Source organism: Ictidomys tridecemlineatus, chromosome 16 (assembly GCF_052094955.1).
Source record: "Ictidomys tridecemlineatus isolate mIctTri1 chromosome 16, mIctTri1.hap1, whole genome shotgun sequence".
In the NCBI taxonomy this organism is placed as follows: domain Eukaryota; kingdom Metazoa; phylum Chordata; class Mammalia; order Rodentia; family Sciuridae; genus Ictidomys; species Ictidomys tridecemlineatus.
Genome location: NC_135492.1, coordinates 26,973,272 through 27,117,450, shown reverse-complemented (window position 1 = coordinate 27,117,450; position 144,179 = coordinate 26,973,272). Strand labels below are relative to the sequence as shown.

Genomic DNA, 144,179 nt, shown 5'->3' with positions numbered 1-144,179 from the left:
TGGAAAAGACTTTGCTACATCTAGTTGCCTTCAGATTCATGGAAGAACACATACTAGAAAGAAACCCTTTGGATGTCAACAATGTGGAAAATCATTTGCTTCATCCCGTCATCTTCGCATACATGGAAGAATGCATACCGGAGAAAAGCCCTATGAATGTGTACAATGTGGAAAAGCCTTTACTGCTGCCTCTTACCTTCAGATACATAAACGAACACATACTGGAGAAAGGCCCTATGAATGTAAGCGGTGTGGGAAAGCCTTCACTCAGTCCTCTCACCTTCGCTCACATGAACAAACTCATACTGGAGAGAAGCCCTACGTATGTAAGCAGTGTGGCAAAGCCTTTGCTAGATCTGGTGACCTTCACAAACATGAAAGCACTCATAGTGGAGAGAAGCCCTATGTATGTAAGCAGTGTGGCAAAGCCTTTTCTAGGTCCAGTGAACTTCAAATACATGGAAGAGTGCATACTGGAGAAAAGCCCTATGAATGTAAGCAGTGTGGCAAAGCCTTTGCTAGATCTGGTGCCCTTCACATACATGAAAGAACTCATAGTGGAGAGAAGCCCTATGTATGTACGCAGTGTGGCAAAGCCTTTGCTACATCCCGTCAGCTTCATAAACATGGAAGAACACATACTGGAGAGAAGCCTTATGAATGCAAATAATGAGGAAAAACCTTTGCTACATCCTATAAGATTAAGAGCCATGAAAGAACACACACTGGAGAGAAGCCCTATGAATGTAAGTAGTGTGGCAAAGCCTTCACTCAGTCCTATTACCTTCACTCACATCAACAAACTCATACTGGAGAGAAGCCCTAAGAATGTAAGCAGTGTGGCAAAGCCTTTGCTAGATCCAGTGACCTTCACAGACACAGAAAAATGTATACTGGGGAAAAGCCCAATGAATGTCACCAATGTGGAGAAGCCTTTGCCACATCTTGTCTGCTTCACATATGTGAAAGAACACATACTGCATAGAAACCATATGCATGAAAACAATTGGTAAACTCTTCTGTTATTACTGTTGCACTCATATACATGTAGGAAGTTTAATGGAGAAAAATCCTTTAAATGTGAAATATGGTAAATCAATATTTCATGTCATCCACAAAGACAAGAGAGGCTCACACTGCTGAAAATGTGTGTGTGTGTGTGTGTGTGTGTATGTGTGTATGTGTGTATGTGTGAGATAGAGAGAGATCAATCAATCAATCGATCCACTGGGGATTTAGTCTGGTGGTGCTCTACCACTGAGCTACATTCCAGTTCCTTTTTACTTTTTATTTTGAGACAGGGACTTGCTGAGTTTCTTAGGGTCTTGCTAAGGTGCTGAGGCTAGCCTCCAACATTGATTCTTCAGAATCAGCCTCTGGAGTCTCAAGAATTAAAGGCATACACCACCACATCCAACTCAATAACTCTTTAAATGCGTGCTTGGCAGGCATTCTAGCACTGAACGCTCCGTAGCTCAGGTGGTGAGTTTGCTGCAGCTGTGAGTATGGACCCCACAGATAACCATATCAACAGATGTAGCTCTGCAGGTGTTTCCCCCACAATTGCAGCTGATCTCTTCCTTTTTAAAGGTATTTTATACCAGTGAATTTTTTTAAAAGAACTACATCCAGTTTAGGTTTTCTCCCCATGAATAGTACTTAGGTGGAATATGCCAGAAAACCCAGGCTTGATTTCTCTGTTTTAGAGTACCTCAGTAGCCCTGGAAAAAATTGTGTGATGGTTTTCTTAACAGACACTACATGACCAAAGGCTTGGTAAGGAGCATCCCATTCTGATGTCCTAATATAGCAGCTCTCCCTTCTCCACCAAATAATCTTAAATAAACTTCTCAAGAGACCTTCACCATAATTTTCTTTCAACAGAATGTCAGGAAAAGATTTTGCAAAGATCTCAATGTGGGTTGTAACACAGACTTCTGCTTTTGTGGCAAAGCTTGGAAGACCTCTGACCAATCTTACAATTGGTACACAAAGCACTTTCTGTGAACTAATCAAAACAACAACAACAACAACAAAACCTTTATGTATACCGCTACAAAAAATATAAACCTCCATCCCTGTCCCACTGGATGTAAATAAAGATCAATAAAATTTCAAGCAGTGAACCAAAAAATATTAAGTGATACCCCTCAGAACCTAATTAATGTGCTCCTGGAACATTCCTTGGGTGTGTAGCCTCATGTGCCGTACATCACTAATAAAGCTACAGCCTCCAATCAGGTGATATTGTGCAGTACTTGCTGTGAAGTGGGCTGTTTCTGCTCAGGCTAAAGGATTCCGTTACTTGTCCCAAGGATTCAAAGCCTCCTGAGCAAAACCTCACCCACAACCTATTCAGGTGTCATGGATCATGTGTGATTATTGGTAAGAGTTCCTTACATACTTGTGTCCAAATGTTGAGGTTTGCCAACATGCCAAAGATGGGTTGATTGTCACTGCTATCTCTGTTCCAGCCTTTTGCTGTGTCTCAGTGCTCTTTTGTAAAGGAAGGCCAAAAGAGTGTGCTGTGGCCATTCTGTTTTTGATAAATACAGCCTAAGCCATCCTGTAAAACTTTTTCTTTTAAAGATAGTTTTGAACGCTTCCAAGGATTTCCAAAAACTTTCTTTGCAGCTAATGAGTCAGTGTGGCAATTTCCTAGTTTTACATTTTTGATTTAGTAGAAATATTGCATAGAGGTGTGTGAGCACTTGATGCAGTCTGGACTTCTTTGTAATAAATCCATTTGCCAAAGGCAGTAGTTGCAGGCTTGTTCCTGGGCAGTATGAGGGACTGGAGTGAATGCAACTGTCCTGGGGTGTGGCCATTGTTTGTAGGAGTTCAGTCTTGGTGAGTACATCAGTGTAGGAATCAGACTCTTAGGAGGGCTACAGAAGCTCCTGACAGGACCTGCCTGTCCCTTTTGGACACTAGTGTTGTCATGTGAGCTGGCAGGTGGATGGCTACCTTCTGATGGATTTGGGTTTGTAGCTGAGCAAATAGTGAGAATGTACAAAGATTAAATGAGAATTAAAATATTTTTTGTCATACCAAAGACATAATTTTGGGGGCAAACATAATAACAAGTAACCTCTTGGACCATGAATCACATATTTTCCTTCATGTATGCATTTTCTTACAAAGTTTTGTAGTGTGATGCTTATGTGGAACAAACTGCGATAAACATGGAGAGGTTTATTTAATGGTACAGTGTACTAGAAGTTTTAAAGATTTGCAGCAGGCTTAGATTCCACTATTGTTGAAATTTTATGAAACACTCTGAAATTCTCAAAATTCTTGAGAATCCCCAGGTGCTGTGGCATACACCTGAAATACCAGTGGCTCAAGATTCTGAGGCAGGAGGATTGTGATTTTTTTTAACTTTTTTTAAAGAGAGAAAGAATTTTTTAATATTCATTTTTTAGTTTTCAGTGGACACAACATCTTTATTTTATTTTTATGTGGTGCTGAGGATTGAACCCAGCACCCCACGCATGCCAGGTGAGCATGCTAACATTTGAGCCACATCCCCAGCCCATCTTTTCATTTTTCTTAAAAAGTTACATACATATCAATTTTTTTTTTCTTAAGAATCAAATCCAGTGCCTCCCACATGCTAGGCACATTGTCAACCTCTGTGCCACAACCTTAGCCCAGGGGTTGTGATTTGAAAAGTGGCCTCCCTGAATAACAAGGAGTAAAGAACTCAGTGAGACCCTGTCTCTAAGAAATAACTTAAATAATAAATAAAAAAGAAGGCTGGGAGGTGGCTGAGTGGTTGAGTGCCACTGAGTTTGATTCACAGTACTCCAAAGAAAAATGCATTAGGAACCAAGTTTTAATAAACTGTATGATGAATGGATGGGCTTGTCCATTATATTGTTTTCTTTTTTGGATTCTTAGGCATGGTTTACTACTTCAGGAACTCTGTAAAATTTACCAATTCAATATAAAGCAAGTGTATGGTTTAAAAAATAATAATATAGCGAGGTTCATGAGGGTCAGCTTCCTGCTCTGGGAACCTCAGTAATTGGTAGTCATCACAAGTGGCCATAATGTCCTTATTATACAGAGTTTGTGAAAGCTTCTATTGTGCAGGAGTCTCTGAAGGTGCTAAAAGTGTCTGTCTTTTCAGAGCCTTTTGTGGAGGAATTCCACATGGAGGTTTCTGATTTATAGATGATGTCATTGGGGAGCTCAAGTGAAACTGATAAGTGAAGAACACATTGCCACATGGTCTAGGGCAGCCTAAAAGGTGTCAGATTTTCTTGTCTTCAAGGAGTGTGTCAAGCAACCTTGGAGGAGGATGTCAGCAATTTACGATGTGCTTCTGCAAAAACGTCTCTGCTCAGGTCATTTGTGAAAAGCTGATGAATAGTCTGTAAATTTATTTGGTCCTGTTAGTGATAAGGACAATTTGCATTAGAATGCTATTGAAATAGAGAAAACAGAAAATGTTAGCCATTTCTGAGGCCAAAATATATACCAGTTGTTGATTAGATAGGATTAGTAATTTTCATTATATTTGGTATTGGGTATGGATACTTACAGACGGGACCAGATCATCAAAGTAGCAGTAATCTACCCAAGGCAAATGTTGAGATAGAGAATGTCTGTGTTTCTGTGGTTGGTATTTTATTTTTTTCTCTGTGATTATCAGTGACTATGTTTAAACATTTCAGGATGCCCAGATAGAACTCTAATTTTCCCATATTTAATGAATTAGAAAATGTTGCACTATTAAATATTCTGAGAAGCACATCAGATTTTATAGGAATTTTTAGTTTCCATATACCTTGTTTTAACATATCAAAAAAATATATGAAGTGATTTAATTAGAGATTGATGGTGTTTATTTATTTATTTTTGTTACTGGGGATGCTGCGACAAGTGAGGCCAAACTAGCAGGTTCTGGCAAGGTTTGATGGGACAGTGGAAGAAATAAAGAGTCACACACGCAGAAGATACAACATCTGGGATCGGGTGGAGCACTGCTTTATGATGGAGCAGCAGGTCTAAAGAATTATACCAGGGGAACTGGAGATGTGGCTCAAGTGGGAGCATGCTCACCTAGCATGTGTGGGGCACTGGGTTTGATCCTCAGCACTACATATAAATAAAATACAAGATGTTGTGTCCACCAAAAACTAAAAATATAAATGAACAAATGTTAAAAATTATCTCTCTTAAAAAAAAAGAAAAAAAGAATTACACCAGCAATCTTTATTGTATATCTTTCATTGATCATATTAAAGATTATGCAAGCATTATTCTTTGTATTTATGAAAGTTACACAGTTAGCAACAGTATGCAGCTATTTCCTCCGTTACATTCTATAGTTGGAATGTGCAATGTTGAGAGCTCTGTGCAGCTCTCAAGAAAGTCCATCATTTAAACTTACTTTAAAGCATCCTTTAAAGCAGCGGAACTGGTGAAACATTGTGGTGGACTTAGCAAGGAACTTTGTGCCTGAGAATAAGGTCAAAGCTGAAAAGTCTCCCACAACAGAGTCTCCCCCATGGAGAACATTGCCATAGCAACCAGGCATCCTATACTTTTGCATAGAAACTTTTCCAGTCACCAAGCATGTCACTACCATTACGTCATTAGAGACCTCCATCTCAGACACTTGTCTCCCAATCACTGTCCTGGTCTCCACAGGGGATTGAACCCAAGGCTGCTTTACCAGTGAGCTACACACTCAACAAGGCTCCCCCTCTTTTTTTCTTTCTTGAGATAGTGGTGGACTCTGTTGCCCAGACTGACCTCACACTCATCAAAAACTAGAGCAATGTTGCCTCTGAACCTTTACCCCAATGCCAGTCACATTTGCTGGGAACTCAGCTGAAGTGGTTCAATTAAAGTAATGACTTTGGAATTCTATAGGATGTGACTACTGTTTCCAACCCATTCTAACAGGTACTGTTTCCAACCCATTCTATCAGGCCTGGTAGAAATTTGCATGTCCATTTTTATGTTTCCAGACCATAAGAAAAATTATTTTTTTTTCAAATTTTCACAGATGTACCAATATCACACAGACCCTGAGTACTTGGTTTATAGGGCAGGGATTATAGGAAATTCGTTGGAATTGTGTGGATCCATCCTGCCTTCTGATATGTCTTCCCTGTTTTCTCTCTCACTCATTATAGTACAAGGGGTTCTTAACCACTAAGCCACATCCCCAGACTCTCTTTCATCCCCATGACAGTAAAATGCATATATACATATGTACACACATTTTGGTATGTCATACTTGCATGGGATATCATTTCTCATTTTTATGAGTGTACATGTTGCAGAATCATATTAGTCATGTAGTCAAATATACACATAGAGTGATGATGTCTGTTTCAATCTACTTCTATCTATCCTATTCCCACATCCCTTTCCCCTCCCTCCCATCACTTCCCTCAAGTTAATGTAAGGTAAAGCTATTCTGGCAGAGTGCCCCCTCCCTCCTGAATTAGAATCAGCATAATAGAGAAAACATCTTTGGTTTTGTGAGACTGGCTTATTTCATTTAACATGATATTCTCCAACTCCAACCATGTACTAGAAAGTGCCACAATTTTAGCCTACTTTCAAACTGACTAATATTCCATTGATTATATATACCACATTTTCTTTATCCATTCATCTTTCGAGAACCACCTAGGTTAGTGCATACTCTAGCTATTGCAAGTTGAGCTGCTATAAACATTCATGTGGCTGCTGAGGAGTCATACACGTGAAAATATTTTTTAAAAAAACAAGTTGCTGAGCAGGAGAGAATATTTTACATTACTTATTTAATTATTTCATAGTATTTAGAGTATAAAAGGAACTCTAGTGACTTCATAATAAAATGATCAACAAAGTAAAAAATAAATTTTGAATTGTGAACCCCTCAGATATTTCTGCTACTCTTTATGGTGTTTTCTGAGAATGATCTTCAAAATGCTAATTGTTACTTTTTGCTCCCAGTTATCTGGAAGTTTCTAGAGAAAGGACACCCCTTTCCTGCACTAGGCCTAAGTTTCAGTGGTTTTGCTAACTTCTGTTGCTGGAAGAATTGCTTCTCTCTCAACTCAATTATAGGTATCAAAGAGGAAAATTAAACAAACTACCAATAGACTCAAGAATATTTGAGCACTTTCTGAGCCCTGACCTACCCTTGTTCACCCCAGTAATAATTCCAGGCCTTCCAGTTGTTTTCAGAAGTAGTTTTTCCATGTACTGAACATCTAAAATTAGTGACTTCTATTCCAGGGGGTATATCCTAAACGTACAATTTTTATAAGCAACAAAGACAGAGCATGGGCAAATATTCATTAATTACAAATAGTTGGATTTGCATTGTTTGTAACTACTTCCAAAAACTAAAATTTGCAGCAGTAGGGTTAAAAATGTGTTAGTAATCACAGATTCCTGTTTCACCACAGAAAATACAGTACACTCTTCTTCTAGCTACTTGACAGCCTGGAATATAACACACTTTCCTCAGAAATTTAATGCATCAGTCAAATGAAAATTTTCCTTCACCCTATGCAGTCTTGTAAAAATGCCTATGATAAAAATCTGAAAGATAGGGGCTGGGGTTCTGGCTCAGTTATGGAGTGCTTCCCTAGCACATGGGAGGCACTGTGTTCAAGCATCTGAACAACATAAAAACAAATAAATAAAATGAAAGTGATTTGTCTATGTATGACTAGTAAAGAAATAAGTAAAGTATTTAGAAGTAAAAAATAAAAATCTGAAAGTCAGTACTCCAGAGCATGTGAGCATGGATATAAAGATTCACTTGTAAAAATGCTGGTGAGAATATAAATTGAATAAAGCTATTTTTGAAAATGGCATTAAGGTTCTTAAATAAGTTAAAATAAAAATGTCATATGATTCAGTAGTAGTAATCCTGGGTATGTATCTAAAAAAAATTGGAGTCATTTAGAGATCATAGAAAAGACTACATTTATATTTTCATTGTAGTAATTTTCATAGAACCTGGTAAAAGAACTGAAGTACTTTTAAGGTAAATGGTAGGTTGGGCATAATGCCACATACCTATATTCCCAGCAGCTTGGGAGGGTGAGACAGGAGAACCATGAATTTAGAGCCAGTCTCAGCAACGTATCAGCCAGGCACTAAGCAAATCAATGAGATCTTGTCTGTAAATAAAATATAAAAAAAGAGCTGGTGATGTAGCTCAGTGGTCGACTAGCTCTGATTTCAACACACAGCATCATAAATAAATAAATAGGCTCAACACATTGACCCTATGCTTTATTTTCCAAGAAGCAATTTTCTTGCACCCTTTCTGGATTAACTGGACAGGATGTATTACATTCTTTAACAAACTATTACCTGCAGGAGAAATGCAGTTTCAAAATAATGTTTGTAAGAGGGTCGCAAGTTACACTAAAGGGGAGACTTTCATGATCTTGTTAAAGACCAGATTCTGGAACTCAGGAAAATAAAGATAATTCCTACTAACCATAAAATCTGCAAGAGTTTATGATTAAGAATTCAATTATAAATCATGAACATGAGGCTAATTAACCTAAAGTTTTCATTGCACTGGACATTTGAGAGTTTGATATTATCCTGCTGTCAGTCCAATGTCAAAAAGGGTACCTGGGCAGGATTCTTTAGAATCTTTTTTTAGATCTCTAATAAAAATGGAGAAAAAGAGAGCCATGCTCTTCTCTTTACAGAGAGGACACATTCTCTCTCTTTAAAGTGTCACCTTTTTCTTCCTTCACATCACTTCTAATAATCTCATTATGTCTGCTTTTTGCTCATGTAAAATGCTCACAAAGAGAAAGCAAAATCTATAAACTGTCATCTAGTTCTTGGAAGAAAAATTAGAAATACTGCATACTTTTTAAATATAGCATATAAATAGTTGATAAGGCAAAGATGAAATGCTGGCATTAAATTTTGAACAGAGCTGAGTACAGTGGTGCACTCCTGTAATCCCAGGGTCCTGGAAGGCTGAAGCAGAAGGATCATGAGTTCCATGCCAGCTTCAGCAAGGGAGAAGTGCTGAGCACTTCTTTAAACAAAATACAAAATACTGCTGGGGATTTGGCTCAGGGGTCGAGTGAGCCAATAAGTTCTAGAATGACTTGTTATCCAGTGACAATTAATTGACCCACTATAGGCTGGAACTCAAGATTCAATCACAAGTTCCACAGAAGTCATATGGAAAATAGCTGGTGTCTTATAGATAATGTGGTTAAGTTGTTCCTACACCTTCTGTCTGATAGGGTCACAGCATGGGAGATGCTGTGGCAGAGCTACACCATTTGGAAACTGAGACCATGTGGAGGGTTAAAAGTATTGTTTATGATACTCATAATATGGAAAATGGGGGTATACATCAATCAATAATAAAAGTACATGTTGACTGAAATGGCAGAAAAATTCCCAAAATGAGACTAAAAATACAATTAAGACATGCCTGGAGATGTGTTTTGATATCTCTCAGGATTCAAACAATAGTGTTATTCCTCAAAAATTTATGAAGAAAATCTTACAAATCTCAAGGTTCTTGAGAAAACTTAACAATTGGCACTAAGCCCCACATTCTTAGTCTATAATCTGTGCAACATACATTTCCCTTCAGTAACAGGCCCTTCTTTGCCTTACACAGGAATTCATGATTAAAATGGGAAACACATTGTTAATATTAATGGTAAATGGGTTGTGCTGAAAAGCCTGCTCTTTTGTTAAAGATTACAAAAACATAAGAATAGTTGTATTTTGAAAAAGTATCAAAGAAACTCTTAATGCAGTTAAATAGGTCATATGAAAAAGAAAATTACCTTTAAAATTAAAAATAGAATAATATAAAATTAATATACATAAATTTTGGAAGCACTTCATAAAAGTGCTTTTAAGTAATAGGCTTTAACTACTTTAAGTGTTTTATTGGGACTTTAGAAGTAAGAAATCTTACCAATAATCATAGGTATGCTTTAAAGTTAAAGGTTAATGATATAATTATATGTGTGCTTTAAAGTTAAAAGTTAATAATAGGTCAAGATACATGTAGTCAAGTTGTGCAGTCTAGCACTTATTGATTGAGGTGAAAATGTAAAAGCTTAATTGTGAATGGCAAAGGTTACAGGAAAATATTTTAAATAATGCACTCAATATCTTAGGTAATTAATATATATCTGAAAATATTGTAACTCTTAAAAATTATGTAAATCAAAGAAATTTTGAGCTTTGAAGGTATCCATTAACTACATGAAAAAACTCTTGTAAAAAATGTTTAAAAATAAACGCCCCTCTAGTTGCAGCGGGTACTTCTGAAGCCTGCTCATTACTTGCAACTATAGTCCTGTCTCCTCTTCTTTTACCTAAGCCACTCATCCTTCAGGATCCCTGGATCTCTGGTAGCTAGGGCTTGACCTAAACAATGGAGATTTATTTTTTTCTTTTAAATTTAATATTGAGTTTGTTGATGGGCTGTATTATAATATAAATAAAATTTGTGTTTTCTGCTCATATTATCATAGTACCCCATACCAATGGGGGGTAGCATCATAATCTTACCACTATGCTCAAGGCAAAATTGCAAATAAGTCTGTTTTTAATTGTTTATATTCCAGAGTCTAGAGTTCTGGCAATCTCCATCTCTTTTTCATTTTTATCGTTAGTACTAGAAACTTTTAATTTTATTTCTACTTTTCAAGTACAGAATAAGGTGTGTAGAAATGGTGGGTATATTTTGGACTGGTCTCCTAAAATTGACAAAAGGCACTTATGCAAGGGTAATGCCATGAATCCTGGAAAATTTGTTAGTAGCATCCTTACCTTTAGGGAAGGTGACATTGAGAAAGATGTTTGGCGCTTAATTGTTGCCTCAGAATTCTTACATTTTACTGACAAAGCTTTACCAGACTTTGTAGGCAAGAACTGTAACAGGAAGGTTCTAGCTATGGCTTATGGGCCTGTGTTCAATCTCCTAATGTTTTAATTACAGGAAATGTACAAGTTAAAAGGGAAGATGATAGATATCTTGTAATATATAGTAAATGTAATTTAACTAATTGTATCACCAGAAATAATAGAGAAAAAAAAACGATGATGCTCCATCAGCCCTCCTTTCTCTTATTACCAGGAAATATTTCGGAGCCATTGTAGGCTGATGCTGCTTTTCAAGTCTTACAACAAATACACGCCCAGCTAGTGAGACCTAAGTGTGCTCTTGGACTCATAATAGTGAGAGTTGTTCCCTTGGTTTCTTTTATTGCTTCCATGGTGACAGCTTTGGTGGCCATATCTCAAATATTCAACATGCAAATTTTCTTAATTATTTGGGTCAGAATACTTCCAAGGCTATTCACAATCAAATAAATGTTGATAAAAGGAATGAGACCAAGCTAAATGCCTTAGAGACTGCTGTCATGAATATAGATAATGAACTTTCCACTTTGAAATTCAAGGAAAGACCTAAATGCCATCCTAGCTATAAGTATGTGTGTGTTACTGCTGCCAAAAACAATGCTTCTTAATGGTAGTGGAAGAAGCTTCAAAACCATTTGTTGGATATTTGGCAGAAGAATGCTTGGATCTTTTGGAGCTGCATCATCAGATTCAAGATACAAAAATGTAAGATTCATTTTTCAGATTCTACTTCTTTAGCTGATCAAATACTTAAACTGCTTTAACCCTGGAAACATTCTTAAACACTCTGCATGGTATATCCTCGTATTGTTCTCATTGCTACTTATTCTCTCTTGTGTTGTAATTGTAGGATGTTGTGCCCCTAAAAGAAGAATTCAGGAACTCAAAATAGTGACCCATCACCTGCTTTTTCAAAGAAAGAAGGACGGATATGTGGGAAGCCCTTCTGAATGACCCATGCCTTCCAGTCCTGAAGCAGGAGGCTCTGACCAGTCACTACAGTCACTTTGTGGTGACTTCAGCATTGTCCCAGCTCAGATAGAGAGGCAGGTCTTCAGATGTAGGCGTTACCCACAAGGGTTGACTTACCCTCATGTGTCCCTTGTAACCCTGCCCCCTCTGGCCTGTTTTGAATAGAACTTTCTAAGAACAAGAGTCCTCCAATAAGAGCTCTCTTCTGAATGTGGTCACTTTCTCACCAGCCTCTCGTGATTTTCTCTTGCCCTCCCTTTTGGGGAGCCTGAGGCCAAGAGCAGAGAAGAAGTCCTGAAGCTTGTGTAAAGGTAAAGTGTGTCTATGTTTTATTTGGTGTCCCTGGAAATTCACAGGAATGCTCTTAGTTTAAGCTGACTTTGCAGGTTGGGGGTGGCAATTTGTAACTGTGTGGGCAGCAATTTCCTGACCTGCATGGGCAGCAATTTGTAACTGGTGTTCAGAGGGATTACATACACACACAGACACAGACACAGACACACACACACACACACACACACACACACACACACACACACACACTGCTTATAGTTTTTCAAGAGTGAAAGCTAAAGCAAAAATGCCCCTGAGAAGAGTAGATATCCACAAGAAGAAAAAATGTATTTGGATACGTACCTCACATCATGTACAAAAATAAAATTAAAAAAAGGATCAAAGTTATTTGTGTAATAGCTAGAAGCATAAAAGTCATAAAAACAGTTCAGGAAATTTTCATTATTTTGGATGTGGTTATGGCTATATAATATTTGTGTTTATTTTAATCACGCCACTCAGATAGAATAATCCCCATTTAAAAGTGGTATGATTTCATGTCAACATAAATCTTAATGTAACTGAAATTCACTAATAAAAAAAATAAAACTGAAAAATGAACAAATGCACTGGAGATGTAGCTCAGTGGTAAAGCACCCCAGAGTTCAATTTTCTGTACCAACAAATAATTATTAAAGGAACAAAGACATTTCTGAATGTAATAGGCTTAATCTTGACTCTGTTGATACTTCTGTGGTTTCAGTGAAAATGAGAACCATTTTCATGATAATTCATAACTTGCTAAAATATGCCCACAAAATTATAAGATTTCTTTTTTTTGTGACTCAACAATGCATTCATGACTACATGAAGAAGCGATAAGTATACAGATGTTATTTTTGGTCAGAAGTTAATTAGTTAATAATATTTCTTTTAAAGCCGTTCAGCTAATATGATTCCACACAATGCTATGGATCATTTGGCTCCAGAGTAATAATATTTACTCTTGAGAAATTTCAATTTTATTTAAGTCTATAGATTAAGAAAAATGGATGTCCAGGTTTGACTTATACAAGGTAAATGTGGTTGGAGTTTTTCAGATAGAAGTCCCCACTGGGGACAGTGAAATTTCAAATAGTATATATGGAAGTCTACATGAAGTCTATAGTTTAAAAAAACATATTGGATAAATTATAAATAGATTTTTCTTTACTCTTCACAAAATTTATTATGCCACATCATAAACCTCATATCTAAAATCCTGTAGATACTTTCTAAATATGTGGCATTATAAGCAGTGTCTTTTGGCACATGCCTATAATCCTAGCAGTTTGGGAGGCTGAGGCAGGAGGATCACATGTTCAAAGCCAGACTTAGCAATTGGTCTCTAAGCAAAATTTTTAAAAGGGCTGGGAATGTTGCTCAGTAGTTAAGCTCCCCTGTGTTCAATCCCTGGTACCAAAAAGAAAAAAAGAAAATTTGTCTTTTCTAAGAATCCATTGTTCAATGCAGGGTTATGAGATTTTTACATGTTTTCTGCCAAGAATCTTGTAGTCCCAATTCTCATATTTACATTTTTCTTCCATTTAAAATTAATTGTGTAAAGTGTGAGATCTTTTCAATTGAGATGTGCCTCAATAAACATGGGCATCCAGGTATCAGATGAAGGTTTCATTCTTGTTCATTACATACTCCCAAGTGGCATACCTGAATCACAAAGTAATTCTATTTTAGTATTATTTAGTTGAGATACAAAAGACTTAACCAAAGCCTCATGTGCTTGGCAAACATTTGACAATTAGACTACATCACAGTGCTTTATTTATTTATTATTATTATTATTTATTTATTTATTTTAAGGGAGCATTACATTGTTTCCTTTTCTCGTAGCAAATTCAGGATCCTTTTCCTGTTGCCTCCCAAGTTGCCTACTTTACAGGCATTTATCACCATTCCTGGCCTCCAGCATATTTCTTTTTTATTAGAGACAGGATTTTGCACTCTTTGAACTTGAACTTGCACAAGCTGGCCTTAAACTTGTAATCTTTCTTCTTTAGCTTCTTAAATATATGGGATTAGTCATGTGCCATGATCCAAGCTATTGTTAGTTTTTTGAGTAATATGCACAGTTTTTCATATCAGCTACCCAATTTACTTGCACACACCCGTGCCTAAGTGTTGATTTTTTTCTACATTCACATTGTGTTTGTCACTTTTCTAATTTATCCATTCTTACTGGAATGTGATGATACCTCGTGTATTTTTTTTTCTTGTGGTGCTGGGGACTGAACCCAGGGCCTTGCACATGCAAGGCAAGCACTCTACCTACTGAGTTATTTCCCCAGTCTTCCTCATTGTATTTTTTATTTTCATTTTCCTAAAGGCTACTTATATTGAATATTTTTCTTCATGTTTCCTGAAACTTTTTGTTTCTTTTGAAAAACTGTCTACTTCGTTTGCCCACTTGAATGGCATTATTTAGTTTTTGATTGTTTGTTTGGTGTTATGATTTTTTTTGTTCTTTACATATTCTAAATATGAAGATTGTATCAAACACATACTGGGCAAAGATTTTCTCCCATTTTATAAAGATTCCCTCCTCCCTTTTTTTCTTTGCTGTTCGTCAACTTTTTAGTTTAATGGAATTTTAAATTTTTACCTTTTTGTGATTTCAAAATTCTGTCCAAAACATTTGTTGTCCTTACAAGAGTCTTAAATTGCTTTCCCTTGTTTATTTTGTAGTTTCACAGTCAGGTCTTTTACCACTTTTGAATTGATTTTGAACAGGGTGAGGAATAGGGATCCAGTTTCTTTGAGTACTGAAAATTTATAATGAGCTTTAAAATTGGGATGTATGAGTCTCCCAATTTTGTTCTTTATATTTTTATTGAAAACAAACAAACAAAGAAACTGTATTTGGTATTTGAGGTTGACTGAACTTCTATATTAACTTTAGGCTTATTATTACATCTTTTTCAAAAACGGCATGTGGGAATTTTGGTAAGGTTTACATTGATATGTAAATCTATTTGTATTTTACCATTTCAGCAACATTAATCTTATCAATAAATAGTCAATGCCTATTTATTCTTTTAAACATTTTCTATAGTATTTTCTGCTTACAAGACATATTTGTTTGTTATTTTTTTGCTATGTATTTTATATTTGATACTACCATAAATGGAATTTTTAAAGTAATTTTGCTTTTAATATTTATTGTTCAGCTACAAAAATTGTATTAATTGGTGCTATATCCTGCACAAATTCTGAACCTTTATATTTAAATCATTCTTTTGTAGAGACCTTAGGATTTAATTCACACAAAGCTATCTATCTGTTTTTAGAGTTAGATATAGTTTGATAGTTTCACTTCACATTTCTAATATGGAATTTTTTTGTTGTTGGGTACCAGGGATTGAAATCCAGGGCCCTTGACTCCCAAGCCACATCCCCAGCCCTATTTTGTATTTTGTTTTGAGACAGGGTCTCACTGAGTTGCTCAGCACCTTGCTTTTGCTGAGGCTGGCTTTAAACTCATGATCTTCCTGCCTCAGTCTTTCAAGTCACTGGGATACAGGTGTACACCAACCATGCTCAGCTCTGATATGGATGTTACTATTGTGTTTTTTTACTGATTCAATCTCTTATTAAGTCTTTTGAGATTTTCTATGTCTAAGTCAGTTTTGATGGATGTTATGTAAAAATTTGTTCACATTCAGTTTTTCATAATATGTTCTTCAATTTTTCTAAATTTTGTGGAGTCTGTTTTTGTGGTCTCACTTTTTTTGATATTTATTAACTTGAGTACTCTCTCTCTCTCTTTGCTTGGTTAATTGAACAATCAATTTTGTAAATCTTTTGAACAATCAAGTTTGTTTTCTTAATTCTTTTGTCTATTTGTTTTATGCTTGCTCTATTCTTTATTAAAATTTATCCTCTGTGAAATTTGATTATAGCTTGCTTCTCTTTGTCTAGTACTGTGTAAATTTAGGTTTTTGTTTGGGCAGTTTTTCTTTTATAATGTAGGACTTTGTGGTTATGAATTTTCTTCTGAGGGCTACTTTAGCTGCATCTCATCAGTTTTGGCATGGTTGCTTTCATTTTCATGTTTGATTTTCATTTTTATCCATTTAAATTTGTTTATATTTTTTTCTTTTTCTTCTTCCTAAAGAGTTCACTGTTTAACTGCGACATGTTTGTAAATTTTTAAATTTTCTGTTTTATTAACTTTAGTTCATTGTAGTTACAAAAGATACTTGTCCTAATTTCAGTGCTTTTAAATTTATTGACATTTTTATGGATTTAAAATGGGAAGTCCTGCACAATGTTTCCTACACACTGGAGTAAAATGTGTACTCTACTCTTTTGGGCAGAATATTCTATGTAGTCCTGGAGATTTAGATTTAAACTTGGGAAGTATTGCAGCTCCCCAAGGTGCATTAAATTGCCCAAGGCACATGACCTCTAAAAGTTACTAGGTGATATTCATTGGATGTTTCCTAGTTTAAAACTAGCCACTGCAGATTTGTGTCCTTTGTTTCAGATTGCACAGGGAGATCCTTCTCTACCTTCTCATCAACTTTGGCAAAAGAAATGATTGCCATAACAAAAGTTGAATCTGCAAGGATTACTACACAGCTTACTAGAATTAATCCACAAGAGCCTATATATTGATTAACATTTCCCACTGTTCATACTCCTACAGGAGCAATATGGCAATAATTGGGAATTATTGAGTGGCTTTGCCTACCTTATTCTCCTCAAAGTCATCAACTCCATACCATGGCTTTATTGCTCAGTTAGTTACTAAAGGAAGAACACGAGTTTTTCAGAGAGTTGGGTCATAGCCTAATATTAATGTTGGCCCTTTTTCTACTCAAGAGCATGATTGGCTTTGGCAATCTTCTAATACTTGGCAGATAGCTTTTGCAAATTTCCCTGGCCAAATGGAAAGCCATTACCTTCATGAGAAAATTATTCAGTTTACTCTTGTGACTACGTTTATTTTACCCAAAATTGTATGTGCTTAACCAATAGTTGGAGAACTAACAGTATTTGCTGATGGATTGAGTTCAGGAAAAGCAGGTTTCTATAGCCATGTTTATACAGAGATAATACAGACAGCATATACTTCTGCAGAATGAGCAGAAATTTAAGCTCTCATTTGGGCTTTAATTCGTTTTGCAAATTAGTCAATCCATATTTATTCTGACAGTTTATATTGCAGTTGGAGTCACAAAAAATATTGAAACATCAACTACTGGGAACATACCATTGCAAGAGTGTTTCAGACCTTATAAAAGACAATTCAAATGTGTCACCATCATGTTTCATTAGCCATATAAGGGCACATTCTAATATCCCAGGTCCTTTAGAATCAGGTAATAATAAGATTGATAAACTTATTGCCATTTGTGAATAAATGTCTTTATATGATTGTGCAAAAGCCTCACATTCTTTAAATCATCAGAATGCTTCTAGTTTACATAAAAAATTAAAATTCCTGGGGAAAAACTTGTCAAATTCTACATCAAATCTCACAATATTTTATAAATATTTTATCTTCACCAAGTAGGGTTAATCCCATGGTTTATGACCAAATCAGTTATAGCAAATGGATGTAACTCACATCCCTGAATTTGGCAAACAGTGTTAAGTTCATGTTATTGTTGATACTTACTCTAGATTTATATTTGCCACTGCCTGTGTAAGAGAAAATACTCAGCATGTTATTTCTCACTGTCTAGCTACTTTTGCAGCATTAGGATGTCCTTTTACAGATTGAAATTGATAATACACTAGCTTATACTAATTTTTCTTTTCAGCAGTTTTGCCATCAATTTTGTATTGATCATAAAAATGGTATTCCCCATAAGCCTCAGGGTCAAGCCATTGTAGAATGAGCTCATTTATCTATTAAGCTACAATTACAAGGCCTCACAAAATAACCTTAATCATGCTTTCTTCTAATTTTTTAAATTGTGACTCTGAAAGTCACACTGCAGTCAAAGGACTCATTTCTTCTACTGCAGCTGGTCCCTTGAGCCAAGGTTTGTAGAAAGATTTACAAACATAATAACAGAAAGGATCAGATCCAGTGATAATGGGGGGTAGAGGTCATGCTTGTGTTTTCCCAGAGGTGCCTCTCATCCTATTGTGGTACCTGATTGTTCTATCGAACATGAAGAACCTAGAACCGAGGTTCAGATACTTAAGATTGATCCAGAGATGTCAGCCCTGATCCCCAGCAGGAAGTGAGAGCTACAAAGGAGGAAGAGGATGAAGAAGGCCCTGAGAGACCGAATGTTGAAACTACTATCATGCAGGCAAGTGTAGAATCTAGTGCTATAGCCTCAACAGATACTTTGACACAAGGAGGAACGAACTCTGCAGTAACAATGTTTGTGGCCATGTTAGCTCTGTTGAGCTGTCCAGTAAATGGGGTCCAGGGAGAAACCAATTGGACATATTTCCAGACTCACCTTTGGTACACCCTGTGGTGTGGACTGAAGAATCCATCCCAGAATTTATGAATGATACTCATGTACTGTGTGGTTTTACAGATAACTCGGATTACACCCAACACTGTGACTGGATTTAGTTATACTGGTTATAGTGGACAACTACGTATATATTTGTCCCATGATAAGCATGCTGGCTATCTAGGGGTATCTTCTGAAAAAATACAGCATATCTGGGATCTAGGCAAGCCAATCATACTGGACCCTGGGACTGTAAGCAATATGTGCAAACAGTTATTAAAATGGGACTTTCTCATAAAAAGCTAATCATTGTCACAGAACGTCTGCCAATACCTTACTGTCCTAATCATTCTGCAATAGAATTTGGCACCTTTCCTAAATGGATAGACTGTGCAGATGTCTTGCCAGTGCAACAAAAAGGTTCTAGAAATAGTGGATATATTTTAGGCTGGTCTCCAAGAATTGACAAAATCAAGCACATAAGGATGCATGATCCCTGGAGGTTTTGTTGGTCATATCCTAACCTTCAGTGAAGGCGGTATCCAAAAAGATGTTTTGTGCTTAATTGCAGCCTCAGATTTCCTATATTACACTGACAGCCCTATGCCTGAGTTTGTAGGCAGGGGGTGTAAAGAGGGTTCCTGGTATGGCTTGCCAGCTATGTTCAATCTCCTTATATTTTAATTACTGAAAATGTGAGAGTTAAAAGAAAAGATGATAAATATCTTGTAGCCTGTAAAAAGTGCAATTTACCTAATTGCATGACTAGATATAACAGAGGGGAAAGGAACATTAATCCTTCACCAGTCTTCTTTCGTCTTACTACCGGTCAACATTTTAGAGCTATGGCATGATGCTGGTGTTGAGGTTTTACAACAGACGCATGCTCAGTTGACCAGACTTAAGCGAGCTCTTGGACTCATAATTCTTGGTTATATTTTTTATAATTTCATTTAATTTAATTTATCATTTCTATGGTTACAGCCTCAGTGGCTAGATCTCAGAACATTCAACATGCAAATTTTCTTAATAATTTGGCTCAAAATACTTCCAAAATACTACCTATATGTCTTTGGTTCAAAAAGCCCTGAATAATCATAAATATTGATGAAAATATAGAAACTAACTTGAATGCCTTAGAAACTACTGTCATAAATATTGGTAATGAGCTTTCTTCTCTCAACTTTAAGGAAAGGCTTAAATTCCATCTGACTATGAAGATCTGTGTTACTGCAGCCAAATATAAGCCTTCCTAATGGGATTGGGAAAAGTTTAAATCATCTAATAGGTATTTGGCATAACAAATAATAATACCCTGGATCTTATGGAGTTACAACACAACATCCAAGATATTCAAAAAAGCAGAATTGAGCTTATGGATCCTACCTCTTAAACTGGAAATACTTCAAGAATGGAATAGCTTTATCCCTGGAAACATGCTGAAACACTCTGCATGCTACATTATTGGAATGAGGTGTTTGCTCCTAGTTTTTTTTTTTTTGTATTGTGATGGTAGGTTGTCACACTATAATAACAAAAATCCAGGAACTTGAAATAACAGCTCATCATTTTCTTTTGCAAAGTAAAAAGGGGGAATATGCAGGGTGCCACCCATGAATTACTTGAGGGTCTTCTCTGGGTATGGAGCCATGAAGAATTAGGTCTTACCATGGGAACTATCCACATTCCCCCAGAGTGCACTAGATTGCCCAAAGCACATGACCTTCTTGTAGCTCCAGAGTTGGGCATAACACTTTGGGAACTGCAAATCTCACCTTCTACCTTACTTGGCAAAGAACATTCTATGGAAAACCTTTGATATTCCCTGATATAAATAAAGCAAATAGGGGCTCCATTTTGCTCTTTTGAGTGTGGAAGCTTCATCGCTAAGATCAGCTAGCCCACCCCATCCCCGCTTTTAAAATTACTTTCTGTATCCTGTGGGTTATTCCCTTTGCTTTACCTTTCTTAGCTTTTATTTTGCAGCCAGACCATTCCACCAAGAGGAACTCTATTTATACCACCTGCAGTTTTGAAATCATGATCCTCTTGCCTCAGCTTCCCGAGTCACTGAACTACTGTGATGGGCTTTTGATTGCTATTTTTATATTTTTTTATATTTATTTTTATTCTCATCCTGTCTTTGTCTTGGAATCTAAAGTGAATCTGATGTAGACAGCAAAATAATTTTATTTGCTTCCAGGTATTATGCCCAAGGGTGTAACACTGGGCTACATTCCCAGCCAATTTATAATATTATTATATTTTATTTTCAGACACTGTTACACTAAGTTGCTGAAGCCAGCATCTAACTTGTGATGCCCTAGCCTCAGTCTCACAAGTAGGTTAGTGACAGCATTGCACCACTGTGCCCAGATGATGATGACTTAGACAGGCTCTCCATAAGTCATCAAATTTGCCCTCAAGCTTGCAGTCCTCTTACCTCAACCTTCTGAGTTTCTAGAGCCACATATGTGTGCTGCATGCTCAACTTGATCAATATGTTTTCTAAAATTGGAACAAATTGGATCTATATGCAGGAATAGTAATGAAAAAAGTAATAGTAATGAACCAAATGCTTCTTCTGTGTTGCCACTTGTTTTCTACCTATATGTTTTTGGTTCATCAATTTTTCCATTATTGCCTATTAATGATTCATTTTTCTTCTGTACCATTTTTATTTTATTTTATTTTATTTTGGCACATGGTTTAGTTTTTTCTTAGTGATTGTGCTGGGAACTCTAACATCTTAAATTTATGACAATCAGTTTTTATGCATGACAAATTAGTTTCAATAGTATAGGAAATTTTTGCTGATCTTACAGATTTGTCCCTCAGAATTGGTTTCTCTCTTTGTCATAGACTATAACTTCATGCATCGTGTGTCTTCTATGGCTTGGATATCATTTGTCCACAAACAAGCTTAGGTTTTGGATACTTGGTCCTCCTTATGGTAGCACTGATGCAGGGGAACCTTACAAATGTGCTGTCTACTGGGTGTTAATTCAGTCACTGGGGACACCACCCTCAGGAGGAATGGATGCTAGTCTCTTGAAATGACTTTTTGAGAAAACGAGTTGTTATGAAAACTCAAGACTGCCCCTCTCTGCTCTGTGGCTTGTATTGGTCCATATGATTTTCCCTCTTCCACTTGTCCCCACTCTGATGCCAGTCATCATGCTGGAATAGAGCAAAGTGGGTACTCCCCAGAAGCCAAGTGGATGGCATGCCTTTATCTTGGACTCTAAAATTCTGACCTAAATGACTTTTTATTCACAAACTATGCATCCTTAAGTATTTCCTGATAGCAATAAAAAATGGAGTCTTGTAATCATTCAACATCAATGTTTGTTTGGTTCTAAGTGTTATTTTTTATGTTATAAGTGTTATTTTTGTGTTCTAAGTGTTACTTTTGCACTCATTTATTCTTAATTGTTTTTAATTTTATTTTTAAAAATACATTGCAGTGCAATTCTTATTACACATATAGAGTACAATTTTTTACACTTACATTTTAAAAACACATAGAAAAGAGTTAGAAACTAAATACTCCGTGACACTGGCTATATTTAGCTACCATATTGAGCTACTGAGCTATATCTACCACTATTTCTCATTATTTTATGTTGGCTCAAGGTTCTGTCTTTTTTCATTTCCTTTATCTTTGATGGCTCTATTGGCATTTCTGGAAGAGTTGTTTACTCACTGCAAACCTTTCCTTGTACAAATCTCCCCTTATCTTTTGAAGCACAGCTTTGCAAGATATAAAATTATTGATTGCTTATAAAAACAAGTTCCATCATGTCCTCCCACTGCCTTCCAGCTTCTTAGATTCTCTAGGGAAACCTACTAATGCTGTCTTGTACCTGAACAACTGTTTCTCTCTGACCACTCACGAGATTGCCTCTTGGTATTTGTTTTACAGAAATTAGATTATCATAGTTCCTCTTATCCATGGTTTCCCTTTCTGTAAGCTATAGACAATTCCAGAATGATCAACTCATGAGTTTTAAATTGCAGAGTGTTCTGAGGAGCATGATGCAATCTCACCCCACCCCACCCCAGCCCTCCAGGGGCAGGAGCCTCTACCTTCTCCAGCAGTTTCCCAGTTGATATACTGTTTCTGGATACCTTCCTGTTAGTTTCTAGTTGCTATCTTTGTTGAGAGACTGACTGTCATGATAGTGCTCCACTTGTGTAGAAGAGAACATCTCTCCAATTACTCATGCACCACATTCTGTTTGTGCCCATGTTGTATGTTAGCACTTGGAGCCTAAGAATAGAAGACACACCTTGACCCTCTCCTAATGGAAAACATGATTTCCCATGAGACTCTGACCCAAGAAGTTGAGATGTGTTTAATAAGTTTAGAACGAACCCCTTTCACAAATAACCCCAAGTAAAAGTGCCAGTGACTAGGAAGTCAATTCTACTTCGTTGTAATGCTAAAATGTCCACCAGGAAGGAAGTTGAACCTCGTTTCCATAGTATATGGTTGTATGCCAAAGTGTCCTTTAAGAATGGCTCATGTGTCAACAAGGAAGTCCGGTGCATACCTGACTCCCAGGATTGAACCTGATTTCATCTGAAAACGCAAGGTTACCCCCCCTTCACACACACACTGCCACCATGATCTGAGGGATGAGGTATCAGTCCCTGGGCATAATGAGGAGCCAGTGGAGGTCCTTGTTCTCTCAAAAGGAAAATGCTGTAGTCGTCATCCATAGAAGAATTTAAGCCTCATTCTCATACAATATAATGTATGCAGAAGCACATATTTTTCGTGATCCTGGGCTAACATTTTGCAACCTCTACTGAATACTAGGCTGTGAGAATTTGAAAGTTTCTTAGAAGGAATTTCAATGGTCACTTCTGCTCATTATTTATTTAATTATTTTTGGCACCAGGGATTGAACCCAGGGCTGCTTAACCACTGAGCCCCATTCCCAGCCCCCCCCTTTTAAAAATATATACTTTATTTAGAGACAGGGTTTCCCTGAGTTGCTTAGTCCTTACTAAGTTCTGAGGCTGACTTTGAACTCATGATACTCCTGCCTCATCCTCCCAAGTTGCTTGGATCACAGGCATGGAATGTTCTGCCTGGCTCAGTTAATTTTTTTTAATGATAAAAATAATGATTGTTTCAATGATTAGGGTTGAAGTCAAGAAGTGAGAGAGAAGTTATTTTTGATTTGTTTTTTTTTTTCCCCACCAGTTTAAGCAAGAGCCAGTAAGGGTCCATGCCAGTGCTGGATGAGAGAGAGTTGCAGAAAAACTTCCATGTGAATGATTGCAAGTAATAGAATAGATAGCTGACCAAGGACAAGGAGTCAAAGTCACTTCAAAGTTCTTGGTGACAAAATGTGAGAACCCAGATTAAAAAAAAATGTTTGTGGGAGGAGAAAAGTGAAGACTGATTTCAGCAGTGGAGATGTCTTCAGTTTTCATTAATCATAGGTGGGTGACTGGTTCCAGGTCAGCAATCCCCAAAGCATTGCAAAGTGCATCAATTTATGTATACAGTTTGCAGACAGCCTGCTCACCTCCTTCTATAATTTAAATGATTTCTGGGTTACTAGTATAATTTGCTACAGGGCTGGGGCTGGGGATCAGTGGCAGAGTGCTCACCTAGCACTTGTGAGGCACTGGGTTTGATCCTCAGCAACAGCTGGAAATAAATAAATAGAAAAAAGTTATTCTGTCCATATACAACTAAAAATATTTTTTAAAAAAACTGGTACAAAGTAACCACTATGTATGTAGCCATTATGCCATTGTCGTTACTTGGGAGAAAATCTGTACATTTACTTGGTACATGAGCAGTTCATTTTCAAATCCTTCCCATCCACCAGGGTTTGAGACCTTGGGTGCAGAATCCATGCATATGGCCACAGGTATGGATGGGCAGATTGTCTAAAAAAGGCTTAGAAATATGTTATAACAATTCCAATAACATCTGGACCAGAGAGAGAGGCAAGTAGAGGGTCAGAGATGACACCTGGGAAAGCAGGGGATGACAGGTGGAGCCATGAGTGTTGGGGTGGCAAAGAGGACAGGCAGAACCTCTGGGGACACAGGGGCATGGACAGATGTTGAGACCTGGAAACACTGAATGCTTGGGGAGGCAGACAGAGAAAAAAGATGTCACCGTTAATAAAATAAAAAATGGGGACAGAATAGATTTAGAAGCTCAGAAAGTTTTGACCTTCAAACTCCTCCTCCATTCTAGAAGATTGCATTCCCCTTTATGAGCAGAATGCCCAGTGGGGTTATTTGTTTTGTATTTGTTTTATGTTTGTTTTAGAAAACTGATAAAATGTTCTCTGGTTTTGAAAAATGATTGATGGCCCATGAATGAAAGTTTTCTTGAGTTTCTGGTCACACAATATTGGTCTCTACTTTTTTCCATTTTTGATGAATATCTAACACCTGGCCTACCAGTGGATACTAAATTTATATGCCCATGATTGTATTTTTAAAATGCAAAATTATTAGGGAATTCTATGGGGTGTTACATAATTGGTTCTCAAAGATGCAGCTCATCCCTGCCTTAGTTTATCTATCTATCTATCTATCTATCTATCTATCTATCTATCTATCTATCTATCTATCTATCTATTTTCAGTGCTCGTGGTAGCTCTACCACTCAGCTGCATACTGATAGAGACAGGTAGCATGCAGACGTGATTGATGGGATCATGCAGATCAGGGAGTCATTTTATAAACCTGCCCTCTGTGCAGACCCCCACTTTTCTTTTAGAAATGTAATTTACCTAGAGCCCTGCCTGGGTCATATCAATGTGCTAGATTCCATTCCTCAGCCAACAACCTGTGATTTATGTGAGCAATACAGGTATCTCTACCAGTGAGAACACAAATTATGCTGGTGGGGACAAGTTCTGGGACACTTTCACAGACTAGATTCCAGAACTCAAGAAGATAGGATGATTGCACCTAACCATCAAATATGTAAGAACCATTCCAGACCAGCATGGGCCAAAGTGACCTAGAGTTGCCTTGGATCTTTGGCATGTCAACTTCCTGTTCCTGTCACTAGTGTGCATCTGCTAACTACTATTTCAGACACATCCCTCACTCTATCTGGTATTAGTTTATCTAAAGACACAGGGAAGGGAAAGAGGGACACTCTCAAGCTGGAGTGTCCTCTCTGATAGTATGTTGTGCCCTATTTTCGTACTGGTCCCAGAAAAGGTCAAATTAGAACTTGTCAGTGCAGAGCAAGGTGACTTGAGAGTTGCATTTATATATTTAGAATATCATCTTAAACTTTTCATAGTAAGTTTTTTCTATTGATTTTTAAAAACTAAACAACAGCAGCATGCATTACAATTTTTATTACACATATACAGCACAATTATTCATACCTCTGTTTGTATATAAAGTATCTTGACACCAATTCGTGTCTTCATACATGTACATAATGATGTCCATCACATTCCACCATCCTTGCTAATCCCCTGCCCCCTCCCTTTCCCTCCCACCCCTCTGCTCTATCTAGAATTCATCTATTCCTCCCATGTTCCCCTCCATACCTCACTATAGTCAGCCTCCTTATATCAGAGAAAACATTTGGAATTTGGATTTTTGGGATTGGCTAACTTCACTTAGTATTATCTTCTCCAATGCCATCCATTTACCTGCAAATGCCATGATTTTATTCTCTTTTGTTGCTGAGTAAAATTCCATTGTGTATATATAATGCATATTTTTTATCCATGCATCCACTAAAAGGCATCTAGGTTGGCTCCACAGTTTAGCTATTATGAATTGTGCTGCTATAAACATCGATGTGGCTCTGTCCCTGTAGTGTGCTGATTTTAAGTCCTTTGGGGTCAAATGGTGATTTTATTCTCAGATTTCCAAGGAATCTCCATACTGCTTTCCATATTGGCTGCACCAATTTGCAGTCCCACCAGAAATGTATGAGTGTACCTTTTCCCCACATCCTCGCCAACACTTATTGTGTTTGTCTTCGTAATAGTTGCCATAATAAAGTTTTATTAAAGTAAATTCACACACACACACACACACACACACACACACACACACTGTTTCCTTTGGTGTCTCTGGACAAGACCATGTGGAGTAGGAACCTACAAATATGATGCAATCATACTGCCAGTTAAGAAGTAGGACTTGGTCCATGGGCAGGCCTCTGGTATCACCCACAGCATCTCCCATAACCTTGAGGAGCCAATCGGGTGTGAGGCCTAGAGATGTCAGAGAAGCCTCACTGTTTCCTCCCTCCCTCTTGCTAGTGATTTCTGGGCCAATAAACTTTTCTCTACTTTGATTACATTTTATGTATTATCTAAAATTATCTCTGGCTTTTTAAAAATTTTTATTTTAAAATCTGATCTTTATTTTTAAAAATAGTTTTTAGCTGGACAGTATACCTCTATTTTATATATTTCTTTTTAATGTGGTGCTGAGGATTGAACCCAGTGCCTCACAGGTGCTAGGCAGGTGCTCTGTCACTGAGCCAGAACCCCAGTTCCTTGTTTTTAATTTCAAAATTTGTGGGCATTCCTGCATTCTGGTGATTTATGAACCTTCTTCTTTGAGGTTCAGTGTAACTTTCTTCTTGGTATCCAGCATTTCTGCCCCAACCAGACATGTTCCTCGGTTCTTTATGACCTCAAGTGTTGCTAGAGGAATTATTAAAAGCAAATAGGGCAGTGTTTTCAGGAAGGAAGTCTTAAGAGAATGCTCGTTATTCGATTTCTATTTTTACTTATGTATTTAGCCATGGACTCATATGGTTTTTGTCGTTATCCTCAAATGTGGTCCACAAACCAGCAGATTTCAGAAACTTTTCATGTTGACAGCTATTTGCAAATGGTTTCATTCTGATTGAGGCACATTTGACTGAGGGTAAACATTAAGATGCTTTTAATGTGCTTATGAATTTTCCTGGCTAGAATGTTGCAGAGGGTTTTGCCAGTTTTCTCGCCACTCTGCTTATCTCATTGGTGTTTAAAAACCTATCAGATGCAAGGAATGCACCCAGAGGACAGCTCCTGCAGTTGGCCACCCATTCAATTCTCCATCCCCCTTTAATTGGGTGTCAGGTGCTGTTGGATTGTTAATTATTGGGTAAAACCCAGGGTTTTGTCCCCAAGAAGCCCAAGGTCTAGCTTGTTGGTTTTGTCTTTTTTTCATAACAAGATAAAAACGGCTGGATTGGTTATTCACTTTTCCTTGCCTCACAAGAAAAATCTGAGCTCCATCCAGGGACCTATATCTATTGGCACTGGTAGCTTAGGAAAATTTCTAATTTTCTTTAAGAAAACTAACAGCAAGAATAATTTCCCTCATGGGGGACGGAAGGGTTCTTGCCTCAGGGTGTCCCTGGCTCTTTCCCTCTTCTCAGCCAAATAATCTTCTCCTCATCCTGGGCAAGACAACTGTGTACTGCTCATCCCTGGAATCCGGGCATGTGGCTTGACCTTCTCAGTCTTCCTTCTAGAGAAATGTTTCCGTTTCACAAATGCAGCAAAACTGGTCGCCCAAATACCTGGGCTGCTGTTACTGAGAAGCAAAAGAAAAAAATACTGAAGATAGGGATTGGGGCTGGGGCTCAGCTGTCGAAAACTCCCGTAGCACGTGCAAGGTTCTGGGTTTCATCCTCAGCACCGCAGAAAAGTAAATGGATAGAATAAATGTATTGGGTCTGACTCCAACTAGAAAAAATATTTAAAAAAATACTGAAAAGGGAATGGATCTAGCACGTTGGGAAATGCAAATTAAAACTGCATTGAGCTTCTCTTTCACTCCAGTCAGAATGGCAATTATCAAGAATACAGTAACAATAAATTGGTGAGGATGTGGGGGACAGGGAATGCTCACACCTTGTTGGAGAAACTGCACATTGGTGCAACCCTTCTGGAAAGCAGGATGGAGATTTTTCAAGAAACTAGGATTCGAAACACCTTCTGACTCAGTTATCCCACTCTTCAGCATAAAGAGGATAAAATCAGCATACTACAAGGACACAGCCACCTCAATATTTATGAGAGAACAACTCACAATAGCTAAGCTGTGGAGCCAGCCTAAATGCCCACCAACAGATGAATAGATAAAAAAATTGTGGTGTTTATACATGGTGGAATATTACTCAGCTTTAAAAAAAGGATGACTTCATAACTTTGGCCAGTAAGTGAATGGATCTGGAGATTATCATGCTAAAGTAAAATAAGGCAATCCCCCAAAACCAAAGGGCACATGTTTTCCATGATATGCATTATCTATATCACAAGGAAGGTGGGGGGCAAGAAGAGAAGTTCTGTAGATGAGACAAAGGAGAGCAACGGGAAGGGAGGGGAGATAAGAACAGGAAAGACAGTAGCATAAAGTGACCATAATGTTCCTATTTAATTGTATGAAAATACCTAAGTGAATCTACCAATCAGGCCCACTCACAAGAAGGGGGTCCTAAAGAGAATAAGGTATATTTTATGTTTAGATAAGTTTACTACAATGGATTCTATGGTCATGTATAACTAAACAATAAAATAGAAAAAGATTTAAAAGTACTGAAAAGGACCATGGGACCAAATTGATAGCATCATAGCCAGATATGGAAATGTCTTTAGGTACATTCCAGAATGTTCTAAACCGCTCCCCCATTGGATGCTGCCAAAGGTGTTGGAGCCTGTGGGAAGGTGGAGGTTCAGGGTGCTGCATGGAGTAGAAAGGACTCCCCTCCCCATTCATCTGCTGGTGCAGAGGTCCCAGTGGGCAGGTAACCTCGAGGCCTCCATGGTTAACTAAGGCAGACAGGAGCAGGGTGCATTGGACTCTATAGAGTTATTTACCAAATTAGGAATAGTTGGAATTGGCTTTCCTGGACTCCCGGTCAAACGCAAATTGTTTTTCCTTAAAGAGAGAGACCTTTGAGCCCCTCTTAATGAGAAGTGTTCTCTGTATTATGTGACTTTTTGCACCACTGAATTGGGGGCACAAGACCAGAGCTCTCTTTGGAAACACATCAGCTTTGTTTGCATCAAGACAAGCAGGAAGGGTCTGTCTTTTTTGTTCTTTTTTTTTTCTTGTCAAGTGCAGAGTATTCAGCTGATACTAAGGATGCACACCTGGGCAGGGGGTCTCTGGTTTTTGGAGGAGGCAGGATTCCATTGCCTGGGATCCAGGGGACTGGTGGGAACCAGGAAGAGCACCCAGGGTGGCCTTGATCTGTGCAAGGCTGTTATCCTGTGGCCACCGCAGGCATTTCTCTCAAAAAGAAAGAAAGAAAAAAAAAAGTGTCACACGCCTGTCATTGCCTTGGCTAGGGAGGCTTAGGCATGAGGATGGGGAATTCAAAGCCAGCCTCAGCAAAAGCAAGGTGCTAAGCAACTCAGTGAGACCCTGTCTCTAAACTTCAAGCTAGGGCTGGGGAAGGGGCTCAGAGGTCGAGGCCTCTGAATTCAACTCCAAGTGGCCAGAGAGCGAGGGAGCCCTGGTGCAGCTGCGGTTTACCCAGGTCTGCGCTCTGGGGGTCTCTTCTGTGCTGATCTCCTTACTCTGCCTCCAGCTCAATGTGGGCTCCAGATACAGATTCAACTCAGCTGGAGGAACATCAGCTCTCAGGCTGCCAACCCGGTGGGAACCTCCTCCAAGGGGCCTGCCAGCCACCCCTCCCCCATCCACCCCGCCCCCAGCCTCCCCCAGTGATGGCCGTGATGCACTGGACAGTTCCTATGGGGCGAAAGGCCAGTTCTGCTTGGAGAATTTTGCACAGATGAAGGGAGGACAAGTCAGCCTCCCTAGGACGCTCTGGGTGGTCTTATTATAGGAGGAGGCCCAGGTGGTGAAACTATCAAAAAATGACTTCAATTTCCTAACATCAAAACCCAACAGAACTTAGAATTCTGGTCACCCTAACCCTAACCCAATGCCCAGACCCAAAAAGGAAAGGAAAAAAAGCTGCACCCAAACCCTGCCATTCTGGCCTCCTTCTTGCCACTATCACTCAAAAAGAAGGTTCGCTGGGCTCAGGCTGGGGAGACCAGAGACTGACTGACGCCCTGTCCAATCAGAAGCCCCCGTGCTGAGCGCTGACCAATCCTGAGCGCAGCCAGCGAACAGGGGGCGGGCCTCTGCGCTCGGGAAGGTATTTATTTCTCCCCGGTCTATGCAGTTGGCCTCCAGGCTTAGCGGTGTCCAGGATCCTGGTTGGCCCTGCCATGCAGGGGCTGAAGCTCCCCAGGGTAGGCTTGTCTGCTGGGCACCAGGAAATGGTGAGTTTGCAGTGGCACCTGGTGCCTGGACAGGGAGGCTTGGGAGGGAGGCGGGGCAGGGAGGCCATCAGGTGGGACCCACTGTGGTGGAACCCGAGTTGGCCAACCCCGACTCCGGGGGCTTTCCGCATCCCCAGGCCTGAGCCCATTGGGGACAGGACCCCTCAGTCCCCAAAGCCAGCTGTGTGGAGAGCATGACAGTGGTGGAGACCCCTCCAGCCTCCCCATCCCATGGGACAACCTCAGCCCCTGCTTCAGTCCTAAGTGGCATGTGAGCTTGGCTGCCCAGCGTCTTCCTGGGCTGTGGTGATTGACAGGTGGAATCAGAGAATAATCAATTGCAAGCCAGGGGATGGCGCACACCTGTCATCCCAGTGGCTGCGGGTAGGGGGCTGATGCAGCAGGATTGCAAGGTCAAAGCCAGCCTAGGCAAGTGGGTGAGGCACTTAGAGACTCAGGGAGACGCTGCCTCTAAATAAAATTCAAAATATGGCTGGGGATTGGGCTCAGTGGTTGAGGGCTTCTGAGTTCAATGCCCAGTACCAAAAAAAAAAAAAAAAAAAAAAAAAGATCCAATCTCCAAACACCCTTTTCCTTCAGGAGGGGAGCTATGGTGAACAGGGACCTCGCTTATTCCTGAGCTAGTTTTGTGGAGTTTGTTTTTTTGTTTTGTAGTTAACAGAAGGGTGCCTTACCACTCAGCCATGTCCCTGGTAGTTTTTAGTTTTTATTCTGCCCGCGGGTCTAGCTAAGTTGCTGAGGTTGGCCTTGTTAGGGTATGATTGATAATGACTTTTCCGTTACAATTAAGTATAGGATTTTCACATCCACGTGGGTTCATGGGTGGACTTTATTGATGTCGTGATTCCTAGATGATAATTGTAACAGTACAGCACCACAATGTACGTTAGGTAATAACTCTTTTTCTCTTATAATTCAAACGTTTCTTGGTTAAGTTTACATATATTTAACTTTGTGGATGAATTTTTAGGACTGGATGCTTCCATTAAAAGTAAAGCATTCTGGATTGTTTATTAGTGCATCAGAGTTATACGTAATACCTCGTGAATATGGCACCCGTGTAAAACTTACCCATGGTATTTTATACTATTTTTAAGCTGAATGTACCATGACTAGTAATGTATTAACCTGGTCCTATGAACTGATTTGAGTAAGTGTTCTCCCGTGGGGGATCATCAAGAGTCTTTGATAACAAAACAGTTTCCACAAATAGTTAAGAAGCACCTAAACTCTTTCAGTTTATTAGAATTATTTTGTTTCCTATCATCATTGATACTATTTAATTTTGTCTCTGATAGGATTTTATTTTACATTTCTTGGGTTTCTAAAGATGTTGAATTCTTTTATTCTCATTATTAAACACATGGGTATCTCCTGTACAAATTGGCATCTCAAGTCTTCTCCCTGAATTTCTTCTGTGGTGGATTTCAGAGTGTTGGGACCGTGAGAATCACCAGTTTTGGGGCCCTTTTCCTACCCAAGGGGGCTGGGATCTGAAGGGGTCTCAGGTTTTTCTCACCCCTGAGGTTTTCATTTTGGGGGGGGGCATGGGGAGCATTGTGGATTGAATGCAGAGGTCCTTTCCCACAGAGCTACATCCCTCGTACTTTTTATCATTTATCTCCTGACAGATGCTGAGATGCTGAGTCTGGCCTTGAACTTATACCTCAGCTTCCTGAGTGGCTGGGATTACAGGTGTGGCCCTCCTGCCTGGGGCCCCCTGAATGTTCTAAATGTACGAGAAGAAAAATGTCAGATCCACAACCCCATCTCCCAGATGAAACCTGTACATATGTATCAATGAATTTCTCAAATTCAAGTCCCCTGTCCCCATTTCCAGTAAAAATGTGTGTGTGTGTGTGTGTGTGTGTGTGTGTGTGTGTGTGTATTTGTGCATGTGTACTCCCTCTTTCTCTCCCAGGCCAGATACCTTGTCAGAATGTCTTTGGGCTGAGGGTCCCCCTTTTGGACTGCATTTCCTAAGGGTCTCATGCCCTCTGTGATATTTTCCTGGTCCTGGTTTGGCTCTGTGTGACATGAAGATCCCACACCTGGCTCATCTGAGCTCTCGAGAGCATCTGGTGCATATCAGCCACCTGTGGACCATGAGCAGGTGCATTGAGGGATGTAGTTACTCAGGGGAGCAGGGGATGGCCCTGTGGCTGGGAGGAGTCTCCTTATCCAGAAGCCACTTCAGAAGTTCCCTGTCCTGACTCCTGTGGATCCTGGAACAGTGATGGGCATGCAGCCATTTATGAACACACTGGTTCAAGTTTTTTTGCAAATGCGTCCAGAGTGGTTGTTAGCTTTTAAAGAACTCCATGCTATTTTTAAAAATGGCTGCACTAAACTGATATTCTAGCCCCATGTGAGCGGGTCTCTCTCTCCATACCCACGTCGTTGGAGGACTAGTTCCTTCGCCTATTTTATAGGAGCCATTCCCACAGCTGGACTCAGGCTGCAGAAACTCTCCTACTTGGCTGGTGACTGAATTCCTGTTGGTTAGAACCCAGGCTGCCTGTGCTAACTGCCGGAAGGTGGTGTGAGCCTATTCTAGAAAGAAACAGAGTTTTGACCCCTTTTGCTTCACTCCTGGTGTGGATTGTATCACAGTAAAATACTCAGACATCAATGAGACGCCCCTACTTTGTGATCCAGGGAGATATGCACATGCATAGTTGCCACTGCTCCCAGAGCTTGCTGGGTTAGGATGGAGTCCATGAGATGGGAAAAATGTTGGGACCCTGAGTTCCTGGAGATCTTTCTTCCAGAAAGAACTGGCTAGACCTGGACTTATTACTGAGGTAGATTGGAGAGGGCTCAGGCAGGGCTGCTGGGTGGACTGCATTTGTTTTTTCTACCCTTAGGGACTGGCTAGAGAGGAGCTCAGCTGTTAGCAACCACAGTTTGCAGATCATGCTGCAAATCCCTTCTAGGGATAAACTGGGACCCTTGATCTCACTCCCCTTCTGCCATTGTCCAATGGATAAAGCTCATGACCCTCCACAGCCATCGAAAATCACCCCCTTTCTCTCATCCTGATTCTTGTGTATATCCAGCTCTTTCTTCTATGAGCACCAGACAAATTCTGTTTCCAGCTACAAGTCATTTCGTGTCCCATGTGCTCCATTTGTGAAGCCAATCAGTTTTCCTCTACTGTGGGTGCCACTGGATTGGGGTATTCTGTCCCAATTATGTGGCACATTGCTCAAGGCAGGACTAATGCCCACGTGTCCCCCAACTTTGCCTGCCCTTTTGATGGTAGAGATTTTCTGAGTGGTCCAATGCATAGGTCTCTCAGTCCATTATAACTTTATTTAAGAGGGACTCAAAACAGAAGTAGGTGTTTATTTGGTGTATCCATGTGTGAAGGGAATCCAGGAGCCTCCTACTCTGGAATAATTTTGAAACATAATCCTACTCAATATGTGCTTCCTTGGGATGCTGAAGTATAATCCAGTACCACGCACATCCTGCACCCAAGCCCTCCAGTGCTCTGCACCTCCAGTTTTCACACCTCCCTTCACTTTGGGTTGCCTTGTTCATTCACATCAAATCCTCTGCTGGAGATGGTGGCATTTATCTAGGCCTTTTCAATGCACTTCATAATAAAAATGACATTTACATACATATGGAGTCATCTATGAAATTTCTGCTTTGTAATTTTTTTGGTCCTCAAATTACTGCAATATGATAATTTTATAACATGCATTAGTGCCTGGTAATGATAGCTCCTGCTTTTGCTTTTAGAGTTCAGAATTCTTGGCTAATTTCATATGGATTTAACCTTCCAGGAGAATTTTCAAACTGTTTGCTTTTGTCGCGTCTTCAATGAAAAGGAAATCATGGTGAAATTTTGATGGGTGTTGTCATAGATGAACCTGAGGGGAGCTGTCCTCTGTATAATGAGGAGTCCTATCATCTATACCCAGGGTGTGTAATTCAGTCTTTTACTTATCTGAATTTGTATTTTTTTTCAAAGTCTGCAGATGTACTATTTAAGTATGCTTATATGTAAAATGTGACATTTATGTGACAGCTATATGAAACTGACATCGTGTTTCATAGTATTGGTCAAACTGTATGCAATATGGCAAACAAAATGTGGATGATTGCCAGAAATGGTTATTTTCCATAGTTTATTATTTATCTATTACCAAATGGACATCCTCTGTCACCAGGCCCTCGGTCTCGGCTCTGGAGGAGCATGATGTGTCCCCATATGGACAGGTGCTGTAGTGTCCACATCTGTTTCTGTGGACCTTCATGATAACCCCACATGTTCTTCAACACTGTCTCAATTTGTGTTCATTGTGACTTTATGGTGCAGTCCCTCCTTTCTAAAGACGTTGATTGCTTTGTGATGAAGGGACATTTAGATACCTGCTATTTGAAGGAGCTGTTCACGGCTCTTGCCTGTGTTTCTCTCACAGTCTCTGTTCTCCTTTCTTAGAAGAGTTGGGTTAAAGGTGAGGCAATTTGTTTTTTTCATCTGTCCCTTCTCCTTGTTCTTTTTAATGGTGTCATTTGAGGAATACAATTTTTATTTTCATATATACAATTTATAAATTTAAAAATATTTTTTCTGTCACTTTGAAATTGATCTTTTTTTCATTCTTTTTTTCCTTTTGTGAAACTGGGGATTGGAACCAGGGTGCCCTATTACTGAACACTATCCTCAGTCCTTTTAAAATTTTCATTTAAAAATTTTAATTTTTTCTTAATTTTTTAAAATTACTACTGCCTATTTATTTTTAAATTTAGGCAGGGTTTCACTTGGTTGCTAGTGTAAACTTCACAATTGTGATCCCCCTGCCTCAGCCTCCAGATCACTGGATATATCAGGTGTGTAGCACCAAGTGCATTGTATCTCAGTTAGTTAGTTAGTTAGTTAGTTAGTTAGTTTGTTTTCTTTTTTTCTAGATGTTTTTTAGATCATGATTTTTTATGGTTTTTATTATTTTTTAAATACACGACAACAGTGGAATGCATTATAATCCTTATTTCACATAGAGCACAATTTTTCATATTTCTCTATATAATGTATGTTCACATCAATTTATTCCATTATACATGTACTTTTTAGCATTACAACTCTTAATACACATATATATCACAATTTTTCATCTCTCTTTGTATATAAGGTATATTGACACTCGATTCAAGTCTTCATACATGAACTTTGTATAAAGATGTCCATCACATTCCATCATCCTTGCTAATTCCCTGTGCCCTCCCTTTCCCCTCAGTCCTATTTAGAATTCATCTATTCCTCCCATGCTCCCCCTCCCTAACCCACTATGAGTCAGCCTCCTTATATCAGAGAAAATATTCGGCATTTTTTTGTGGGGATGATTGGCTGACTTCACATAGATTTATCTTCTCCAACTCCATCCATTTACGTGCAAGTGCCATGATTTTGTTCTTTTTTTAATCATGAGTAATATTCCATTGTGTATATAAGCCACATTTTTTTAATCCAATATAGTGCTTTTGGTAGTATGGTCATTTTGATAATATTAATCTGCCTATTCAAGATCAAGTTAAATCTTTCCATCTTCTAAGGTCTTTGATTACTCTTTACTATTTCATAGTTTTCATTGTATAGATCCCTTACCTCTTGTTGATTCCCAAGTATTCTTTTTAATTGAGGATATTGTGAATGGGGTAGTTTTTCTCATTTATCTCTCAGAGGATTTGTCACTTATATACAGAAATGCCTTTGATTTATGGGTGTTGATTTTATATCCTGCTACTTTGCTGAATTCTAGTTCTAAAAATTTTCTAGTGGAGTTTTTTGAGTCTTCTAGTTACAGAATTTTTTGAGTCTTCTAGGTACCGAATCATATCATCAGCAAATAGTGCTAGGTTAGGTTCATCTTTTCCTATACTTATTAATTTTTTTCATCTGTCTATTTGCTCTGGCCAGTGTTTCAAGAACTATATTGAATAGAAGGGGGTGAGAGAGGGCATCCCTGTCTTGTTTCCAATGTTAGAGGGAATGACTTCTGTTTTTCTCCATTTAGAATGATGTTGGACTAAGGCGTGGCATAAATAGCCTTTAAAATGTTGAGATAAGTTCCTGTTATCCCTAGTTTTTCTAGTGTTTTGAGCATGAAGGGGGTGCTGTATTTTGTCAAATGCTTTTTCTGCATTTGTTGAGATGATCATAAGGTTCTTATCTTTATTTTTTTTTTAATTTTTTAATTTTTTTTATTGGTTGTTCACAACATTACAAAGCTCTTGACATATCATATTTCATACATTAGATTGAAGTGGGTTATGAACTCCCAATTTTACCCCAAATGCAGATTGCAGAATCACGTCGGTTATACATCCACAATTTTACATAATGCCCAATTAGTAATTGTTGTATTCTGCTACCTTTCCTATCCCCTACTATCTCTCCTCCCCTCCCCTCCCTTCTTTTCTCTCTACCCCATCGACTGTAATTCATTATTCTCCTTGTTTATTTTCCCATTCCCCTCACAACCTCTTATATGTAATTTTGTATAGCAATGAGGGTCTCCCTTCATTTCCATGCAATTTCCCTTTTCTCTCCCTTTCCCTCCCATCTCATGACTCTGTTAAATGTTAGTCTTTTCTTCCTGCTCTTCCTCCTTGCTCTGTTCATAGTTGCTCTCATTATATCAAAGAAGACATTTGGTATTTGTTTTTTAGGGATTGACTAGCTTCACTAAGCATAATCTGCTCTAGTGCCATCCATTTCCCTGCAAATTCTATGATTTTGTCATTTTTTATTGCTGCATAGTACTCCATTGTGTATAGATGCCACATTTTTTTTATCCATTCATCTATTGAAGGGCATCTGGGTTGGTTCCACAATCTAGCTATTGTGAATTGTGCTGCTATGAACATCGATATGGCAGCATCCCTGTAGCATGCTCTTTTAAGGTCTTCAGGGAATAGTCCGAGAAGGGCAATAGCAGGGTCAAATGGTGGTTCCATTACCAGCTTTCCCAGGAATCTCCAAACTGCTTTCCAAATTGGCCGCACCAATTTGCAGTCCCACCAGCAATGTACAAGTGTACCCTTTTCTCCACATTCTCGCCAGCACTTGTTGTTGTTTGACTTCATAGTGGCTGCCAATCTTACTGGAGTGAGATGGTATCTTAGGGTGGTTTTGATTTGCATTTCTCTGACTGCTAGAGATGGTGAGCATTTTTTCATGTACTTGTTGATTGATTGTATATCCTCCTCTGAGAAGTGTCTGTTCAGATCCTTGGCCCATTTGTTGATTGAGTTATTTGTTATCTTATAGTCTAATTTTTTGAGTTCTTTGTATACTCTGGATATTAGGGCTCTATCTGAAGTGTGAGGAGTAAAAATTTGATCCCAGGATGTAGGCTCCCTATTTACCTCTCTTATTGTTTCTCTTGCTGAGAAAAAACTTTTTAGTTTAAGTAAGTCCCATTTGTTGATTCTTGTTATTAACTCTTGTGCTATGGGTGTCCTATTAAGAAATTTGGAGCCCGACCCCACAATATGTAGATCAGAGCCAACTTTTTCTTCTATCAGACGCAGAGTCTCTGATTTGATATCAAGCTCCTTGATCCATTTAGAGTTAACTTTTGTGCATGGCGAGAGGAAGGGATTCAGTTTCATTTTTTTGCATATGGATTTCCAGTTTTCCCAACACCATTTGTTGAAGATGCTATCCTTTCTCCATTGCATGCTTTTAGCCCCTTTATCAAATATAAGATAGTTGTAACTTTGTGGATTAGTCTCTGTGTCCTCTATTCTGTACCATTGGTCCACTCGCCTGTTTTGGTACCAGTACCATGATGTTTTTGTCACTATTGCTCTGTAATATAGTTTGAAATCTGGTATCGCTATACCGCCTGATTCACACTTCCTGCTTAAAATTGCTTTTGCTATTCTGGGTCTTTTATTTTTCCATATGAATTTCATGATTGCTTTATCTATTTCTACAAGAAATGCCATTGGGATTTTGATTGGCATTGCATTAAACCTATAGAGAACTTTTGGTAATATCGCCATTTTGATAATGTTAGTTCTGCCTATCCATGAACAGGGTATATTTTTCCATCTTCTAAGATCTTCTTCTACTTCTCTTTTTAGGGTTCTGTAGTTTTCATTGTATAAATCTTTCACCTCTTTTGTTAGGTTGATTCCCAAGTATTTTATTTTTTTGGAGGATATTGTGAATGGAGTGTTTTTCCTCATTTCCGTTTCAGAAGTTTTGTCGCTGATATACAGAAATGCCTTTGATTTATGCGTGTTGATTTTATATCCTGCCACTTTGCTGAATTCATTTATTAGTTCTAGTAGTTTCTTTGTAGACTCTTTTGGGTCTTCTAAGTATAGAATCATGTCATCTGCAAATAGTGATAATTTAAGTTCTTCTTTTCTTATTTTTATGCCTTTAATTTCTTTCGTCTGTCTAATTGCTCTGGCCAGTGTTTCGAGAACTATATTGAATAGAAGTGGTGAGAGAGGGCATCCCTGTCTTGTTCCAGATTTTAGAGGGAATGCCTTCAACATTTGTCCATTCAGAATGATGCTAGCCTGAGGCTTAGCATAGATAGCTTTTACAATGTCAAGGTACGTTCCTGTTATCCCTAGTTTTTCAAGTGTTTTGAACATAAAGGGATGCTGTACTTTGTCGAATGCTTTCTCTGCGTCTATTGAGATGATCATATGGTTCTTATCTTTAAGTCTATTGATGTGGTGAATAACATTTATTGATTTCCGTATATTGAACCAGCCTTGCATACCAGGGATGAATCCTACTTGATCATGGTGCACAATTTTTTTGATGTGTTTTTGTATTCGATTCGCCAGAATTTTATTGAGGATTTTTGCATCTAGGTTCATTAGAGATATTGGTCTGTAGTTTTCTTTCTTTGAGGAGTCTTTGTCTGGTTTCGGAATCAGGGTGATGTTGGCCTCATAGAATGAATTTGGAAGAGCTCCCTCTTTTTCTATTTCCTGAAATAACTTGAAAAGTATTGGTATTAATTCTTCTTTAAAGGTTTTGTAAAACTCTGCTGTATACCCATCCGGTCCTGGGCTTTTCTTGGTTAGTAGTCTTTTGATGGCTTCTTCAATTTCATCCATTGATATTGGTCTGTTCAAATTGTGTGTATCCTCCTGACTCAGTCTGGGCAAATCATATGACTTAAGAAATTTATCAATGTCTTCACTATCTTCTATTTTATTGGAATATAGGTTTTCAAAATAATTTCTAATTCTCTTCTGTATTTCTGTAGCATCTGTTGTGATATTGCCTTTTTCATCCCATATGTTAGTAATTTGAGTTCTCTCTCTTCTTCTCTTTGTTAGCATGGCTAAAGGTCTGTCGATCTTGTTTATTTTTTCAAAGAACCAACTTTTAGTTTTGTTAATTTTTTCAATAGTTTTTTTTGTTTCAATTTCATTGATTTCTGCTCTGATTTTAATTATTTCTTGCCTTCTGCTACATTTGCTGTTGTTTTGCTCTTCCTTTTCTAGGGCTTTGAGATGAAGTGTGAGCTCATTTATTTGTTGGTTTTTTCTTTTTTTGAGGAATGACCACCAGGCGATGAATTTTCCTCTTAAAACTGCTTTCATTGTGTCCCATAGATTCCAATATGTTGTGTCTGTATTTTCATTTATCTCTAAGAATTTTTTGATTTCCTCCTTTATGTCTTCTGTAACCCATTGATCATTCAGTAACATATTGTTCATTTTCCATGTGATGTAGGATTTTTCCTTCCTTCTTTTATCATTGATTTCCAGTTTCATTCCATTATGATCAGATAAAATGCATGGTATTATCTCCACCCCTTTGTATTTACTGAAGTTGCCCTGTGGCATAATATATGGTCTATTTTTGAGAAGGATCCATGTGCTGCTGAGAAAAAAGTATATCCATTTGATGATGGTTGATATATTCTATATATGTCAGTTAAGTCTAAGTTATTGATTGTGGTATTGAGTTCTATAGTTTCCTTATTCAACTTTTGTTTGGAGGATCTGTCCAATGGTGAGAGAGGTGTGTTGAAGTCACCCATAATTATTGTGTTGTGGTCTATTTGATTCTTGAACTTGAGGAGAATTTGTTTTATGAATGTCGCAGCACCATTATTTGGTGCATAAATATTGATAATTGTTATGTCTTGTTGGTGAATGGTTCCTTTTAACAGTATATAATGTCCTTCTTTATCCCTTTTGATTAACTTAGTCTTGAAGTCGATTTTATTCGATATGAGGATGGCCACTCCTGCTTGCTTACGAGGACCGTGTGCATGGTATATTTTTTCCCATCCTTTCACCTTCAGCCTGTGTATGTCTTTTCCAATCAGATGTGTCTCCTGGATGCAGCATATTGTTGGATTTGTTTTTTTAATCCATGATATCAGCCTATGTCGCTTTATTGGAAAGTTTAAGCCATTAACATTCAGAGTTACTATTGATATATGGTTTGTACTGCCAGCCATGTTTGATTATTTATCCTTTTTTTTTAAAAAAAAATTTTAGTTTGTTTCTCCATGATTATTTTTCCCCTCGCCCTCTGTCTTTACCGAGGCACTTCCTTCTGATGGTTTTGGTTATTGTTTTTAATTTCTTCCTCGTGTAGTGTTTTGCTCAAAATGCTTTGCAATGCTGGTTTTCTGGCTGCAAATTCTTTTAACTTTTGTTTAATCATGAAAGATTCTTATTTCGTTGTCATATCTGAAGCTTAATTTTGCTGGATACAGAATTCTTGGTTGGCATCCATTGTCTTTCAGTGTTTGAAATACATTGTTCCATGACCTTCTTGCTTTCAGTGTCTATGATGAAAAATCCGTTGTTAACCTTATTGGTTTACCCCTGAATGTAATCTGTCTCCTTTCTCTTGTAGCTTTTAATATTTTCTCTTTGTTCTGTATATTGGATATCTTCATAACAATGTGTCTTGGCATTGGTCTACTGTGATTTTGTGTGCTCGGTGTCCTGTATGCATCTTCAATTTGTATATCTGTTTCCTTTTATATTTCTGGAAAGTTTTCTGTAATTATTTCATCCAGCAGGTTACTCATTCCCTTGGTTTGAATCTCTGTACCTTCTTCTATCCCGATGACTCGTAAGTTTGGTTTTTTTATGTTATCCCATAACTCTTGGATGTTTTTCTCATGATTTTTTACCAGCCTTTCTGAGTTGGCTAGACTCTTTTCAAGATGAAATATTTTGTCTTCATTATCTGACGTTCTGGCTTCTACTTGCTCCACTCTGTTAGTGATACTCTCAATTGAGTTTTTAATTTGGTTTATAGTTTCCTTCATTTCTAAGATTGTGGTTTGATTCTTTTTTATAATCTCTATCTCCTGATAAAGGTGCTTAACTTCTTCTTTTATCTGTTTGTGTAATACATTCTCAATGTGTTCTTTCGCTGCTTGAATTTGCTGTCTCGTATCCTCTTTAAGGTTCCATTCCATCTGTCTAAGGTGTTCCTTGAGTTCTTTATATGACCATTTCTCTGATGACTCTAGGTCCTCCTTAATATTTAGGCTGTCCTGCATTGTTTGTACTCCTTTTCTTCCTTGCTTTTTGAAGCTGCTCATGTTACTTCTTGTTCTGTTTGACTGCTGAGTTACTGTTTACTCCTATAAATTTATTTGATGCTTGGGAGGAAAGGTATTAGAAGGGAAGAGAAAAAGTCACTGTAGCCGCAGGTTTCAATGAAGTTATCTCCTCTGCCGCAGTCTGATGACGTCAGTTGTCTGCCATGGTGGTATCTCTTGCAAATGGCGACAGTTCGTTTCCCTTTGCCAGGTGACCAATGCAACGGGTGGGTCCTTACTGTCTCTCCCAAGCCCCGTTTCAAACCTGTGGCCACTACATATGAAGGATCTGTTGGCATTTACCTCCGTAGGATCAGAAGGGCTGACCAGTTGTTTCAGCCAGATGGATAATTGCTGAGTCACAGCTGTTTGTCTGCGGGAAGCAGGCGAACTGGAGCTTGAATTCAGCAGATCCGGGTTCAGTGTGTGTTCTGAGAGGCCCAGACTGCTCGTCCCAGATCCACGTCAGCTCAGCATTGCCTAGTGATCCTGACCAACCAGAATTAGGCTGTTTACAACTCCCTATGCCTGGACAGCTGAAGAGGTCAGAGACTTGATCTCTCCTCGCCCGCTGCCATGTTGGAATCTCCAGCTTCTTATCTTTAAATCTACTGATGTGATGAATTACATTTTTTGATATCTGTATGTTGAACCAACCTTGCATCCCTGGGATGTATCCCACTTCATCATGATGAACCATCTTTTTGATATGTTTTTGTATTTTATTTGCCACAATTTTATTCAGAATTTTTGCTTCTGCTTTTTAGAGGTATTGGTCTGAAGTACACTTTCTTTTCTGTGTTTGATTTTAGAATGAAGGAGGTATTGGCCTTACAGAGTGAGTTTGGAAGTGCTCCCTCTTTTTATATTTAATAGAATAATTTGAGGAGTGTTGGTGTTAGTTCTTCTTTGAAGGTCTTGTATACAAACTGGGTTTTTTTTTTTTTTTGGTTGTTAGGCTTTTGATGGTGTCTTCTATTTCATTGCTTGAAAATGATCTGTTTAACTTACTCAGTTTGGGTAAGTCACATGATTCTAGAAATTTGTTGATGACTTCAATATTTTCTGTTTTATTGCAGTACAAATTATCAAAATAATTTCTAGTTATCTTCTGTATTTCTCTAATGTTCATGGTGATATTTCCTTTTTCATCATGGATTTTAGTAATTGGAGTCTTTCTCTCTTTCTCTACAGTAGCATGGATAAGGTTTTATCAAATGTATTTGTTTTTCAAAGAGCCAACTTTTTATTTTAAAAATTTTTTAAAAATGAAAAATATATGGCAGCGGAATATATTACAATTCTTATTACCCATATACAGCACAATTTTCCATATCTCAGTATATAATGTATGTTGACAACAATTCATGTGTTCGTACGTGTACTTTGGATAATGATGTCTATTATATTCCACCATCCTGACTAATCCCTTTCCCCTCCCTTTTCCTCACCACTCTACCCAAAATAGAATTCATCTATTCCTCCCATGCTCCCCCTCCCTATCCCACTATGAGTCAACCTCCTTATATCAGAGAAAACATTTAGCATTTATTATTTTGGGTTTGGCTAACTTAGCATTATCTTCCCCAGTGCCATCCATTTACCTACAAATGCCATGATTTTATTTATTTAATTGCAGAATAATATTCCATTGTGTACAAATGCCATGTTTTCTTTATCCATTCATCCACTGAAGGACATCTATGTTGGCTCCACAGTTTAACTCTTGTGAACTGTGCTGCTAAAAACATTGTGACTGTGTCCCTGTAGTGTGCTGTTTTTAAGTCCTTTAGGTGTAGACTGGGGAGTGGGATAGCTGGGTCAAATGGTGGTACCATTACCAGTCACTTTGTCAATTTTTATTTGCTTCTTTTGTTCCAATTTCATTGATCTCAGCTCTGATTTTAATTCTTTTCTGTCCTTTACTGCTTTTGGTGTTGATTAATTGTTTTTCCTAGGGCTTTGAGATGTAATTTTAGGTCATTTATTTGACTTTTTCTTTTTTTAAGGAATGAACTCCATGCAATGAACTTTCCTCTTAGTAATGCCTTCACAGTGTCCCAGAGATTTTGATATGTTGTATCTGTGTCCTCATTCACGTCTAAGAATTTTTAAATCTCCTCTTTGATGTTTTCTGTAACCCATTGTTCATTCACTAGCATATAATTTAGTCTCCAGGTATAGGAGTATCTTCTATTTTTATCATTGATTTCTAATTTTGTTCCATTATGATCTGATAGAATGCACGGTAGTATCTTTACTTTTCTGTATTTGCTTAGAGTTCTTTCTTGGCATGACATATGGTCTATTTTAGAGAAGGATACATTTGCTGCCGAGAATAAAGTGTCTTCTCATTTTGAAGGATGAAATAGTCTATGTATGTCAGTTAAATCTAAGTTGTTGATTGTATTATTGAGTTTTATAGTTTCTGTCTGGATATTGTTTGGAAGATTTTTCCAGTGGTAAAAGAGGTGTGTTAAAGTCACCCAGAATTATTGTCTTGTGGTCTACTTGGCCCTTAAACTTGAGAAGCGTCTGTTTGAACATAGATGCTCCATTGTTTTGGGTGTGTGTGTATTATAATTGTTCTGTCTTGTTGGTGTATGGTTCCTTTAAGCAGTATGTAGTGTCCTTCTTTATCCCTTTTGATTAACTTTCAGTTGAAGTCCACATTATTTGATATAAGAATGGAAACCCCTGCTTGCCTCCACAGTCCATGTGAGTGGTAGTATGTGATTTAATATTTTTTTTTTGTATATGGACACAATACCTTTATAATTTAGTTTTATGTGGTGCTGAGGACTGAATACAGGGCCTCACATGTGCTAGGCCAGTGCTCTACCACTGAGCCCTAACCCTAGCCTGAGTGATATATTTTTTCTAACCTGTAACCTTCAGTGTGTAGGTGTCTTTTTCTATGATATGAGTCTCTTGGAGACAGCATATTGTTGGTGTTTTTTTAATCCTATCTGCCTGTCTTTTTATTGCTGAGTTGGAACTAAACTTTCAGGGTTACTATTGAGACAGCATTTGTATTCCAAGTTATTTTTGTTTATTTTTGGTATTTAACTAAGTCAGTTTCTCTTTGATAGGTTTTTCCTTTAGAGTGAAACTACCCTTTTCTGATTGTTTATTGTTTTTCATTTTCTCCTTGTGGAATATTTTGCCAAGGGTGTTCTATAGTGCAGGTTTCTGGTTGTAAATTCTTTTAATTTTGTGTATGATGGAACGTTTTTATTTTCTCATAAAATAACATCTGAATCGAAATCTAATTGCTAATCAAAATTTAATTTTGCTGGGTATGATTCTTGGTTGGCATCCATTTTTTTCAGAGCTCTGTTTATATTGTTGCAGGATCTTGTAGATTTCAGGGTCTCAGTTCAGAAATCAGAGATCCTGATTGGTTTTCCCCATATGTAATTTGATTCCTTTCTCTTGTGGCTTTTGAAATGCTCTGCTTCTCCTGTATCCTAGGTGTTTTCATTATCATTTGCGTTTGTGTAGACCTGTAGTGATCTTGTTCATTTGGTGTCCTATATGATCTTTGTATTTGATTTCCCAATTCACTCTACATGTTTGGAAATTTTTCTGGTATTATTTCATTGAATAGATTGTCCATTTCTGTAGTTTAGACCTCTATGCCTTCATCTATCCCAATAGTTGTTAAATTTGGTCTTTTCATATTATCTCACAATTCTTGAATCTTGTGCTCATGGTTTCTTACCATCTTCACTGAGGTCAACTTTATTTTTTCAAGATTATATATTTTGCCTTCAATGTCATACGTTCTGTCTTCCAAGTGATCTATTCTGTTGGAGATGCTTCCTATTGAGTTCTTAATTTGGTTTACTCTTTCCTTCATTTCAAGGATCTCTGTTTTGTGGTGTTTTTTTTTTTAAACCTCTATCTCTTTATTGAAGGAATCTTTTTCTTTCTGTATTTCCTTATGTAACTATTTATCAAAATGATCCTTTGCTGCCTGTATTTTCTCTCATATCATCCTTTAATTCACAGAAAATTATGTACCTTCTCCCATTTATCCTGCTATTCTGACCATGGATTCTAATAATGTAGCATCTTTGTTTGAGGTACATTCTTTCTTAATTCTCATGTTGTTCATGCATCTTCCCTTCCAGCTCTGTGTTTTTAAGATATATAGCCAAGTAGGCTCATTGTTTCCCCAATGGGTTTCAATACCTTTCTTTTTAAAAAATTTATTTTTTTAAATACATGACAACAGTTGAATGCAGTACAATTCTTATTACACACATAGAGCTCAATTTTTTGTATCTCTGTACAGAATGTATATTCATGCTAATTTATGCCATTATATATGTACTCATTTCTTTCTGCAATACAATTCTTAACCCATATATATCACACTTTTTCATATCTCTGGTTTTATATAAGGTATGTTGGCACCAATTTGGGTCTTCATACATGTACTTTGGATAACGGTGTCATTACATTCCACAATCACTGCTATCCCCTGCCTCTTCCCCTCCCCTCCAACCCCTCTGCCCTATGTAGAACTCATTTTTCCTCCTATGCTCCCCCTCCCTACCCCAGTATAGTCCGCCTCCTTAAATCAGAGAAACCATTCAACATTTATTTTTTGGATTGCCTAACTTCACTTCTCCAATACCATCCATTTACTTGCAATTGCCATGATTTTATTATTGCTGAGTAAAATTGCATTGTGTATATATGCCCCATATTTTTATCCATTCATCCAGTGAAGGGCATCTGGATTGGCTCCACAGTTTGCTATTCTGAATTGTGCTGCTATAAACATTGACATGGATGTGACCCTGTAGTATGCTGTTTTCAAGACCTTTGAAAATAGTCCGCGAAGAGGAAGAGCTGGGTGAAATGGTGTTTTCATTCCCAGATTTCCAAGGAATCTCTATATAGTTTTCCATGTTGTTTGCACCAATTTGCAGTCCCACCAGCAGTGTATGAGTATGCCGTTTTCCCCACATCCTTGCCAACACTTGTTGTTTGTCTTTATGATAGCTGCCATTCTGACTGGAGTGAGATGATATCTTAGAGTGGTTTTGATTTGCATTTCTCTACTTGCAAGAGATGATGAACATTTTTTAAAATATTTGTTGATTGATTCTACATCCTTTTCTGAGAAATGTGTGTTCAGATCCTTGGCCAATTTGTTGGTTGAATTATTGGGTTTTTTGGTGCTTAGCATTTTGAGTTCTTTATATATTAGATATTAGATATTAGTTCTCTATCTGGTGTGTGAGGGGTAAAAATCTACTCCCAGGATGTAGGCTCTCTGTTCACCTCAGATTTTTTTTCTGAGAAGAAACTTTTTAATTTGAATCCATCCCATTTGTTGATTCTTGGTTTTTATTATTGTGCTATAGGCATCTTATTAAGGATGTTGGGGCAGCCTACCCCATGTCATGAAGATTATGGCCTACTTTTTCATCTATTAGATGCAGAGTGTCTGGTTTAAATTGTAGGTCCTTGATACACTTTGAGTTGAGTTTTGTGCATGGTGAGAGATAGGGTTTTAATTTCATTTTTTTGAAAATGCATTCTCAGTTTTCGCAGCAACATTTGTTGAAGAGGCTATCTTTTCTCCAATGCATGTTCTTGGCACCTTTGTCTAATATAAAATAATTGTAATTTTGTGAGTTAGTCTATGTGTCCTCTATTCTGTACCATTGGTCTACTGGCCCTTTTTAGTGGCAATACCATGCTGTTCTTGTTACTATTGCTGTGTAGTATAGTTTAAGGTCTGGTATAGTCATACCGCCTGCTTTGCTCTTCCTGCTTATAATTGCTTTACATATTCTGGGCTTCTTATTTTTCCAGATGAATTTCATGATTGCTTTTTCTATTTCTATGAGAAATGTCATTGGGATTTTGTTCATAATTGTATTCAATCAGTATAGTGCTTTTGGTTGTACGGTCATTTTGATAATATTTATTCTGCCTATGCAGGAGTAAGGTAGATCTTTCCATCTTCTAAGGTCTACTTTGATTTCTTTTTTTAGGGTTCTGTAAGTTTCCTTGTATAGATCTTTCACCTCTTTCGTTAAGTTGTTTCCCAAGTATCTTATGATTTCTTTTTTTGAAGTTACTGTAAATGGGGTAGGTTTTTTTATTTCCTTCTTGAGGCTTTGCCACTGATGTACAGAAATGCCTTTTTTAATGTGTGTTAATTTTATATCCTGCTGCTTTGCTGAATTCATTTTTAGTTCTAGAATTTTTCTGGTGGTGCTTTGGGGTTTTCTAGGTATAGAATCGTATTGTCAGCAAATAGTGCTAATTTAAGTTCTTTTCCTGTAGTTATTCCTTTAATTTCCTTCATCTGTCTAATTGCTCTGGCCAGTGTTTCAAGAAATATGTTGAATAGAAATATTGAGAGAGATCACCCCTGTCTTGTCCCAGTTTTTAGAGGGAATGCCTTTAGTTTTTCTTTTTTTAGAATGATGTTGGCCTTAGGCTTAATGTAGAGAGCTAGTATGATGTTGAGGTATTTTCCTGTTATCTCAAGTTTTTCTAATTTTTTGAACATGAAAGGGTGCTGTATTTTGTCAAATGGTTTTTCTGTGTCTCTTGAGATGATCATATGATTCTTATTTTTAAGTCTATTTATGTGATGAATTACCTTTATTGATTTCTATATGTTGAACCAACCCTATATTCCTGAACCAACCCCACTTGATCTTGGTGCACGACCTTCTTAATATGTTTTTGTATTTAATTTGGCAGAATTTTATTCAGAATTTTTTCATCTATGTTTATTCGAGATATTGGCCTGAAATTTTTTTTTTCTTTTATTTGTCCCTGCCTGGGTTGTGGATCAGGGTGATATTGGCCTCATGGAATGAGTTTGGAAGTGCTGTTTCTTTCTGTATTTTCTGAAATAAATTGAAGAATATTGGTACTTTTGAATTTCTTCTTCAAAGGTATTGTTTAACTGGCAGTGTATCCATCTGGGCCTGGGCTTTCTTGGTTGGTAAGCTTCTGATGGCATCTTGTATTTCATCATTTAATATTGGTCTGTTTAAATTGTGTATGTCTTCCTGATTCAATCTGGGCATATCATATGTCTTAAGAAATGTGTTGATGCCTTCAGTGTCTTCTGTTTCATTCGGGTATACATTTTCAAGATAATTTTTAAATATCCTATCTATTTCTCTAGTGTCTGTTGGGATATTGCCTTTTTCATCATGTACGCTGGTAATTTGAATTTTCTCTCTGTCTTCATTAGCATAGGGTCTGTCAGACAACCAACTTTTTGTCAAGGTTTAATTGTTTCCTTTAATTCAATTTCAGTTCTAATTTCAATTATTTCTTGCCATCTAATGCTTTTGCTGTTGATTTGTTCTTCTAGGGCTTTGAGATGAAGTATGAGATCAATTATTGACTTTTTCTTCTTTTAAGGAATGAACTCCATGCAATGAAGTTTACTCTTAGTACTGGTTTCATAGTGTCCAAGACATTTTAATATGTTGTGTCTTTGTTCTTGTTTACCTCTAAGAATTTTTTAATCTCCTCTTTGAAGTCTTTTGTAAGCCATTGTTCATTCTATTGTACCAAATTTATTAACTCGTTCAACTGCTTATAGAACTTGAAATAATTCAAGTTTGTCTTTTCACAAGGTAGAAGTGTCACTTTACTTGTCTTCAAATGTTGTTATTTTATGAATATTTTACACATTGGGAATGTGTCATGCATGATACCTGAAACTAATTGTATTGGGGAGTTCAATTTATCTCATGGATAGAAAGCAGAGAGAATAGGAACCAGACTGTTTTCAAAAGCTTTTTTACCAGTCTTTTTGTCTCCCTTGTGCACAATCACCTTATGAGGATATCTTTGACAAGTCTGATTTGCATCTGGAATTTCTGCCAAATTTCACATTCACTGATGGCAGAAAAGTTAGGAGTTGGGCTTTTTTTTAGTGCTTGGATTATGGTATAGATCCTTCACTTCACTCTGATATGGAATATATATACTGTTTTTAGACTTATGTATTTTCCTCTGAATTAGATAATGCACAGTATCTTATTCCATAATTAAATTCACTCTCCTACATGACAGTCAGTTCTACTAACTCTTAATTTATATTAAAAACTGAATAATGGTTTGGTCCATGTTCTATTGATCTAATATTTTTTATTTCAGAAGCCATTGACATTCAGGGATGTGGCTATTGATTTCTCTAAGGAGGAATGGGAATGCCTGAATCCTGCTCAGAAGAATTTATATAGAGAAGTGATGTTGGAGAACTACAGCAACCTAGTGTTTGTGGGTGAGCATAACTTTCCTTCAAAATTCCTAATTATCATTATTTAGTTTTCTTCCCTTGAAGTATATCTTTTGGCAACTTCTCCACAAGAATGTGTTGCATATTTATGCTTTCAATAAAGAAGATGGGGTAGTTCTTTGTGCTGACAAGACAATGTTAATGATGTTTATTTTCATCCTTAATGTTTTCCTTTGGTGGCATGATATATATCTTTCACTTGACATATGGTTGACTTAGAGGAATGCAGTGATGTCAAATCCTGTGGCCCACATATAGCAGAGGACATAGTTGAGGTAGGGGAGGAAGCCTAAATTCAAAAATGTTCATTGAGACATTATCCAGCAGAAAATATTTTAGAGAAGCTTTTAATTCTTTCTCTTGTTATCATAGAAAATCCTGTCCTGTGTTTTGTGCTTTAAAATTATGTAGTATCCTGCTTTTCCTCCATACATTCAAATTAACAACAAAACACTCCCCTTGCCTTTTGAGTGTCAATATTATCTGACAGCTCTTCCATAATTTTAAAAATATTTATAGTTGTTAATAAATTTCCTATTTATCCATATATGGTGCTGAGAATTGAACCCAGGGCCTCACACATGCTAGGCAAGCTCTCTAACAATACTCTACATCTCCAGTCCTTCTTCCATATTTGCGGGAAAGTTTTGCACATTTGTGAAGACCTCTAGGTCCACCCATTGTAATACATTACTATCACAAGTCAGTGTCTCTAATGTTATTTGTACATTTTTTCACTAAATTTTCTTTATCAGTGGTTTTTTCTGATATGTGTAATGGATTTTCTGTGAAATTATCTGCCATGGAATGAATGTCAAGTTGGACAAAGACTGCTGTTTCGAGAGATGGTGTAAGTGTTATTTGAGTTAGAAAATTTGTAAAATAATACATTGGTAGATATTTACAATTTTATTGTTTTTTTTCTTTTTTAATTGTATACAGTAGGTTCCCTTTTAAGGACTGGGTTTCCTAATATCAGTTAATTGCTTCACAAACTGAGATATGTATGATTCTTGTTTGTATTGCCAATAATATTATATGTGCTTTTGCTTTCATAAATATTAAACCTCTTTTGTCGATGACTTTTTTAAAATTTTATGTTGATTGGCTTTTCTTTTTGCCCATATACATAGAAATTGAAGTTTTCTATGTACAAGTGTAATGAAGATTGATGGAAGTGATACTCTCATGCTGAACTACACCCCAAGCTCCTTTTCACTCATATTTGGAGAGAGGTTCTCACTATGTTATTGAGGATGTCTTGAATTTGCAATTCGCCTGCCTCAGACTTTCTAGTAGCTGAGATTACTTGCATGCTCATCATTTGTATATTGATGAGCTTGTTCTTATTTCAAGGATAAAGACCACATTCTTTTAAATATAGCTTTGAGAAATCTTACAATTCTCTTTTTTTTAATTTTCATTGTAATCAAAACCACAAAATAAAACCTTCTGTCTCCAAAATTTTAAATATACAGTTCAGTAACAGTAATTCAAATTGTTATGCGATATATCTCTACAAAGTTTACATCTCAAAAAAAAAAATTCCTAGGAAGCAAGGGCTTATTTCTGTCTCCTTATCACAAAACTATTCTGTTTTTTCAGAAAGCTTCATTTTTAGTTTAGAGATGTTATGTTCATAGAATTCTGCAGTATTCTTTTTGTGACATTTCAGTTAAGCTAGTGTACATATATTCTGTAAAATATATAATTAGAATAAATTCTTTGACTTCAAAGTTCTATAATTTCTATATTCCAATATGGCTCATCTTTGTTTTCAAGGGATATTTGGTTTGTGTCCCCGATGATGGCTCTGTTGAATAACAATGTAACAACACTGGTGTGCAATGTTTTTAATTTGCTATTGATATGAGGGCTTATTGCCACACTCACCAAGAACTCCGTCTACCTGACTCCATGTTTGCATTTACAATTGAATGCTGTAACATTTAGTATATTTTTTAGCAGGGAAATCTTATTTGTATTTAGAAGATATTCATACAATTTAAAGGATAGATTTCTCTGCAAATTTTTTTTAATAATAGGAGGTTGATGAATACTACATTTAGCCTCTACTTAACTTTAAGTAGTATAAACATCTTTAAATTTAATCTTTCAATTTTGAACAACAGCATGCCCAAGAGTTTTTAATCAAGTGACACATATTTAGGGACTTTTGAAAATCCCTACCACTTTTGATTTCAAATATTTATTCCATGTTGGTTACAAAATAACTATCACTTAAATATTTATTAACCTATGTTTTAATATATAAAATTGATCTAACCGGCATAATATCCCACTTGTGATTAAGAACAGTGATTCTATAAGTCTATAGTAGTTTCAAAATATTTTCAAAGTCTTATGCTTTGCAATTACCATTTTGCTTCACTGTATTTCCCTTTTCAGTTAGTGGGGATTTATGTCTCTTAGTATGACAGTGATTCTTTGTTTTCATTCAACCCTCTCAGTGTTTTCTTTGTGTGTTTGCAAAGTATGATGTACGTAGCAAATGTATTTACTCTTAATTCAGAACTTTGGGAAAGGGTCCTTTTCTCTCTTTTGCCTCTTTTTAAAGTTTCTTTTTGTAAATTTAAACTGTCTTCTATGTCCTATAACTGTCTTAAGAATGATTTGTGTACTATAATTTAGACATCCCAGGTTTTGTTCAATCACTTTTGTGTCATTATTATATCCTTTTGCTTTCAGTATGTGTGTGTTCTTAGATTTAGAGTATCGTATAGACTACCTACAGTTGCAATATTTAGAGTTAATTCAGATATCCAAGTTTTGTTTTGATCAGAATTTTGTAATCTTTTATTTGCCAACAAAATCTCTACAAATGAAGAATCTCCTTCTCATACTTTGTATGAGTATCAACTTGACTTCACTTTATTAAAAAACTGAATATATTTATGTGTCCTTTTAAAATTATATCATTGTTACAGGTATATATGCCTATTAACAGTATTGTTGTTATGCTTTTTTCTTTCAAATTCTATTGCAAAATTACATGTGTTATGACCCATCATTACAATAAAATTGAATGGTTTTTGCCAAGAAATGTTTACAATTTCATATAAATTATGATGCTGTGCACTTACATTTTATTATGAAAGATTACCTTTAGTACTTTTTAGAGAACAGATCCAGTGTTGTTGAATAGTGTGTGTATTTTTATATGTTTAGAGTCTTCATTTTCTTTCTCTTTTGAAAGGTAGTAGCTGTGAATATAATGTCTTGGTTGATAATTTTATACTTTCATCCCTTGAATATAGATAGACTCGAATTCCTTCCTGTGATGTGAAGATTCAACTAAGATTTTCACAATTATATGGTTACACATTTCTAGGTGACCCATCTTTTTCTCTTGGATGCTCTCAATATTCTGAGTTGTTAAACTTGGATTAAAACCTACTTTGAGTCTTTACAACTTGGAGAAAACTGAGCTGCTTGGATGTTTCATATTTTCTATTTTCTGAGATGTGTTTATTAGTACTGGAAAAAGAAATAAAGGGCGATTTAACACTTTGCATTTTTTACTTTGGCCTTCACATTTTGATCCTCTAGCTTAACCTGCTATGTTGCTATGTACAACCACCCTTGACTCTTTCAGACCTTTTCTAGAGAAATTCTTTCAACATACATTTTCTGATTATTACTATTAACAATTCTTGACGAATTTTTATTCTGTTTTTTGTGTGTTGGTTTAGTTCAGTAAACTTCTTTTAAATGATAATTAACTATTCCCTTTGAGTGATTCATAACTTTGCTTACAGTCAATTTAGCCATGTTTTTTTTTTCTGTTGGTAAGCAGGAACCCCTTTTTGAACAGTCACCAAATATTCACATGTTTCATATTTTTATCTTTAATGAAACAGAAGAAAGTTGGTAGATTTTTAAAATATATTTTAAAGGAGGAAAATCTTTGTGTAACATAATGTATTTTTCTCTACTATATTACTCTCCATAATAATGTACTCATCTTGGATACTGTGAACACAAAGTTGATTAGGAAAATCTTCAAAATAATTTTCTGTGTGTATTTTTATTTGATTTATATATTTCTACAGTACTGATGGACTTGGATTTAATAATCCACTCCCCTGCTGATGGTATTTTTTGCTGTAATTTCTTAGGTTTGCAAAATATACTCAGCCCAGTACAGTAAGTAAACATGTTTGTTATTTTTTCTTTATTACAGCCATGAGTTCTCATCATCCTCAACAAATTTTACCAGAGCAGGGAGTAAAAAAGAGAGAGGGAAGATATGGAAAGTGTGACTTTGACTATATACAACCAAGAAAACAATGGGAAAATATAGGTGAGAGTAAAGTTCAAAAATTGTATTATAATAGACAAAATCAATCAGTAGTCCCTATTTATGATAAAAATTTTATGGTCAAAAGACACCAGAGAAAATTAATATCTGAAACAAAAATTCAATGTATTCCAATTATTTTGAGGAGATTTATATGTCTTTAAGAATAAATCCACAGTCATTTTTGAACTGAAAGGCAATGTGGAAAATTTGAAATCTAGTCCATGCATCAGTTTTCAACTTGGCCAATTATAAAAGTAGCACTGATTCAAAATTCCACTCAAACATTTGCACAGAAAAGTTGTTTCTAAAAGTGATCCTTTTGGGAGTTTCTTTATAAAATGTACATTTTTCTGAAACAAAAGTTGAATTTCTCCTTGTGCCCAAATGGATAATATTAAGAATTGTAGAAATGTTTCTACTTCCCCACTATTGCTCAATGACAATTCTGATACAGATTTGTGGAAAGTGCACTATATAGATAATGCTATACGTAACACAAAAAGCCATGTCTCTACCCTGAGTAATGACCAATATATTTATATTGGTGATAAAAATTATGAATATAGAGAAATCCTAGTCCTTGTCTAAAGGAAATTTACCAAGATGAAAAATGTAGGAAAGTCTTGGTTTAGTGATCAAAAGCTATTATTCATTAAAATATTCATAGCCAAGACAAAACCTGCAAGTGTAAGATATGTGAAAGGGCTCTTAACCACAGTGCAGAGCTTGCTTAATACAAGAAAATTTATAGAGAAAATGAGCCCTATAAGTATAGAAGATATTGAGCAGGCAATTTTTTTGATATATTTTTTAAACACAGCAGATACTATGACAGTGATAAATTCTAAAAATTTAAAGAATGTGAAAAAACTTTTAGTGAAAATTTACAACTTGTTAAGTATCAGAGGATTTAGACTGAAGTAGAGACCTGTAAATGTAAAAAGTGTGGGAAAGCCTTAAAAAGTTTTTCAACCCTTATTCAAGAGCAAAAAATTTATTCTGCAGAGAAAACCTACCAATGTGAGGAATGCAATGCACTCAAGAACTTTACTCAACATCACAGTGTTCATACAGAAGATATGCCATGCAAATGCAAACAATGTGACAAAACTTCTAATAAAAACTCAAATCTTATTTGTCACCAGTGGACAAACCCTGGAATGATGCCCCACATATGTAAATTATTTTGCCAAGGTTTCAGTGAAAACCCAAGCCTTAAAAATTACCAGAGAATTCATACCAGAGAGAAGCCCTACAAATGTAAAGTGTGTGGCATGAGCTTTAATAGAAACTCAAATCTTGATCGCCACAACAGGATTCATACTGGAGAGAAACCCTACAAATGTAACGTGTGTGGCAAGAGTTTTAGTGAAAAGTCATCACTTACTCAGCACCAGCGAATCCACACTGGAGAGAAGCCCTACAAATGTAAAGAGTGTGGCAAAGCTTTTAATAGGATCTCACAGCGTAATTGTCACAAAAGGATTCATACTGGAGAGAAGCCCTACAAATGTAAAGTGTGTGGCAAGAGTTTTAATACACACTCAAATCTTTATTGCCACAACAGGATTCATACTGGAGAGAAGCCCTACAAATGTAAAGAATGTGGCAAAAGTTTTAATCAAAAAATAGATCTTATTCGGCACCTGAGAATGCACACTGGAGAGAAGCCCTACATGTGTACAGTGTGTGGCAAAATTTTCCGTCACAAATCATCACTTAATCAGCACCAGAGAATCCACACTGGAGAAAAGCCCTACAAATGTAAAGAATGTGTAAAAGCTTTTAATAGCATCTCACATCTTAATCGTCACAAAAGGATTCATACTGGAGAGAAGCCCTACAAATGTAAATTGTGTGGCAAGAGTTTCAATCAAAAATCATCATTTACTCAGCACCAGCAAATCCACACTGGAGAGAAGCCCTACAAATGTAAAGAATGTGGCAAAGATTTTAATCAAAAATCATCACTTACTCGACACCAGAGAACCCATACTAGAGAGAAGTCCTATAAATGTGAAGAATGGCAAAGCTTTTAATATTGAAGATCACATCTTACTAAATGTTATAGATTTTATACTGGAGAGACGTTTTACAATGAAAACATTGCATCAGTGTCTTTAAGGATAAATCAACCCTATTTCACAGTAGTTCAACACTATTTAACACCAGAAATTTGATAGCACAGAAATCATATAAATGTAAAATAGGTGGCAGAGTCTTTAATAGTTGTTCAAACCCTACTCAGCACCTCAGAATTCATACGAGAGAGAGGATGTACGCAAAAATTTTTGCAAAGCTTTTGGCCATTGATTCATCATTTTTATAACACTGGAGGATTTATAGCATATAGAAACCCAAAGAATGTGTCCAAGACTGTAGTCAAATTTCCGACATTTTTTAATTACTGACCTCATATCTGTAGCAAATGTGGAGTAGCATCTGTTTAAAGTGTGTACCTTAGATAACAGCAAAATATTTACAAAAACACCTTGACAAATATAAAGATGGTAGTAAGTTTCATATCTATAACCCATCCCTTTAAGTATTTGGGATCTAGGAGGGAAAAAATCATTAAAATGTAGAAAATGGGTAATTGCTTTGGACATTTGCTGAAATTTTTCTTAACATCTTTAGCTGATATTATAGAAATAAGGAAATACAAGTATAGAATTGTGCATCCCTAAAAGGATATAATTTTAGTATAAATCAACAATTACTAAAGAGTCTCATTTTTCACAACTGGAGAAATAATAATACTCAGAGTTGATTATTTCAGAAGTCTCTTAAGATTTATATAAAATTTAAAATTTAAAATTTTCAGAGCCTCTTGAACTTAGAGACACTTAATCAGTAAACCACATCCTAATATTTTTTTTCTTTTTTATTTAGAGATAGGGTTTCCTAAGTTGCATAGATCCTCACTAAGTTATGGAGCCTGACTTTGAACTTGCAAAGCTTCTCACATCCCTAGGGTCAAAGCATGGTCCACCATGCAAGTTTTACAGAGCGTTTTTACTTATATTTTATAACATATGTAATTTGTTGCTAAATAAAGTGTGAATTTCTTAATGTTAACCTTGTCATGCATTTAATGATGTTATTAGGTCACACATCTCCCACTATTCACTTTGCTAATGGATCGATGCAATAGTAAAACATTCTGTTGGGTAAATAATGCTATAACCTCTCCATTAATTATTTCATATGTTTAATAAAGTATTATTTGGATAATATTATTTATGTAAATTATATACTCTCTTGTTTGTAATTATGGGAAAATTAAGACACTTATAGAAAGGACCTAGGGATACTAAAATAATGCCCAGATATCCCTAGTTTGAATTATGAGTTTAACATTTCACCTTATAGAGTAACAGTACTCCCTAAGGGATCTACAACTCCGGAGAGTTATACAAGCTCCCAATCAGGGAGAGGAGAAAGACCCAAGAGACTAGGAGCCAACATGCGTATTCAGGCAATAAAGCAGGGTTGATGAAGGGGGAAATAGTCTTAATGTTTCCTGGGGAATCCACATGGTCCATAGGCCCATTCTGACTCTTGGACTGAAGAAACCATGCAGTTCCTCATGAATTCTATGATGTTCACTACTGAGGTGACTATACTCACATATAGTGTAGGAAAAACATCAAAATTTGGGACCACTTCTTTAGTTTTGCATACCCAGTAAAAAAGTGTAGCTAGAAACATGTAACATGATTACTGTAAAAAGAAAAAGACATACTATAGGAGCATTTATGTCCCCACATTTTTTATTTCATATATTTTCATTTTGTAGTCCCTTTGGTTCTACTTAATAATTTAGAATATAATTTTTGTTATACTTATTGAATTATAGGAGAGATAGCATGTGTCATGGTCTCCCAGAACCCTCTGAAATCCAGTAATTATAAGTTACTATAAACTAACCATGTCCCTCCTCAGATCTTACAGTTCCAGGAGCCCATGACACCAAAGAGAGAGAAACACAATTTTGATTGAAATAAAACTCTCATCTACAAGTCATGTTCAAAAAGTAAAAACACAATATTCTCTTCATATGTGAGCCCTTTGGGTCAACAGAACACCACCCACCAACATTTCATTTAACTTTATTTGGGAAAATAAATATGATAATATAATGATAAGTTCTAGGAGAATAATATTCACACCATTTGTTATTCCAAAGGGTAAATCTCTAGGTTTCATGCTTATCTCCACATTATTTTATGCAGAAAACTGGCTTCATTTTACATATAAGAGTTTAAACTATTTATAAGGCCAGGAGGGAAGATTCAGTTCTAGAGGTCTAAGGAAAATACTAAAGATCTTCCCTTTTCTTGATTGAATGATGTCTGCAATCTTGGATGAAACAGCTAAAGAATGCTGATTTCTCAATGCATCTGGCTCGGTGGCTCACTCATTGGAATCCCAATTTATTTAGTCATCTCAAGGCTATCACTGCCTCCTCTGGGATCTGACCTGTTCTTGGGAGGACGTGGTGTCCTTCAGGGGATCACCATGTCATGCAAGATGTTAGAATGAAGTTTTCTTTGTTCTAACTTGTATTTTTTCGGCCTCACTTTCAATACAAGTTAGAACAAGACTTCAGACTCTCACCTGTGGAGAGGATGCTCTGCCGAGCACTTCCCAGTCAGGACCCTGAAAAGCTCTTTGGGACCCCCCAGTACATAGGTTCAGTGGTTGGGTTTTCCTAATCTGGCAATACAATTATTGGAGGGAACATTTGGCCTTTGTGTTTGTGTGTATGGGGGGCTTATTTCATTTAGGATGATATTCTTAAACTCTATCTTTTTACCACCAAATGGCATTGTTTCATTCATCTTTAAAGCTAAGTAATATTCCATTGGTGGGGAAATTATATATATCACATTTTACTTATCCATTCATCTGTTGAAGGAAACATAGGTTGGTTCTATGGTTTAACTATTGTGAATTGTGCTGCTGTAAACATTGGTGCAGCTGTTTCCCCTCTAGTATGCTGCTTTTAAGTCCTTTGGGTATAGTCCAAAGAGAGGGATAGCTAAGTCAAATGATGTTTCCATTCTGGTTTTTCAAGGCGTCTCCATACTGCTTTCCATGGTGGTTGCACCAATTTGGAGTCAATCTCATGAGCAATGTGTGAGTGTTCCTTTTTCCCCACAACCTCACCAACATTTATTGTTGCCTGTATTATTAATGATTGCCATTCTGCCTGAAGTGAGATAAAATCTTAAAGTTATTTTGATTTATATTTTCCTAATTGCTAGATAGGTGGGATGTTTTTTCATATATTTGCTAATGGCTTATATTTCTTCTGTCAAGTTGTCTGTTCAGTTACTGAGTCCATTTGTTAATTGGTTATTGTTGTTGTTGTTTGTGTTAATTTTGAGTTCTTTATATACCCTAGACATTAGTGCTTTTTCTGAATTACATGTGGTAAAGATTTGTATAAAATCTGTAGGTTCTTTCTTCACATTATTGTTTCTTTTGCTGAGAAGCAGCTTTTTAGTTTGAATCTATCCCCTTTATTTATTCTTGATTTTTAATATTTGTGCTGTAGGGGTCTTGTTATGGAAGTCAGATTGTGGACCAACATTCACCTCAGATTTTTAAATGGAATTTCAAGTTCATGAATGTTTCAGTTTTATTGTTTCTCTTACTATCTTGCCTTATAGATCTACATTTTCTAAAGAGACATGAAATGATCTAGCTTCACATGCATGATTTTCTGATGACTGTTATTTTTCAATATGTAGCTGCAAATGGTTTAAAATATAAATCTATTATTTCAGACTTTAAATAAAGCACATCCATGCCTTGTGTAGGAAATATTCCATCAATAGATCAACATCAAATCTATAATATATATAGATATATATAAAAGCCTGGATTCAAATGCATGCACATCCAACCCAGAGTGTGGCCAATAACACTTATTCTAGACTAGTTCTATACTTTTGAACCTCCATAAAAGCTCTTATAAATTCAAAGCATGAGACTCACTCCCCAGACATTCTTCTTTTTTGGGAATGGTACGATGACAAAGGTTGAACTCAGGGGAACTCAACCCCTGAGCCACATCCCTATCCTTATTTTATGTAGAGACAAGATCTCACTGATCTTTTTAGTAAATTTTTTCACTGAGGCTGGCTCTGAACTCATGACCCTTTTTCCTCAGCCTTCCAAGCTGCTGAGATTACAGGCAAATACCACCATGCCCAGCTCCCCAGAGAGCCTTCTTGAACTGGTTGGAACCCACTTGTTCAGTATATTGTGTCCTAATCCTCACAATTAGAGATGAAATTATTTTCCTCTCTATGAAAAATCATGGCTACAAAGAGATTGGACTCTACAATACCTAATTATTCAGCATGTCCACATTACAACAAAGGTGTGGTCTGCAATTCTCCACCTCTCCAATGAGCTCTTCTTGGCTCCACAAAGTTGGGAGTACTGGCCAATCCTCTGCCATGGCTCATTCAGAAGCCTCCAAGGAGGTGAGTGTATATGAGGGACAGTATTCCAGGTGGCACGTTGGTGATTAATGGGCTATGCCAGGGAGTAAGGCAGAGCCCAATTCACCAAAGGCCCAAAACTTTCATGTGGCTGGTCCAGGATGAAGGCTGCATGAGGGAATTCTTTTCCTCTACCCTTGATGTGTCTTTCCTAAGTGTTTATATGCTGAAATACTTGTTCAACGACTTGTGCCCTTTTCCTGTTTTATGTTTCCCTCTTATGTGCCTTAGAAGGACTCATGCTTTGGCAATTATTGTGACTTTCTTAAGTTTTCCAACCTCCCTCATCCTATTCATGTGGAATTGCTGTCTGTGGATATAAGTTTTCATTTTATATATTTCCATTTAGTCCACGTTTCCAGCTGTCTCTAGAAAAAACAAATGTCTCATTCATTATCATGCTTGTACTAACCCTTCACATTTTGATAATGGCAGTGTTCAAGAACTATCTTCTGATTTCTACAACTGGAACATAATTGGGTCTGCTTGAAATGACTGTCCTTTGTTTTGACTCTAGATAATATAGCACTTTAGTGCTTTTATGTATATTTATATAAAGTACCCAGGAGACTGAGCCTGCTTTTTACATGGTATTCTCTCAGAGAAGGTGGAGTTGATCCTGTAGGTTTCTTAGAGTGGACTCAAGCTCTGACTCTGCCTCGACTCTGACTAGATTCCATCTGCCTGTGATTTCTACAACATGTGACCTATAGCTCTTCCTCTTATTTTCTTAATTTTAATATTTCACTTAGAGCTTGAGCCACAGGACTATCACTTTGGAAAGGATGACTTACCAAACCATCACTACCCCCAAGAATGTGTGCTCCATGTGCAAACTAGGAAAGAGGAGCCCATCACACACTTCAGGGCTTCATGGAAATTATGGGGGTACCAGGAGTCCCTCACATCAAAGTAGAGGCATTATAGGTTGTGGGACAGGGTTTGGACTAATTTGATTTTAGGACCAGAATTAGAGTAATTTAAGTTTCCTTATCAACATGAGAAAATGATCTCAATCAAGATCCTTTTCCAGATGTGTCCAGGAAACTTTAAGAGTTTGAAGCCCAGATCTCTTGTATTGCTGTTATCCATCAGAGAAGACAACAAAATTAAGAGAGATGATATGTCCTACTGGGGAAGCCACAGTTCTTTGTTCTCCAGTGGGAACTTCTTGCCTTTCTACAGACATTAAAATTACAAATCTGCAGAGACAGAACTTAAACACATCTTTTCCATAAAACTTACAAGTGTTTGTGCTCTGCTCAGCTTATTCAGGTGACAAAGTACCTCTGTGTCCTCAGATGCAGAGTTAGTGTGGATTCTAAAAAGGGCATTGGAGGAGTAAATTCCGTCTACTAGTGAGGTTTCCCAGTAGCTTCTTTGCTTCTCAAAGAAGCAAACATCTTTAGAAGACAATATCCTCATTGCACCATACAGAACATGGTCCTCTGAGCTCATTAGGATGGTTGGAGCCCAGAGGACTATGTTCTGTAAGGTGTAATGAGGATATTGTCTTCTAAAGATATTTGCTTCTTTGAGATCCTGCTAAAATGAGTCAATTTTTTCTTACAGGAAATGTCAGTTTTACTTCTTCATTTTTCAATTTAATAACTTAATGGGACATAACATACATATGGTATGTCATGGAGAGATTTTAAACAATACTAATTTGTACACTTATTACCAGGGAATTAATAAGTTTTAATATTTTGATTGATAATCTTGCTTTGGTCATCTTCATAACTCATAAAACAATTAGGTTTGAGTAATTGTACATTTTAAAATCTTTAGAGGGAAATGAGGTTCTACATTCAAAACCTCATTTTATAGAATGGAATCTCACATGGTTGAGAATTTTCAGTTGGTAAGTGTCAAATAAGGGACCGTGATCAGAAGGAAGTACATTAAATATTTTAGAAAATCAAATAACTGTGCTGGTAAGTTCCAATTCATGGTGCCAAATTATAGGCTTGTGAATATGATTAACAAGAATATGGAAGAATATTTTTATGTATTAGTCCATTCGGTTTTAATCACTAAAAGTCTTTTTTAATATCTAATAATGGAAGTGTGTAAATCAATTTTGCTTAGGGAAACATTCAGGACACTTGAAATCCATCCTACCCTGGTCACTTTCAGATTTTTTTCCAAAATTCAATTTTTCATGTCATTAGCATGCACAGATAAATGTGACCCTAAGACCCACAGAACAAGATAAAGCAGGAAAGATGAAAGCAGAACTTGACTCTTCCATCGCAATATCAGTCAGGGAAAATGGACCCTCCTGCAGGATCATGTGCGTTTCCCAGTAATGGGAGCTTGGGGTCTGCAGAGAAGTGCTTGGGCTCTCTCATCCCTGAGAAGGTCCACAGAAAAGAGTAGAGGAGAGTGTGGCTGTGGAGTCTCTAATCAAGACCTCCAGAGACCAAGAAGGAAGCAGGCCTGATTTTATTGTGCAGTTACCATGTATATGTACTCAGAAAGTACCTATGCAGAATATAGACTGCCACCAATGCAATGTATGCTAACTGTCCTTGAAGTGAACAATTAAAGAGTGGGACTGCAACACATGGCCTCCTGCCCAGAGCTGTGCCGATGGGGTAAGCAGTTTGCCACTCACACGCCTAGCATGGGGAGTGGCCTGCCATACAGACACCCTTAACCTATGCCCTATATGCAGTACTCCATGCACTTGTCCCCACAGAGAAGCACCTCTGGGGCTGCTTCTTTCTTGACTTTAAAGAACAATTCCTCTTCTAGTGGCTTTTCTCAGTAGAAATTTAAAATGATAGTACTATAAATACTATAGATGTAAGTGTGAACCCTGAGCTGTATTTTCACACCCTGACAATTTACAAAAGCAACCCATGGTTCTCACCTCTACTTCTCACAAATAGCTGCCATTCATTCAGTCAAGTATTTCCCAGGGTTTGCTCTTGGTGTTACTGGAGGGTGTGTTTTGCAGCAGAGGGGCTGGGTGATGGTGTCACCCTCTCTGAGGTGTTATTCATTTCTTCCTAGTGCTCTTCATAGATTCCCAGCACATAAAGAGCCACCAGTAAGAGGTTTCTGCCAAGGCTAACATCAGTCCACTTGCTTGAAGCAAGACCAGTCTCAATTCTCCATCTCCCTTTTGTCTGTTAGTGAATACCAAGGGGACATGGAAAGTGTTGGCAGTAGTGGTGAAGCTGAGCTGTGAGATGAGAAAAACCTCAAGCTGTAAGTGTGCACATGTGTTGTTAGGGGTGACAGATCGTATTTCCTCATCCCTTATGAACAGAATGGTGCTCACACTGCATATGGGAGAAGAGATGCTTCTTCCTCTCACTTTCACCCTGGAATGTGCCCACCCAGAGGGTCCAAATAACCCTGACTTGCAGTGGGGTGTCCTTCTCCTGTAATTCTTTCTACTTCTGTCCTGACCACCTGCTCATGTCCACTGCCTGAGCAGTCCTCACTAGATGGTTGCAACACAGATGATGGTGCATGTATCACACATACTCCCCTGACTTTAGTGACAGCACCATATGTAACATGACTCCTTCCTGGATCCAGATACTAGAGAATGTCTTTACTATCAGCTCTAACAAATAAAACTTGTGATGTCTTTTTGAAAATTTCTTTTTCATGTGTGATCTGTTTTTTCTCATCTCCTCACTTGGCCTTTCCTTCTTCTTACCATATATGAATTTTTCAAAGTAACCTATTTCAGAAATCTGTGTTAGATTCCCTGTGATTTACATATCCTTCCACACAGATTGCCCACTCTAGGGGGCAGCTTGATTTCTCCAATGCATAAAGGACATGAGTGCCCAGTACAATAGGGCATCTGTGGACCAATCTGGAAGTATCACTCTGTAGACCCTTGTTTGAGGGGTGTTTCTCAGATTACCTCCTTGATGTCAGAGAGCTTGTGTTATGTCTCATGATCTCCTGGACTATGTTGTGCCAGGCATAATGTACACAGCTGGGAAGGTACATAGCTCAGGATTTCAGTCATCTTTGAATCATTCCCATTCCCCAGGATGCTTCCTAACAACAATGGTACCTTAGCATGGACATTACTATAGATATTTCTTCACAACACTACCATGGTACATTTACACAATTTTAATCATACTTGATGCACATCATTTAGTGGTGATTGTGGTTCAAAACTGGAGCTAGCAGAATGACCAGACTGTGCTTCCTCCTGGCCACTACCTGTATGAAGATTAGTTCTCCTCATTATTGCATGAAATTGTGTCCCTTTCTTTGAAGCATAGTATCAGGAAAGGGTCTAAGTTTTTCCCAATATTAGTATAGAAGTTGATCATCAGAACACAATTTTCCAACAGTTTCAAGGCAATAAACAAACCCATCCATGAGTTCTTGACTATTACTGCAAATTCATGGCACCTGCACACTCCAGTTTGTATGACTGCAGATTCCTCAGCTACACAAATCTTAAACTCATCGAATGGCCTGGAGACACACGTGATTAAAACATGTCATTTATTGATATTTAGAAAACTTGGATGGTGTAGGATTCAAATGGTTAAAATGAATTAAAGCAGATTCTGTGTGTCTCAGAAAAGTGGTAGAATGCAGTTTTTGGTTTTAAATTTCACATTTGTTTTTGTTGCTGAGACAAGGCAATTTTAAAACCCTCCTCCTTTCCTTTGTACCCCAGATTGAACCCTGGGCAGTTAGTCATTAAACTATCTCACCAGCCATTTTTTTTTATATTGGGAGAAAATCTTGCTAAGTTACTGAGCTTTGGCCTTGTAATCCTCTGACTCCTGAGCCAATGAGATTGCAGGCATTCAGCCTCACCTAAAAGCATTTTTAAGTTATTTTTAAATGTTAATATAGATCAATTTGAGCTTATAATATAAAAATATTTAATATTTCACTTACATAAAATAAATTCATAAGAATTGGCATATGCCATTTATATATAGATCTCACCCCAAAATAATAAGGCCTAGTGATTAAACGTGAACCCTAATATATTTGGGGGGGTACCAGTGATTAAATTCATGGGCACTCAACCAGTGAGCCACATCTCAACTCCTATTTTGTATTTTATTTAGAGACAGCAAATCACTAAGTTGCTCAGGATCTTGCTGTTGCTGGATTTGAACTCACCATCCTCCTGTCTTAGCCTCCTAAGGCACTGGGATTATAGTCTACAATTTTTAAATTTATATTCTTTTTTTCTGGATTTACCATGGGAGACTGTCTTTATCTATTGATTTTTAATATTTCACAAATCCTGTATGTTTGCACTCATATTTTGAAGCTGAAAAAGTTGATCACAAAGAACCACAAATGAGAAAAGCTTTTTATATCTGTTTTAAGAGACAGATGGCAAGGAGTGCCAAAAAGCCGTTAAGAGGGAAAAGTAACTCTTAGGGTTTATAGCCCATAGTTTGAATCGTACAAGTAATTATTAGACTGTGGACATTCTAAAAAGAGTTCACAGGTTTCAAACATCAAAATGATATTTTAGAAGGTAGAAATTGCACAGATTTGATCACTACACATGTTCAATTAAAATGCTGGATCGTATATGTAGATACCAATTAAAACTTAAACAATAAATAACACTTCAAGTCAAGTAGAAAAAAATAAACAAGGATGGCTGGAAATACAAACCATGTCTCAATAGTAACCTTAAATGTTACTGGCTTAAACACACCAATCAAAAGATATATCAAAAAATATAGGCTATTAGCCTGGATTTTAAAAAAATCCATCCATATTCTGCCTCCAGGAGACTCAGGAAAAGACAGACTGAAGGTGAAAGATTGGGAAAAAACATACCCCTAACATGAACCTTGAAAGCAAGTAGAGGTCTCCATACTTATATTAAATAAAGTAGACTTCAAGCCAAAGTTAATCAAAATAGATAAAGAAGAACATCTCATACTGCTCAAGGGAACCATATGCCAACAAGACATAACAATCATAAATATATATGCCCCAAACAATGGGGCACCTATGTTCAAACAAACTCTTCTCAAGTTCAAGAGTCAAATTGACCACAACGTGATCTGGGGTGACTTTAACAAACCTCTCTCACCACTGGATAGATCTTCCAAACAAAAGTTGAATAAAGAAACTATAGAGCTCAATAATTCAATTAATAACTCATATATGTAGAATACATATCAGATTGGAGGAGGAAGCCTGGCCCCACCCCACGCGTTAATCTGGAGGAAGCCTATCAACCCTTATAACCCAAAATCAAACTTTTATTAATTGAATATTAACAGTTTTCCCATTTTGTTTCCATGATCTTTTTTGCATTTTACTTTCACCTTAATTTTTTACTTTGCAGTGAACAATTTTTTTGTTAATATTTTCATTTAGATTGTTTTCCCTATATTTGTGAATGGATTGTGCCTCGATTTTAACACTGCTCACTGCTACTGTATATAATTTAAATGATTTAATGTTGACCATTTAGCCCATGACATTATTCAAGTAATTCTTATGTTTCATTAGTTCATGGAAATTGCTTAGAAACGTTATAGAAATAATAGTATCATCTGCATATGCTATTTGATTTTTGATGTATAAAATACAATTTAATATTCTCAAACAACACTTATAAGTTAGAAAAGCATACATTTTTTTTTCTTTTCCTAAAAATAAATTGATAAACACTTCAGTTCACATCATTAAGTATGAAAACAATTCACAGCTGCCATTAAGTGGATTGAAAAAGAATTTTCCTCTGGTCATAATTGGCCGTAGGTTTTACAGTAATTTAGTAAGTGATTTGCCAGAGATTTGCTCTATCAAAATGATTTTTGGAAACTTCCCATATGACAATGTCCCTCTTGGTCATGAAGTCCAATCATTCTTTTTGTGGTTGTTCTCAGTTTTCTAGGGGTTTTTAATATCTGCATCAACATCTATAAAAAGATGGTCTGCAATTTCCATTCTTATGCTGTGTTAGCTGGTATTTCTGGCCTTACAGAAAGAATTAGTCAATTTTCTTCTTCTACATTTAGACGTGATTATGAATTATTGTTACTGATCCTAATTACACGTTTCATAGAAATCACATGTGAAGGCTCCTTTTTAAAAATGTGATTATGGTTTGGTTTTTTGGTGGGTCAATTTTTAGAGCTGGGTTTTTGCCAGGTTGGCCTCAAATTCCTTAGCCTAAATCCTCCTCCTGCTGTGGCCTCGAGGTAGTGAAGACTAGTGGCATGTGCTCCCATATCAGCATAACTGCAAGTATTATTATGAGCAGCTGTAAAGTTAAATGTTGATTTGTAGGTCTATTTTATATTTCTTCACATCGGGGTCTACTATTGTATTTATTGATTTCTGAAGTAATTTTCAAAGTTGATGATTATCTAGCAATTTATCTATATTTTGTTGTTTACCAGACTCGAGATTTTCTTGGCAATTAAGATGGAATAAGGAGGAAGCCTAATGTGGGAAAATGAGAACCTGGCATTTTACTAATTGATCTCAAGATGCCCCGTGAAGGATGGAGAGTGTGCACCCATAATCATGTGAGACAAATAAAGCAGAAAAGCTAAATTATCAGTTTATGTAGACTAATATGTGATCTTCAGTACTTTCATATGTATTTACACTTTTTTAATTTTTAGGGCAGAATCCAAGTAGTTTACCATATTTAAATTAGATTATGAGGGGTTTATATTAAATTTTGGTGAGTTGTGTAAGTTTTTTATATTTTGTATTTTGAGCTTTTTCAGACATGTGGCTAGAAATGGTTTTCTTCAACCAAGTCCACTTTTACATTTTATTGATTGATTCTTTGCTGTATAGAAGCATTTTTAGCTTTATATAGTCTCAGCTGTTTTTCCTTGCCCAGTCTCTGCATATTCTATCTAAAATCATTGACAATACCAATGGCAAAAAAATTTTCTCATTTTCTTCTGAAATTTTTATGCTTTCAGGTTATATCACAATGAGATATAACCACACGCTTGTGGACTCAATCCTCAAAATGTTGGTAGGTAACACATACTGCAGTGGATATGCAGAAAAGGAAACATTTGGACATCCTTGCCAGGAATATAAATTTGAATAGACATTAAAAAACTATAAGGGATTTTTCAAAAATTATAATTAGAGATGCAATATGACCTAGAAGTTGAGAATATGCCTGTATATTTAGGATTCTTCAGAAAATAGAATACACACAAAATGTACATGTGTATACAGAAAGGAGCTTATTATATTTACTCACATAATCATGAGAGGAATATTCACCAAATGTTTGCCTACAGGATGGCAACACTGGGAAACTGGTAACAGCTCAATCCAAGAAGCTGGAAGATTCACAATATGAGGAAGCAAATGAAGCAGCTGTGCTCCAGGATAGAGGACTTAAATTATCCTGGTAGATGAAAAAATGAATAACCTGGTCAACAAGTGGGCTAAGGACCTGAACAGATACTTTTCAGGAGAGGATGGAAATACAACCAATAAATATATGAAAAAATGCTCATCATCTCTAGGAATCAGATAAATGCAAATCAAAACTACTCTAAGATATCATCTCACTCCAGTCAGAATGGATTCTATTATGAAGACAAAAAACAATAAGTGTTGGTGAGGATGTGGAGAAAAGATACACTTATACAGTGCTGGTGGGACTGCAAATTGGTGCAGCCAATTTGGAAAGTAGTATGGAGATTCCTTGGAAATATGGGAATGGAAACTCCATTTGACCCACCTATCCCTCTCCTCAGTCTAAGGACAAAGGTTTAAAAACATCATACTACAAGAACACAGCCACATAAAAGTTTATGGCACCACAATTCACAATAGCTAAACTATGGAGCCAACATAGATGCCCTTCAGTTGATGAATGGATAAAAAAAATGTGGCATATATACACAATGGAATTTTATTCAGCAATACAAGAATAAAATCGTGGCATTTGCGTGTAAATGGATGGAGTTGGAGAAGATAATAACTGGAGTTAGCCAATGCCACCCGCCTTTAAAAACAAAAAACAAATGCGGATTATTTCTGTGACATAAGGGGGCTGACTTACAGTAGAGTATGCAGGGGGAGCATAGGAGGAATAGATGAATTCTAGATAAGGCAGAAGGGTGGGAGGAAAAGGGAGGGGGACGAGGATTAGCAAGGATGGTGGAATGTGTCATACATCCAAAATACTTGTATGGAGAATGAATTGGGTGTCAACATATGTTACATAAAAAAGATACAAAAATTGTGGAATATATGTTTATTAAGAATTGTAATGGAAAATAAAAAAGAATCGCATTAACTTACATTAGGTAGAGGAAAGTGAAAGGAGGGGAAGGCAGGGGATGTGGGGATAAGAAAGAATGAAACAGACATGATTGCTTTATGTATGTATGTCACTGTGTGACCCATGTCATTCTACAATATGTATACTAAGAAAAATGAGAAATTATATCCCATCCATGTATGATATATCAAAGTATATAAATGCATTCTACTGTCATGGATAACTAATTAAAACAAATAAAAAAAAATTTAAAAGACCCAGGTAGAGCCAATGGTGCAAGTCCCCAAAGGGGACTTCAAGAAGCTTGGAGCATAAGTGAGTGACTGCTTCTCTTGCTTTTTTTAAATCAAACCTATTGAACACCAATACATATGTTCATTACAGGTATTCCCCATGCTTTCTGACTCAGCCTTCTGGAAGCACACTCAGAGACACCTGCAGAGATCGTCCACACCAATTCTCTGGGTATCTCAATCCACTCAAATGGACAGCTGACATTAACCACTTCAACAATTGAAGAAAATAAAATCCATCCTTAGGAATATCTACCTTCCCAAGTTAACCGCCATACTATCACAACCTAAATTTTCAAAGAGTATCTCAGGCAGAAGAACCTATGGTATATTACAGATAATAAAGAGAGATTTATCATTGTGTTTACACACAAATGTATCAACATACATATATAACCTTTTCAGTTTTTCTACCATTATTTTGAGACAAGGTGTCACCAAGATGCGAGGCTGGCTCCAAGATCATGATTCTCCTCCCTCAGCCTATTGAGTCCCTAGCATGACAAAAGAAATGTGCCTCCACACCTCACTTATTACTCAACTTTAAAATAAGGATGGTGTATATGGCAGTGTTGCCAAAATTTGAAGGCTAGCCTTAGTAGATTTGTAACATTCTGTCTTAAAACTGAAAAACAAAATGATGGTGGATCTCTGTCACAGGTAAGGCAACCCTGGGTTGAAACCCCAGAAACAAAAGAATATTCTCCAATAACACAGACAAGCTGGAGGACTTTAGGCTAAGTGAGATGATCCAGATGCAGAAATACATTGTATACTCTATGTTCAGAGCCTGGCAGAAAATAGAATGGATGTGTAGGGAGAGCCGGGTTGTTATCAGGGAGCATCACCAATAACATTGCATAATATACTGGAAATTCCAAAAGACAGCAGGATTCTGTTCTTAGTGCAAAATGGATAATTATGAGAGATGATGGGTTTTATCATCACATAGCAATTGCACATACTAATGGGATTCAGTGTGATGTTTATATATATGCATATACATGTATTCATAATATCCAAAACCCTCTTCTGCCCTTGATGCCCCCACACACACCTCAGCCATACTATTCACTATTGTACTTGCACATGATATTATATTAGTTAACATATGAGATGTGACACTATTGTATATGTCTTCACTTAGCATGACATCATCCAATTTCATCTATTTTTCTGACCATTAGAGGAGTTTGTATTGATGGCTGAGTAATACACCATGGTGAATACATAATCTACTTTCTGGTTGATATGTTCAATTGCTTACCTGCATCACTGGCTTTTCTCTATGTCTGTATTGTTAAACATACTGTTATTCACCTTGAATTTATGTAACAAAAGAAAGAAAGCAACGACTACAGAAGAATGAAAAAACTGGGAGTGGGGGCACATACCTGCAATCCCAATGGCTTTGGAGGCTGAGGCAGAAAATTCACGAGTTTAAAGACAGACTCAGCAAATTAATAGGGAGCTATACAACTCAGTGAGACCCTGTTTCTAAAAAAAATTAAACATGACTGGGGCAGTGGCTTTGTGGTTGAGTGATACTGGGACCGATCCCTAGTATACATCCCCCCCCAAAAAAAAGAATAAAGAAACTAGAAAACTATGTCCTAGCCTGATTATATCATGAATAAAAGAAAAGGCATAAGAAAAATCATATTCTTCAAGTTTGTTAATATAAAGTTAATAAGCTCTCTCTTTAAATCTTTCACAAAGTGCAATATTTTGAGAGCATTCAGTAGGTTATATTATGCAAAAAACTGCTCTTCTGCATATAATGAAATAAAACCTTAGCCAGGTGTGGTGGTGCATGACTGTAATCCCATTGTCTCTGGAGGCTGATACAAAGCCAGCCTCAAAAACTTAGGGAGGGACTAAGCAAGTCAGTGAAACCCTGTCTCCAACTAAATTATAAAAAAGATCAGGAATGTTGCTGAGAGGTTGAGTGCTCCTGGGCTCAATCCACAGCATTAAAAAACAAAAACAAAGATAAAAAATAAATAAGACATTAGGCTGCTGAACATTTATATTTTCAGTGTTGCAAATATTTGGCCCAATACTCCCAATTTCACTTCATCCATCAATTTATAATTGAAATCTCTAGTTATTTGTTTGTGAGAAAAAGGAGACAGAGATGTTCCTGAACTCTGCCATTCCTTTGCTAGTTTCTGCCATAAGCTAGGCAAAGATGTGCCCATTGTGATCCCCAGGGTACTGTGGCTCAGTCCTTTCTCTTTATGCAAGGATGCACCTTGAGGAGTGGATGTTGACTTGACTGCTAAAGTGGGGAAGAGGTAAAAGGGAAGTAATGTGTGTGGGCATGTGGGTGGAGTGTGATAATGATGACTTCTAACCAAGTCCTACCCATAATCATCTTTTAAAAATGTACCCAGTAAATGGTTTATTTTCTTCTATATCTTCTGTGATCCTACAGTTAAATGTGAGGGACACTATTCTCCATACCCAGCTACCTTAGCATTGCATTTCTCAATCTGATGCCTCACAATTTGAAATACCTTGTCCCCCTTCCTCAGAGCCTTGACCTCATGTCTCTTTTGCTTATATTTTTAATATCTGGAAAATTCTCAAATACTAAGTTGCAAGTGAATCCACAGTTGATGTTCCTCTTCCAAGGATAAGGATAGACATTTTCTCTCATTGTGGCCTCTACCTTCTACTCACAAAATGGAGACATTATTCACGTTTGCAAACCTAGATATTATCCTGAGACAACCTTTAATATGAAAGTCAAGAATTTAATCCCTGGGGCTAGGGCTCTGGGTGAGAGCACCTGCCTAGCACATGTGAGGCACTGGGTTCAGTCCTCAGCACTACATAAAAATAAATATATAAAATAAATGTACTGTGTCCACTACAACTAAAGCAAACAAAAAAGGTGAATCCCTACCAGGGTTCTGATGGCACATGCATGTAACCCCAGCGGACATGGAAGCCAAGCCTTGAGGGTCACAACTTTGAGTCTAGCCTCACTAACTTGGCAAGACTATATCTCAAAGAAAAATAAGAATGGGATGATGATAGAGCTCACTGGTAGACCATACCTAAGTCCTGTCGTCAGGATCACAGGGGAAAGTTTTAATTCCTATCTTTTTTCTATGAGTTAAGGTCACAACAAAAAAGAAGGTGGCTTAGGGATAATGGTATATTTTCTAAAAACAAGCCATGTTAAATGTTCAAGTGTTCACATTTCTTGAAAAATTCCCAAGTATTTTGCTTTTGATATTATGGTCATTAGAACTGTCTTTAATTTTATGTTTGCTACTTATTTTCTTATGCACATAAATAACTGATGATACTAAATTTTATTACTGTTCTGAGCTCATCTGTTGCTTCTAATAGTAATTAGTGAACCCCTACATTAAAAATATCCACTTAAAATCCACTTCTACCTCATACCTCATATTGGAAAACCACAAAAGTTAGATAGCAAGAAACACAAGTAAGTTGCGATAACCATTTGACAAAGGCAAAGATACTGGTGATAATCTCAGAAAAACTCTATTCCCTAAAAGTCAGAAACCAAAAGTCAGAAACCAAGAGAACAAGAATATAATCTCCCACACACACATGATTTTATTCTTTTATTGCTGAATAAAATTCCATTGTGTATAAATAATGCATATTTTTTAATCCATTCATCCACTGAAGGGCATATAGGTTGGCTGTACAGGATAGCTGTGTAAATTGGTTTTTCCATTCTCAGATTTCTAAGGAATCTCCATACTGCTTTCCATATTGGCTGCACCAATTTCTAGTCACACCAGCAGTGTATGAGTGTACCATTTTCCCCACATCCTCGCCAACACTTGTTGTTGTTTGTCTTCATAATAGCTGCCATAATAAAATTTTTATTATAGTAAAATTCACAAAGACACACACACACACACACACTCACACACACTCGGGTTCTGCTTTGGTGTCTCTAGACAAGACCATGTGGAGTAGAAACCTACAAACACAATGTCATCCTACTGCCAGTTAAGAGTAGGAATTGGTTTATGGGCAGACCTCTGGAATCACCCACAGCATCTCCCATAAACCAGAGGATCAAAGGGGTGTGAGGCCTAGAGATGTCAGAGAATACTCACTGTTTTTCTCCCCCCTTCTTGATAGTGATTTCTGGGCCAATAAACTTTGCTCTACTTTGATTACAATTTTTGTATTATCTAAAATTCCCTTTTGCAAGAACACAAGATTCAAGAAACACAACATAACCTTTGTATCTCCGAGATCACAACCAGCAACAATGTCAGATCTTTGATTGTCTTACTTATTTTCTCACTTCATTTGATCTATTTATTAATACAGGTGGACACCAGCAACAGCTCTAGGTCCTGTTGGAAGGTAACAGTCACACACCTACACACAGCATCCTAAGGGTAGACTGTTGAAACAGGAACTCTGACCCTTCATTTTTCATGAAGACTCACCCAGTGTCAGAACTTTGAATATTTTATTTTGAGGCAGGGTCTTGCAGAGAGGCCAACTGTGGCCTCTGACTTGATATCCTCCTGAAGCAGCCTTCAAAATTTCTGGCCTTAATGACATGTGCTACCAAACCTTGTCCTTTGCTTATTTAAAAAAACTGCATGGCTGCTAATTACCTCCCTCCAGTGATATATGTGATATCAGACCCCAAACAATAAAAAAACCCACACAATTATAAAGCTCAAGTCTGACTTTTGCTGGGTGAGGTTGTGTAATGGGAAGGGACTTCAGGGAGAGAGAGGGACATCAGCTCAGAAAAAGTAGGTTCCTTGGTTTTCAAATCAGAAAACAACTTCATCATTGTCAGGTGCATGAACAGACCTATTTAGAAAACAGATGCACATTCAGGAAAGAATGTCAGGGGCCAGGGATTCAGTGAGGTTGGTAGTGTGCTTGCCCTGCATGCACAAGGTCCTAGGTTCAATCCCCAGCACCACAAGAAGAAAGAAAGGAAAAATGTGAGAAAGCTCTAAAGGGAGACACAGGAAATACGTGGTCTGAGGTGTTGCTATTTGGAGAGGGACATTTATGTGGGGCTGGACTAGAGTTGGGGCCAGATCAGACTTCTGCAATTTCTCACCCATTTTTCTGAGCTTGCTCACATCATGCTAGTATTTGGGGGTCCAGGAAGCTGTTCTAGAAGAAATGCTGCATTGCAGGGAGTTGCTTTTTCATAAATCTAATCTTTATTTTTAAAAATAGATTTTAGTTGGACAGGATACCTTTATTTTACATATTTCTATTTAATGTGGTGCTGAGTATCAAACCCAGTGCCTCACAGGTGCTTGGCAGGTGCTCTGTCACTGAGCCCCAACCCCAGTATTTTGTTTTTAATTTCAAATATTTTGTGGGCATTCCTGCATTCTGGTGATTTATGAATCTTTTCCTTTGAGGTTCAGAGTAACTTTTTTTTTGGTGTCTCAACATTTCTGCCCCAACCAGACGTGTTCCACAGTTCTTTATGGACCTCAAGTGTTGCTAGAGGAATGATTAAATGGTCATTTAGTTATCAAAGCACGTAGGGCAGTGTTTTCAGGAGAGAAGTTTTAAGAAAATGCTCATTATTAGATTTCTATTTTTACTTATGTATTTAGCCATGGACTCATATGGATTTGCAGTGATCCACAACCAGCAGATTTTAGAAACTTTTTATGTTGACAACTCTTTTCAAATGGTTTCATTCGGATTGAGGCACATTTGACTGAGGGTAAACATTAAGATGCTTTTAAAGTGCTTATGAATTTTCCTGGCTAGAATATTGCAGAGGGTTTTGCTTGTGTTCTCACCACTTTGTTTATCTCATTGGTGTTGAAAAACCTCCCAGATGCAAGGAATGAACCCCGGAGGCAAGCTCCTGCAGCTGGCCACCTACAGACCCCCACACCCACTGATTCAATTCTCCATCCCCCATTAATTGGGTGTCAGGTGCTGTTGGATTGTTAATTATTGAGTAAAACCCAGTGTTTTGTCTCCAAGGAGCCCAAGGTCTAACTTGTTGGTTTTGGAACCACTGGGTTGGTTATTCACTTTTCCTTGCCTCTTGAGACAAATCTGAGCTCCATCCAGAGACCTAAATTTAGTGGAACTGGTAGTTTAGGGAAATTTTGCATTTTGTTGAAGAAAAGTAATAGCAAGAATAATTAACCATTTCCCTCATGGGGGAAGGAAGGGTTCTGGCCTCAGGGTGTCCCCAGCTCTTTCCCTCTTCTCAGCCACATAATCTTCTCCTCATCCTGGACAAGACAACCATGTACTGCTCATCCCTGTAATCCTGGGCATGTGGCTTGACCTTCTCAGTCTTCCTTCAAGACAAATGTTCCCATTTCACAAAAGCAGCAAAACTGGTCCCCCAAATACCTGGGCTGCTGTTACTGACAAGTAAAAGTAAAAAATACTGAAAATGAGGGCTGGGGCTGGGGCTCAGCTATAGAGTGCTCACGTAGCATGTGCAGGCACTGGGTTCCATCCTCAGCACCACAGAAAAATAAACGGGTAGAATAAATGTATTGTGTCCGACTCCAATAGAAAAGATTTTTTAAAAATACTGAAAAGGCATCATATTCTAGCAATTAGAGAAATGCAAATTAAAACTACACTGAGATTCTCTTTCACTCCAGTCAGAATGGCAATTATCAAGAATACAGTAACAATAAATTGGTGAGGATGTGGGGGACAGGGAATGCTCACACCTTGTTGGAGAAACTGCACATTGGGGCAACCCCTCTGGAAAGCAGGATGTAGAATCCTCAAGAAACTAGGACTGGAACCACCATTTGACTCAGTTATCCCACTCCTCGGAATATATCCAGAGGACTTAAAATCAGCATACTACAGGGACACAGCCACATCCATGTTCATGATAGCACTAGCTAAGCTATGGAGCCAGCCTAAATGCCCACCAACAGAGGAATAGATAGAGAAATTGTGGTGTGTATACACAGTGGAATATTACTCAGCTTTAAAAAAGGATGACTTCATAACACTGGCCAGTAAATGAATGGATCTGGAGATTATCATGCTAAAGTAAAATAAGGCAATCCCCCAAAACCAAAGGGCACATGTTTTCCCTGATATGTGTTATCTACCTCACAAGGAATGGGGGTCAAGAAGAGAAGTTCACTAGATGTGAGAAAGGGGGAGCAACAGGAAGGGAGGGGACATAAGAACAGGAAAGAGAGTAGCATGAAGTGACCATAATGTTTCTATTTAATTGTATGAAAATACCTAAGTGAATCCACTCATCATGCCACCCACACGAATGGGGTCCTAAGGAGAATAAGGTATATTTTTTATGTTTGGATAAGTTTACCACAATGGACTCTATGGTCATGTATATCTAAGATGAACCCATAAAACAAAAGAAGATAAACAGTACTGAAAAGGACCATGGGACCAAATTGATAGCATCATAGCCGAATGAGGAAATGTCTTTAGGTACATTCCAGAATTTTCAAAACCGCTCCCCCATTGGATGCTGTCAAAGGTGTTGGAGCCTGTGGGAAGGTGGAGGTTCAGGGCACTGCAGGGAGAAGAAAGGACCACCCCCCTTCATCTGCAGGTGTCCCAGGGGGCAGGTAACCTCGAGGCCTCCATTATTAATTAAGGCAGAGAGGAGCAGGTTGCATTGAGTCTAAAGAGTTATTTTCCAAATTAGGAAAATCTGGAGTTGTCTTTACTGGACTCCCAGTCAAATGCAAATTGTTTTACGTTAAGAGAAAGACCCTTGCGACCCTCTTAAGGAGAAGTCTTCTCTGTATTATGTGACTTTTTTTACCACTGAATTGGGGGGCAAGACCAGAGCTCTCTTTGGAAACACATTGTCTTTGTTTGCATCAAGAAAAGCAGGTAGGGTCTCTCTCTCTCTCTCTCTTTTTCTTGATAAGTGCAGCATATTCAGCTGATACTAAGGATGCACACCTGGACAGGGTGTCTCTGGTTTTTGGAAGAGGCAGGATCCCACTGTCTGGGGACCAGGGAGAGCACCCAGGATGACCTTGATCTGTGCAAGGCTGTTATCCTGTGGCCACTGCAGGTATTTCTCTCAAAAAGAAAGAAAAAAAAAAGTGGCATACGCCTGTCATTGCAGCGGCTGGGGAGGCTGAGGCAGGAGGATGGGGAATACAAAGGCAGCCTCAGCAAAAACAAGGTGCTAAGCAACTAAGTGAGACCCTGTCTCTCTAAACAATATTCAAACTAGGGCTGGGGCCGGGGCTCAGAGGTCAAGTCCTCTGAATTCAACGCCCAGTGTCCAGAGAGTGCGGGAGCCCGGGTGCAGCTGGGGTTTACCCAGGTCTGCGCTCTCAGGGTCTCTTCTGTGCTGATCTCCTTACTCTGCCTCCAGCCTCAACGTGGGCTCCAGATAGATTCAACTCAGCTAGAGGAACATCAGCGCTCATGCTGCCAACCTGGTCGGAGCCTCCTCCAGGGCGCCTGCCATGCCCAGTCGAGAGCCTCCACCACTGGGCAGTTCCCAAGGGGCGAAAGGCAAGTTCTGCTTGGAGAATTTTGCACAGATGAACAGAGGACAAGTCAGCACCTGAAGACGCTCTGGGTGGTCTTATTATAGGAGGAGGCCAAGGTGGTGAAACTTTCAAGAAATGACTTCAATTTCCTAACATCAAAACCCAACAGAACTTAGAATTCTGGTCACCCTGACCCTAACCCAATGCCCAGACCTCAAAAAAAAAAAAAAAAAAAAGTTGCACCCAAACCCTGCCATTCTTGTTTCCTCCTTGCCTGGAGCAGATATCACCCCCCTGTCACTCAAAAAGAAGGCTCTCTGGGCTCAGGCTGTGGAGAGCGGAGACTGACTGATTCCCTGTCCAATCAGAAGCCCCCATGCTGAGCGCTGACCAATCCTGAGCGTAGCCAGCAGCAGGGGGCGGGCCTCCGCGCTCGGAATGGGGTTTATTTCTCCGCTGTCCGCGGTTCCACTCAGATTCCTGCAGTTGGACTCAGGCTTCTCTTGTGCCCAGGATCCCGGGTGGCCCTGCCATGCAGGAGCCGAAACTCCCCAGGGCAGGCTTGGGGGCTGGGAACCAGGGGATTGTGAGTGTGCAGTGGCACCTAGTGTCTGAACAGGGAGGCTCAGGAGGGAGGCGGGGCAGGGAGTCCATCTTTAGGGACCGGCTGTGTGGGGAACCGGAGTTGGCCAACCCTGATTCAGAGGGCTCTCTTCAACCTCAGGCCTGAGCCCATTGGGGACAGTGCCCCTCTGTCCCCCTGGCCAGCTGGGTGGAGAGCGTTGACATGGCGAAGACTCCTGGCAGCCTCCCCATCCCCTGGGGCAGCCACAGCCCCTGCTCAAGTCCTATCTCTCTGGCAGGTGAGGGAGGCAGCCTGGCATCTTCCCGGGCTGTGGTGATTGACAGGTGGGATCATAAGAAGAATCCAATCTCCAAGCCAGGCAATGGTGCACACCTGTCATTCCCAGAGGCTGGGGGTGGGGGCTGATGCAGGAGGATTGCCAGGTCAAGGCCAGCCTCCACAAGTGGGTGAGGCACTTGGAGACTCAGGGAGACCCTGCCTCAAAATCAAATGCAAAATAGGGCTAGGGATGGGACTCAGTGGTGGAGTGCCCCTGAGTTCAATGTCCGGCACCCCCCTCCCCCCAAAAAAAACAAATTTCCAAACACCATTTTCCTGCAGGAGGGAAGCTGCGGTGAACAGGGACCTTGCCTATTCCTAAGCTACTTTTGTGGAGTTTATTGGTTTTTTTTTTTTTTTTTGTGGCTGTTGTGTTTTGGTTGTTAACAGAAGGTTGCTTTACCACTGAGTTCTCTCCCTGGTAGTTTTTAGTTTTTATTCTGCCCGCTGGTCTAGCTAAGTTGCTGAGATTGGCCTGGTTAGGGTTTGATTTATAATGACTTTTCCGTTTCAATTAAGTGTATGATTTTTACAACCACGTGGTTTCCTGGGTGGACTCTGTTGATGTCGTGATTCCTTGATGACAATTGTAACAGTACAGCTTCACAATGCACGTGTTAGGTAATAACTTCTTCTTATATTTTTCTCTTATAATTTTTTGCTGTTATAATTCAAAAGTTTCTTAGTTAAGTTTACATATATTTAACTTTGTGGATGAATTTTAGGATCGGGTGCTTCTATTAAGAGTAAAGCATGCTGGATTGTTAATTAGTGCGTCATAGTTATACATAATACCACATGCATATGGCACCCTGTAAAACTGACCCATGGTATTTTATACTATTTTTAAGCTGAAGGTACCATGACTATTAATGTACCATCCTGGTCCTAAGAACTGATTGCAGCAAGTCCCTGCGGTGGGGGATTATCAAGTGTCTGTAATGGCAAAACAGTTTCCACAAATAGTTAAGAAGCACTTAAACTCCTTGAGTTTATTAGAATTCTTTTGTTTCCTATCTTCATTGATACTATTTTTTAATTTTCTCTCTGATAGGGCTTTAGTTTACATTTCTCGGGTTTCTAAAGATGTAGGATTCTTTTTGTTCTTATTTTTGAACAAATTGGCAGCTCAAGTCTCCTCCCGGAATTTCTTCTGTGGTGGATTTCAGAGTGTGATGACCATGAGTATCACCAGTCCGTGGTCCCTTTTTCTACCCAAGGGGGCTGGGATCTGCAGGGGTCTCAGGTTTTTCTCCCTCCTGAGCTTTAATTTTGGGGGGCAGGGTGGTCATAGTGGATTGAACACAGAGGTCCTTTCCCACTGAGCTACATCCTTCGTACTTTTTATCATTTATCTTGACACAGAGGATGAGTCTGGCCTTGAACATGTGCCTCAGCCTCCTGAGTGGCTGGGATTACAGGTGTGGCCCTCCTGCCTGGGTCCTCCTGGATGTTCTAAATGTAAGGGAAGCAAAGTGTCAGATCCAGAACCACATCTCCCAGACGAAACCTGTACATATGTATCAATGAATTCCTCAAATTCAAGTCCCCTGTCCCCATTTCCAGTGAAAATTTTCCTCCCCAATGTAATAAAATAAGAAGCAAAAGTTTTGTTTTCTGTTTGAGCATTTCACATGAGAGAAAAGTACACTAAAAACCACTTGACATTTGTAAAAATGCATGCGTGTGTGTATTTTCCCTTCCTCTCCCAGGCCAGACACCTTTTCAGAATGTCTTTGGGCTGAGTGTCCCCCCTGTGGACTGCATGTCCTAGGAGTCTCATGACCTCTGTGATATTTTCCTGGTCCTGGTTTGGCTCTGCCTGACACGAGGATCCCACACCTGGCTCATCTGAGATCTCCTCAGCATCTGGTAAATATCAGCCACCTGTTGACCTATGAGCAGGTGCATTTAGGGGAAGTAGTTTCTCATGGGAGTAGGAGATGTCCCTGTGACTGAAAGGAGTCTCCTTATCCAGAAGCCACTTCAGATGTTCCCTCGTCCTGGCTCCTGTGGATCCTGGAACAGCGATGGGCATGCAGCCATTTATTAACACACTGGTTCAAGTTCCTTTGGAAATGCATCCAGAGTGGTGGTTACTCTGTTAGCCTTTAAAGAACTCCATGCTATTTTTAAAAATTGTCTGCACTAAGCTTATATTCTAGCCCCATGTCATCAGCATGTCTCTTGCTCCATATCTATGTCATTGGAGGACTAGTTCCTTCACCTGTTTGATAGGAGCCTTCCCCACAGCTGGGCTCAGACTGAGAAGCTCTGCTACTTGGCTGGGGACTGAATTCCTGATGCAATTGGTTAGAACCCAGGCTGTCTGTGCTCACTGCAAGAAGGTGGTGTGAGCCTATTCTATAAAGAAACAGGGAGCTGTGGTTTTCATTTTTTTCCTTCACTCTGGGGTGTGGGGGGGTGATAGTAGTCCCTGGAAGTGCTTGCACATCAATGTGAAGCCACTTGTTTTTGATCCAGGGAGATTTGCACATGCACAGGTGCCATTTCTCCCAAAGCTAGGTGGGTTAGGATGGAGTCCAATGGAATAGAAAAACAACTGTTGGGACCCTGAGTGCCTGGACATCTTTCTTCCAGAAAGAACTGCTCAGGCCTGGAGTTATTACTGAGGATGTGAGGAGAGGGCTCAGGCAGGGCTGCTGGGTGGACTGCATTTGTCCTGTCTACCCTTAGGGACTGGCTAGAGAGGAGCTCAACTGTTAGCAACCACAGTTTGCAGATCATGTGGGCAAATCCCTTCTAGGGATAAACTGGGACCCTTGATCTCCCTCCCCTTCTGCCCTTGTCCCATGGGTAAAGCTCATGACCCTCCACAGCCATACAAAACCATCCCTTTTCCAGTCCTGATACTTGTGTATATTTAGTTTGTTCTTCTATGAGCACCAGACAAATTGTGTTTCCAGCGACAAGTCATTTAGTGTCCAATGTGCTCCATTTGTGACCACAAGAAGTCTTCATCTACTCTGGGTGACACTGGATTGGGGTATTTTATCCAAATTATGTAGCACATTGCTCAAGGCAGGACTAATGCCCAAGTGTCCCCCAACTTTGCCTGCACTTCAGATGGTAGATATTTTCTGAGTGGTCCAATGCATAGGTCTCTCAATCCATGTATAACTTTATTTAAGAGGGACTCAAAACAGAAGTAGGTGTTTATTTGGTGTATCCATGTGTGGAGAGAATTCAGGAGCCTCCTATTCTGGTGTAATTTTGAAACATAATCCTCCTAAATATGTGCTTCTTTCAGGTGCTGGAGTATAATCCAGTACCACGCATGTCCTGCACCAAAGCCCTACCAGTGCTCTGCGCCTCCAGTTCCCACACCTCCCTTCACGTTGGGTTGTCTTGTTCATTCACATCAAATCCTCTGCTGGAGATGGTGGCATTTATCTAGGCCTTTTCATTGCACTTATAATGACATTTACATACACATGGAGTCACCTATGAAATTTCTGCATTGTGATTTTTTTTTTGGTCCTCAAATTATTGCAATATGATAATTTTATAACATGCATTAGTGCCTGGTAATGATAGCTCCTGCTTTTGCTCTTAGAGTTCAGAATTCTTGACTAATTTTATATAAATTCAACCTTCCAGGAGAATTTTCAAACTGTTTGCTTTGGACCCTTCTTCAATGAAAAGAAAATCATGGTTAAATTTTGATGGGGTGTTCCCCCACATCCTCGCCAACACTTATTTTTGTTTGTCTTTATAATAGCTGCCATTCTGACTGGAGTGAGATGATATCTTAGTTTTTATTTGCATTTCTCTAATTGCTAGAGATGATGAGCATTTTTTCATATAATTGTTGATTGATTGTATATCCTCTTCTGAGAAGTGTCTGTTCGGGTCCTTGGCCCATTTATTGATTGGATTATTAGTATTTTTTTTTTTTTGGTGTTAAGACATTTGAGTTCTTTATATACCCTAGATATTAGTGCTCTATCTGATGTATGAGGGGTAAAAAATTGCTCCCATAAAGTAGGCTCTCTATTCTATTGAGTTTTTTTGATAAAAATTTTTAGTTTCAATTCATCCCATGTGTTGATACTTGGTTTCAATTGCTGTGCTATAGGAGTGTTATTAAGGAAGTTGTAGCCTAATCCCACATGATGGAGATAAGGCCTACTTTTTCTTCTATTTGGAGAGTCTCTGGTTAAATTTCTAGATCTTTGATCCATTTTGAGTTAACTTTTATGCATGGTGAGAGAAAGAGATTCAATTTTATTTTGCTGCATATGGATTTCCAGTTTTCCCAGCACCATTTGTTGAAGATGCTCTCTATTTTCCAGTGCATATTTTTAACACCTTTGTGTAATATAAGATAATTGTGGTATAGTGGGTTGGTCTCTGTGTCCTCTATTCTGGGCTACTGGTCTGCCAGCCTGTATTGATGCCAGAACCATACTGTTTGTGTTAATGTGGCTCTGTAGTATAGTTTAAGGTCTGGTATAGCAATGCCACCTGCCTCCCTTTTTCTGCTAAGGATTTCTTTAGCTGTTCTGGGTCTTTTGTTTTTCCATATAAATTTAATATTTGCTTTTCTATTTCTATGAGGAATGCCATTGAAATTTTGATCAGAATTGCATTAAATCTGTAGAGTGCTTTTGGTAGTAGCGCCATTTTGATAATATTAATGCTGCCTATTCAAGATCAAGTTAAATCTTTCCATCTTCTAAGGTCTTTGATTTCTCTTTAGTGTTTCATAGTTTTCATTGTGTAGATTCTTGACCTCTTGTTGATTCTCAAGTATCTTTTTTATGGAGGATATTGTGAATGGGGTAGTTTTCCTCATTTCTCTCTCAGAGTATTTGTCACTGATATAAAGAAATGCCTTTGATTTACCGGTGTTGATTTTCTATCCTGCTACTTTGCTGAATTCTAGTTCTAGAAGTTTTCTAGTGGAGATTTTTGAGTCTTCTAGGTACAGAATAATATCATCAGCAAATACTGCTAGGTTAGGTTCATCTTTTCCTATACTTATTCTTTAATTTCTTTCATCTGTCTAATTGCTCTGTCCAGTGTTTCAAGAACTATATTGAATAGAAGGGGTGAGAGAGGGCATCCCTGTCTTGTTTAAATTTTAGAGAAAATGTCTTCAGTTTTTCTCCATTTAGAATGATGTTGGCCTGAGGCATGGCATAGATAGCCTTTCAAATGTTGAAATAAATTCCTGTTATCCCTAGATTTTCTAGTGTTTTGAACATGAAGAGATGCTGTGTTTTTTCAAATACATTTTCTGCATTTGTTGAGATGGTCATAAGTTTTCTATCTTTAAATCTGCTGATGTGATGGAATACATTTATTGATATCTCTACGTTGAACCAACCTTGCATCCCTGGGATGAATGGCACTTCATCATGATGAAACATACTTTTGATATGTTTTTGTATTTGATTTGCCAGAATTTTATTCAGAATTCTTGCTTCTGCTTTTTAGAGATATTGCTCTGAAGTACACTTTCTTTTCAGTGTTTGTCTGATTTTAGCATCAAGGAGATATTGGCCTTATAGAGTGAGTTTGGAAGGGCTCCCTCTTTTTATGTTTTATGGAATAATTTGAGGAATGTTGGTGTTAGTTCTTTTTTGAAGTCTTGTATCTATTGAGTCCTGGGCTTTATTTATTTATTTATTTATTTATTTATTTATTTATTTATTTATTTATTTTTTGGTTGGTAGGCTTGTGATGGTATCTTCTGTTTCATTCCTTGAAAATGATCTGTTTAACTTACTCAGTTTGGGTAAGTCACATGATTCTAGACATTTATTGATGACTTCTATATATTCTGTTTTATTGCAGTACAAATTTTTAAAATAATTTCTAATTATCTTCTGTATTTCTCTAGTGTTCATTGTGATATTTCCTTTTTCATCATGGATTTTAGTAATGGGAGTATTTCTCTCTTTCTCTACAGTAGCATGGATGAAGTTTTATCAAATGTATTTGTTTTTCAAAGAGCCAACTTTTCATTTTGAAAATTTTAAAATATATGGCAGCGGAATATGTTACAATTCTTATTACACATATACAGTACAATTTTTTCATATCTCTGTATATAAAGTAGGTTGACATCAATTCGTGTGCTCATATGTGTATTTTGGAAAATGATGTCTATTATATTCCCCCATCCTTGCTAATCCCTTTCCCCTTTCTATTCCTCCCACCACACTGCCCTAAATAAAATTCATCTATTCCTCCCATGCTCCCCCTCCCTACCCCACTATGAGTCAGCCTCCTTATATCAGAAAAAACATTCAGCATTTGTTATTTCGGGCTTGGCTAACTTCACTTAGCATTATCTTCTCCAATGCCATCCATTTACCTGCAAATGCCATGATTTTATTTTATTTTATTGCTGAGTAATATTCCATTGTTTACAAATGCCATGTTTTCTTTATCCATTCATCCACTGAAGGGCATCTATGTTGACTCCAAAGTTTAACTCTTGTGAATTGTGCTGCTAAAAACATTGTGACTGTGTCCCTGTAGTATGCTGTTTTTAAGTCCTTTAGGTATAGATCAGGGAGTGGGATAGCTGGATCAAATGTTGGTACCATTCCCAGTCACTTTGTCAATTTTTATTTGCTTCTTTTGTTCCAATTTCATTGATCTCAGCTCTGATTTTAATTCTTTTCTGTCCTTTACTGCTTTTGGTGTTGATTAATTGTTTTTCTTAGGGGTTTGAGATGTAATTTTAGGTCATTTATTTGACTTTTTCTTTTTTTAAGGAATAAACTCCATGCAATGAACTTTCCTCTTAGTAATGCCTGCATAGTGTCCCAGATATTTGGATATGTTGTATCTGTGTCCTCATTCACATCTAAGAAGTTGTAAATCTCCTCTTTGATGTTTTCTGCATCCCATTGTTCATTAACTAGTATATTATTTAGTCTCCAGGTGTTGGAGTAGCTTCTTTTTATATCATTGATTTCTAATTTCATTCCATTATGATCTGATAGAATGCAGGGTAGTATCTTTACTTTTCTGTATTGCTTAGAGTTCCTTTTTGGCATGACATATGGTCTATTTTAGAGAAAGATCCATTTGCTGCTGAGAAGAAAGTGTCTTCGCCTGTTGAAGGAGTAAATAGTCTATGTATGTCAGTTAAATCTAAGTTATTGATTGTATTATTGAGTTCTATAATTTCTGTCTGAAAATTGTTTGGACGATCAATCCAGTGGTAAAAGAGGTGTGTTAAAGTCACCCAGAATTTTTGTCTTGTGGTCTACTTGGCCCTTAAACTTGAGAAGAGTCTGTTTGAACATAGATGCTCCATTTATTTGGGGATGTATATGTTTATAATTGTTCTGTCTTGTTGGTGTATGTTTTTTTTAGCAGTATGTAGTGTCCTTCTTTATCCCTTTTGATTATCTTTCACTTGAAGTCCACATTATTTTATATAAGAATGGAAACTCCTGCTCGCCTCCACAGTATATGTGAGTGGCAGGTTTTTTAATATTTATTTTTTGTATATGGACACAATACCTTTATTATTTAGTTTTATGTGGTGCTGAGGATCAATACAGGGCCTCACATGTGCTAGGCTAGTGCTCTACCACTGAGCTCCAGCCCCAGCCTGAGCAATATATTTTTTTTCCAACCTGTCACGTTTAGTCTCTGGGTGTCTTTTCCCATGATATGAGTCTTTTGGAGGTAGCATATTGTTGGTCTTTTTAATCCAATCTGCCTGTCTTTTGATTGCTAAGTTGGAACTAAACTTTCAGGGTTATTATTGAGACAAGATTTGTATTCCCAGTTATTTTTGTTTATTTTTGGTATTTAACTAAGTAAGTTTCTCTTTGACAGGTTTTTCCTTTAGAGTGATACTACCCTTTTCTGATTTTTTATTGTTGTTCATTTCCTCCTGATGGAATATTTTGCCAAGGATGTTCTGTAGTGCAGGTTTCTGGTTGTAAATTCTTTTAAATTTGTGTATGATGGATTTTTTATTTTGTCATAAAATAACATCTGAATTGAAATCCGATTGCTAATCAAAATTTAATTTTGCTGGGTATGATTCTTGGTTGGCATCCATTTCTTTAAGAGCTTGGTTTATACTGTTGCAGGATCTTGTAGATTTCAGGGTCTCAGTTCAGAAATCAGAGATCTTGATTGGTTTTCCCCATATGTAATTTGATTCCTTTCTCTTTTGGCTTTTGAAATGCTCTGCTCCTCCTGTATGCTAGGTATTTTCATTATGATGTGCGTTGGTGTAGACCTGTAGTGATCTTGTTCATTTGGTGTTCTATATGATCCTTGTATTTGATTTCCCAATTCACTCTACATGTTTGGAAATTTTTCTGGTATTATTTCATTGAATAGATTGTCCATTTCTGTAGATTAGACCTTTATGCCTTCGTCTATCCCAATAGTTGTTAAATTTGGCTTTTTCATATTATTTCACAATTCTTGAATCTTCTGCTCATGGTTTCTTACCATCTTCACTGGGATCCACTTTATTTTTTCAAGATTATATATTTCACCTTCAATGTCAGAGGTTCTGTCTTCCATGTGATGTATTCTGTTGGAGATGCTTCCTATTGAGTTCTTAATTTGCTTTACTGTTTCTTTCATTTCAAGGATCTTTCTTTTGTTGTTTTAATTTTTTCAAAATCTCTATCTTTTTATTGAAGGAATCTTTTTCTTTCTGTATTTACTTATGTCACTCTTTATCAAAATGATCCTTTGCTGCCTGTATTTGTTCTCATATCATCCTTTAATTCACAGAAGATTATGTACCTTCTCCCATTTATCCTGCTATTCTGACCATGGATTCTAATAATGTAGTATCTTTGTTTGAGGCACATTCTTTCTTGGTTTCTCAGGTTGTTTATGCATATTCCCTTCTATTTCTGTGTTTTAAAAATATATAGCCATGTAGGCTTATAGTGTCCCCAATGGGTTTCAATACCTTTCTTTTTAAAAATTTATTTATTAAATACACAACAATAGTGGAATGCATTACAATTCTTACTACATACATAGAGCACAATTTTTGTATCTCTGTATAGAAAGTATATTCATGAAAATTTATGCCATTATATACGTACTCATTTCTTTCTGCAATACAACTCTTAATACCCATATATATCACAATTTTTCATATCTCTGGTTCTATATCAGGTATGTTGGCACCAATTTGGGTCTTCATAAATGTACTTTAGATAATGGAGTCATCACATTCCACAATCACTGCTAATTTCCTGCCTCATCCTTTTCCCTGCAACCCCTCTGCACTATGTAGAATTCATCTATTCCTCCCATGCTCCCCCTCCCTACCCCACTATAGTCAGCCTCCTTTTATCAGAGAAACCATTCAACATTTATTTTTGGGGTATGCCTCACTTCACTTCTCCAATACCATACATTTACCTGCAATTGCCATGATTTTATTATTGCTGAGTAAAATTGAATTGTGTATATGCCCCATATTTTTATCCAATCATCCACTGAAGGGAATCTGGGTTTGCTCCACAATTTGCTATTCTGCATTGTGCTGCTATAAACATTGAATGGCTATGACCCTGTAGTATGCTGTTTTAAAGTCCTTTGAGAAAAGTCTGAGAAGAGGAATAGTGGGGTCAAATGATGTTTTCAATCCCAAATTTCAAAGGAATCTCTATACAGTTTTCCATGTTGTTTGTACCAATTTCCCCCACATCCTTGCCAATACTTTTTGTTTGTCTTTATGACTGGAGTGAGATGATATCTTAGAGTGGTTTTGATTTGCATTTCTCTAATTGCAAGAGATGATGAACTTTTTAAAAAAATATTTGTTGATTGATTTTACATCCTTTTCTGAGAAGTGTCTGTTAAGGTCCTTGGCCAATTTGTTGATTGGATTATTCGGTTTTTTCTTGCTTAGCATTTTTAGTTCTTTATATACTAGATATTAGTTCTCTATATGATGTGTGAGGGGTAGAAATCTACTCCCAGGATGTAGGCTCTCTGTTCACCTCAGATTTTATTTTCTGAGAAGAAAATTTTTAGTTTGAATCCATCCCATTTGTTGATTTTTGCTTTTAATTCTTGTGCTATAGGCATCTTATTAAGAAATTTGGGGTGGCCTAGTCCCATGTGATGAAGATTATGGCCTACTTTATCTTCTATTAGATGCAGAGTCTATGGTTTAAATCCTAGGTCCTTGATCCAATTTGAGTTGAGTTTTGTGCATGGTGAGAGATAGGGTTTTAATTTCATTTTTTTGAAAATGGATTTCCACTTTTCCCAGCACCATTTGTTGAAGAGGCAATCTTTCCTCCAATGCATGTTCTTGGCAACATTGTCTAATGTAAGATAATTGTAATTTTGTGAGTTAGTCTATGTGTCCTCTATTCTGTACCATTGGTCTAGCATCTTGTTTTACTGCCAATACTCTTTTTGTTACTCTTATTCTGTAGTATAGTTTAAGGTCTGGTATAGTGATACCACCTGCTTTGCTCTTCCTGCTTATAATTGCTTTAGCTATTCTGGGCTTCTTATTTTTCCAGATGAATTTCATGATTTCTTTTTCTATTTCTATGAGAAATGTCATTGGGATTTTGATCAGAATTTCATTAAATCTGTACAGTGCTTTTGGTTGTATGGTCGTTTTGATAATATTTATTCTGCCTATGCAAGAGTAATGTAGATCTTTCCATCTTCTAAGGTCTTCTTTGATTTCTTTTTTTAGGGTTCTGTAGGTTTCATTGTATAGATCTTTCACCTCTTTCATTAGTTGATTCCAAAGTATTTTATGTTTTCTTTTTTTGAAGTTACTGTAAATGGGATAGATTTTCTTATTTCCTTCTTGAGGCTTTGACACTGATATGCAGAAAGGCCTTTTTTAAAATATGTGTTAATTTTATATTTTGTTGCTTTGTGAATTTATTTTTAGTTCTATAAGTTTTCTGGTGGTGCTTTTAGGGTCTTCTAGTTATAGAATCATATTTTCAGCAAATAGTGCTAATTTAAGTTCCTTTCCTGTAGTTATTCTTTTAATTTCTTCCATCTGTCTAATTGCTCTGGCCAGTGTTTCAAAAAATATGTTGAATAGAAATACGAGAGAGCGCACCCCTGTCTTGTTCCAGTTTTTAGAGGGAATGCCTTTAGTTTTTCTCCCTTTAGAATCATGTTGGCCTTAGGCTTAATGTAGAGAGCCAGTATGATGTTGAGGTATGTTCCTGTTGTCTCAAGTTTTCTAATTTTTTGAACATGAAAGGGTGCTGTGTTTTGTCAAATGGTTTTTCTGTGTCTCTTGAGATGATCATATGATTTTTATTTTTAAGTCTATTGATGTGATGAATTACCTTTATTGATTTCTATATATTGAACCAACCCTATATTCCTGGACAAACCCCACTTGATCTTGGTGCACGACCTTTTTAATATGTTTTTGTGTTTAATTTGGCAGAATTTTATTTAGAATTTTTGCATCTATGTTCATTCGAGATATTGGCCAGAAGTTTCCTTTCTTTCATTTTTCCCTGCCTGGTTTGGGGACCAGGGTGATATTGGCCTCATTGAATGAGTTTGAAAGTGCTGCTTTTTTTTCTGTATTTTTTGAAATAAATTGAAGAATATTGGTATTTTGAATTTCTTCTTTAAAGGTCTTGTTTAACTCAGCAGTGTATCGATCTGGGCCTGGGCTTTTCTTGGTTGATAAGCTTCTGATGGCTCTCATATTTTATCATTTAATATTGGTCTGTTTAAATTTTGTATGTCTTCCTTATTTAATTTGGGCATATCATATGACTTAAGAAATTTGTAGATGTCTTGAATGTCTTCTATTTTATTGGGGTATTCATTTTCAAGATAATGTCTAAATATGCTCTCTATTTTTGTAGTGTCTGTTGGGATATTTCGTTTTTCATTATGTATGCTGGTAATTTGAATTTTCTCTCTCTTTGACTTCATTAGCATAGGGTCTGTCAGAAAACCAACTTTTTGTCAAGGTTTAATTGTTTCTTTTAATTCAATTTCAGTTCGAATTTCGATTATTTCTTGCCTTCTACTGCTTTTGCTGTTGATTTCTTTTTTTAGGGCATTGAGATTAAGTATGAGATTAATTATTGACTTTTTCTTCTTTAAAGAATGAACTCCATGCAATGATGTTTCCTCCTAGTACTGCTTTCATAGTGTCCAAGAGATTTTGATATGTTGTGTCTATGTACATGTTTACCTCTAAGAATTTTTTAATCTCCTCTTTGAAGTCTTCTGTAACCCATTGTTCATTCTATTGTACCAAACTGATTCACTCGTTGAATTGCTTATAGAACTTGAAATATTACAAGTTTGTCTTTTCACGAGGTGGAAGTGTCACTTTACCTGTCTCCAAACATTAATATTTCATGAATATTTTACACATTGGGAATGTGTCATGGATGATACTTGAAACTAATTGTATTGGGGATCTCAATCTATCTCATGGATAGAAAGCAGAGAGAATAGGAACCACACTGTTTTTAAAAGCTTTTTTTACCAGTCTTTTTGTCTCCCTTTTGCACAATCACCTTATGAGAATATCTCTGGAAACTCTGATCTGCATCTGGAATTTCTGCCAAATTTCACATTCACTGATGGCAGAAAAGTAAGGAGCTGGGCTTTTATTCATTGCTTGGATTATGGTATATACCCTTCACTTCACTCTGGTATGGAATGTATATACTTTTTTTGGACTCATGTATTTTTCTCTGAATTAGATAATGCAAAGTATCTAATTACATAATTAAAGTCACTCTCCTACATGACAGTCAGTTCTACGAACTCTTAATTCATATTAAAAACTGAATAATGGTTTGGTCCATGTTCTATTGATCTAACAATTTTTATTTCAGGATCCATTGACATTTGGGGATGTCTCTATTGATTTCTCTGAGGAGGAATGGGAATGCCTGGATCCTGCTAAGCAGAATTTATATAGAGAAGTGATGTTGGAGAACTACAGCAACCTAGCCTTTGTGGGTGAGCATAACTTTCTTTTAAAATTACTAATTATCTTTATTTAGTTTTTTTCCCTTGAAGTATATCTTTTGGGAACTTCTCCACAAGAATGCGTTGCAGATTTATGCTTTCAATAAAGATGATGGGGTAGTTCTTGATGCTGACAAGAAAATGTTAATGATGTTTATTTTCACCATTAATGTTTTCCTTTGGTGGCAAGACATATATCTTTCACTTGAAATATGGTTGTCTTAGAGGAATGCAGTGATGTAAAATTGTGTGGCCCACATATAGCAGAGGACATATTTGAGGTAGGGGAGGAGCCTATATTCAAAAAGGTTCATTGAGACATTATCCAGAAGAAAATATTTTTGAAAAGCTTTAAATTCTATCTCTTGTTATCAGAAAAACTCTTCCTGTGTTTTGTGCTTTAAAATTATGTAGTATCCTGCTTTTTCTCCAGTAATGTCTCCATACATTCAAATTAACAACAAAACACTTCCCTTGCCTTGTGAGTGTCAATATTATCTGACAGTGCACTATATAGATAATGCTATAAGTAACACAATAAGACATGTCTCTACCCTGAGTAATGACCAGTATATTTTCCTTGGTGATAAAATTTATGAATATAGAGAAATCCTAATGCTTTTCTAATAAAAAATTTACCAAAATGACCATGTAGAAAAGCCTTGCTTAAGTGATCAAAAACTAGTATTCATTAAAGTATTCATAGCCAATACAAAACCTGCAAGTGTAAGATCCCTGGTTTTAATTATGAGTTTAACATTTCACCTTATAGAGTAGCAGTACTCCCTAAGGGATCTACAACTCCAGAGAGTTATACAAGCTCCGACTCAGGGAGAGGATAAAGACCCAAGAGACTAGGAGCCAAGGTGTGTATTCAGGCAATAAAGGAGGGTTGCTGAAGGGGAAAGAGTCTTAATGTTTCCTGGGGAATCCACATTGTTCATAGTCCCATCCTGACTCTTGGACTGAAGAAACCATGCAGTTCCTCATGAATTCTAAGATGTTCATCACTGAGGTGACTATACTCACATCTAGTGTAGGAAAAACATCATAATTTGGGACCACTTATTTAGTTTTGCATACCCAGTAGAAAAGTGTAACTAGAAACATGTAAAATGATGACTGTATAAAGAAAAAGACATACTACAGGAGCATTTATGCCCCCACATTTTTTATCGCATTATATATTTTCATTTTGTAGACCCTTTGGTTCTACTAAATAATTTACAATATAATGTTTGTTATACTTATTAAATTATACAATAGATAGCATGTGTAATTGTCTCCCAGAACCCTCTGCAACCCAGTAATTATAAGATACTATAAAGTAACCCTGTCCATCTTCAGATTTTATACCTCCAAGATCCCATGACACCACAGAGAGAGAAACCCAATTTTTATTGAAATAAACCTTAGACTCTCATCTACAAGTCCTGTTCAAAAAGTAAAAACACAATATTCTCTGCATATGTGAGCCTTTTTGGTCAACAAAACACCACTCACCAACATTTCATTTAACTTATTTGGGAAAATAAATATTGAAATATAATGATAAGTTCTAGGAGAATATTATTCACACCATTCTTTATTCCAAAGGGTAAATATCAAGGTTTCATGCTTATCTCCATATTATTTTATACAGAAAACTAGCTTCATTTTACATATGAGAGTTTAAACTATTTATAAGGCCAGGAGGGAAGATTGAGTCCTAGAGGTTTAAAGAAAATACTAAAGATTTTCCCTTTTCTTGATTGAATGATGTCAGCAATCCTTGATGAAACAGATAAAGAATGCTGATTTCTGAATGCATCTGGCTCGGTGGCTCAGTCATTGGAAACTCAATTTATTTAATCATCTCAAGGCTATCACTCCCTCCTCTAGGATTTGACCTGTTCTTGGGAGGACGTGGTGTTCTTCATGGGATCACTAGGTCATGCAAGATGTTAGAATGAAGTTTTATTTGTTCTAACTTGTATTTATTTGGCCTCACTTTCAATACAAGTTAGAACAAGACTTCAGAAACTCACTTGTGGAGAGGATGCTCTGCCCAGCACTTCCCAGTCAGGACCCTGAAAAGCTCTTTGGGACTCCCCAGTACATAGGTTCAGTGGTTGGGTTTTTCTAGTCTGGCAATACAGTTGCCTGAGTCTGTTACTTTTGCTTCTCTCTTGCTTTCATAGTATTACTCAAGGAAACACTGTCTTGTGTGAAGAGAGTGTCTTCCTTATCTATTGGATCTGACCTGTGAAGTTGAGCAGTTGCCCACATAATGAATGTCACAAACACATGTATGTGTTATCTAATCAGTAACTAATGTGTCTTTCAACTGCATGATTTTTTATTTCATGGGGGAGGAAATTGAGAATGCTTTCTTTGAGTGCCCACAGCACTATTCATAGTATTCATAACACTGCTGTGTAATGTTTCCTCTCTTCTCAACTTGTAAGTATTGTTCTTGTGCTGCTTTGTAAAACAAAAAGAAAAAAGTTGTAAACCAAAAATTTTGTAATTATAGCTAGTTGCACAGACTGACTTGGGCAACTCTATTTACCATTGTTGTTTTGTATGGGCTCAAGGTACTCTTTTATACTTTTATTTAACCTTAATGGCATTACCATTCACTGAAGAGTTTTTAACTGACAAAACTTCTCGGTATACAAATTTTCCCTTGTCATTTTTTACAATTTATTACTCTTTTTAGGTATACATGATAGTATTTATTACAATTTATTACTCTTTTTAGGTATACATGATAGTAGAGCAAATTTTGACATATTATACATGGAGTAAAACTCATTTTATTTAGCATTCCATTCTTGAGGTGTACATGGTGTGGACCTTCCCTGGTGGTGTATTTATATATAAACATTGACAAGTTGTGTCTGATTCATTCTACTGTCATTTGTATTCCTATTTCCCTTTTCTTTTCTTCAATCCAACTTTGTCTAATCCACGGAATTTCTATTTTCTCCCCTGCCCTTGTTGAGTTCTTTAGCATCTATGTATATTATGTATTATATGTAATCTGTTTCATTCTACTATCATTTCTATCCCCATAATCCCTCCCCTCCCTGCAATCCTCTCTACTTAATCTAAATAACTACTCTTCCCCACCCCCATTGTGAATTAGCATACACTTAATGGAAAGAACATTTGGCCTTTGTGTTTCTGTGTGTAGGGGAATGGAGGTGGGGGTTATTTCACTTAGCATGATATTCTTCAACTCTATCCTTTTACCCCCAAATTGCATAGTTTCATTCATCTTTAAAGCTAAGTAAGATTCTATTGTTGGGGGAAATTATATGTATATATACATATATCACATTTTATTTATCCATTCATCTGTTGAAGAAAACATAGGTTGGTTCTATGGTTTAACTATTGTGAATTGTGCTGCTATAAACATTGGTGCAGCTTTTTCCCTGTAGTATGCTGTTTTTACGTCTTGTGGGTATAGTCTAAAGAGAGGCATAGCTGGGTCAAATGATGTTTCCATTCTGGTTTTTCAAGGCGTCTCCATACTGCTTTCCATGGTGGTTGCACCAATTTGGAGTCAATCTCATGAGCAATGTGTGAGTGTTCTTTTATCCCCCACAACCTCACTAACATTTATTGTTGCCTGTATTATTAATGATTGCCATTCTGACTGAAGTGAGATAAAATCTTAAAGTAATTTTGATTTACATTTCCCTAATTGCTAGGTAGGTGGAATGTTTTTTTTTTCATATATTTGTTAATGGTTATATTGAACTCAGGGGCACTCAACCACTGAGCCACATCCCTATTTTTATTTTATATAGAGACAGGATCTCACTGATCTGCTTAGTAACATTTGTTCACTGAGGCTGGCTTTGAACTCATGACCCTTTTTCCTCAGCCTTCCAAGCTGCTGAGATTATAGGCAAATACCACCATGTGAGCTTCCCAGAGATCCTTCTTTAACTGGTTGGAACCCACTTGTTCAATAGGTTTTGTCCTAATCCTCACAATTAGAGATGAAATTATTTTCCTCTCTATAAAAAATCCTGGCTACAAAGAGATTGGACTCAACAACACCTAATTACACAGCATATCCACATTATAACAAAGGTGTGGTATGCAATTCTTCACCTCTCCAAAGAGCTCTCCTTGGCTTCACAAAGTTGAGAGTACTGGCCAACCTTCTGCCATGGCGCATTCAGAAGCCTTCAAGGAAGTCATTGTGTATGAGGGACAGAATTTCAGGTGGCACATTGGTGATTAATAGGCTATGCCAAGGAGTAAGGCAGAGCCCAATCTACTGAAGGCACAAAACTTTCATGTGGCTGGTCCAGGATGGGGGCTGCATGAGGGGATACTTTTCCTCCACCCCTGATGTGTCTTTCCTAACTGTTCATATGCTGAAATACTTGTTCAATGACTTTCACTCTTTTCCTGTTTTATGTTTCCCTCTCATGTGGCTTTGGAGGTCTTCTGCTTTGGCAATTATTGTGTCTTTCTTCTTCAGTTTTCCAACCTCCCTTATCCCAAATTTCTGTCTGTGGATATTAGTTTTAATTTTATATATTTCCATTTAGTCCAAATTTTCATTACCTCTAGAAAAAATAAATGTTTAATTCACTATCATGCTTGTACTTACCCTTCACATGTTGATAATGGCAGTGTTCAAGAACTATCTTCTGATTTCTACAACTGCAACATAAGTGGGTCTGCTTGAAATGACTGTCCTTTCTTTTGACTCTAGATAATGGGAATCCTCTTTAAATACAGTGCTTTAATGCTTTTATGTATATTTATACACAGTACCCAGGAGACTGAGCCTGCTTTTTACATGGTTTTCTCTCAGAGAAGGTGGAATTGATCATGTAGGTTTCTAAGAGTGGACTCCAGCTCTGACTCTGCCTCGGCTCTGACGAGATTCCATCTGCCTGTGATTTCTACAACATGTGACCCATAAGTCTTTCTCTTATTTTCTTAATTTTAGTATTTCACTTAGAGCTTGAGCCACAGGACTGTCACTTTTAGAAGGATGACGTACCAAACCATCACTACCCCCAAAAATGTGTGCTCCATGTACAAACTAGGAAAAAGGGGCCCATCACACATTTCAGAGCTTCAGGGAAATTATGGGGGTGCCAAGAGTCCCTCACATCAAAGTAGAGGCATTATAGGTTGTGGGACAGGATTGGACTAATTTTATTTTAGGACCACAATTAGAGTAATTTAAGTTTCTTTATCAATATCAGAAAATAATCTCAATCAAGATCCTTTTCCAGATCTGTCCAGGAAACTTTAAGAGTTTGAAGACCAGATCTCTTGGATTACTGTTATCCATCAGACAAGACAAAAAAATTAAGAGAGATGACATGTCCCACTGGGGAAGCCACAGTTCTGTGTTCTCCAGTGGGAACTTCTTGCCTTTCTACAGAAAGTAAAATCTGCAGAGACAGAACTTAAACATATCTTTTCCAAAAAACTTACAAGTGTTTGTGCTCTGCCCAGCTTATTCAGGTGACAAAGTACCTCTTTGTCCTCAGATGCAGAGTTAGTATGGATTCTATAAAGGGCATTGGAGGAGGGAATTCAATCTACTAGTGAGCTTTTCCAGTAGCTTCTTTGCTTCTCAAAGAAACAAACATCTTTAGAAGACAATATCCTCATTGCACCATACAGAACATGGTCCTCTGAGCTCATTAGGACTGTTGGTGCCCAGAGGACCATGTTCTGTATGGTGTAATTAGGATATTGTCTTCTAAAGATGTTTGCTTCTTTGAGATCCTGCTAAAATGAGTCAATTTTTCTTATAGGGAATGTCAGGTTTACTTCTTCATTTTTCAATTTAATAACTTCATTGGACATAAATTACATATGGTATGTCATGTAGAGATTTTAAACACTATAATTTGTATTCTTATTACCAGGGAATTAATAAGTTTTAATATTTTGATTGATAATCTTGCTTTGGTCATCTTCTTAACTCATAGAACAATTATGGTTTGAGTAATTGTACATTTTGAAATCTTTAGAGGGAAATGAGGTTCTATGTTCAAAACTTCATTTTATAAAATGGAATCTCACATGGTTAAGAACTTTCAGTTGGTAAATGTCAAACAAGGGACCATGAACAAAATGAATTACATTAAGTCTTTTAGAAAATTAAAAAAAAAATGTGCTGGTAAGTTCCAGTTCCTTCTCGCAAATTACAGGCTTTTGATAATTCACAAGAATTTTGAAGAATATTTTTATGTATTAGTCCATTCTGTTTTAATCACTAAAAACATTTTGCAATATCTAATAATAGAAATTTGTAAATTTAATTTTGCTTAGAGGAACATTCTGGACACTTGAAATCCATCCTGCCCTGGTCACTTTTAGATTTTTTTCCCAAATTTAATTTTTCATGTCATTAGCATGCACAGATAAATGTGACCCCAAGACACAGAGAACAAGATAAAGCAGGAAAACTGAAAGCAGAACTTGACTCTTCCATCGCAATATCAGTCTGGGAAAATGGACCCTCCTGCAGGATCCTGTGGATTTCCCAGTGATGAGAGCTTGGGGTCTGCAGAGAAGTGCTTGGGCTCTCTCATCCCTGAGAATGTCCACAGAACAGAGTAGAGGAGAGTGTGGCTGTAGAGTCTCTAATCAAGTCCTCCAGAGACCAATCAGGAAGCAGGCCTGATTTTATTGTGCAGTTACCATGTATATGTACTCAGGCAGTGCCTAAGTGAAATATAGACAGCCACCAATGTAATGTCTGCTAACTGTCCTTGCAGTGAACAATTAAAGAGTGGGACTGCAACACATGGCCTCGTGCCCAGAATTGTACCGATGGGAAAGCAATTTGCCACTCTCACGCCTAGCATAGGGGGTGGCCTGCAACGCAGCCACCCTTAACCTATGCCCTGTATTCAGTACTCCATTCACTTGTCCCCACAGAGAAGCCCCTCTGGGGCCTCTTCTTTCTTGACTTTAAATAACAATTTCGCTTCTAGTTACTTTTCTCAGGAGAAATTTTAAATAATAGTAATATAAATATAATAGGTGTAACTGTGAAACCTGAGTTGTATTTTCAAACCCTGAAAATTTACAAAAGCAACCCATGGTTCTCACCTCTACTTCTCACAAAGAGCTGCCATTCAGTCAAGTCTTGCCCAGGGTTTGCTCTTTGTGTTACTGGAGGGTGTGTTTTGCAGCAGAGGGGCTGGGTGATGGTGTCACCCTCCCTGAGGTGTCTGTCATTTCTCCCTAGTGCTCTTTGTAGATTCCTAGCACAAAAAAAGCCACAAGTAAGAGGTTTCTGCCTAGGCTGACATCAGTCCCAAGCCCACTTGCTTGAAGCAAGACCAGTCTCAATTCTCCATCTCCCTTTTGTCTGTTTTTACGTTAGTGAATACCAAGAGGACATGGGAGGTTTGGCTGTAGTGGTGAAGCTGAGCTGAGTAATGAGGACAATCCCAAGCTTTAAGTCTGTGTATATGTTATTAGGGGTGACAGATCCTATTTCCTCACTCATTGTGAACAGGATGGTGCTCAGATTGCATATGGGAAAAGAGATGTTTCTTCCTCACTTTCACTATGGAATGTGCCCACCCAGAGGGTCCAAGTAAACCTAACTTGCAGTGGGTTGTTCTTCTCCTGTAATTCTCTCTACTTCTGTCCTGACCACCAGTTCGTGTCCACTGTCTGAGCAGTCCTCACTAGATGGTTGCAACACAGATGATGGTGCATGTGTCATACAGCCTCCCTTGACTTTAGTGACAGCACCATATCTAACATGACTTCTTCCTGGATCCAGATATTAGAGGGAGTCTTTACTATCAGCTCTAACGAACAAAACTTGTGATTTTTTTTTTTTGAAAATTTCTTTTTCATGTGTGATATATTTTTTCTCATCTTTTCACTTGGCCTTTTCTTCTTCTTACCATGTGAATTATTCAAATGTAACCTATTTCAGAAATCTGTGTTAGATTCCCTGTGATTTACATATCCTTCCACACAGAATGCCCACTCTAGGGGGCAGCTTGATTTCTCCAGTGCATAAAAGACATGAGTGCCCAGTACGATAGAACATTCCTGCACCAAGCTGGAAGTATCACTCCATAGACCCTTGTTTGAGGAATGTTTCTCAGATTACCTTCTTGATGTCAGAGAGCTTGTGTTATGTCTCATGATCTCCTGGACTATGTTGTGCCAGGCATAATGTGCACAGTTGGGAAGGTACATAGCTCAGGCTTTCAGTCATCTATGAATCATTTCCATTCTCCAGGATGCTTCTTAACAACAATGATAGCTTAGCATGGACATTACTATAGATATTTCTTCACAACACTACCGTGGTAGATTTACCATCAGAAAACAATTTTCCAACTGTTTCAAGGCAATGAACAATCTAGCAGGCACTGCACCAGGCCAGACCAGAGTAGGAAGCCTGGCCCCACCCCATGCACTAATATAGAGGAAGCCTATGGACCCTTAAACCCACAAATCAAACTTTTAATCATTGAATATTAACAGTTTTCCCATTTCGTTTCCATGATCTTTTTTGCATTTTACTTTCATCTTAATTTTTTACGTTGCAGTGAACATTTCTTTTGTTAATACTTTCATTCAGATTATTTTTCCTATATTTGTCATTTTAACACTGCTCATTCCTACTGTATATAATTTAAATGATTTAATGTTGACCATTTAACCATTGACATTATTGAACTTATTCTTATGTTTCATTAGTTCATGGAAATTGCTTAGAAACGTTATAGAAATAATAGTATCATCTGCATATGCTATTTGATTTTTGAGGAAAATCCCATTTAATATTCTCAAACAATATTTAGAAGTCAGAAAAGCAAAATTTTTTTTTTCTAAAACTAGATTGTGAAACACTTCAGATAACACCTTTAAGTATGAAAACTGTTCATAGCTGCCCTTAAGTGGATTGAAAAAGTATTTTTCTCTGGTCATAATTGACCACAAGTTTTATAGTAATTTGGTTAGTGATTTGCAAAAAGCTTCGCTCTATCAAAATGATTTTTGAAAACTTCCCATATGACAATGTCCCTCTTGGTAATGAAGTCCAATTATTCTTTTTGTGGTTGTTCTCAGTCTGCTAGGGGTTTTGAATATCTGCATCAACATCTATAAAAAAAATGGTCTGCAATTTCCATTCTTATGCTGTGTTAGCTGGTACTTCTGGCCTTACAGAAAGAATTAGTCAATTTTCTTCTTCTAAATTTAGACTTGATCATGAATTATTGTTATTGATCCTAATTACATGTTTCATAGAAATCACCCGTGAAGTCTCCTTTTTAAAAATATGATTACTGTTTGGTTTTTCTGTGGGTCAATTTTTAGAGCTGGGTTTTTGCCATTTTGACCTCAATTTCCTTAGCCTAAATCCTCCTCCTTCTGAGGCCTCAAGGTAGTCAAGACTAGTGGCATGTGCTCCCATATCAGCATAACTGCATGTATGTTTTTGAGTAGCTGTAAAGTTAAATGTTGATTTGTAGGTCTATTTTACATTTCTTCACATCTGGGTCTACTAATGTATTCTATTGATTTCTGAAGTAATTTTCAAAGTTGATGATTATCTAGCAATTTATCCATATTTTGTTGTTTTCCATGCTGCATATTTTCTTGGAAATTAACATGAAATAATGAGAAAGCATAATGTGAAAAAATGAGAACCTGGCATTTTGCTAATTGATCTCAAATGCCCTGTGAAGGATAGAGAGTGTACACCCATAATCCTGTGAGACAAATGAAGCAGAAAAGCTAAATTATCATTTTATGTAGCCTAATACGTGATCTTGAGTAACTTCATATAGATTTACACACTTGTTTAATTTGAGGGCAGAATCTAAGTATTTTACCATATTTAAATTGGGTTATGAGGGGTTTATATTATATTTTGGTGAGTTGTTTAAGTTTCTTATATTTTGGATGTTGAGCTTTTTCAGACATGAGGCTAGAATCAGTTTTCTTTAACCTAGTCTACTTTACATTTCATTGATTGATTCTTTGCTGTATAGAAACATTTTTATCTTTATATAGTCTCAGCTGTTTTTCCTTGCCCAGTCTCTGCATATTCTATCTAAAACCATTGCCAACACAAATCGCAAAAAAAATTCTCATTGTTTTCTGGAATTTTTATGCTTTCAGGTTATATCACAATGAGATATAACCACACACACGCGTGAGGGCTCAATCCTCAAAATGTTGGTAGGTAACACATACTGCAGAGTATCTTCAGAAAAGGAAACATTTGGACATCTTTGCCAGGAATATAAATTTGAATAGGCATTAAAAATACTATAAGGGGTGTTTTCCCAAAATAAGAACTAGAGATGCCATATGACCCAGACATTGAGAATATGCCTGTATTTTTAGGATTCTTCAGAAAAGGAGAATACACAAAAAATGTACATGTGTATACAGAAGGGAGCTTATTATAGTTACTCACATTATCATGGGAGTAATAGTCACCAAATATTTGCCTACAGAATGGCAAAACTGGGAAACTGGTAACAGCTCAGTTCAAGAAGCTGGAAGCTTCACAATATGAGGAAGCAAATGAAGCAGCTGTGGTCCAAAACAGAGAACTTAAATGATCCTGGTAGATGAAAAAACAAATAACCTGATCAAAGTGGGCTAAAGACCTTAACAGATACTTGTCAGGAGAGGATGGATATAAAATCAATAAATATATAAGAAAATGCTCATCATCTCTAGGAATCAGAGAAATGCAAATCCAAACTACTCTAAGATATCATCTCACTCCAGTCAGAATGGCAGCAATTATGAAGACAAACAACAATACGTGTTGGTGAGGATGTGGGGAAAAGATACACTTATACACTACTGGTTGGACTGCAAATTGATGCAGCCCATTTGGAAAGTAGTATGGAGATTCCTTGGAAATATGGGAATGGAACCTCCATTTGACCCACCTATCCCTCTCCTCAGTATAAGCATAAAAGTTTAAAAACATCATTCTACAGGGATACAGGCACATCAATGTTTATGACACCATAATTCACAATAGGTAAACTATGGAGCCAACATAGATGCCCTTCAGTGGACGAATAGATTAAAAAATTTGGCATATATACACAATGGAATTTTACTCAGCAATAAAAGAATAAATTCGTGGCATTTTCATGTAAATGGATGGAGTTGGAGAAAATAATAAGTGAAGTTAGCCAATGCCCTCCCTCTAAAAACTAAAAACAAATGTCGAATATTTCCCTGACATAAGGGGGTGACTCATAGAGGAGTACTCAGGGGGAGCGTAGGAGGAAGAGATGAATTCTAGATGGGGCAGAGGGGTGGGAGAAAAAGGGAGAAGGATGGGGATTAGCAAGGATGGTAGAATGTAATGGACAACATCATTCAAAGTACATGTATGAAGACTTGAATTGGGTGTCAACATATGTTACATAATAAGGATACGGAAACTGTGGTATATATGTTTATTAAGAATTGTAATGCAAAAGAAAAAAAGATTAGTATTAACTTTCATTAGGTGGAGCAAAGTGAAAGGAGGGGAAGGCAGGGGATGTGGAAATAAGAAAGAGAATGAAACAGACATGATTGCTTTATGTATGTATGTGAATGTGTGACCCATGTGATTCTACAATATGTATACTCAGAAAAATGAGAAATTATATCCCATCTATGTATGATATATCAAAGTATATAAATGCATTCTATTGTCATGGATAACTAACTAAAACAAATAAAATTTTTTTAAAAGACCCCGGTAGAGCCAATGGTGCAAGTCCCCAAAGGGGACTTCAAGAAGCTTGGAGCATAAGTGAGTGACTGCTTCTCTAGCGTTTTTCCAAATCAAACCTATTGAACACCAATATATATGTTCATTACAGGCATTCCCCATGCTTTCTAACTCAGCCTTCTGGAAGCACACTTACAGACACCTGGAGACATCTTCCACACCAATTCTCTGGGTATCTCAATCCACTCAAATGGACAGCTGACATTAACCAAGTCAACAATTGAAAAAAATAAAATCCATCCTTAGGAATATCTACCTTCCCAAGTTAACCACCATACTATCACAACCTAAATTTCCAAAGAGTAATTCAGGAAGAAGAACCTATTGTATATTACAGATAATAGTGAAAAAGAGATTTATCATTGTGTTTACACAAAAATGTATCAACATACATATATAACCTCTTCAATTTTTTAAAAATTATTTTGAGAAAAGGTCTTTTAAGGTGCAGTGAGTGTCACCAAGATGTGAAGCTGGCTCCAAGATTATGATTCTCCTCCCTCAGCCTATTGAGTCCCTAGCATGACAAAAGAAATGTGCCTCCACACCTCACTTATTACTCAACTTTAAACTAAGGATGGTGTATATGGCAGTGTTGCCAAAATTTGAAGGCTAGCCTTAGTAGTTTGGTAACATTCTGTCTTAAAACTGAAAAAGAAAATGATGGTGGATCTCTGTCACAGGTAAGGCAACCCTGGGTCCAAACCCCAGAAACAAAAGAATATTCTCCAATAACACAGACAAGCTGGAGGACTTTAGAATAAGTGAGAAGATCCAGATGCAGAAATACATTGTATACTCTATGTTCAGAGCCTGGAAGAAAATAGAATGGATGTGTAGAGAGAGCCTGGTTGTTATCAGGGAGCTTCATCATTAATATCACATCATATAATGGAAATTCCAAAAGACAGCAGGATTGTGTTCTTAGTGCAGAATTTGATAATTATGAGAGATGATGGTTTTTATTATCACATAGCAATTGCAAATATTTATGGGATTCAGTGCAATGTTTATATATATGCATATACATGTATTCATAATATCCAAACATTCTCTTATGCCCTTGATGCCCCCCACACACTCCTCAGCCATACTAATCATTATTGTACTTGCACATGATATTATATTAACATATAAGATGTGACACTATTGTGCATTTCTTCACTTAGCATGGCATCATTCAATTCCATCAATTTAGCTGACCGTTAGAGGAGTTTGTATTGATGGCTGAGTAATACACCATGGTGAGTATATAATGTACTTTCTGGTGGATATGTTCAATTGCTTACCTACACCACTGGCTTTTCTCTATATGTGTATTGTTAAACATACTGTTATTCAACTTGAATTTATGTAACAAAAGAAAGCAACAACTGCAAAAGAATGAAAAAACTGGGAGTGGGGGCACATCCCTGCAATCCCAATTGCTTGGGAGCTGAGGCAGGAAATTCACGAGTTCAAAGACAGACTCGGTAAATTAATACGGACCTATACAACTCAGTGAGACCCTGTTTCTAAAAAAAAAAATTAAACATGACTGGGGAAGTGGCTTTGTATTTGAGTGATACTGGGACAGATCCCTATTATACACACTCCCCCCCCCAAAAAAAAATAAAGAAACTAGAAAACTATGTCCTAACGTGATTTTATCAAGTGAAGAGAAGCCAAGGCATAAGAAAAACATATTCTTTAAGTTTGTTAATATAAAGGTAATATGTTATCTCTTTGAATTTTTCACAAAGTGCAATATTTTGAGAACATTCAGTAGGTTATATTACATGAAAAACTGCTCTTGTGCAAATAATGAAATAACACATTAGCCAGGTGTGGTGGTGCATGACTGTTATTCCAGTGTCTCTGGAGGCTGATACAACGCCAGCCTCAACAACTTATGAAATGACTAAGCAATTAAGTGAAACCCTGTCTCTAACTAAGTTACAAAAAAAAGATCAGGAATGTTGCTGAGAGGTTGAGTGCCCCTGGGTTCAATCCACAGCATTAAAAACAAACAAAAAAAAAAAGATAAAAAAGAAATAAGACATTAAGGCTGCTGAACATTTATATTTTCAGTGTTCCAAATATTTGACCCAATACTCTCAATATCACTTCATCCATCAATTTATAATTGAAATCTCTAGTTATTTGTTTGTGAGAGAAATGAGACAGATATGTTCCTGAACTCTTCCATTCCTTTTCTAGTTTCTGCCATTTGCTAGTTTCTGCCATAAGCTAGGCAAAGATGTGCCCATTGAGGTCCCCAGGGTACTGTGGCTCAGTCCTTTCTCTTCATGCTAGGATGCACCTTGAGGAGTGGATGTTGACTTGACTGCTAAAGTAGGGAAGAAGTAAAAGGGATGTAATGTGTGTGGGTGTGTGGGTGGGGTGTGAAAATGATGACTTCTGACCAAGTCCTACCCATGATCATCTTGTTAAAATGTACCCAGTAAATGGTTTATTTTCTTCTATATCTTCTGGGACCCTGATCCTACAGTTAAATCTGAGGGAAACTGTTCTCCATACCCAGCTAGCTTAGCTTTGTTTTTCTGTCTGGTACTTCACAATTTGAAATTCCTCAGAGCCTTGATCTCATGTCTCTTTTGCTTATATTTTTAATATCTGGGAAATCCTCAAATACTAAGTTGCAGGTAAATCCACAGTTGATGTTCCTCTTCCAAGGATAAGGATAGACATTTTCTCTCATTGTGGCCTCTACCTTCTACTCACAAAATGGAAACATTATTCACGTTTGCAAACCTAGATATTATCCTGAGCCAACCTGTAATATTAAAGTCAATAATTTAATCTCTGGGTCTGGGGTCAGGGTTAGAGCACCTGCCTAGAACATGTGAGGCACTGAGTTCAATCCTCAGCACCACATAAAAATAAATATATAAAAAGAGATACTCTGTTCACTACAACTAAAAAAAACATAAAAGACTAATACTTACCAGGGTTGTGATGGCACATGCATGTAACCCCAGCTACCCTGGAAGTTGAGCCTTGAGGGTCACAACTTTGAGTCTAGCCTCACTAACATGGCAAGACCATATCTCAAAGAAAAATAAAAATGAGATGATTATAGAGCTCACTGGTAGACCATACCTAAGTCCTGTCCTCAGGATCACAGGGGAAAGTTTTAATTCATATCTTTTTTCTATGAGTTAAGGTCACAACAAAAAAGAAGGTGGCTTAGGGATAATGGTATATTTTCTAAAAACAAGCCATGTTAAATGTTCAAGTATTCACATTTCTTGAAAAAATTCCCAAGTATTTTGCTTTTGATATTATGGTCATTAGAACTGTCTTTAATTTTATGTTTGCTACTTACTTTCTTATGCACATAAATAACTGATGATACTAAATTTTATTACTGTTCTGAGCTCATCTGATGCTTCTAATAGTAATTAGTGAACTCCTACATTAAAAATATCCACTTAAAATCCACTTCTACCTCATACCTAATATTGGAAAACCACAAAAGTTAGAAAGCAAGAAACAGAAGTAAGTTGCAATAACCATTTGACAAAGACAAAGATACTGGTGAGAATCTCAGAAAAACTCTATTCCTTAAAGTCAGAAACCAAAAGTCAGAAACCAAAAGAACAAGAATATAATCTCTCACACACACATGATTTTATTCTTTTATTGCTGAATAAAATTTCATTGTGTATAAATAATGCATATTTTTAATCCATTCATCCACTAAAGGGCATATAGGTTGGCTGTACAGGATAGCTGTGTAAATTGGTGGTTCCATTCTCAGATTTCCATTGAATCTCCATACTGCTTTCCATATTGGCTGCACCAATTTCTAGTCACACCAGCAGTGTATGAGTGTACCATTTTCCTCACATCCTCGCCAACACTTGTTGTTGTTTTTCTTCATAATAGCTGCCATAGTAAAATTTTTATTATAGTAAAATTCAGAAAGACACACACACGCACACACACACTCGGGTTTTGCTTTGGTGTCTCTGAACAAGACCATGTAGACTAGGAACCTACAAACACGATGTTATCCTACTGCCAGTTAAGAGTAGGAATTGGTCCATGGGAAGCCTCTGGAGTCACCCACAGTATCTCCCATAAACCAGAGGATCAAAGGGGTGTGAGTCCTAGAGATGTCAGAGAAGACTCACTGTTTTACTCCCTACTTCTTGATAGTGATTTCTGGGCCAATAAACTTTGCTCTACTTTGATTACATTTTATGTATTATCTAAAATTTACTCTTGTAAGAACACAAGATCCAAAAAACACAACATAACCTTTGTATCTCTGGGATCACAACTAGCAAAAATGTCAAATTTTTTTTATTGCTTTACTTATTTTCTCACTTCATTTGTTCTATTTATTAATACAGGGGGGCACCAGCAACAGCTCTAGGTCCGGTTGGAAGGTAACAGTCACACACCTACACACAGCATCCTAAAGGGAGACTGTTGAAACAGGAATTCTGACCCTTCATTGTTCATGAAGACTCACCCAATGTCAGAACTTTGAATATTTTATTTTGAGGCAGGGTCTTGCTAAGAAGCCAACTGTGGCCTCTGACTTGATATACTCCTGAAGCAGCCTTCCAAATCCCTGGCCTTAATGACATGTGCTTCCAAACCTTGTCCTTTGCTTATTAAAAATGTGCATGGCTCCTAGTTACCTCCCTCCAGTGATATATGTGATATCAGACCCCAAACAATAAAACACCCCACACAATTACAAAGCACAAGTCTGAATTTTGCTGTGTGAGGTTGTGTAATGGGAAGGGATTTCAGGGAGAGAGAGGCACATCAGCTCAGAAAAAGTAGGTTCCTTGGTTTTCAAAGCAGAAAACAACATCATCATTATCAGGTACGTGAACAGACCTATTTAGAAAACAGATGCACATTCAGGAAAGAACGTAAGGGGCCAGGGATTCATTGAGGTTGGTAGTGTGCTTGGCCTGCATGCAGAAGGTCCTAGGTTCAGTCCCCAGCAACACAAGAAGAAAGAAAGAAAAAAGGTGAGAAAGATCTAAAGAGAGAGACAGCAAATACGTGGTCTCAGGTGTTGCTATTTGGAGACGGACATTTAAGTGGGGCTGGACTAGAGATGGGGCCAGAGCAGAGTTCTGTAATTTCTCACCCATTTTTCTAAGCTTGCTCACATCATGCTAGTATACGGGGGTCCAGGAAGCTGGTTTAAGAGAAATGCTCCATTCTAAGGAGTTGCTTTTCTTTTTTATTTTAAATCTGATCTTTATTTTTTAAAATAGTTTTTATTTGAACAGGATACTTTTATTTTATATACTTCTTTATTATGTGGTGCCAAAGATGGAACTCAGTGCCTCACAGGTGCTAGGCAGGTGCTCTGTCACTGAGCCAAAACTCCATTCCCTTGTTTTTAATTTCAAGTCTTGTGGGCATTCCTGCATTCTGGTGATTTATGAACCTTCTCCTTTGAGGTTCAGTAAAACTTTCTTGTTGGTGTCCCAACATTTCTGTCCCAACCAGAAATGTTCCACAGTTCTTTATGGACCTCAAGTATTGCTAGAGGAATGATGAAATGATCATTTAGTTATCAAAGAAAATAGGGCAGTGTTTTTAGGATGAAAGCCTTAAAAAATTCTCATTAATAGGTTACTATTTTTACTTATATATTTAGCCATGGACTCATATGCATTTGCAGTGATCCACAAATCAGCAGATTTCAGAAACTTTTCATGTTGACAACTCTTTTCAAATGGTTTCATTTCGATTGAGGCACATTTGACTGAGGGCAAACATCAAGATGCTTTTAAAGTGCTCATGAATTTTCCTGGCTAGAATATTGCAGAGGGTTTTGCCAGTGTTCTCACCACTTTGTATATCTCATTGGTGTTGAAAAGCCTCCCAGATGCAAGGAATGCACCCCAGAGGCAAGTTCCTGCAGCTGGCCACCCACAGACCCCCACACCCACTGATCCAATTCTTTGTCCCCTATTAATTGGGTGTCGGGTGCTGTTGGATTGTTAATTATTGGGTAAACCCCAGTGTTTTGCCCCCAAGGAGTCCAAGGTCTAGCTTGTTGGTATTGGAACCACTGGGTTGGTTATTCACTTTTCCTTGCCTCCTAAGACAAATCTGAGCTTTATCCAGAGAATTATATCTAGTGGCACTGGTAGCTTAGGAAAATCTCTCATTTTGGTTAAGAAAACTAACAGCAAGAATAATTTCCCTCATGGGCGAAGGAGAGTTTCTGGCCCAAAAGTGTCCCCAGCTCTTTCCCTCTTCTCACCCACATAATCTTCTCCTCATCCTGGGAAAGACAACAGTGTACTGCTCATCCCTGGAATCCTGGGCATGTGCCTTGACCTTCTCAGTCTTTCTTCAAAAGAAATGTTCCCAAATCACAAATGCAGTAAAACTGGTTCCCCAAAGACCTAGTCTGTTGTTACTGAGAAACAAAAGTAAAAAATACTGAAAATGGGGGCTGGGCCTGGGGCTCAGCCATAGAGTGCTCACCTAGCACATGCAAGGTACTGGGTTCCATCCTCAGCACCACAGAAAAATAAATAGATAGATTAAAGGTATTGGGTCCAACTCCAACTAGAAAATATATTTTAAAAAATAAATACTTAAAAGGCAATTTATCTAGCAATTAGGGAAATGCAAATTAAAACTGCACTGAAATTCCCTTTCACTCAAGTCAAAATGGCATTTATCCAGAATACAATAACAATCATGCTCACCCACATGAATGGGGTCCTAAGGAGAATAAGGTATATTTTATGCTTGGATAATTTTACCAAAATGGACTCTCTTGTCATGTATAACTAAGAAGAACCAACAAAATAGAAAAACATAAAACATACTAAACAGGACCTTAGGACCAAATTGATAGCATCACACTCGGATGAGGAAACGTCTTTATGTACATTACAGAATTTTCTAAATCGCTCCCCCAAAGATGTTGGAGTGTGAAGAGAAGGTGGAGGTTCAGGGTGCTGCATGGAGAACAAAGCACCCCCCACCCGTCTTTTTTATCTGCAGGAGCTGGGGTCCCAGAGGGCAGGTAACCTCCAGGCTTCCATGATTAATTATGGCAGAGAGGAGCAGGGTGCATTGGAATAAATGGAGTTATTTACCAAATTAGAAAAACCTGGAATTGGCTTTCCTGGACTCCCATTCAAACCCAAATTGTTTTTCATTAATAGACAGACCCTGGAGCCCCCCTTAATGAGAAGTCTTCTCTGTATTATGTGACTTTTTGCACCATTGAATTGGGGGGACAAGACCAGAGCTCTCTTTGGAAACACATTGGCTTTCTTTGCATCAAGACAAGCAGGAAGGGTCTGTCTTTTTCCTTTCTTTTCTTTCCTTTTTGTCAAGTGCAGAGTATTCAGCTGATATAAGGATGCACACCTGGACAGGGGGTCTCTGGTTTTTTGAGGAGTCAGGATTCCATTGTCTGGGATCCAGGGGATTGGTGGGAACCAGGGAGATCACCCAGGGTGGCCTTGATCTGCACAAGGCTGTTATCCTGTGGCCACCGCAGGTATTTCTCTCAAAAAGAAAGAAAGAAAAAAAAGTGTCACATGCCTGTCATTGCAGTGTCTTGGGCAGCTGAGGCAGGAGAATGGCTAATTGAAAGCCAGCTTCAGCAAAAGCAAGGTGCTAAGCAACTCAGTGTGACCCTGTCTCTAAACTTCAAGCTAGGGCTGGGGAAGGGGCTCAGAGGTCGAGGCCTCTGAATTCAAGCCCCAGTGGCCAGAGGGAGAGGGAGCCCGGTACAGCTGGGGTATACCCAGGTCTGCGCTCTTGGGGTCTCTTCTGTCCCGATCTCCTTACTCTGCCTCCAGCTCAATGTGGGCTCCAGATACAGATTCAACTCAGCTGGAGGAACATCAGCTCTCAGGCTGCCAACTCGGTGGGAACCTCCTCCAAAGGGCCTGCCAGCACCCCCCCGTCCCCCCCCCCCCCGTGAGACTCCACCAGTGATGGCCGTGATGCACTGGACAGTTCCTATGGGGTGAAAGGCCAGTTCTGCTTGGAGAATTTTGCACAAATGAAGGGAGGACTTGTCAGCCTCCCTAGGACACTCTGGGTGGTCTTATTATAGGAGGAGGCACAGGTGGTAAAACTTTCAAGAAATGATTTCAATTTCCTAACATCAGAACCCAACAGAATTTAGAATTCTGGTCACCTTAACCCTAACCCAATGCCCAGACGCCAAAAGGAAAGGAAAAAAAGATGCACCTAAAACCTGCTATTCTGGCCTCCTTCTTGCCACTGTCACTCAAAAAGAAGGTTTGCTGGGCTCAGGCTGGGGAGAGCAGAGACTGACTGACGCCCTGTCCATTCAGAAGCCCCCGTGCTGAGCGCTGACCAATCCTGTGCGCAGCCAGCGAACAGGGGGCGGGCCTCTGTCCTCAGGATGGTATTTATTTCTCCCGGGTCTATGCAGTTGGCCTCCAGGCTTCTCGGTGCCCAGGATCCTGGTTGGCCCTGCCATGCATGGGCTGAAGCTCACCAGGGCAGGCTTGGCTGCTGGGCTTCAGGAAATGGTGAGTGTGCAGTGGCACCTGGTGCCTGGACAGGGAGGCTTGGGAGGGAGGCGGGGCAGGGAGGCCATCAGGTGGGACCCACTGTGGCAGAACCTGAGTTGGCTGACCCCGACTCCGGGGGCTTTCCGCGTCCACAGGCCTGAGCCCATTGGGGACAGCGCCCCTCAGTCCCCAAAGCCAGCTGTGTGAAGAGCATGACAGTGGTGGAGACCCCTCCAGCCTCCCCATCCCATGGGACAACCTCAGCCCCTGCTTCAGTCCTAAGTGGCATGTGAGCTTGGCTGCCCAGCGTCTTCCTGGGCTGTGGTGATTGACAGGTGGAATCAGAGAATAATCAATTGCAAGCCAGGGGATGGCGCACACCTGTCATCCCAGTGGCTGCGGGTAGGGGGCTGATGCAGAAGGATTGCAAGGTCAAGGCCAGCCTAGGCAAGTGGGTGAGGCACTTAGAGACTCAGGGAGACGCTGCCTCTAAATAAAATTCAAAATATGGCTGGGGATTGGGCTCAGTGGTTGAGGGCTTCTGAGTTCAATGCCCAGTACCAAAAAAAAAAAAAAGATCCAATCTCCAAACACCCTTTTCCTTCAGGAGGGGAGCTATGGTGAACGGGGACCTCGCTTATTCCTGAGCTAGTTTTGTGGAGTTTGTTTTTTTGTTTTGTAGTTAACAGAAGGGTGCCTTACCACTCAGCCATGTCCCTGGTAGTTTTTAGTTTTTATTCTGCCCGCGGGTCTAGCTAAGTTGCTGAGGTTGGCCTTGTTAGGGTATGATTGATAATGACTTTTCCGTTACAATTAAGTATAGGATTTTCACATCCACGTGGGTTCATGGGTGGACTTTATTGGTGTCGTGATTCCTAGATAATTGTAACAGTACAGCACCACAATGTACGTTAGGTAATAACTCTTTTTCTCTTATAATTCAAAAGTTTCTTGGTTAAGTTTACATATATTTAACTTTGTGGATGAATGTTTAGGACTGGATGCTTCCATTAAAAGTAAAGCATTCTGGATTGTTTATTAGTGCATCAGAGTTATACGTAATACCTCGTGAATATGGCACCCGTGTAAAACTTCCCCATTGTATTTTATACTATTTTTAAGCTGAATGTACCATGACTAGTAATGTATTATCCTGGTCCTATGAACTGATTTGAGTAAGTGTACTCCCGTGGGGGATTATCAAGCGTCTTTGATGGCAAAACAGTTTCCACAAATAGTTAAGAAGCACCTAAACTCTTTCAGTTTATTAGAATTATTTTGTTTCCTATCATCATTGATACTATTTAATTTTGTCTCTGATAGGATTTTATTTTACATTTCTTGGGTTTCTAAAGATGTTGAATTCTTTTATTCTCATTATTAAACACATGGGTATCTCCTGTACAAATTGGCATCTCAAGTCTTCTCCCTGAATTTCTTCTGTGGTGGATTTCAGAGTGTTGGGACCGTGAGAATCACCAGTTTTGGGGCCCTTTTCCTACCCAAGGGGGCTGGGATCTGAAGGGGTCTCAGGTTTTTCTCACCCCTGAGGTTTTCATTTGGGGGGGGCATGGGGAGCATTGTGGATTGAATGCAGAGATCCTTTCCCACAGAGCTACATCCCTCGTACTTTTTATCATTTATCTCCTGACAGATGCTGAGTCTGGCCTTGAACTTATACCTCAGCTTCCTGAGTGGCTGGGATTACAGGTGTGGCCCTCCTGCCTGGGGCCCCCTGAATGTTCTAAATGTACGAGAAGAAAAATGTCAGATCCACAACCCCATCTCCCAGATGAAACCTGTACATATGTATCAATAAATTTCTCAAATTCAAGTCCCCTGTCCCCATTTCCAGTAAAAATGTGTGTGTGTGTGTGTGTGTGTGTGTGTGTGTGTATTTGTGCATGTGTACTCCCTCTTTCTCTCCCAGGCCAGATACCTTGTCAGAATGTCTTTGGGCTGAGGGTCCCCCTTTTGGACTGCATTTCCTAAGGGTCTCATGCCCTCTGTGATATTTTCCTGGTCCTGGTTTGGCTCTGTGTGACATGAAGATCCCACACCTGGCTCATCTGATGTCTCCTGAGCATCTGGTAAATATCAGCTACATGTGGACCTATGAGCAGGTGCATTTAGGGGGTGTAGTTTCTCAGAGGAGTAGGTGATGGCCCTGTGGCTGGGAGGAGTCTCCTTATCCAGAAGCCACTTCAGATGCTTCCTTGTCCTGGTTCCTGTGGATACTTGAACATCATTGGGCATGCCGCCATGTATAAACACACTGGTTCAAGTTCCTTTGGAAATGCATCCAAAGTGGTTGTTAGCTTTTAAAGAACTCCATGCTATTTTTAAAAATGGCTGCACTAAACTGATATTCTAGTCCCATGTGAGCGGGTCTCTTTCTCCACACCCACGTTGTTGGAGGACTAGTTCCTTCGCCTATTTTATAGGAGCCATTCCCACAGCTGGACTCAGGCTGCAGAAACTCTCCTACTTGGCTGGTGACTGAATTCCTGTTGGTTAGAACCCAGGCTGCCTGTGCTAACTGCCGGAAGGTGGTGTGAGCCTATTCTAGAAAGAAACAGGGTTTTGACCATTTTTGCTTCACTCCTGGTGTGGATTGTAGCACAGGGAAATACTCAGACATCAATGAGATGCCCCTCTTTTGTGATCCAGGGAGATATGCACATGCACAGTTGCCACTGCTCCCAGAGCTTGCTGGGTTAGGATGGAGTCCATGGAATTGGAAAAATGTTGGGACTCTGAGTGCCTGGACATACTCCTTCCAGAAAGAACTGGCTAGACCTGGACTTATTACTGAGGTAGATTGGAGAGGGCTCAGGCAGGGCTGCTGGGTGGACTGCATTTGTCCTTTCTACCCTTGGGGACTGGGTAGGGAGGAGCTCAATTGTTAGCAACCACAGTTTGAAGATCATGCTGCAAATCCCTTCTAGGGATAAACTGGGACCCTTGATCTCACTCCCCTTCTGCCATTGTCCAATGGATAAAGCTCATGACCCTCCACAGCCATTAAAAATCACCCCCTTTCTCTCATCCTGATACTTGTGTATATCCAGCTCTTTCTTCTATGAGCACCAGACAAATTCTGTTTCCAGCTACAAGTCATTTCGTGTCTCATGTGCTCCATTTGTGATGCCAATAAGATTTCCTCTACTCCGGGTGACACTGGATTTTGGTATTCTCTCCCAATTATGTGGCACATTGCTCAAGGCAGGACTAATGCCCACGTGTCCCCCAACTTTGCCTGCCCTTTTGATGGTAGAGATTTTCTGAGTGGTCCAATGCATAGGTCTCTCAGTCCATTATAACTTTATTTAAAAGGGACTCAAAATAGAAGTAGGTTTTTATTTGGTGTATCCATGTGTGAAGGGAATCCAGAAACCTCCTATTCTGGTATAATTTTGAAACATAATCCTACTCAATATGTGCTTCTTTGGGGTGCTGGAGTGTAATCCAGTATCACGCATGTCCTGCACCCAAGCCCTACTAGTGCTCTTGGCTCCAGTTCCCACACCTCTCTTCACGTTGGGTTGCCTTGTTCATTCACATCAAATCCTCTGGTGGAGATGGTTGCATTTAGCTAGGCCTTTTCATTGCACTTCATAATAAAAATTGCATTTACATACATATGGTGTCATCTATGAAATTTCTGCATTGTGATTTTTTTGGGTCCTCAAATTACTGCAATATGATAATTTTATAACATGCATTAGTGCCTGGTAATGATAGCTCCTGCTTTTGCTCTCAGAGTTCAGAATTCTTGGCTAATTTTATACTAATTCAACCTTCCAGGAGAATTGTCAAGCTGTTTGCTTTGGTCCCTTCTTTAATGGAAAGGAAACCATGGTGAAATTTTGATGGGGTGTTATCATAGATGAACCTGAGAGAATCTGTCCTCTTTATAATGAGGAGTCCTATCATCTATACCCAGGGTGTGTAATTCAGTCTGTTATGTGCTGATCTGTATTTGTATTTTTCAAATTCTGCAGATGTACTATTTAAGTATGCTTATATGTGAAATGTGAATTTTATGTCACAGCTATATAAAACTGACATGGTGTTTCATAGTATTTGTCAAACTGTATGCAATATGGCAAACAAAATGTGGCTGATTGCCAGAAATGGTTATTTTCCATAGTTCATTATTTATCTATTACCAAATGGACATTCTCTGTCACCAGGCCCTGGGTCTCAACTCTGGAGGAGTGTGCTCTGTCCCCATATGAACAGGTGCTGTAGAGTCCACATCTGTTTCTGTGGACCTTCATGATAACCCCACATGTTCTTCAACACTGTATCAATTTGTGTTTATTGTGACTTTATGGTATAGTCCCTCCTTTCTAAAGACGTTGATTGCTTTGTGATGAAGGGACATTTAGATACCTGCTATTTAAAGGGGCTGTTCAAGGCTATTGCCTGCGTTTCTCTTGTAGTGTCTGTTCTCCTTTCTTAGAAGAGTTTGGTTAAAGGTGAAGCAATTGGTTTCTTTCATCTGTCATTTCTCCTTGTTCTCTTTAATGGAGTCATTTGAGGAATAGAATTTTTGTTTTCATATATACAATTTATAAATTTAAAATTTTTTTCCTGTAGCTTTGAAAAGGACTTTTTTTGTTCTTTTTTTTTTTTTCTTTTGTGAAATTGGGGATTGGAACCAGGGTGTCCTATTACTGAACACTATCCTCAGTCCTTTTAAAATTTTTATTTAAAAAACTTAATTTTTTCTTAATTTTTAAAATTACTACTGCCTATTTATTTTTAAATTTAGGCAGTTTTTCACTCAGTTACTAGGGTAAGCTTCACAATTATGATCGCCCTGCCTCAGCCTCCAGACCACTGGATATATCAGATATGTAGCACCAAATGCATCCTATCTCAGTTAGTTTGTTTGTTTCTTTCTTTTTTTCTAGATGTTTTTTAGATCCTGATTTTAATGGTTTTTATTATTTTTTTTAAATACACCACAACAGTGGAATGCATTATAATCCTTATTTCACATAGAGCACAATTTTTCATATTTCTGTATATAATGTATGTTAACATCAATTTATGCTATTATACATGTACTTTTTTGCATTACAACTCTTAATACACATATATATCACAATTTTTCATCTCTCTTTGTATATAAGGTATGTTGACACCCAATTCAAGTCTTCCATATTTGAACTTTGTATAAAGATGTCCATCGCATTCCATCATCCTTGCTAATCCCCTGTGCCCTCCCTTTCCCCTCAGCCCTATTTAGAATTCATCTATTCCTTCCATGCTCCCCCTCCCTAACCCACTATGAGTCAGGCTCCTTATATCACAGAAAACATTCGGCATTTTTTTTGCGGGGGGGGGGGGAATTGGCTGACTTCACCTAGATTTATCTTCTCCAACTCCATCCATTTACATGCAAGTACCATGATTTTGTTGTTTTTTAATGATGAGTAATATTCCATTGTGTATATAAGCCACATTTTTTTTATCCAGTCATCCACTGAAGGGCATGTAGGTTGACTCCACAATTTAGCTATTGTGAATTGTGCTGCTATAAACAATGACCTGGCTGTGTCCCTGTATTATGCTGTTTTTGGTATAGTCCCAGAAAAGAAATAGTTGAGTCAAATGGTGGTTTCATTCCCAGATATCCAAGGAATCTCCATACTGGCTGAACCAATTTGCAGTCCAAGCATCAGTATATGAGTGTACCTTTTCCCCACATCCTCTGCAACACTTATTGTTTTTTGTCTTCATAATAGCTGCTCTAATGACTAGAGTGAGATGGAATCTTAGAGTGGTTTTAATTTGCATTTCTCTGACTGCTAGAGATGATGAGCATTTTTTCATATAATTGTTGATTGATTGTGTATCCTCTTCTGAGAAGTGTCTGTTGGGGTTTATTGATTGGATTATTTGTTTTTTTTTTTTTTTTGGTGTTAAGATGTTTGAGTTCTTTATATACCTAGAGATTAGTGCTCTAACTGATGTGTGAGGGGGTAAAGATTTGCTCCCAGAAAGTAGGCTCTCTATTCTATTTTTTTAATAAAATATTTAGTTTAAATTGATCCCATGTGTTGATTCATGGTTTTAATTCCTGTGCTATAGGAGTGTTATTAAGGAAGTTGTTGCCTAATCCCACATGATGGAGATTAGGGCCTATTTTTTCTACTATTTGGGGAGTCTCTGGTTTAATTCCTAGATCCTTGATTTATTGTGAGTTAACTTTTATGCATGGTGAGAGAGAGGGATTCAATTTTGTTTTGCTGCCTATCGATTTCCAGTTTTCCCATCACCATTTGTTGAAGATGCTATCTTTTTTTACAGTGCATATTTTTAGCGCCTTTGTCTAGTATAAAATAATTGTAGTTTTACGGGTTGGTCTCTGTGTCCTCTATTCTGGGCTATTGGTCTACCAGCCTGTTTTGATGCCAAAACCATGTTGTTTTTGTTACTATGTCTCTGAAGTATAGTTTAAGGTCTGATATAGCAATACCACCTGCCTCCCTTTTCCAGCTAAGAATTGCTTTATCTATTCTGGGTCTCTTATTTTTCCAGATGTATTTCATGATTGTTTTTTCTATTTCTATGAGGAATGCCATTGGGATTTTTATAAGAATTGCATTAAATCTGTAGAGTGCTTTTGGTAGTAGGGCCATTTTGATAATATTAATTCTGCCTATTCAAGATCAAGTTAAATCTTTCCATCTTCTAAGGTCTTTGATTTCTCTTTAGTGTTTCATAGTTTTCATTGTATAGATCCTTCACCTCTTGTTGATTCCCAAGTATCTTTTTTATTGAGGATATTGTGAATGGGGTAGTTTCTCTCATTTGTCTCTTAGAGGATTTGTCACTGATATACAGAAATGCCTTTGATTTACGGGAGTTTATTTTATATCCTGCTACATTGCTGAATTCTAGTTCTAGAAGTTTTCTAGTGGAGCTTTTGGAGTCTTCTAGGTACAGAATCATATCATCAGCAAATAGTGCTAGTTTAAGTTCTTCTTTTCCTATACTTATTTATTTAATTTCTTTCATCTGTCTAATTGCTCTGGCCAGTGTTTCAAGAACTATATTGAATAGAAGTGTGAGAGAGGGCATTCCTGTCTTGTTTCCAATTATAGAGGAAATGCCTTCAGTTTTTCTCAATTTAGAATGATATTGACCTGAGACTTGGCATGAAGAGCCTTAAAATGTTGAGGGAAATTCCTGTTACCCCTATTTTTTCTAGTGTTTTGAACATGATTGGGTGCTGTATTTTGTAATGTTTTTTCTGCATTTGTTGAGATGATCATAAGGTTCTTATCTTTACATCCACTGATGTGATGAATTACATTTATTGATATCTGTATGTTGAACCAACCTTGCATCTCTGGGATGAATTGCACTTCATCACAATGAGCCATCTTTTTGATGTTTTTGTATTTGATTTGCCAGAATTTTACTCAGAATATTTGCTTCTGCTTTTTAGAGGTATTGGTCTGAAGTACACTTTCTTTTCTGTGTTTGTCTGATATTAGTATGAAGGAGATATTGGCCTTATAGAGTGAGTTTGAAAGTGCTCCCTCTTTTTATATTTCATGGAATAATTTGAGGAGTATTGGCATTAGTTCTTCTTTTAAGTCTTGTATCCATTGAGTCCTGGGATTTATTTATTTATTTATTTTTGCTTGGTAGGCTTTGATGGTGTCTTTTCATTGCTTGAAAATGATCTGTTTAACTTACTCAGTTTGTGTAAGTCACATGATTCTAGACATTTGTTGATGACTTCAATATTTTCTGTTTTATTGCAGTACAAATTTTCGAAATAATTTCTAATTATCTTCTGTATTTCTCTAGTGTTCATAGTGATATTTCCTTTTTTATCATGGATTTTAGTAATTGGAGTATTTCTCTCCTTCTCTCCAGTAGCATGGTTAAAGTTTTATCAAATGTATTTGTTTTTCAAAGAGCCAACTTTTCATTTTGAAAATTTTTTTTAAAAAATTTAAAATATATGGCAGCACAATATATTACAATTCTTACTACACATATACAGCACAATTTTTCGTATCTCTGTATATAAAGTAGGTTGACATCAATTTGTGTGTTTATATGTGTACTTTGGATAATGATGTCTATTATATTCCACCATCCTTACTAATCCCTTTCCCCTTTCTATTTTTCCCACCACACTGCCCTAAATAGAATTCATCTATTCCTCCCATGCACTTCCTCCCTACCCCACTATGAGTCAGCCTCCTTATATCAGAGAAAACATTCAGCACTTGTTATTTTGGGTTTGGCTAACTTAGCATTATCTTCCCCAATGCCATCCATTTACCTGCAAATGCCACGATTTTATTTTCTTTTATTGCTGAGTATTATTCCATTGTGTACATATGCCATGTTTTCTTTATCCATTCATCGACTGAAAAACATGTATGTTTGATCCACAGTTTAACTCTTGTGAATTGTGCTGCTAAAAACATTGTGACTGTGTCCCTGTAGTATGCTGTTTTTAAGTCCTTTAGGTATAGACCAGGGAGTGGGATAGCTGGGTCAAATGGTGGTACCATTACCAGTCACTTTGTCAATTTTTATTTGCTTCTTTTGTTTCAATTTCATTGATCTCAGCTCTGATTTTAATTCTTTTCTGTCCTTTACTGCTTTTGGTGTTGATTAATTGTTTTTCCTAGGGTTTTGAGATGTAATCTTAGGTCATTTATTTGACTTTCCCTTTTTTTAAGGAATGAACTCCATGCAATGAACTTTCCTCTTAATAATGCCTTTATAGTGTCTCAGAGATTTTGATATGTTGTATCTGTGTCCTCATTCACCTCTAAAAATTTTTAAATCTCCTCTTTGATGTTTTCTGCAACCCATTGTTAATTCACTAGCATATTATTTAGTCTCCAGGTATATGAGTAGCTTCTATTTTTATTATTGATTTCTAATGTCATTCCATTATGATATGATAGAATGCAGGGTAGTTTTTTTACTTTTCTGTATTGCTTAGAGTTGCTTTTTGCATGACATATGGTCTATTATAGAGAAGGATCCATTTGCTGCTGAGCAGAAAGTCTCTTCACCTGTTGAAGGATGATATATTCTATGTATGTCAGTTAAATCTAAGTTGTTGATTGTATTATTGAGTTTCATAGTTTCTGTCTGGATATTGTTTTGAATATCAATCCAGTGGTAAAAGTGGTGTGTTAAAGTCACCCAGAATTATTTTCTTGTGGTCTGCTTGGCCCTTAAACTTGAGAAGCGTCTGTTTGAACATAGATGCTCCATTGTTTTGGGGGTGTGTATATTTATAATTGTTCTGTCTTGTTGGTGTATGGTTCCTTTAAGCAGTATGTAGTGTCCTTCTTTATCCCTTTTGATTAACTTTCACTTGAAGTTCACATTATTTGATATAAAAATGGAAACCCCTACTTGCCTCCACATTTCATGTGAGTGGTATGTGTTTTAATATTTATTGTTTTTGTATATGAACACAATACCTTTATTATTTAGTTTAATGTGGTGCTAAGGATCAAATACAGGGCCTCACATGTGCTAGGCTAGTGCTCTACCATTGAGCTCTAGTCCCAGCCCCAGCCTGAGTGATACATTTTTTTTCCAAACTCTCACATTTAGTCTGTAGGTGTCTTTTTCTATGAGATGAGTCTCTTAGAGGCAGCATATTGTTGGTCTTTTAATCCAATCTGCCTGTCTTTTGATTGCTGAGTTGGAACTAAACTTTCAGGGTCATTATTGAGACAAGATTTGTATTCCCAGTTATTTTTTTTTGTATTTTTGGTATTTAACTAAATCAGTTTCTGTTTGATAGATTTTTTTTTAGAGTGATTATACACTTTTCTGATTTTTATTGTTTTTTATTTCCTCCTCATGGAATATTTTGCCAAGGATGTTCTGTAGTGCAGTTTTCTCATTGTAAATTATTTTAATTTTGTGTATGACAGAAGGTTTTTATTTTGTCATAAAATAACATCTTAATCAAAATCTAATTGCTAATCAAAATTTAATTTTGCTGGGTATGCTTCTTGGTTGGCATCCATTTCTTTCAGAGCTTGGTTTGTATTGTTGCAGGATCTTGTAGATTTCAGGGTCTCAGTTCAGAAATCTGAGATCCTGATTGGTTTTCCCCATATGTAATTTGATTCATTTCTCTTGTGGCTTTTGAAATGCTCTGCTCCTCCTGTATGCTAGGTGTTTTCATTGTGATGTGCGTTGGTGTAGACCTGAGTGATCTTGTTCATTTGGTATCCTATATGATCCTTGTATTTGATTTCCCAATTCACTCTACATGTTTGGAAATTTTTTTGGTATTATTTCATTGAACAGATTTTTCATTACTTTAGTTTAGACCTACTGTAGCTTAGATCTCTATGCCTTCATCTATCTCAATAGTTGTTAAATTTTGTCTTTTCATATTATCTCACAATTCTTGAATCTTATGCTCATGGTTTCTTACCATGTACACTGGGGTCAACTTTATTTTTTGAAGATTATATATTTTGCCTTCAATGTCAGAGGTTCTGTCTTCCAAGTGATCTATTCTGTTGGAGATACTTCCTATTGAGTTCTTAATTTGGTTTACTGTTTCCTTCATTTCAAGGATCTCTGTTTTTTTTTCAAAATCTCTATGTCCTTATTGAAGGAATCTTTTGCTTTCTGTATTTGCTTATGTAACTCTTTATCAAAATAATCCTTTGCTGCCTGTATTTGCTTTCATATCATCCTTTAATTCACGGAAAATTATGTACCTTCTCCCATTTATCCTGCTATTCTGACCATGGATTCTAATAATGTAGCATCTTTGTTTGGGGCACATTCTCTCTTGGTTTCTCATGTTGTTCATGCATCTTCCCTTCCAGCTCTAGTTTTTAAGATATATAGGCATATAGGTTATAGTGTTCCCAATGGGTTTCAACACATTTCTTTTTTAAAAAAAAAATATTTATTTTTTTAAAGACATGACAACAGTGGAATGCATTACAATTCTTATTACACATATAGACCACAATTTTTCGTATCTTTGTATAGAAAGTATATTCATGCTAATTTATGCCATTATATATGTACCCATTTCTTTATGCAATAAAACTCTTAATACACATATATATCACAATTTTTCATATCTCTGGTTGTATATAAGGTATGTTGGCACCAATTTGTGTCTTCATACATGTACTTTGAATAATGGTGTCTTCACATTCCACAATCACTGCTAATCCCCTGCCTCCTCCCCTCCCCTCCAACCCCTCTGCCCTATTTAGAATTCATCTATTCCTCCCATGCTCCCCCTCTCTACCCCACTATAGTTAGCCCCCTTATATCAGAGAAATCATTTAACATTTATTTTTTGGGTTTGTCTAACTTCACTTCTCCAATAACATCCATTTATGTGCAATTGCCATGATTTTATTATTGCTGATTAAAATTGAATTGTGTATACCCCATATTTTTTTCCATTCATCCACTGAAGGCCTCTGGGTTGGCTACACAGTTTGCTATTCTGCATTGTGCTGCAATTAACATTGACATAGCTGTGACCCTGTAGTATGCTGTTTTCAAGTCCTTTGAGAATAGTCTGAGAAGAGGAATAGTGGCGTCAAATGATGTTTTCATTCCCAAATTTTGAAGGAATCTCTATACAGTTTTCCATGTTATTTGCACCAATTTTCAGTCCCACCAGCAATGTATGAGTGTGTCTTTTTTCTCACATCTTTGCCAACAGTTGTTGTTTGTCTTTATTATAGCTGCCATTCTGACTGGAGTGAGATGATATCTTAGAGTGGTTTTGATTTGCATTTCTCTTATTGCAAGAGATGATGAAATTTAAAAAAAAAATTGTTCATTGATTCTACATCCTTCTCTGAAAAGTGTGTGTTCAGGTCCTTGGCCAATTTGTTGATTGGATGATTGGGGGTTTTTTGTGCTTAGCATTTTGAATTCTTTATATACTAGATATTAGTTCTCTATCTGATGTGTGAGGGATAAAAATCTACTCCCAGGATGTAGGCTCTCTGTTCACCTCAGATTTTTTTTTTCTGAGAAGAAACTTTTTAGTTTTAATCCACCCCATTTTTGATTCTTTGTTTTAATTCTTGTGCTATAGCCATCTTATTAAGAAAGTTGGGGCGGCCTGATGAAGATTATGGCCTACTTTGTCTTCTATCAGATGCAGAGCCTCTGATTTAAATCCTAGGTCCTTGATCCACTTTGAGTTGAGTTTTGTGCATGGTGAGAGATAGGGTTTTAATTTCAGTTTTTTGAAAGTGGATTTCTAGTTTTCAAAGCAACCTTTGTTGAAGAGGCTATCTTTTCTCCAATCCATGTTCTTGGCACCTTTGTCTAATGTAAGATAATTGTAATTTTGTGATTGAGTCTGTGTGTCCTCTATTCTGTACCATTGGTCTACCGGCCTGTTTTAGTGCCAATACCATGCTGTTTTTGTTACTGTTGCTCTGTAGTATAGTTTAAGGTCTGGTATAGTCATAGCACCTGCTTTGCTCTTCCTGCTTATAATTGCTTTAGCTATTCTGGGATTCTTATTTTTCCAGATGAATTTCATGATTGCTTTTTCTATTTCTATGAGAAATATCATTGAAATTTTGATCAGAATTGCATTAAATCAGTGTAGGGCTTTTGGTTGTATGATCGTTTTGATAATATTAATTCTGCCTATGAAAGACTAAGGTAGATCTTTCCATTTTCTAAGGTCTTTTTTGATTTCTTTCTTTAGGGTTCTGTAGGTTTCATTGTATAGATCTTTCACCTCTTTTGTTAAGTTGATTCCCAAGTATCTTATATTTTCTTTTTTTTGAAGTTATTGAAAATGGGGTTGTTTTTCTTATTTTCTACTTGAGACTTTGTCACTGATATACAGAAATGCCTTTTGTTAATGTGTGTTAATTTTATATCCTGCTGCTTTGCTGAATTCATTTTTTAGTTCTAGAAGTTTTCTGGTGGTGCTTTTGGGGTTTTCTAGGTATAGAATCGTATTCTCAGCAAATAGTGCTAATTCAAGTTTTTTTCCTGTGGTTATTTTTTTTTTTAAATTTCTTTCATCTGTCTAATTGCTCTGGCCAGTGTTTCAAGAAATATGTTGAATAGAAATGGTGAGAGAGAGCACTCCTGTCTTGTTTCAGTTTTTAGAGGGAATGCCTCTAGTTTTTCACCCTTTAGAATGATGTTGGCTTTAACCTTAATGTAGAGAGCCAGTATGATGTTGAGGTATGTTCCTGTTATCTCAAGTTTTTCTATTTTTTTAAACATGAAAGGGTGCTGTATTTGTCAAATGTTTTTTATGTGTCTCTTGAGATGATCATATGATTCTTATTTTTAAGTCTATTGATGTGATGAATTGAATTTATTGATTTCTATATGTTGAAACTACCCGGTATCCCTGGACAAACCCCACTTGATCTTGGTGCACGACCTTTTTAATATGTTTTTGTATTTAATTTGCCAGAATTTTATTCAGAATTTTTGCATCTATGTTCATTAGAGATATTGGCCTGAAGTTTTCTTTCTTTCATTTGTCCCTGCCTGGTTTTGGGATCAGGGTGATATTGGCCTCATAGAATGAGTTTGGAAGTGCTGCTTCTTTCTGTATTTTTTGAAATAAATTGAAGAATATTGGTATTTTTGAATTTCTTCTTTAAAGATCTCATTTAACTTGGCAGTGTATCAATCTGGGCCTGGGCTTTTCTTGGTTGGTAAGCTTCTGATGGAATCTTGTATTTCATCATTTAATATTGGTTTGTTTAAATTGTGTGTCTTCCTGATTAAATCTGGGCATATCATATGACTTAAGTAATTTGTTGATGCTTTCAATGTCTTCTATTTTATTAGGGTATACATTTTCAAGATAATTTCTAAATATCTTTTCTATTTCTGTAGTGTCTGGTGGGATATTGCCATTTTCATCATGTATGCTGGTAATTTGAATTTTCTCTTTTCTTCTTTTCATTAGCATAGCTAGGGGTCTGTCAGAGAACCAACTTTTTGTCAAGGTTTAATTGTTTCTTTTAATTCAACTTCAGTTCTAATTTTAATTATTTCTTGCCTTCTACAGCTTTTGCTGTTGATTGGTTCTTCTAAGGCTTTGAGATGAAGTATGAGATTAATGATTGACTTTTTCTTCTTTTAAGGAATGAACTCCATGCAATGAATTTTCTTCCTAATACTGCTTTCATAGTGTCCAAGAGATTTTGATATGTTGTGTCTATGTTCTTGTTTACCTCAATGAATATTCTAATCTCCTCCTTGAAGACTTCTGTAACCCATTGTCCATTCTATTGTACCAAATTGATTCACTCGTTTATCTGCTTATAGAACTTGAAATATTTCAAGTTTGTCTTTTCACGAGGTGGAAGTGTCACTTTACCTGTCTCCAAACATTAATATTTTATGAATATTTTACACATTGGGAATGTGTCATGGATGATACTTGAAACTAAATGAATTGGGGTCTCAATCTGTCTCATGGATAGAAAGCAGAGAGAATAGGAACCACACTGTTTTCAAAAGCTTTTTACCAGTATTTTTGTCTCCCTTGTGCACAATCACCTTATAAGAATATCTTTGACAAGTCTGATTTGCATCTGGAATGTCCGGCAAATTTCACATTCACTGATTGCAGAAAACTTAGGTGTTGGGCTTTAATTCAGTGCTTGGATTATGGTATATATCCTTCTCTTCATTCTGATATGGAATATATATACTGTTTTTAGACTTATGTATTTTTATCTGAATTAGATAATGGAAAGTATCTTATTACATAATTAAATTTATTCTCCTACATGACAGTCAGTTAACTAACTCTTAATTCAAATTAAAAACTGAATAATGGTTTGGTCCCTATGAATGTGAACAACGTGGGAAAGCCTTTACTCAGTCCTCTCACCTTCACTCACATGAACGAACTCATACTGGAGAGAAGCCCTATGAATGTAAGCGGTGTGGGAAAGCCTTTGCTAGATCCAGTGAACTTCAAATACATGGAAGAGTGCATACTGGAGAGAAGCCCTATAAATGTAAGCAGTGTGGCAAAGCCTTTGCCAGATCTGGTGACCTTCACATACATAAAAGAACTCATACTGGAGAGAAGCCCTATGAATGTAAGCAGTGTGTCAAAGCCTTTGCTACATCCTCTCAGCTTCATAAACATGGAAGAACACATACTGGAGAGATGCCCTATGAATGCAAACAATGTGGAAAAGCCTTTGCTACATCCTATCAGCTTAACAGACATGGAAGAACACACACTGGAGAGAAGCCCTATGAATGTCAACAATGTGGAAAAGCCTACACTACTGCCATTTACCTTCGGATGCATAAACACACTCATACTGGAGAGAAGCCCTATGAAGGTAAGCAGTGTGGCAAAGCCTTCACTCAGTCCTCTTTCCTTCACTCACATGAACAAACTCATACTGGAGAGAAGCCCTAAGAATGTAAGCAGTGTGGCAAAGCCTTTGCTAGATCCAGTGACCTTCACAGACATGGAAGAATGTATACTGGAGAGAAGCCCAATGAATGTCAACAACGTGGAGAAGCCTTTGCCACATCTTGTCGGCTTCACACATGTGAAAGAACACATACTGCATAGAAATTGAATGCATGAAAACAATTGGTAAACTCTTCTGTTATTACTGTTTCACTCATATACATGTAGGAAGTTTACTGGAGAAAAATCCTTTGAATGTGAAATATGGTAAATCAATATTTCATGTCATCCTCAAAGACAAGAGAGGCTCACACTGCTGAAAATGTGTGTGTGTGTGTGTGTGTGTGTGTGTGTGTATGTGTGTATGTGTGAGATAGAGAGAGATCAATCAATCAATCGATCCACTGGGGATTTAGTCTGGTGGTGCTCTACCACTGAGCTACATTCCAGTTCCTTTTTACTTTTTATTTTGAGACAGGGACTTGCTGAGTTTCTTAGGGTCTTGCTAAGGTGCTGAGGCTAGCCTCCAGCATTGATTCTTCAGAATCAGCCTCTGGAGTCTCAAGAATTAAAGGCATACACCACCACATCCAACTGAATAACTCTTTAAATGCGTGCTTGGCAGGCATTCTAGCACTGAACGCTCCGTAGCTCAGGTGGTGAGTTTGCTGCAGCTGTCAGTATGGACCCCACGGATAACCACATCAACAGATGTAGCTCTGCAGGTGTTTCCCCCACAATTGCAGCTGATCTCTTCCTTTTTAAAGGTATTTTATACCAGTGAATTTTTTTAAAAGAACTACATCCAGTTTATGTTTTCTCCCCATGAATAGTACTTAGGTGGAATATGCCAGAAAACCCAGGCTTGATTTCTCTGTTTTAGAGTACCTCAGTAGCCCTGGAAAAAATTGTGTGATGGTTTTCTTAACAGACACTACATGACCAAAGGCTTGGTAAGGAGCATCCCATTCTGATGTCCTAATATAGTGGCTCTCCCTTCTCCACCAAATAATCTTAAATAAACTTCTCAAGAGACCTTCACCATAATTTTCTTTCAACAGAATGTCAGGAAAAGATTTTGCAAAGATCTCAATGTGGGTTGTAACACAGACTTCTGCTTTTGTGGCAAAGCTTGGAAGACCTCTGACCAATCTTACAATTGGTACACAAAGCATTTTCTGTGAACTAATCAAAACAACAACAACAACAACAAAACCTTTATGTATACCGCTACAAAAAATATAAACCTCCATCCCTGTCCCACTGGATGTAAATAAAGATCAATGAAATTTCAAGCAGTGAACCAAAAAATATTAAGTGATATCCCTCAGAACCTAATTAATGTGCTCCTGGAACATTCCTTGGGTGTGTAGCCTCATGTGCCGTACATCACTAATAAAGCTACAGCCTCCAATCAGGTGATATTGTGCAGTACTTGCTGTGAAGTGGGCTGTTTCTGCTCAGGCTAAAGGATTCCGTTACTTGTCCCAAGGATTCAAAGCCTCCTGAGCAAAACCTCACCCACAACCTATTCAGGTGTCATGGATCATGTGTGATTATTGGTAAGAGTTCCTTACATACTTGTGTCCAAATGTTGAGGTTTGCCAACATGCCAAAGATGGGTTGATTGTCACTGCTATCTCTGTTCCAGCCTTTTGCTGTGTCTCAGTGCTCTTTTGTAAAGGAAGGCCAAAAGAGTGTGCTGTGGCCATTCTGTTTTTGATAAATACAGCCTAAGCCATCCTGTAAAACTTTTTCTTTTAAAGATAGTTTTGAACGCTTCCAAGGATTTCCAAAAACTTTCTTTGCAGCTAATGAGTCAGTGTGGCAATTTCCTAGTTTTACATTTTTGATTTAGTAGAAATATTGCATAGAGGTGTGTGAGCACTTGATGCAGTCTGGACTTCTTTGTAATAAATCCATTTGCCAAAGGCAGTAGTTGCAGGCTTGTTCCTGGGCAGTATGAGGGACTGGAGTGAATGCAACTGTCCTGGGGTGTGGCCATTGTTTGTAGGAGTTCAGTCTTGGTGAGTACATCAGTGTAGGAATCAGACTCCTAGGAGGGCTACAGAATCTCCTGACAGGACCTGCCTGTCCCTTTTGGACACTAGTGTTGTCATGTGAGCTGGCAGGTGGATGGCTACCTTCTGATGGATTTGGGTTTGTAGCTGAGCAAATAGTAAGAATGTACAATGATTAAATGAGAATTAAAATATTCTTTGTCATACCAAAGACATAATTTGGGGGTCAAACATAATAACAAGTAACCTCTTGGACCTTGAATCACATATTTTCCTTCATGTATGCATTTTCTTACAAACTTGTAGTGTGATGCTTATGTTGAAAAAACTGCGATAAACATGGAGAGGTTTATTTAATGGTACAGTGTACTAGAAGTTTTAAAGACTTGCAGCAGGCTTAGATTCCAGTATAGTTGATATTTTATGAAGGACTCTGAAATTCTCAAAATTCTTGAGAATCCCCAGGTGCTGTGGCATACACCTGAAATGCCAGTGGCTCAAGATTCTGAGGCAGGAGGATTGTGATTTTTTTTTCACTTTTTTTAAAGAGAGAAAGATTTTTTTAATATTCATTTTTTAGTTTTCAGTAGACACAACATCTTTATTTTATTTTTATGTGGTGCTGAGGATTGAACCCAGCACCCCACATATGCCAGGTGAGCACGCTAACATTTGAGCCACATTCCCAGCCCATCTTTTCATTTTTCTTAAAAATTTATATATATATATAATTTTTTTTTCCTAAGAATCAAACCCAGTGCCTCCCACATGGTAGGCACATTGTCAACCACTGAGCCACAACCTTAGCCCAAGGGTTGTGATTTGAAAGGTTGCCTCCCTGGATAACAAGGAGTAAAGAACTCAGTGAGACCCTGTCTCTCAGAAGTAACTCAAATAATAAATAAAAAAGAAGGCTGGGAGGTGGCTGAGTGGTTGAGTGCCACTGAGTTTGATTCCCAGTATCCCCAAGAAAATGCATTAGGAACCGAGTTTTAATAAACCGTATGATGGGTGGATGGGCTTTTCCATTATATTGTTTTCTTCTTTGGATTATCATGCATGGTTTATTAATTCAGGAACTGTATAAAATTCACCAATTCAATAAAAATCAAGTGTATGGTTTTAAAAAATAATAATATAGCAAGGTCCATGAGGAGCAGCTTCCTGCTCTGGGAACCTCAGTAATTGGTAGTCATCACAAGTGGCCATAATGTCCTTATCATACAGAGTTTGTGAAAGCTTCTATTGTGCAGGAGTCTCTGAAGGTGCTAAAAGTGCCTGTCTTTTCAGAGCCTTTTGGTGGAGGAATTCCACATGGAGGTCTCTGATTTATAGATGATGTCATTGGGGAGCTCAAGTGAAACTGATAAGTGAAGAACACATTGCCACATGGTCAGGGGCAGCCTAAAAGGTGTCAGATTTTCTTGTCTTCAAGGAGTGTATCAAGCAACCTTGGAGGACGATGTCAGCAATTTACGATGTGCTCCTGCAAAAACGTCTCTGCTCAGGTCATTTGTGAAAAGCTAATGAGTAGTCTGAAAATTTATTTGGTCCTGTTAGTGCTAAGGACAATTTGCGTTAGATGCTATTGAAATAGAGAAAACAGAAAATATTAGCCAATTCTGAGGCCAAAATATATACCAGTTGTGATGAAATAGAATCAGTAATTTTCATTATATTTGATATTGGGTATGGATACTTAGAGACGGGACCAGATCATCAAAGTAGCAGTAAACTACCCAAGGCAAATGTTGAGATAGAGAATGTCTGTGTTTCTGTGGTTGGTATTTTATATTTTCCTCTGTGATTATCAGTGACTGTGTTTAAACATTTCAGGATGCCCAGAGAGAACTCTAATTTTTCCATATTTAATGAATTAGAAAATGTTAGACCATTAAATATTCTGAGAAGCACATCAGATTTTATAGGAATTTTTAGTTTCCATATACCTTGTTTTAACATATCAAAAAATATATGAAGTGATTTAATTAGACATTGATGGTGTTTATTGATTCATTTTTGTTACTGGGGATGCTGCGCCAAGTGTGACCAAACTAGCAGGTTCTGGCAAGGTTTGATGGGACATTAGAAGAAATAAAGAGTCACACACGCAGAAGATACAACATCTGGGATCGGGTGGAGCACTGTTTTATGATGGAGCAGCAGGTCTAAAAATTATGCCAGGGGGGCTGGGGATGTGGCTCAAGTGGTAGCACGCTCACCTGGCATGCGTGGGGCACTACGTTTGATCCTCAGCACCACATATAAATAAAATACAAGATGTTGTGTCCACCAAAAACTAAAAATATAAATGAACAAATATTAAAAATTATCTGTCTTTAAAAAAAAGAATTACACCAGCAATCTTTATTGTATATCTTTCATTGATCATATTAAAGATTATGCAAGCATTATTCTTTGTATTTATGAAAGTTACACAGTTAGCAACAGTATGCAGCTATTTCCTCCGTTACATTGTATAGTTGGAATGTGCAATGTTAAGAGATCTGTGCAGCTCTCAAGAAAGTCCATCCTTTAAAGTTACTTTAAAGCATCCTTTAAAGCAGCGGAACTGGTGAAACATTTTGGTTGACTTAGCAAGGAACTTTGTGCCTGAGAATAAAGTCAAAGCTGAAAAGTCTCCCACAACAGAGTCTCCCCCATGGAGAGCATTGCCATAGCAACCAGGGATCCTATACTTTTGCATAGAAACTTTTCCAGTCACCAAGCATACCACTGCCATTACGCCATTAGAGACCTTCATCTCAAACACTTGTCTCCCAATCACTGTCCTTGTCTCCACAGGGATTGAACCCAAGGCTGCTTTACCACTGAGCTACACCCTCACCAAGGTTCCCCCTCTTTTTTTCTTTCTTGAGATAGTGGTGGACTCTGTTGCTCAGGCTGACCTCACACTCATCTAAAACTAGAGCAATGTGGTCTCTGAACCTTTACCCCAATGGCAGTCACATTTGCTGGGAACTCAGCTGAAGTGGTTCAATTAAAGTAATGACTTTGGAATTCTACAGGATGTGACTACTGTTTACAACCCATTCTACCAGCTACTGTTTCCAACCCATTCTACCAGGCATGGTAGAAATTTGCAAGTCCATTTTTATGTTTCCAGATCATAAGAAAAAATATTTTTTTTCAAATTTTCACAGATGTACCAATATCACACAGACCCTAAGTACTTGGTTTTTAGGGCAGGGATTATGGGAAGTTCGTTGGAATTGTGTGGATCCATCCTGCCTTCTGATATGTCTTCCCTGTTTTCTCTCTCACTCATTATAGTACAAGGGGTTCTTAATCACTAAGCCACATCCCCAGACTCTCTTTCATCCCCATGACAGTAGAATGCATATATACATATATAAACACCCTTTGGTATATCATACTTGAATGGGATATCATTTCTCATTTTTCTGAGTGTACATGTTGCAGAATCATATTAGTCATGTAGTCAAATATACACATAGAGTGGTGATGTCTGTTAAAATCTACTTATATCTTTCTTATTCCCACATCCCTCTCCCCTCCCTCCCATCACTTCCCGAAACCTAATGTAAGGTAAAGCGATTCTGCCCCAGTGCTTTCTCCCACCTGAATTAGAATCAGCATAATAGAGAAAACATCTTTGGTTTTGCCAGACTGGCTTATTTCATTTAACATGATATTCTCCAACTCCAACCATGTACTAGAAAGTGCCACAATTTTAGCCTACTTTCAAACTGACCAATATTCCATTGATTATATATACCAAATTTTCTTTATCCATTCATCTTTTGAGAACCACCTAGGTTGGTCCATAGTCTAGCTATTGCAAGTTGAGCTGCTATAAACATTCATGTGGCTGCTGAGGAGTCATACATGTGAAAATATTTTTTAAAACAAGTTGCTGAGCAGGAGAAAATATTTTATATTACATATTTAATTATTTCATAGTATTCAGAATATAAAAGGAACTCTTGTGACTCCATAAAAAAATGATCAACAAATTTAAAAATGAATTCTGAATTGTGAACCCCTCAGATATTTCTGCTACTCTTTATGGTGTTTTCTGAGAATGATGTTCAAAATGCTAATTGTTACTTTTTGCTCCCAGTCATCTGGAAGTTTCTAGAGAAAGGGCGCCCCTTTCCTGCACTAGGCCTAAGTTCCAGTGATTTTGCTAACTTCTGTTGCTGCAAGAATTGCTTTTCATTCAACTCAATTATAGGTATCAAAGGGGAAAATTAAACAAACTACCGATAGACTCAAGAATATTTGAGAACTTTCTGAGCCCTGACCTACCCTTGTTCACCCCAGTAATAATTCCAGGCCTTCCAGTTGTTTTCAGAAGTAGTTTTTCCATGTACTGAGCATCTAAAATTAGTGGCTTCTGTTCCAGGGGGTATATCCTAAACGTGCAATTTCTACAAGCAACAGAGACAGAGCATGTGCAAATATTCATACATTACAAATAGTTGGATTTGCATTGTTTGTAACTACTTTCTAAAACTAAAATTTGCAGCAGAAGGGTTAAAAATGTGTTAGCAATCACAAATTCCTGTTTCACCACAGAAAATACAGTACACTCTTCTTCTAGCTACTTGACAGCCTGGAATATAACACACTTGCCTCAGAAATTTAATGCATCAGTCAAATGAAAACTTTCCTTCACCCTATGCAGTCTTGTCAGAATGCCTATGATAAAAATCTGAAAGATAGGGGCTGGGGTTCTGGCTCAGTTATAGAGTGCTTCCCTAGCACATGGGAGGCACCGTGTTCAAGCATTAGAACCACATAGAAACAAATAAATAAAATAAAAGTGATTTGTCTATCTATGACTAGTAAATAAATAAGTAAAATATTGAGAAGTAAAAAATAAAAATCTGCAAGTAGGTACTCCAGAGCATGTGAGCATGGATATAAAGATTCACTTGTAAAAATGCTGGTGAGAATATAAATTGAATAAATATATTTTTGAAAATGGTATTAAGGTTCTTCAATAAGTTAAAATAAAAATGTCATATGATTCAGTAGTAGTAATTCTGGGTATGTATCTAAAAAAATTGGAGTCATTAGATCATAGAAAAGACTACATTTATATTTTCATATCGGTAATTTTCACAGAACCTGGTAAAAGAGCTGAAGTACTTTTAAAGTAAATGGTAGGTTGGGCATAGTGCCACATACCTGTATTCCAAGCAGCTTGGGAGAGTGAGAGGAGAATCATGAATTAAGAGCCAGTCTCAGCAACGTATCAGCCAGGCACTAAGCAAATCAATGAGATCTTGTCTGTAAATAAAATAGGAGCTGGTGATGTAGCTCAGTGGTTGACTAGCTCTGATTTCAACACACAAAACAATAAATAAATAAATAGGCTCAACACATTGACCCTATGCTTTATCTTGCAAAAAGCAATTTTCTTGCACCCTTTCTGGATTAACTGTACAGGATGTGTTACATTCTTTAACAAACTATTACCTGCAGGAGAAATGCAGTTTCAAAATAATGTTTGTAAGAGGAACGCAAGTTACACTAAAGGAGAGACTTTTGTGATCTTGTTAAAGACCAGATTCTGGAACTCAGGAAAATAAAGATAATTCCTACTAACCATAAAATCTTCAAGAGTTTATGATTAAGAATTCAATTATAAATCATGAACATGAGGCTAATTAACTTAAAGTTTTCATGGCACTGGATACTTGAGAGTTTGATATTATCCTGCTGTTAGTCCAAAGTCAAAAAGTGTACCTGGGCAGGATTCTTTAGAATATTTTTTTAGATCTCTAATAAAAATTGAGAGAAAGAGAGCTATGCTCTTCTCTTTACAGAGGGGACACATTCTCTCTCTTTAAAGTGTCACCTTTTTCTTCCTTCACATCACTTCTAATAATCTCATTGTGTCTGCTTTTTTCTCATGTGAAATGCTCACAAAGAGAAAGCAAAATCTATAAACTGTCATCTAGTTCTTGGAAGAAAAATTAGAAATACTGCATCCTTTTGAAATATAGCATAAAAAATAGTTGATAAGGTAAAGAGGGAATGCTGGCATTAAAATTGTGAACAGAGCTTAGTGCAGTGGTGCACTTCTGTAATCCCAGGGTCCTGGAAGGCTGAAGCCAAAGGATCATGAGTTCCATGCCAGCTTCAGCAAGGGAAAAGTGCTAAGCATTTCTTTAAACAAAATACAAAATACTGCTTGGGATTTGGCTCAGGGGTCGAGTGAGCCAATAATTTCTAGAATTACTTGTTATCCAGTGACAATTAATTGACCCACCATAGGCTGGAACTCAAGATTCAATCACAAGTTCTACAGAAGTCATATGGAAAATAGCTGGTGTCTTATAGATAATGTGGTTAAGTTGTTCCTGCACCCTCTGTCTGATAGGGTAACAGCATGGGAGATGCTGTGGCAGAGCTACACCATTTGGAAACTGAGACCATGTGGAGGGTTAAAAGTATTGTTTTTGATACTCATAATATGGAAAATGGGGGTATACATCAATCAATAATAAAAGTACATGTTGACTGAAATGGCAGAAAAATTCCCAAAATGAGACTAAAAATACAATTAAGACATGCCTGGAGATGTGTTTTGATATCTCTCAGGATTCAAACAATAGTGTTATTCCTCAAAAATTTATGAAGAAAATCTTACAAATCTCAAGGTTCTTGAGAAAACTTAACAATTGGCACTAAGCCCCACATTCTTAGTCTATAATCTGTGCAACATACATTTCCCTTCAGTAACAGGCCCTTCTTTGCCTTACACAGGAATTTATTTTCAAAATGGGAAACACATTGTTAATATTAATGGTAAATGGGTTGTGCTGAAGAGCCTGCTCTTTTGTTAAAGATTAAAAAAAACATAAGAATAGTTGTATTTTGGAAAAGTATCAAAGAAACTCTTAAAGCAATTAAATAGGTAATATGAAAAAGAAAATTACCTTTGAAATTAAAAATAGAATAATATAAAATTAATATACATTTCAGAAGCACTTCAGAAAAGTGCTTTTAAGTAATAGGCTTTAACTACTTTAAGTGTTTTATTGGGACTTTAGAAGTAAGAAATCTTACCAATAATCATAGGTATGCTTTAAAGTTAACGGTTAATGATATAATTATATGTGTGCTTTAAAGTTAAAAGTTAATAATAGGTCAAGATACATGTAGTCAAGTTGTGTAGTCTAGCGCTTATTGATTGAGGTGAAAATGTAAAAGCTTAATCGTGAATGGCAAAGGTTACAGGAAAATATTTTAAACAATGCACTCAATATCTTAGGTAATTAATATATATCTGAAAATATTGTAACTCTTAAAATTATGTAAATCAAATAAATTTTGAGCTTTGAAGGTATCCATTAACTACATGAAAAAACACTTGTAAAAAATGTTTAAAAATAAAGGCCCCTCTAGGGACAGCAGGTACTTCTGAAGGCTGCTCATAACTTGCAACTATAGTCTAGTCTCCTCTTCTTTCACCTAAGCCACTCATCCTTCAGGATCCCTGGATCTCTGGTAGCTATGCCTTGACCTAAACAATGGAGATTTAATTTTTTTCTTATAAATTTAATGTTGAGTTTGTTAATGGGCTGTATTGAAATATATATAAAATCTGTGATTTGTGTTCATATTCTCATATTACCCCTCATAATCCTACCACTATGCTCAAGGCAAAATTGCAAATAAGTCTGTTTTTCATTGCTTATATTCCAGAGTCTAGAGATCTGGCACCCTCCATCTCTTTTTCATTTTTATCATTAATACTAGAAACTTTAAATTTTATTTGTACTTTTCAAGTACAGCATAAGGTGTGTAGAAATGGTGGTTATATATTTGGACTGGTATCCTAAAATTGACAAAAGGCAGTTATGCAAGGGTAATGCCATGAATCCTGGAAGATTTGTTAGTAGCATCCTTACCTTTAGGGAAGGTGGCATTCAGAAAGATGTTTGGCACTTAATTGCTGTCTCAGAATTCTTACATTTTACTGACAAAGCTTTACCAGACTTTGTAGGCAAGAACTGTAACAGGAAGGTTTTTGCTACAGCTTATGGGCCTGTGTTCAATCTCCTTATGTTTTAATTACAGGAAATGTAAAAGTTAAAAGGGAAGATGATAGATATCTTGTAACATATAGTAAATGTAATTTAACTAATTGTATCACCAGAAATAATAGAGAAAAAGAAACGATGATGCTCCATTAACCCTCCTTTGTCTTATTACCAGGAAATATTTCAGAGCCATGGTAGGCTAATTCTACTTTTCAAGCCTTACAACAAATACACGCCCAGCTAGTGAGACCTAAGTGTGCTCTTGGACTCATAATAGTGAGAGTTGTTCCCTTGGTTTCTTTTATTGCTTCCATGGTAACAGTTTTGGTGGCCATATCTCAAATATTCAACATGCAAATTTTCTTAATTATTTGGCTCAGAATACTTCCAAGGCTATTCATAATCAAATAAATGTTGATGAAAAAAATGAGATCAAGAGATCAGGCCCAGCGGCTTGTTGCAGGCCGGAGCCGGCCCCACCTCCAGTGCCTGCAAGGTAGGAGAACCGGCGACCCAAAGGCAGGTCAGGCCCAGCAATCTGCGGAGAGACAGAGCTGACACATGCGCCTGCAGGGAACGCGGTCCTGCGACCCACCAGCGGCCTTCTGTGGGGCAGGCCCGTCCCCTCCCCCAGTGCCTGCAAGGTAGGCGGGATTGTGACCACCAGCAGATCAGGCCTAGCGGCCTGCTGAGGGGCAGGACCGTCACCTCCCCCAGTGCCTGCAAGGTAGGCGGGACTGTGACCACCGGCAGATCAGGCCCAGCGGCTTGTTGCGGGCCGGAGCCGGCCCCACCCCCAGTGCCTGCAAGGTAGGCGTACCGGGGACCCATCGGGAGGTTAGGCCCAGCAACCTGCGGAGAGACAGAGGTGCCCCTCGCGCCTGCTGGGTAGGCGGACCTTCGACCGGCCAGCAGAGCAGACCTAGGGCCCGCCAGCGTGGTAGACGGATCGCACCAATTGGTGGAGGATCACAGCCACCACCTGTCCTGCAAGGGAGACTTTTCAACTATACAAGAGCAATATAAATAAATAGAGGGAAAATTTCAAAAACACAACAGTTTCACCAAGCAGAAAGAAACGCCAGCAGTATGAAAAGACAAGGAAAGAAAGGACCACAGGCAATGCAGGTCAACTCAACTCTAGAAGAGGTAATAGCTGCAACAGATGGAATGTCAGACAGAGAGGTCAGGATATACATGCTTCAGATGATCTGGAGTCTCAAGGAAGACATGAGACAGCAAAATCAGACAATAAAAGATCACATTGACAAGAAACTACATAAACAAATCCAGGAAGTAAAAGATCAATTTCACAGGGAGATAGAGGAAATAAAAAACAAACAAATAGAAATCCTAGAAATGCAGGAAGCAATAAACCAACTTAAAAACTCAATTGAGAATACTACCAGCAGAGTGGATCACTTAGAAGATAGAACATCAGACAATGAAGACAGAGTATTTCAACTTGAAAGAACATAGACAGCTCAGCAAGTCTGCTAAGAAACCATGAGCAGAACATCCAAGAAATATGGGATAATATCAAAAGACCAAACTTAAGAGTCATTGGGATACAGGAAGGCACAGAGCTCCAAACCAAAGGAATAGACAATTTATTCAGTGAAATAATACGAGAAAACTTCCCAGACTTGAAGAATGAAACAGAACCCCAAATCCTAGAAGCCTACAGGACGCCAAATGTGCAAAATCATAAGAGATCCACACCTAGACACATTATAATGAAGATGTCCAACATACAGAATAAGGAGAGAATTTTAAAAGCTACAAGAGAAAGGAAGCAGATTACATTTAGGGGTAAACCAATCAGGATAACAGCTGATCTCTCAACACAGACTCTAAAAGCTAGAAGATCCTGGAATAACATATTTCAAACGCTAAAAAAAAAAAAAATGGGTTCCAACCAAGAATCGTGTATCCGGCAAAATTAAGCTTCAGGATGGAAGATGAAATTAAAACATTCCATGATAAACAAAAGTTAAAAGAATTTGCAGCTAGAAAACCATCTCTTCAAAAAATCCTTGGCAAAACACTACAGGAAGAGGAAATGGAAAACAACAATGAAAACCAACAGTGGGAGGTAGGACAGTAAAGGGGGGAAAATAATCAAAGAGGAAAACAAATCAGGTTTAGCAGCATTAATAAACAAATATGGCTGGAAGAACAAACTATATCTCAATAATAACCCTAAATGTAAATGGCTTAAACTCACCAATTAAGAGACACAGGCTAGTTGAATGGATCACAAAACAAGACCCAACAATATGCTGCCTACAGGAGATGCATTTGATAGGAAAGGATACACATAGACTGAAGGTGAAAGGTTGGGAAATATCATATCACTCATATGGACTGCGGAAACAAGCAGGAGTGTCCATACTCATATCAAATAAAATAGATTTCAAACCAAAGTTAATCAAAAGGGATAAAGAAGGACACTACATACTGCTCAAGGGAACCATACACCAACAAGACATAACAATCATAAATATATATGCCCCAAACAACGGTGCTGCTGTGTTCATCAAGCAAACTCTTCTCAAGTTCAAGAGTCTAATAGACCACCATACAATAATCATGGGAGACTTCAACACACCTCTCTCACCACTGGACAGACCTTCCAAACAAAAGTTGAATAAGGAAACTATAGAACTCAATAACACAATTAACAACCTAGACTTAATTGACATATATAGAATATACCACCCAACATCAAGCAGCTACACTTTTTTCTCAGCAGCACATGGATCCTTCTAAAAAATAGATCATATATTATGTCACAGGGCAACTCTTAGACAATATAAAGGAGCGGAGATAATACCATGCATCTTATCTGATCATAATGGAATGAAACTAAAAATCAACGATAAAAGAAGCAAGGAAAAATCATGCATCACTTGGAGAATGAACAATAGGTTACTGAATGATCAATGGGTTTTAGAAGACATCAAGGAGGAAATTAAAATATTCTTAGAGTTTAATGAAAACACAAACACAACATATCGGAATCTATGGGACACATTGAAAGCAGTTCTAAGAGGAAAATTCATTGCTTGGAGTTCATTCATTATAAAAAGAAAAAAACAACAAATAAATGATCTCATACTTCATCTCAAAATTCTAGAAAAAGAAGAGCAAAACAATAGCAAAAGAAGTAGAAGGCAAGAAATAATTAAAATCAGAGCTGAAATTAATGAAATCAAAACAAAAGAAACAATTGAAAAAATTGACAAAATGAAAATTTGGTTCTTTGAAAAGATAAATAAAATTGACAGACCCTTAGCCATGCTAGCAAAGAGAGAAAGAGAGAGAACTCAAATTACTAGCATAAGAGATGAAAAAGGCAAGATCACGACAGACACTTCTGAAATACAGAAGATAATCAGAAATTATTTTGAATCCTTATACTCCAATATAATAGAAGATAGTGAAGGCATCGATAAATTTCTTAAGTCATATAATCTGCCCAGATTGAGTCAGGAGGATATAGACAACCTTAACAGACCAATATCAATTGAGGAAATAGAAGAAACCATCAAAAGATTACCATCTAAGAAAAGCCCAGGACAGGATGGGTATACAGCAGAGTTTTACAGAACCTTTAAAGAGGAACTAATACCAATACTTTTCAAGCTATTTCAGGAAATAGAAAAAGAGAGAGAACTTCCAAGTTCATTCTACGAGGCCAACATCACCCTGATTCCAAAACCAGACAAAGACACTTCAAAGAAAGAAAACTACAGACCAATATCTCTAGTGAACCTAGACGCAAAAATTCTCAATAAAATTCTGGCAAATCGGATACAAAAACATATCAAAAAAATTGTGCACCATGATCAAGTAGGATTCATCCCTGGTATGAAAGGCTGGTTCAATATATGGAAATCAATAAATGTTATTCACCACATCAATAGACTTAAAAATAAGGACCATATGATCATCTCGATAGATGCGGAAAAAGTATTCGACAAAGTACAGCATCCGTTTATGTTCAAAACTCTTGAAAAACTAAGGATAACAGGAACATACTTCAACATTGTAAAAGCAATTTATACTAAGCCTCAGGCTAGCATCATTCTGAATGGAGAAAAATTGAAGGCATTCCCTCTAAAATCTGGAACAAGACAAGGATGCCCTCTCTCACCACTTCTGTTCAACATAGTTCTCGAAACACTGGCCAGAGCAATTAGACAGACGAAAGAAATTAAAGGTATAAAACTAGGAAAAGAAGAACTGAAATTATCACTATTTGCAGATGACATGATTCTATACCTAGCAGACCCAATAGGGTCTAAAAAGAAACTGTTAGAGCTAATAAATGAATTCAGCAAAGTGGCAGGTTATAAAATCAACACGCATAAATCAAAGGCATTCCTGTATATCAGTGACAAATCCTCTGAAATGAACACGAGGACAACCACTCTGTTCACAATATCCTCAAAAAGAATAAAATACTTGGGAATCAACCTAACAAAAGAGGTGAAAGACTTATACAATGAAAACTACAGAACCCTAAAGAGAGAAATTGAAGAAGACCTTAGAAGATGGAAAAATATACCCTGTTCATGGATAGGCAGAACTAACATCATCAAAATGGCGATATTACCAAAAGTTCTCTATAGGTTTAATGCAATGCCAATCAAAATCCCAACGGCATTTTTTGTAAAAATAGAAAAAGCAATCATGAAATTCATATGGAATAATAAAAGACCCAGAATAGCAAAAACAATACTAAGCAGGAAGTGTGAATCAGGTGGTATAGCGATTCCAGATTTCAAACTATACTACAGAGCAATAGTAACAAAAACAGCATGGTACTGGTACCAAAACAGGCGGGTGGACCAATGGTACAGAATAGAGGACACAGAAAC

The 144,179-nt window shown here is 37.6% G+C and overlaps 2 protein-coding genes across 2 annotated transcripts in view; both read left to right on the top strand.

Moving 5' to 3' along the window:
• LOC101971594 (uncharacterized) overlaps window positions 1-4,840 on the top strand; it is a 24,508-nt gene extending 19,668 nt beyond the window's left edge. Inside the window, exon 4 of the mRNA XM_078033820.1 lies at window positions 1-4,840. This exon is cut by the window's left edge and continues 1,926 nt beyond it. Within this exon, the coding sequence (XP_077889946.1) occupies window positions 1-670 (670 nt within the window). The 3' untranslated portion in view covers window positions 671-4,840.
• A 51,417-nt stretch (window positions 4,841-56,257) lies between these two features.
• Window positions 56,258-130,525, top strand: LOC144371273 (uncharacterized). The gene is made up of 2 exons (XM_078033679.1): window positions 56,258-57,100; window positions 128,640-130,525. The coding sequence occupies exons 1-2, from the start codon at window positions 56,258-56,260 to the stop codon at window positions 129,231-129,233; spliced, it is 1,437 nt and encodes a 478-aa protein (XP_077889805.1). The 3' UTR covers window positions 129,234-130,525.
• Window positions 130,526-144,179: the final 13,654 nt, after the last annotated feature.

Coding starts and splice junctions, on each gene's coding strand:
- LOC144371273 (XM_078033679.1), top strand. CDS start 56,258: ATGCCCCACATATGTAAATTATTTTGCCAAGGTTTCAGTGAAAACCCA. Junction 57,101..128,639: donor GAACCCATACTAGAGAGAAG/TCCTATAAATGT, acceptor TAATGGTTTGGT/CCCTATGAATGTGAACAACG.